Raw genomic sequence first — 144,179 nt, 5'->3', positions numbered from 1 at the left:
TGTGCCAGTCCAGTGTGGCAGGAAGCCGGTAAGTTCCCTGGCCAGCGGGAGCAATGATCTTAAACTGCCTCCCAGGGGCTCAGAATGGTGCAGGGACACTCACCCTAGGCCTCCCAGTCTCCAGAGTTCAGGGAGCAGAGTCAGGCCCAATTCCCCAGAGCTGGCCCAGCACAGCTGGAAACTAGAAAGTTGGTACAGGCCGGTCCAAGCCTGCTGAGCTGGTTTAGTGCTGCAGGAAGCCATGAAGTTCCCTTATTGATGCAAGCTAAGATCTTAAACTACCTCCCAGGAGCTCAGGGTGGTGCAGGGACACTCACCCCATGCCACCCAGTCTAGAGTTCAGGGTGTAGGCAGGCAGGCCCAATGTCCTGGAGCTGGTCGAGCACCCCAGAAACCAAAAAGTTGGTACAAGCCAGTCCAAGACCTGATGAGCTGGTTCAGTGCAGCAGGAAGCCATAAAGTTCCTTTGCTGGCACTAGCTAAGACCTTAAACTCCCTCCCAGGAGTTCAGGTTGGTGCGAGGACACTCACCCAAAGGCTGCCCAGTCCAGAGTTCATGGTGCATCCAGGCAGGCCCAGTTCCCCAAAGCTGGTCGAGCACAACAGGAAACCAGAAAGTTCTGGTTCTGTATTTTTGATTACTGTCTGAAAAGGTGTTTTCAGAAGCAGATTCTGGGCTCTGTCCACAGCGGCTGCTCCAGGGGCTCTGGGCATGTGGGCCAGGTAGCAGCAAAGACACACTCACCCGCCCAGGGACCCTCTCAGCACTGGCCTGCGTGCTCAGGTGCTCACATAAGTGGGGAGGGCAAAGGCAACCATGTGTCCCAGCAGGTCTAGTCCTGTGCCTGCAATGCCAGAACGTGCCCTCCCCCTTGTGCCCTCCAGGACACAGCCTGGATCCGGGGAGGTGGCGGAGGAAGTGGCAGCAACCGCGGCGGCGGTAGCAGTGGCTGTGGCAGGGGCAGCTGTTGGGTGCCAAGGTGCTCCTTTCCCCAGCCTCCAGCAGGCCCACGGTGAGACAGTCAGAGACAGCGGCTGGAGTTTCTATTTAATTCTCTAAAGAACCCAAATGCTAAGTATAGATTGGCTCTATTTCAAGAAAAGGAAAAGATCCCGAGAGTTAAAAGTCTGTCCAAGGTTAGGGTAGTGATTTCCTATTAACTTGTTTTGAAGTCCTGTAATAATCCCACTACCTTGTTTTGACTGATTAGACTCTGTTCCATTCTGTCTGATAGTATCAAGTTTGAGGGTATAGGCAACTACTTTGAAGGCAATAAGATTCACTAAGATGCCCATTCTGGTTTGACTATTGTCTCCTTTGGAAGTCCTGTAATGTTTACAATGCTTAAGTTTTATTGGTCTTGTTCTCTACTCTTTTGTTCAACTTTATAATATCTGATGAGATAGACAATTCTTTTTAAGGAAACAAGAGACATTGTTGATAACCATTGTTGATAATCTTGTACTCTGTTTTACATCATGTGCTATGTCTATCCTTGGTTTTGACTGACAGCTTTGTTTTGCCATATTTGACTTTATTCTCTCTCCCCCAAAAAAGTAATAAGAACTAAGGAGTAATAAAACCCAAAATGTGTAAGTTTTGTTGTAAAAAAGAGAGGGAAAAGAAGAGCTCTAAATGATACAACAGCAAGTGTGTTTAGGGGTGTTAAATAGCTGACGATATTAATGTTTTTGGTTGGATCATTGAACACAACTGTTTGCAGTCTCACTGTTTGAATGTCCACTTTGTATGCTTTGATACTGTGATTTGAGCAACTATCTCTAAGATGATAATATGTAATCTATTAACTGGTGATTTCTTACTGTTTTTTTTTTTTTGTAGTTCTGTATTACTTGTACCCTTACACTGCTTTTGTACCCTTACACTTGTTTTGTTTTGGTTTTTCTCTTTTTCCTTTTAAATAAAATTTTTTTTAAAAAAAGCTTAAGTCTTCTCCAATCACAATGGAACCAAAACTAAACATCACTAAAAGAAAGATTATCTCCAGATAATTGGAAACTGAAGATGTTTAATCGAGAAATCAAAGAATAAATACCAAGGGAAGTTGAAACATACACTACACGGAATAAAAATAAACTGGGGGGGGGGCACAATACTGGACTGAGGGGAATTTACAACAATTACTAAAATCAGGAATGAACCTGGGGATATTATTATAATACAAGCCCTAAAACATTGAAAAGATAATAAATACTATAGAAATTTACACACATAAATTTCAAAGAAATGGACCGATTTCTCAAAAAAGTAAACCACCACAATTCATCCATTGTAAACTATTTTCAGTAGTCCCATACTTACTGAGGCAATTCAATTGATGATGTTGAACTCCCAAAAAGGAAATCTCTAAACACAGATAATTTCACTGGAGAATTCAAAACATTTTAAAAAGAACTAAAAAAGATTATATAAAATCTCTTCCAAAAACTAAAGAAAAAAGTAGTCAATGCACCCCAACTAATTACAAAATTCTGTAACAAATTTTACCCTGTTAGGGCCGACGCCGCAGGGAAAGAGACCCCAAGGACTCAATTCTTGGTGAGGGAAAAAAGTTTATTTCCATGCGCATGGGGTCCCCCAGGCAAACAAGTGCAGAGGGGCCCCGAGGGGAATTTGTGTAGGGTTTTTAAGGGTACAAGCGGGAGGCAAGCAAGTTTACAGAAGCAAATCGCATTGGTTAATTTTGAGCAGCATAGGATTTGGCAGAAATTGATTGGAGGGGTTTGGGGTTGAGTAACCATGGAGACTGGGGGTCCTAGCCCAGTCACTATGTGCCCAGAACAGAACAGTTACTTGTCTTACTTATCTCCTTGAGACAGAACAACCTTGCAGGTGCATTTTTTCTTTTTTTTTCCTCTGCTCTGATAGCTCTGGGGAGTTAGGCATTTTTTTCTGCTCTGCTCTGATAGCTCTGGGGAGTTAGGGAGTTAACCCTTTCATTCCCCGCTCTGGGGAGGGGGTTATAGCAGGGGGGTCAACTCTCACATTCCCCCCTTTTCTTTTTTGATGACTTTTAATCTTAAAGGTCCTGTATTGGTAAGGGGTCATACTGTTGACGTAGCATCATAACCTTTACTTGAGAGATCTGAGCCCTCACAAACTGGGTTACTCGGTTAATGAGGTAAGGGGCTATAGCCATGACTATAATGAATCCAGCCAGGGGTCCCAGTAAAGGGAGAATATAGGGCAGGATTGATTTCCAGAAGGAGAACATTTTGGCTTTATTTGAAGGGGGCTCTTGAGATTTAATTTTTTTTCTTAGCTTTTTTATTGCATCTGTTTATAACCTTGTATGTGTCTTTAAAATCACAAGCTTTTAAGAACTTTGACATAGTTTATCAACTTGTTTATAACATAAGGCCCAGTAGGAGGATTAACAAAGGTCTTGTAGCTGTCATTAAAGCTGTTAACCAAAAGGAGAAAGAAAACCAACATTTAAATTTACTCTGTTTTACCATATAAGTAACAATTTTTAAGTCAGACAGAGGCCTCCTTGGGGTCTCTATAAAGGAGGAGAACACAAAATTATCAGTTATATTAGACAATCTTAAGCTTTAAAGTGTCCTTGGAAGAAATGACAGTTTACTTATTTGTAGGCTGACGGTCTTTTGAAGTTGGGACTTGTCTGCATTGGGAACGTTGAATTTAGGCAGGCTTTTAGCTATTTTGACAATCTATTGCGGCTTAAGAGATTTACGGTGAGGTCGCTCTCAAGAGATTTACGGTGAGGTCGCTTGTCCAGGTGTCTAGGCTCTTTAGCTGCAGTGGGCAGCAGCGAAGTAACCAGTGGATGGAAGTCACAGCTAGCTGAAAAGTCTGGGGAGACTTAATAAGATCTTGATTAGTTAAATTAGCTAATTTTTAGAAACCTCACATAAAACTTCAAAAGAGGAAATATCTGCAACATAGGGGGTGTATCACGCATGTAAAGGGGCAGAAGGAAAAGAGACTCACCCAGTTTTTGCCAGTTTTTAAGGCCATTAGTAATTATAGTCTTTAAAATCTAACTTATCTTTTTACCTCTCCTGAACTCTGAGGCTGGTAAGCCCAATTGAGTTTTTTTTTTTTTTTAATTGATCTGTAAAGCTTAGGTTAATTTGAGTTACTAGGTTATAAAAGCCAGGCCATTGTTGGACCCCATGGATAAAAAGGGAGACCAAATCAGAGAAACTGCTATCAGAGCTGACTCAGACTAAGTAGAAAACACTTATATTTTTGAAGTTTAGGCTTTTTATTTTTGTAAAATCTATTTTTTAGTGTTTTTAGGCATAGTCCCACGATAACCAGTGGTTTTTATTTGTTGCAGTACTTTTAGATTTACCAATTGGCACTGAGGGCATCTGAAGCTCACAGACTGGGCTAGCTTGATATTAGCCCCGGAATCTCTTGGAAGTTGAGCTGTCAGATGTTGGTCTTTTTAAGTGCAAATGGGCTCTTGAGAGACATAACTGTTTTTATCAGAGAAGTAGGATGGAACTGTAGACAGTAGCTTATCAACTAGATAAGGTCGATGTTCCGTGAGGTGATCAATGAGGCAACGAGGGGTCATCCTCAAGCAGCAAAGTAGCCGAGTTTGAAGCTGTTGTTTTCAGAAATAGTGCCTGATAATGTATGGCTCAGGAATTAGACATCCATCAGTCTGGTGGGACCTTGATGAGAGTCTCCAGTGAATAGGAGGAAACAATTAAGAGTTTGTGTCTAAAAGTCAATTTTTAAGCCTCCTTTATGAGGGGGCCATTGAAGAAATCACCGCAGACAGGGTGGCCATCTGGTTGCCACAGAACCAAGTCTCTTGGAAAGGTAGGCAACAGGCCTCTGCCAGGGTCCCAAACTCTGGATCAGTCCTGTGGCTCTTAGAAATTTTGTACTTGTCTTTTAGTCACAGGGACTGGAATCCGTTAGATGGCTCACAACAACCAGTGTAGTCTTTTTTGTGTAGACTGGTTCTGATAAGGTCGGGGGGACTCGCATCAGAGCAGTTACTTTTTCGGCTGGCCTCTCTCATGTGATTGTTACTTTTTCAGCGGCCTGATCTGCCAAATTGTTTCCTCAGGTGAATAGCAGCAATCTGCTGACAGCCAGACTGCTGCCAGCAAATTCAGGATTTGTGGAGCCCTTTTTTTTTTTTTTTTTTTTTAATCTTAGCTCTGGCCAAGGTTAAGAGACCTCGCTCTTAATAGATGGCTCTATGTATATGTATAGTAGCAAAAGCATATGTACTATCAGTATAGATGTTTACCCTCTTTTTCGTGGCTAGTTTTAGTACATCAGTCAAAGCAATGAGCTCCGCCTTTTGGGCAGAGGTGCTAGGCTCTAACCCTTTAACCCAGAGTACCTTCTTTTTGGTGGTCACTGCTGTCCCGGCCACTCATCTGTCTCTGCCGTTTTGGATGAAGCTGCTTCCATCGAACAGTTGTCGGCATTTTTCAAAAGCTGGTCAGTAAGATCAGCCTGTAGGTTCCGCTGTAGTTTGAGGATGTCAGCACACTCATGGAGAGGTGTCCTTTGTTCCTCCAGGTCATCATCAGGCATAAGGGTGGCTGGGTTTAAAGCTGAAGAAGTCTTGAATATCATTGACTCTGGGTCTAGAAGCAGGGCTTGACAGTAGAATTCTGGCATTGGAGAGCCTTTTTTTTAGGAGGGGTTTTGGTAAGAGTCTCTAAACTGTGAGAGGTTACCACAGAAATTACTTGCCCAAAGCGTGTTTTTTTTTTTTGTTTTCTTAAGTAACATTGTCATAGTAGCTAGTATTTTAAGGCAGGGGGCCATACTCCTGTTATTGGATTAAGTCTTTTGGAGAGGTAGGCTATGGGCCTCTTTTAAGGGCCAATGTCCTGAGTTAGGACTCCTTTGGCAATGTCCCTGAGTTTATCTATGAACAAGATGAAAGGCTTTGTAACGTCAGGGAGTCCCAGGGCTGGGGCCTCTGTCAAGGCCTGCTTGAGCTGTTGGAAGGCCTGTTTATATTTATCAGTCCAGTTCAGCGAATTTTGAGTTTCTCCCTTATGAGAGTCATATAGAGGCAAGCATTTTAGTAAAATTTAGCCTACAGTATCCAATTGTCCCTAGAAACTCTCGTCTGTTTTTTAAAGTTTTTTCTCATAGAGCAATTTTAACATCTTGGCTATCTTTTTGTAAATTTTTTAGTTTTTAAAGACCTTTTTGTGCTATCTCTATTAACTGGCTGAGGGGCATTTTCTTAAACCTCTCAAACCTTTGTAATTTTTGTCTAACATGTGGGGCCGACTGAGTTACAAAGAGAACAACTGGCGATACTGGGAAACCTCCTTACCTCTGGATGTCCAGTCAGGGTAGCACAAAAGGAGAACATGGTTTTGGCATTCCGGATCAGAGAGCCGGCTTCATCTGGATGGCACACTGTTTTTTGTCTAAGGGTGTCACGTGGCAGGCCATCATTTTACTAAAATTATATTTTTAACAAAAAGGGCTTTTTTATAGGTAACAAAATTGTGCTGCATAATCTCCCAGATGTTCACAGTACATGTAAGAACTTGTATCTTATTTGTAGTATCACCTATAATCTCATTTTAATGGAAACATTTTGCAGCAAAGTACAATCTTATGTATACTTTTATCAAAACTGATCTAATACTGTCAAATTCTGAACACATTTACTTTTTGTCAAACCTGTTATTTGTAGTACTATAAATCAAGACAAATACAAGACAAATAAAATTTACATCCTCTTGAGTCTTCTACAACTTACAATAATATCTCTCAAACTAAGCTTTAATCTTTTTTTACATTCTGGCATAGCCAGACACCTTTACTTGAAGACCACTCTCTTTGTCCCTCTTTTTACTATTACCAGTCAATTACCTTTTTTCTCGTTTCTCAGACAACATTAAAACTCACAACAGAACCCTTGAAGTCACCTTCTAGTAGTCTAAATCATATTTAATTATTTTATGTCTTTTTACCACATAAAAATGTTGTATTTTAAAAACAAAACTGTAACCTTTTAACTGGCTCAAATATAGTATGACGTGGTTTTTACTTGGTAAAGTTGATATGATTTTTAATAACCAGAGATATACATATATATGTGTACATGTTTACATTTTTTACCAGAGAGGAAAAAATATTCCTTTTAAAAGGTATGCTGAGGTTGCAAGCAATCAATTGAAGTCTTACATATTAAACAAGGCGCCACAACATTAAAGACACAAACAAAGGGAGCTTTTTGTACAGTTTGGTCAGCTAAAGGAAATAATTTTTTTATCATGAACCTTTAATCTAATAAGCCATATGGATCCTACAACAGAAATGGGCAAGAAGCCCCTAAGTTAGTAACAAGTTTAAATAGGCAACCAAGGAGAGGGCGGAGGAAGGAAGGGTTTTACCCACGGTGGGGGCTCCTCCCTGAGGTCCTGTCATACCAAGATGTAGGCGATCCGGTCGGGGTGGCCCTCTCGTCCAGGGCAGAAGATGATGTTCTTAACTGCTAAGATGAGGGGAAGGTGGAAAGTCCCCTCCGGTGGCCAACCCACGGAGAATGTGGGCCACTCAGACGAGCAGAAAGTCTGCCATTTACTTTTTTAACCTGTAAGGAGAGATTGTGAGCCCTCTCTCAAACCTCTGACCAATGGTTGAGGCTGAGGGACAATGGGGACGATGTCGTCTGGCCCATGATGTTCTGAAGACAAAGAGTGGTTAGCGTACACGCGACACAACAAATAACCGTTCACAACAGTCACAACATACAGGACAAACAGGCCGGCCACCTCACTCTCACGCATTAGTTTCACATCAAATGAGTCACCTTAGGGGGTGCCTCCAGATTGGCCCGGATGGACCACAGATTGGGAATGAAATTCCCCAGATTGGCCCAGAAGGACCACAGATTGGGAATGAAATTCCCCAGACTGGCCCAGAAGGACCACAGATTGGGAATGAAATTCCCCAGACTGGCCCAGAAGGACCACAGATTGGGAAAGAAATTCCCCAGACCGATAGGAAAATCCTATCGCAGACGGTGAGTCACAGAAAACCGTGTGGGGCGTCCCCCGGTCACCAGAGAACAGAGAACAGATAACAAAAACAGGTAACAAAAATTGCCCGGTTGGCTCCGGGCATAAAATACCGGTAGATTGATCCTCAGAGTAAAAATAAGCGACCGGTCGTACTCACCCACCGCAGAGCCGTTGAGGTCACCTCCCGTGAGACGTGCTATCTCGGTGGGGCCTCCAAGATGTTAGGGCCGACGCCGCAGGGAAAGAGACCCCAAGGACTCAATTCTTGGTGAGGGAAAAAAGTTTATTTCCATGCGCATGGGGTCCCCCAGGCAAACAAGTGCAGAGGGGCCCCGAGGGGAATTTGTGTAGGGTTTTTAAGGGTACAAGCGGGAGGCAAGCAAGTTTACAGAAGCAAATCGCATTGGTTAATTTTGAGCAGCATAGGATTTGGCAGAAATTGATTGGAGGGGTTTGGGGTTGAGTAACCATGGAGACTGGGGGTCCTAGCCCAGTCACTATGTGCCCAGAACAGAACAGTTACTTGTCTTACTTATCTCCTTGAGACAGAACAACCTTGCAGGTGCATTTTTTCTTTTTTTTTCCTCTGCTCTGATAGCTCTGGGGAGTTAGGCATTTTTTTCTGCTCTGCTCTGATAGCTCTGGGGAGTTAGGGAGTTAACCCTTTCATTCCCCGCTCTGGGGAGGGGGTTATAGCAGGGGGGTCAACTCTCACAACCCTAGTACCAAAACCAGAAAAATATAGTGACAAAAAATCTTTTGATCACAGATGTAAAAACCCTTATTGACCTGTTAGCAAATCAAATTGGACAATCTATATGAGAATTACACACTATGGCCAGAGTTTATTCCAGGTATGTAGAGATAATACAAAAATCAAATTAATGTAATTCACATATTAATAGGCTAAAGAAGAAGTATCATATGATCATATCAATTTGATGTAGAAAGTCTCTGTTAAAATTCAATATATAAGAGCCAGGGATTTAGCTGAGTGACATAAGTGCCTGCCTGGCAAGCATGAGGTCATGAATTCGATCTCTGGATCAAAAAAACTCAATATATAAGCCATACAGGGCCTAGGAAGAGTGAAGCCAATCTGCCTCTCCCATATGTCGGCAAAGCCATGCTGGTTCTGGGAAGAGTACAGTGAGAAGCCAGTTTGCCAATTTGCCCTTCCCATGAGCTGCACAAGCCATGCAGAGTCCAGGAAGAGAGAAGCCCATCTGCCCCTCTCAAGAGCAAACCAGCCTGTGGGCTGAGAAGCAAGCAGTCCTCAGCAACCCCCACCTCTGTTCCCCATAAGCAACCAGCTGGTTCAGAGAACAGGCTGAGTTGATAGCAACTGAGGTACAAAAACAACTCAATGCTTATATTGTTTGATTGACTTTGCAGGCCCATTGCCAGTAGTTGGAGCATCTATTAACATAACAATTTATTAACGTAACAATCTATTAACATAACATAACAATCTATTGCATAACAATATGCAATACAGGTAAAATGGGGGTTTCCTTCTGTCCTGCTTTTGAAATCCAATATTGTTCTCACTGGTAAGTTCTGTTCTGAGTCATTGTTTTGTTTAATTGCTGTTCTGTTTTGATTGGTTTTATGTATTGCTTTGATTTTACTATTTCTAATGCTATGGTATGATGAAGATAACAAGAGATATTATGGCAGCCATTGGTGATTTCCTATTGTCCTGTTTTGAAGTTCTGCACTGCTTTCACTATTTTGTTTTGATTGGCTTTATTCTGTTTTACTTCGTTAGGGTTTTGTTCTCCCTAAGATAAAAAAATCAATATGTATTCAGGTTAAATAAATAAGAATCAGAAAAACAGGAATGGAGACAACAAATTCAATGACTTCTCCCTAAGAACAGGAAAGAAGCAAAGATATTCATTCTCACACTCTTTTCAACAGGGTGCTGGAAGTTCCAGACAGTGAAATAAAAAAATAAAACAAGAAAATAAGTAAGGCCAACAGACCAGTAAAGTATAAGTAAAACTGTTCTGATTAGCACATAAAGTGATGTGACTGTGTGTGTAGAAAATTTCAATGAATCTATCTGAAAAACAAAAACAAAAGAAGCCTGGAGCTCAAAAATGACTTCAGCAAGGTCACAAAGGACAAGACCAATGTGCAGAAATCAAATATATCTCTGGGTCCCAGCAAGGACTGCATTGACATTAAAAATAGAAATAAAATGATATTTATAATTAAAAACAAATCAGGAGCATGAGGTAGAAGAAAATGGTATAAATCTGGCACAGTGAGACAAAATACATAGAGGACATGTACACTTTCTCTTGCCATCCAGGAACCAGTAATGTGTTTTCAACCATACCTTACTTTCATTAAGCACAAAAGCCTATCACTTTTGTGAAATCTGTCTGTCGGGAATGAATTATGGACTTCAAACTCAAGGGCAAAAAGAATATTCATTCTATAATTTAAAATCCCCTGGCATAGCAAAAACCTTAAAGTGATGAGACTTAAGGTGATTTTTCTTGGTTTAAATTTTTATATATTCATCAAATATTTTACAAGTATTACTTTGCTCTTTGTATGGAAATACACTTATAAAACAGTCTGTTTAAAGTCTCCATTCAGTAAAGAATTATTAAAGAAGAAATCAAGGAAATTTTTGTTTTATCCAAATCACTGACAAAAACACTAGAGCATACACATAAATAACACTGAGCATTAATTCAGAGTAAATTACAGAGACTTCATTTATAAAGGATGACAGATAATTAGGATATGTAGGTCAAAAATCTAAACATGGATATCCTAAATTCTCAATTTCACTATTCAACACTGAGCTGGCTACTATTGTAAAGACATTTTTAATTTGTGGACTGCAGGGGAAGAAAGCAAGAAGTCACCAAGAAGCAAGCCTTCCCTGTGAATGGGCATTATGTGTGGGCCACTGGGGTGGGGGGGCTCATGCCAGTGCCTTCCAGCACAATTCCAGCCAGTGTCTTCCCAGGCTGGGAAACAAGAAGAGCCAACCCACCCCTCCCCACACCACCATAAGCAACAAGGTGATACAGAGAAACACAGGCTAAGATGATAGCTATGGAAGTAAAATATAATTTAATGCTTGTAGTGTTTAGTGTTTCACTGGCTTTGCAGGTCTAAAGCAGTAGTCTGATCATCTATTCAGAGGATAACCATACACAATGTAGTGTCTGGTAGAGGATCTCCTTCTTAAGGTGGTAACCACTGTTAATTCTCTATTATCTCATTTTAAAATCCTTATCATCTTCATTGTTTTGTTGGGTTGAGTTTTATGCTGGTTTTTTTTTTTTTTTTGTTCGATTTTATTATATCCAATGGCATGGGCATCTATTTTAAAGATAACAAGATATATTATGGTAGTCATTTTGGATTTACTATTCTCTTATTCTGAAGTCCTTTATTGTATTAATTGTTTTGTTTTTACTGGTTCTGTTCTGCTCCTTTTTATTTGATTTTCACTGTCTAGAGATCTGTAGCTATTTTGAAGACAGCAAGAGCCATTATGGTAACCATTGTTGATTTCCTATTGCTTTGAAGTCCTGTGTCATTTACACTGGTTTGTTTTGATTGACTTTATTGTTTTGCTTTGCTTTTTTATTTAAAATAAAAAAATTTTAAATAAAAAATAAAATATTTTCATGTTCTGATTTTTCTGCCCTGTAGGGTAAAGATGGAGCCCTCAAATGCTAAAAGGAAAGCCCTATGTGAATTCACTAGATTGGGGCAGTGGTCAAAGTCCTTCTCTTTGCCTTAAATGAGTGAAGCCTTCCAGTGAATGGCAGAGTTGCAGGATTCTGATCCCATTTGCCCCAACTGTTAATGTCAGACAGTGGGTCATATTGTCAACAAATGGAAGAGCTGGAGCTGGAGCTCAGTGGTAGAGCATTGTCTGACCTGTGTATGGTACTGGGTTTGATCCCCAGCACAAAAACAAGACTATTTTTAACAAGTGCAGAAAGCTTCAGAGGGGCTTAGAAATGCTAAATGATGATAAAATAAATTTTCTTTTAAACAATATCCCCAGGAGCCATGGATATAGTTCAGAGGCATAAGCACTTGTCTGGCAATCACAAGGTCCTAAGTTTGATTCCCAGTACTAAAATTAATAAATACCAACTCCAGGTCAAATCACATGCAGAATGATTCTGCTGCAAGCTAACTACAAATGCTCAATTCCAAAAGGATAAACCAACTACTTTCTTTCTTTCTTTCTTTCTTTCTTTCTTTCTTTCTTTCTTTCTGGCACAGGGCATTGAACTCATGACTGTGTCTTCCAAGGTGGGCTCTTATGCCACTGAGCTAAATCCCTGGCCCTCCCAACTTCTTAATCATTACATAACAACTAAATCCTTTTCATTTCAGAGGGAAAAATGAGTAGCTCAGGATACCACAGTTCACACAACACCACAGCACACAGCACTTACATGTCTTGGTGTGTTCACGTGATAGCATGTAATTGGCGAGAGGTGGCATGTATGTCAAACACTGCAGTATGGCATTGACAAAACAGGTTATCCAGATTCTGAAGCCCAGCGCCACCTCTGTGCTGCCACTTAAGACAAATCTCTGCTGGAAAAAGAATTTTCTGTGGTGGAGGAATGCCATCACCTAGACACTATGTTGTCTTGATTGGCTTTATTCTGTTTTACTTTGTTACGGTGTTGTTCTCTTTAACATAAAAAAAGTACAAAAATAAACAGCAAAGAGTTTAAAACAAAACTTGGCATGCTTCTAAAGCCAAACAAATAGTGATTCCTGATCAAACTTCTAAATCTCAAAATCCAACACTCAGTATATTTAAAACACACATTCTTCATATGGAAGGATTTTCTAAGGAAATGGACTCAGCCCTGGATATGGTTAAGGGGCTGGGTGTGTGCAGTTCTGGGTGGTGGAACTCCAGGTGCTGTGGCAAGGGGTAGGGGGCCATGGGTCCAGTTCACCTCAGGAGCTGAGCAATGGAAAGCTGTCACAGAGAGACAGCTGGTTCTGTCCCCTTCAGGGGAAAATCACGGTTTGGTTGGAGGATACTCTATAAAGAAGACCCAGTCCCACTGTTAAGTTAGCTATCATTTCCTTCTTTTGAACCCATTCGATTCCATTCACCAAGGCTTTTCCCCACTGATTGATACTTCCCCTTGGTTATCCTTGGCATGGGCAATCTCCCCTCTGAGACCTGGAAGTACACAAATGTCTCCTTTCCAGGCATCTTTCTTGTCCCCTCCTAGACCTGCAGACTCTTTCTCATCCTGTCTCCAACCTCTAGACTGGTGGAACACTGCAGGTGCCACAGACTGCAGTGGTAAGAACACAGGGAAAAAGCTAAGCCAAGCGTCCGACTCACCTTCAGGAGTTGACAAAATCTGCACCTCCACGAGAACCTCCCTCCACAGGGAGATTCAAGGGGGTGGCCCCGCGGGGCCCTGCCCACCAGGCTCACAGACCCTCTGACCTGGGATTGGCTGTTGGTCAGTGGTATGGCAGCAGTCACCTCCTAGGAGCAAAAGTGAAGGATGGTCATTAGCAAAAGCTATGCATGCCAGCTAACACTGGACAGATGAGGGTTTCCCAGGCCTCTCTCCTTGGTGTTTTGGACATGTCCTTTTCTGTTCTGCAAAGGACTATGCAGTAGGCACCACTAATACAGTATTTCACTTTTATGAGATAAATGTGAAGTAGATTTCACAGTGTAGCAATCAGTGTCAAAGTGAAAGTTCTTTTCAGTACTCTGAGTGGGTGCAAGGATTTCCTAGGAAAATAGGATCAGCCATGAAAAATGTCAAAGGAGCAGAGTACAGATCCTGTTGGCAGGAGCCCCAGGTACTGTGGGGAGATGTTGGTGAATGTGGAACTAACTCAACTCAGTAATTAAGAAATCAGAAGTTATCAGTAGGAGATTGCCTTCAAGGGAGAAATATTCCTTAGTGTCTAGACAGGATACTCCTGTGTGTAAAGACAACAGTGCAGGTCAGCTACAGTCAAATCTCCCAGGTGCCAACACAAAAGACTCAGCAAAGAAATTTGCTGCATTCTGCACCAGTTCATGAGAGTGTGAGGTCCTTCGGTGTCCCTCCAGTTTGTCACCTGAAATCAACACCTCCTTTACAAACTAAGGACTTAGACGCAGGTTCAATAATATCTTTAAACTCACAGTATGCTTACCAGTATTCTCTGTGCACATACACTGAGTACCAATGGTACTTTTTGAGTTTTTTACAATAAAAAAGAGACCTGATCTCATTCAGTGGGAAATGAGATGCTAAACTGACTATGGAATACCAGGTTTGCAGAATTCTGTTATATTATCAGACAATGTTCCAAAAAAATAAAATATTTTCAAGTGGACCACAAACTAAAGGTAAAATGAAATTTCTGTAGTAATTTTTGTATACAACAACAAAACCATCAAAATTCCTGCTTTATTGTGGTCTGTGCCCATTTCAATGGATGGAAGATGAATACATGGATGGAAATTAATACAACAGGTTCTAGACTAATATAGATGAAGCTGCCTTCAGTGCAGAGGAAAGGAAAGGTGTCTTAGGGATTAACATGTCACAGAGGGATTGGAGGAATGTCCTCACAAAAGATATATCTATGTGTTTTTTATAATAAAATTGAATTTTAAGGATTGCATTAAAATGACATCATTGATCATCTGCTCTTATACACAGTATTTGAACACTTTCAGAATTGAAATTCGTCATTAGGGTGTAAAGATTTGTTGATTATGAGATATGAACATAAACATACTATGGAAATGCTAAAGGAAAATTTTGAAAGGAATTTTAAACAGGATATCATGTAATTCCAGCAGTCAGGAGGCAGAGGCAGGAGAAGAGTCATGAGTTTAAGGCCAGCCTAGACTACACAGTGAATCCAAGGCCAGCTTTTACAGAGTGAGACCCAGTCCCATAAAACAAAGAAAAAACAAAAGAAAGAAAATTCAGTAGGACGCTGCTCCATAATGTAAAACAAGGGAACTTTACAAAAGATACCAAATGGGAACTGGCCGTGGTCCAGGCCTACATTACACATCATACATTCATACCCGCTGGACACTAAGAAGCACTAACTTACAGGCCAGACAGCTTCAAATATGGATCTGCATATGTCCAGCCGAAGTACTCTGTAACATTCCATGTAAAATGCTGGTTACTAGGTAGAAGGCCTAAATTTCTAGTTTATTTATAAATATAAAATATGTTTTAGGAGACACGGGCTCAATACACAGTCCAGAATGCCCAGAACTCACTGTGAAGCCCAGACTTAACCTGAACCCCTACCTCCTGAACCCCTGAACTCCTACCTCTACCTCCTTTGAGGCTTTTCACCTTACTAAACCTTGCCAAAGATTTATCAAAATATTTTACCTTATGGTTTTTCCACCTTATGTAAAAATATCTCAAGCTGTGGATGGTGTTCCACACGTGTTCTCTGAGCTACTCCAGAGGCACAGGCAGGAGAGTGGCAAGTTCTTGACCAGCCTGGGAAGCACATTGGGAGACCCCACCTCTTTGTCAAACAGAAGAAGCGCTGGCTGCATAGCTCAGGGAAAGAATGCCTCTGAGATTAATCCTCAGTAGCTCCCACAACAAAAAAATTTTTAAATATTTAAACAACATGAAACAGCATAATATGTATAAAACCTTACAGGATGGATGTTGAAGCCTCAAAACCCAGAGTATAAGACTCAGTGTTTAAATGGGAGCCAGCAACTCTCATCATCAGTAACCGCTAGACTGGAAATCACCATTAAAAGTATGTTAGCTGGCTAAGATATATCAAGAGCCAGATTTGGTTTGGCTTATTCACCTTTGTGGATGTAAAGCAGAAGCAAAAGCAGAGATATGCTCACCCTTGGCATCTGAGACCAACTGTCAGTGTGGCCAAGACCCTAATCAGGAGAGGGACCTCATGCCAGTGACATCACAAGTGTTGCTTGGCAGCCATACAAATGAGCTGATTTCTCACTCCCCATTGGCTAGGCCATTTCCCAGCCTCACTATATGGTTGAGATCTGCTTTAACATGTGCATTATTGCCACTCACCCAGCATAGATTTTCCTCTAACTTCTTTTTGTAAATTTTTAATACTCAATTTTACTAGTAATTGTTTGCAGTTCTTGGAGTTTACAATCCTCTTAGGGAAGGGTTTCAGTACATACCATGAATTGCTCCTTATTTTCCTCCAATCCCCTTTTGTCACTTTTCACTCCTTGTGATATCATTCATCTTACCTGAGGTGCAGAACTGGCTCTGTGACTTGGTGGTGACTCAGTCTTTCCTGAGGTTGTTGAGTGTGTAAGTCATACCTGGTTCCACTGGGGCTGGAGAGCTGCAGGCTCCCTGCTTTGTTATAGGCAGGCCCAGCTGCTCTATATGCAGGCCTACAGAGGCTAGGCAGAGAGAAGGAACAAAGGGAAGACACAGAGTCTTTTGAACTCATCCTGGAAGCCACATTCTCTGTGCTAATGTTCACAAAGTCCAAACTTAGCATGATGTGAGAGCTTGGGGAAGTTACTGTTTTGTTTGATTCCTATATCTGATAACCTGAGCAAGTATTTTAAAGATCACAGTATGCAGTATAACAATCATTGTTAAATTCCTTTCAGTTTGTTTTGAAAACCTATACAATTAATGTTGCTTTTCTGTTGTTGTTGCTGTCATTTTGCTTTTTCAAAGAGTTTTGGCCCAGACAGGACACTGTAGCTGGTAAAGCCTCAGACAGAACCAAAGAGTCCTATCTCCCCCACCCCTAGGAATTTACCTATGGCTCCAAAAGAATACCAATGAGCTACCTGTGCATCCCTAATGCCCTTCAGGCACCACCCCTAACCTAAGCTACAGGTATGTTTCCACTCCACGAGTTCCATTGGGAGACCACCGGCCCTGGGGGAGATGCTGTGCCCCAGGGGGTCAGGGGTGTCTCTCCCCATATTCTCAAAATGAAGGTCATTTATATGTCATACTTCTTATCTTTTCAGCCACCACCAGTCCCCCAGAGTTCTATCACTTTTATTGTTTTTTTAGTTTTGTTTGCATCTTGATTTTTCTGTTTTTTTTTTTCTCTGTAAAATAATAAGTTGTGCAATAAATACTGTGAATTAGGAAGAAGCTGTTCAAAAGAAAAAACAAACAGTGACTGAGGATTTAGCTCAGTGACATAAGCGCCTGCCTTGTAAGCAGGCAGGTGTGAGTTTGATCCCTGGAACTGATAAAAAGACAAAAAAAAAAATGACAAACTGCGATGACTTAAGGAAGAATGGGTAAAAGGCAAAAATATATGTATATGGAAGATAGTTAAGGGTTAGTGTCTGTTGCTTGAAAAGAATGTTTTGTGCTAATACATTTTAAATAAGGTACCATGACTATGTCCTGCACTCTAAATGCCTACACTAAACCAGTGCTCAGTATATCAAGTATTTTAACTGTCCCACTGCCTGTCTTGAAGCTCATTTTCATTGTACATGTATCAGTTTTCTTTAAAATAACTTTTTTAAAAAGAGGGTACAAACCTGTTATTTTGGTACTATATATTTTGTTATCTTCTATATAATCTATGATAATTACATATATATCCTTATGCTTAGCAACATCACCAGAAAGCTATATGTTTTTAAAAATTAGCACAATATGTTAGTAGTTTTTTCTAGGGTTTCTGAACAGATGTGGTGTTTTTCCTCCTGATGGAGCTACTGGGTACAGGAGTGTGCTGGATAATCCAAAGTTCCTTTTTACAAATGTGTCCTTACGTCTTTATATGAAGAATTTCCACTTATTAAAAAAAGTGAGCCCAGACTTACTTAAAATGTTGTCAGTGCTTATCTGAGCAGGAAACTCATTCATTCACACATTAAACTATAAGGTCTTTTTCTGAGTTAGTGTGTATACCAAGAAGGGAAATAGGACAGAGCAGTTAGAGATACAGCCCTTGAGCAATCTGGCTGGGGCACAGACGGGTCATTGAACTGCAGAAGATGAGCAGTAATGATCCATGTGAAATAGGATTGGAGTAAGTCTGAACAGTTGTTTAACAGGTAGGGTATTAAATGAGGAATGACTGTAAACATACAAATATCCATTTATACATGTATCTGTGTATGCATTAATACACAAAAATTTTGTACATTCACAAACCTATATATAGATGTACAACAATAACATGTATACATATGCATGCGCCTACAGAAAAAACACATTACCATTTGAGGGCTTTGCTTTTATTGTAAAGCAGGATGCTACTGTACAGATTGTCCTACAACTTGCTTTTCTATCAAAACTCCTATAGAGGGTTCAGGTCTCCCACCTAGCAATATGCACACATGCAAAAGAAAGACAAAATGGAAAGGTTTTGCAGATGAGGAACTCTGCAATGACCAATGTCATATGTGGAACAAAGGCCATGAGTCCAAAGAAACCAGGGGCTTGACCAAATAAGCAACAACTTCGCATCTCCAACTAACTAAAGAGGTGAGATCTTCCAACAAACTCAAACTCAAAACCTAGCTACACATAGAAAATACCTCAGAGAGTAGTCATCATCTAGAGATCCTACATACCAGCAATAAAGCAACCACCATAGGCAATTTATAAGCATCACCCCAGGAATTAAACTTTAAAAAAAGGAAAAATGAGAACACTTAAACAAAATGGAACCTCAGACAGCAAGTTCAACAAAGGCAAATCCAGGGGCGGTGAGATGGGACAATCTGAAAGCCTCTCACCTGGCCTGCCTGAAGTGGTAAAAACAAAGCAATTGAATGAGGCTCTGGAAAAAATGAAACCCAAAATAACCTCTTACATAAATCCAAAATAATCTCTCAGACAAAGTGATGTTAGAGCAGATACAGACAAAAAAATTAATGAGTTTAAGAAAATTATGGAAGCTCAGCATATGAAAGAAATGGAATCCATAAAGCATGTTCAAGCAGATATCTAAGAAAATAAAAATTCCACTAAAAGTATTCAAAGCAGATTAGGCCAATGTCAGAACAGGATCTCAGATATTCAAGACATGTTTGGTTAGTGATCAGGAAAAAACGATTTCTCAAAAATAGCAAGAGACAAGGCGAAATCAAACCAGAAGCTGCTGGCTGAGGCAAAGAAGAATGACTTAAGATTGATTGGCCAATCAAAAAGCAGGAAATGCTACAAATGATATTTTAAAATGTCCACAATGTCATGACAGAAAACTTTCCTCATAGACAAAAAGAATTTGATATACAAATAAACAACATAGATAGAACTAAAATTAGCCATTATCCAAAAGGTTTAACAGCTAAGCAAATCATAGTCAAGATCCCAGAAATTCAAGTTAAGATTAGAATCTTAAAAGCTGTTAGGAAAAAGAAACAAATCACCTATAAAATAAAGCCCACCAGAATCACAGTTAACTTCTCGGTACAAAGTCTCAAAGCAAGAAGAGCTTGGAGTGAAGTAATTCAAGCTCTCAATGAAAACAACTTTCAACCCACACTGATGTACCCCACAAAACTATCATTCAAAACCCATGGAAAAACAAGACACTTTCATGACAAAGAATATGTGAAGAATAACCACCAAACCAGCACTGCAATATGTTCTGAAGGACATTTTAGAAAGAGATGATAAGAACTACAGCTCCACAAACCCCAACAAAAGGAATCCACTGGGAAGAGCAAAAGATTAGAGGGAGGGGGGAAAAAGTGGGGAGCCAAAAATGGGAAAATAACATGATAAGGATAAGTCAATACATATCAGTTATGATCACCAATGTAAATGGCCTTGAATCACCAATTAAAAGAAATGGATTGATTCAAGAAACAAGATCCAGCAATATGCTGCTTACGAGAAACACATTTAATTCAAAAAGAAATTCACAGACTGAAAATCAAAGCATGAAAAACAGTACTCCTTGTAACAGGAACCCAGAAAAATGCAAGGGTAGCTATTCTATTTTCAGATGAAGTGGATTTCAAGCCAAGACTAATTAAGAGAGATAAACAAGTTCACTAAATCCTCATAAAGGGAACAGTCCAAGAAGAGATAACAATCATAAATATATATGCAATAAATACCAGTGCGCTCAGCAATGAAAAACAAAAACCAATGGACATGAAAAATCAAATGAACCCTAGTACAACTATATTGGTAGATCTCAATACCCCACTGTCACAAAAAGACAGATCAACTAGACAAAAAGTTAATAACAAAATATTAAAATTGAACCAACTTTTTGAACAGATGGACTGAGTAGGTGTCCATAGAGTGTTCCACCCCACGCCATCAGAATACATATTCTTCCCAGCTGCACACTGGATGTTCTCCAAAATAGACCACACACTGACCAAAAGAACATTCTTAAGTAAATACAAAGAAATTCAAATTATCCCATGCATACTGTTAGATGATGGTTCAATGATATTGAAAATATATGTCAAAAGAAACCACAGGAAATTCATAAGCAGTTATAAATTAAATAGCACCCTGCTGAACAACTGGTGGGTCACAAATGAAATTAAAGAAGAAATTAGACAATTTTTACAGTCAAATGATAATGACACTCCAACATACTAAAACCTATGGGACACAATGAAAGCAGTGTTTTTTTTTTTTATTTAAAGAAAGAAAGAAAAGAAAGTAGAAAAAGAAAAAAGGTAGAATAATATAGAATGTGAAAAAGTTATCATAAAATCAATAGTTGACATACTGTATACTGTCATCTTAAAAATAGTTGTTAAAGTTACAAAATCAAAGCATAAAAAGTAGCTAGACACTCAAACATTGACAGTGCAAACCCTTCTGTTCAATGATCTAACAGAAACTTAGTAATATGGTCTTCTATCTTACACACTATACATACTGTTATATTCTTTAGAGCACTTTCCTTCCCTTCCACTTTTACAATATCTATTATACTATTTGGATCTTATTATTCTATCAGATTTTATTATTTTTTTACACTAGACAGACAATGTGATATTTACTAATGTGATTCTTGTTTATTTGACAAATGAGGATATTGTCAAGTTAACTCCATTTATCTATAAAGGTCTCAAGATCATCCTTTTTATAGCTGAGTAGTATTTCATTGTATAAAAACACCACATTTTTTTTATCCACTCTGTGATTGATGGCCATTTTGGTTGTTTCCAAGATTTAGCTGTCACAAATTGTGCTGTTGTGAACATGGGTACATATATATCCCTGTGAAAAGGCCTTTTCAGTGTTTCTGGGAAAATACCCAAGAGGGGTATAGCTGGATTGAATGGAACTTCCAATCCTAGTTTTTTTGAGGAGTCTCAATACTGATTAATGAAAACAGTCTTGAGAGAAAAATTTATATCAGTAAATACCCATAATCAGGAAAACAACCCAGCTCATGTAAACAACTTACTGATGAACCTCAAACTTCTAGAAGAAAAGCACACTAAGCCAAAACTCATACAAGGGAGGACATTATAAAGATCAGAGTGGAAAGTAATGCATTAGAAGCTAAAAAATACAAAGAATCAATGAATTGAAGAGTTGGTTCTTGGAAAGATTCAAATTGACAAATCCTTAGCCAAACTTACTTAAAAGAAGAAACAAAAAAAAGACTCAAATACACACAATTAGGAATGAAAAGGGTGAAATCAAAACAGACCCTTCAGAATTTCAGAAAATCATCTATACCTACTTTGAAAAATTGCATTCTAATAGGATGGAAAATACAGAAGAAATTGACATATATCTAGATACACATGAATTATCAAAGTTGAATCAAAAATATATAAAATTCTAAATAATCCAATATCAAACATCAAATGTAAGATGGAATTAAAAATCTATTAACAGAAGCAAAACCCAGGCCCTGATGGATTCCCTGCTGAATTCTACAAGAAATTCAGAAAAGATCTAACACCACTACTTCTCAAACTCTTTAATAAAATTGAAATGGAAGCAATACTCTCCAATTCATTCCTGGAATCAAACATTACTCTGATGAAAACTGGAGAAGAATCCAACTACAAAAGACACTTACAGGCCCATTTCCCTAATAAACATAGATGCAAAAATTCTCAATAAGAACCAGGCAAGCAGAATGCACAAAATCATCAAGATTCTATGCCATGATCAAGTGGGATACCCAGGGATGCAAGGATGGTTCAACATATGTAAATCAACAAATGTAATGTGCCATAACAGAGCCAAAGACAAGAATCCTAAGATCATCTCAATAGATGCAGAAAAAGCTTTTAACGAAGTCCAGCATTCATTCATCATAAGAACTCTACAGAAAATTGTAATAGATGGTCTTCGTCTCAGACTGATAAAAGCCATCTACCACAAATCACTAGCCAAATTCATACTAAATGGACAAAAACTAAAAACTACAAAATAAGGAACAAAACAAAAATGTCCACTGTCTCCACCTTATTCAATATAGCCCCAGAAACTTTAGCTGGATCAATTAGACAAGAGAAAAAATTAAAAGGAATAAAGACAGGAAAGGAAGAAGTTAAACTGTCATTATTTGCAAATGACATAGTACTCTACTTAGAAGACCCCGAAACCTTGACTAAAAAACTGGTAGATTTAAAAAGCTAACTCAGTAATGTAGACAAAGTCAACACAGACCTAAGTCTATCACCATGCACTAAAGTCCAAATGGATCAAACTAAATATGAAAACAGAAACATTAAATCTGCTGTTAAGATAGAGTAGGAAAAACTCTTAAAGACATTGGTGTATGCAAAGACTTCATGAACAAAACCCCAACTGCCCAACAACTGTCACGAAGAATCAACAAATGGGATCTCATCTTACTAAAAAGCTTTTGCACAGCAAGAGAAACCACCAACAGAGTGAAGAGACAACCCACAAGGTGGGAGAAAATATTGGCCAGCAGTTCCTCAGGCAAAGGATTACTATCAAAAGCATACAAAGAATTCAAAAACATCAGTCTTCCGATATTTAACCCCCCCCCAAAATGGGTTCACACCCTTCTCACATGAAGAAATGCAAACAGCAAATAAATAAATTTTAAAATGTACAACATCACCGGTCATTCAAGAGATGCAAATTAAAACACTGAGATTCTACCTCACTCCAGAAAGAGTGGCCATCATCAAGAAATTAAACAACAACAAATGCTGGAGGGGCTGTGGGAAAAAAAGAAACCTTTTAAAAAGATGGTAACACTTTTTAAAAACTCTTTACTGTAGATTTTTTTCCTTTCGTAATCAGCCTAAGTCCATTCTTATACTCCGATATCAATGCAGTAGTTATAGCTATTGTAAACCCAAATATCGAGTTCAGTCATCCAAATATTGTAATCTTCTTTCTAGTTTTTCTCATAATCCAAGAAGTTATATTTATAATCCCATTGAGACTTATTGGAATCCCAGCAAGTTAATTCCAATCTACCACCTCCAATGCAACCCACAGCAAGAGTAAAGACTCCAAGACATGTTCCATGTTAAGGTCAGCCAAAGGATCCTAAGTCCAATCCTCGTGAGGACATGCTGACAAAGGCCTCAATCCTAGGCCTCGCCCAGAATTTATTGTCTTGTGAAGAAGAGGGGTGGCTCAGGGATGAGTGACAGTAAGAATAGCAGGACATATGTGACTAACTTGAGCTGGTTGGCCACCTGCAAGAATGGCATCTCTGTAAATTGAAGAGATAGATATGCAGAAGGCTCAATTTACATAATCCAATTAAGGTAGCATTGAAATTGTTTGGAGGGGCTATTGCTTTGGTTTCTGATATGCAAACTCTTGTGCCCTGAGGAGTCACAGTCTCTTATCTTGAAGCCTATACCCAGTTGATCTTCTGAGAGCTATTTGCGCTAACATGTGGCACGCTCCTATGCTGTACATATCTATATTGTACAGAGAACACTATGTGAGGAAACAGGACTGTCTGTTGGCTCTAGAGATTACATATTAGCATCTTGGCTCGCCTTATTTGCAATGCTTAGAGCCAATTAAAGAGAAAAGGAAATATCCTAGTCAGCTTTTTACATATCAGTATAAGGAAATGAGTCTCCAATGTATAAAAGTATAAGGAAATGTGACTCAAAGTCACAGTAAATGTTCTGCATTTAAAGGGAGTCACTGGAGTTGTCTTTCATAAAGAGCCTTTTTTTAAGCCCCTAATTGGATGACAATGTGCAATGTGTGTGCCATTGTTGCCCCAATTTATGTGTTTTGAAATTTTTTTCTCTTTGAAATAAAATGGAGCTTAGCAATACTTTAACTGAAAATTAATTCAATAATGCAAAAAAAAAAATAAACTCCCATAATTCAAGACTGCTGCGCAGATCCCACGTTCTTTCCTTGGAAGCCAGAAGAGGAGAAGGGACTGGCTGTTAGAGGTGCTGGAGGACAAGCTGAGGGCTTTTGATCCAGTTCCTCGGTTGGCACCTTACTTCCTGCCTCAGCCTTCTGGCAAGAAGCAAGGGAAGACAAGGACATCAGTACTGCGGGGGGACATGGAGGAGGCCATGCCTGGGTGTTTTAACCTGGCCTCCAGGGTAAACCCAGTGCCCTGAATGGAAGGGAAGATGGAAGGATTGCCTGGGTCTACGACAGAGTCACATGAAGCCAAGGGGACCGGGCCCTGTTCCTCAGCAAACCTGTGACATGGAGCAGCCATGCAGTCTCCAAATGACCTTGGGGAGGCAACACCTGTTGTCAGCAACACCTCAGTGCCACGAGGCCTTGGCCTGGCTGCTTAGGTAAGGGGACGCCATGTGGTTCTCTGGGAGCACACAACTTTACGTCATTTCCTCTTCCCACACAGAAGGGAGAGTCTGTGAACCAGGAGCACACAGAGACTGCTGCTACCCAGCCCTCGCTCTACTGCTCCCCAGGACTCTGTGGCCGAGCCCAGTATCCTGCCAGGTGAACATCCTTCTCCCCACTCTTCCCATCTGCCTGCCCAGAGCCCCAGCCAGACCCTTCTCCCAGCCAGGCCCAGTCCTCCTGCTTGCTCTCCTCTTGCCTTGTGAGAAACCATGTGCCAGCTCCCACGTTAACACTCTGCTCTCTTCAGAGAATCCTGTGGTGGGCACTTTTGGCCTGGGACAAAACCTGAGGATATGTGACAAGGTGAGGTCCTTCTCCCCTGAGCTGGGCCCTCACTGCAGCACAGCCTGGGGAGAACACGGTTCCAACTCCACAGTCCTCATTCGGCCCATGTCTATTGCAGGGAGCTCCCACCTCTCCTCCCCACCCTCCAGAGCCTCTTGGAAAACAGAACCATTTCTCCTCAGGCCGTGGAATTTTGTGGCAGGCTGTACAACTCTGTCAGTCTGGGGCCTCTGAGGGCTGAGTGCAGGCCACAGAATTCCTGGATACAGCCTCTGGAGCTGTTACTGCCTGAAACCCCTTCCTCCAGCTCTCAGGAACTCCTTTACCATTGCTTCTTAGAATCCCTTCTGATCCAAGTGACCTCATTTCCTTATCTCAAAGCTTCCCTTGGAGATGCCATTTTGGGTATTGTGGCCTGCTTTTTCCCAACTGCTCCCACTTTCAAACAATCCTTGTGCCCCTGACTTCCCCCTCCATGGTTGTGATCTACTGTAACATGTGCAGAGTTTTTCCTCCAGTTTCTGAGGTGTAGCATTAGCTCTGTGACTTGGTGGTTCTGTTCAATCCTATGGACTAGGGGAGAGTATAATGTTTCTCTTCATGGTTTTTCACAGAGGTACAAGACATGGAAGGTGAGACCAACAACCCAGATTTCATCCAACTGAAATCCCAAAGGAGAGAATGTCAAATGGAAGGAAATGTTGTAAGAAAACCTTGGTGGATTTTAGAAGACTAAGAAAATACTCTCAGATTCACTGAACTTACCAGATGGTAAGCAGTATAAATTGTTGAAAGATCTATATTTAAATGTATTCGACAAACTATCCTAAAAGTTGTGGGTCAAGAGATAGTCATTAAATTTTCCAGGAAGAAAAGCCAAGCCATCTAAGAAAAAATGAGCTCGTTATCAGGAAATGCTGTATCAGAAAGAGCAAGGAAACAGTTCCAAGATGTGAGGCACAGTGAGTTCAAACAGCAAATTCAGACTTCCCTAAATGTCCCTCAGAAGGAGGGCATGTAAAGACCTTTCCAGTCAGGCAAGACTCTGTCACCAAGACTTTCCCCTGGACTCTAGTAACTGAGAAGTTGGAGTTTTGCACCTCTAAACAAACAAAACTAATCCACAAGGTAGAAAGCTATGTGATGTTTATAGTTCAGCCAGATATGGTGGCTCCAGCCTGAAATCAAGGCTCTCAAGGCTGAAGCAGGAGGATCCCAAATACAATTCCTGCCATGGGAACTTGGTGAGGTCATCTCGAAAAATGTAATTTTTTTAAAGAGAAGAACAGTGTATAACTCAGTTGATAGAGAATCCATGGGTTTAATCCCCTAGTACTGGCAGGAGGGAGGGTGGGGCTTACAGGTAAGTCTAAATGCAAAAATTAAAAGGCAAAAATACACAGGAAAGTACCAGTCAGCTAGATTTTCCATTTGGTGACAGATAAATGTAAGTTTAGGTAATTGTTAAAATAGACACAGGAACTAAATATCTTATATAAGTGACAAGGAAAGTTTGAATAAAGGAAACTTGATGAATTTAACAAGAGGCTGAAAAGGGAGCTGAAATAGAAAGCACAAAATAAGAACCCAGGATTAAGTCCTCACAAATCCATGATCAGAAATCTGACCAGGTCAAATTAACTTGTTAAAAAACAGAAACTAGTACTGAAAAGGTTGAGGCAGGAAGACCAAGCATTCAAGACCAGCCTAAGCCACCCACAGGGGAGACCCTGTCCCAAACAAAAAGCAAACAAAGCTTGGCTGTTAGGTTGTTTTTAAAATGCCAGCTTCTTCTGAGAGACACATGTAGGTTAAAAATAAAGAAGCAGATGCTAAGTTTAGTAGTTTGAATGGTGGCCACCATCTTGTTCGACTTTTTGAGCAATACTTTAAAACACTAAAATTTTCTAGTGAAACATTTGCTTTCCTTGGTGAGTAACCACCTACACAACGTATCAGTTTCCAAGGGGCACTGCAGAAAACCAGCCATAAACTGGGTGCCTTAAAATACAAAACTTTATTCTCCTGCAGTTCAGCAGGCCAGAAGCCTTTCTGCACCAAGGGACAATGCCTTGCAGGCCTGTCCCTGCATCCGCTGTGTCCTTGGATCATGGGCACATCACTCCAAGCTTTGCCTCCCCTTCACATGAACGTCTCAGTTCTGAGGACACTTGTCACCATGCTCAGAGCAGGCTGCTCCTCTGTGCTCCCCTTCTGTTCTGGCCTCTCTCCCCTCTGAGGTGCAGTCTCACAGTCATAGCTGCCCTCGTCCTCTCAAGCTTCTGACTGCATTTCACCTCCGCGTCTCGGATGTGAACTTGAACAGTGGGTCCCAGTTTCTCATGGCTGCAGCCCCAGTCTCCTTCAAAGGAAACTCAGCCTCCCCAGCGGCCACTTCTCTGTTCCGCACCTGCAAGCACAGAAATTTCCTTGTTCCAAGCCTGACCGGCTTTCTTAAGTCCTCCTGAGTCATGTCACAGGATGTACCAATGTTCCTTGAGGTCTGAAGTGTACTGACTTGCAAAGATAGGTCCTGAGTGTCCAGAGCAAACCCTCCCTTGGGCCTATTAGACGTTTGGCTTCTCAGGGCACAGCCACCAAACTTTGTGGCCACAGAGATTATAGAACACATAAGAGGGATGGAAATAGCAGGTGAGAGGACTGCAAGAACCTCTTAAAGCTGTGGCCCCTCCAGAGCAAACCGGAGGCACTGCCTGCTCTTGAGGTGCTGGTTTTTCAGTAAGGCCAGCTTCCTGATCTTTGGTGCCAGTCATAGACCAGGCCAGGGAGCAGTAACAGCGCTGCCTCTGCTCATGGGGGCCCCCCTGGTGTCTTTGCTTCATTACCATACCCCTCTCTTGCTCTGCAGTTTTCAGGACAGCAAGGTTTACCATCCTGTTGCACTGTCAGGCTGGTGAAGCCTTATATGAAACAATCACTTGTAATAATTTGTTCAGTAACCCACTTATTTGTCTTTAAACTGGTACATCACCAGAAGACACATATGTACTTTTCTTTGGATGGGTAAAGTGTAGAATGGTATTGGAGTCTATGGCCATACCAAGATGAACACGTCCGATCTCCTCTGATCTCGGAAGCTAAGCAGGGTCGGACCTGGTTAGTCCTTGGATGGGAGAATGGTATTGGACAATCAGACCGTGCAGTTTTCTGTCTCTCTGATACTTTGGCTGAGTCCAAACCAGTGAGATCATCACACTGCGTTTCTGTCCATGGAAACTGAGTCTGACTTGCCTTTCTGATACTTCCTGTCTATGGTAGTCACCGTTTGCAGGGGAAACAATGCAGGACACATAATTTATAGGATTGTCTTATAATACTCACCCCAAGTATCAAATGCAAAAGAGTGGAGCAGATCTGTTCTCACCATAGAGACTCAAAGAATGTGGCTGAGGGCCTGAATGTGCAGGCATCATGGGGAACTGATTCATATTTTCACATTTGGTGCTTGAAAGCTGTGTGTCCAGAGAAGGGCACAGGCATGGTGAGTTGCGAATGAGGCCATGGCATGGCCACTGCCAATGAGCTTCCATGGATGTGGGCAGCTGATTACTGGCATAGAGCTAGGGGTTCCTGAAAAGTCCTACAGCTGTCAATATTTTGTGCACTGCACCGAGGGCAGGAGCAGACCAAGGGGACAGAGAGCAGTCAGCATTGCCTTGATACAGTGGGTCCTTGGCTCTTTTCAGCCTGTGCAACTCTTGTCACTCTGTCCTTGGCCTATCACTCAGGTGACAGTGCCGGTACATGGAGTGGCCTAGCTGGCTGCCCTGGGCAGAGAGAGGGAAGGGATAATAGATGCCCTAAGCCAAGGATATGAGTTGTTGGAAGGAGCTGCTTGCTATGGAGACAAATGTGAGGCTGAAGAATAAGGGTCCTCGAGCCACTGGGGTGGAGGTCTGGGGGGATCGGGGCAGAGGAGAGTCACTGGTGGAAGTACAGGGAGCACCAGACAGGGGGCCTGGTAGGGGCAGTGCTGCTGTCCTGTGGTCTGAGCAGCTGTCTAGGGGAGGCTGGTGGTAGGCGGGCAGCACACTGTGGGATGATTTGCTGGCCAGGGTGAGGACAAGGGAAGAGCAGCAGGTATGGCCTGACCTAGCCCAAGGTGGCTGGCCTGAGACCTGGACCATGTCACAGTATGAACACTTTGGAGAAGGTGCCAGCAGAAACAGATTCAAATGTAAGTAACCAAGGAGAGAGGACAGAGTAGAGTAGGGGACAGTAGTGGTCAGCAGGGAGCAGCCCAATATGGGGATCTACAAAGCAAGAACAGCCTTCCCTGCCCACTGAAAAACTGAGGACAGCCAGGGATTTAGCTCAGTGGCAAAAGCACCTGCCTGGCATGAGCCAGTTCAGGAGTTCGATTACTGGTACCAAACCCCTATACCCGCCCAAAATACAAGCATGTCGGAAGCTTCATCAGAGCCTCTAGGCCTGACCTCAGCTCTCACCAGGTCTCAGGTCACCACAGCTTGGAACATCACTGAGTGAAGGACTGGCCATGGTGCCTGCAGAGGAGAGCAAAGTCATGGTCCGTGCCCTCCACCCTCCAGGTAGACAGAAAACAGGAGGTGGAGGATGCCATGCAGCCCAGGAAAGCACAGAGGGTGGGGGTTGCAACTTTAGGGAGGGTGGTCAGTGGGACACCTCACAGGGAGGGGCCAATGGCAGCAGCATCTGCTCACTGGGACCTGGTCCCTGAGGCAGGAGCAGCCACTGGCTTGGGCCTGAGGTGAGGCAGGCCCCAGATGTATCTTACTGCCGCTGGCCTTCCTCCAAGTGCAGTTCTGTGATGCTGATGTGGCCTCACATGCACTGTAAGCGCTGTGGGATGTCATCAAATCCAGAAATCACTGGTGGGATCCAGGAGACTGTGCCAGTGGGGACAAAAGTACTGGGATCCTTGCAGAAGAAGTGGGGCTTGCTGACGTGTTGGCTGCAGTCACAGAAAAGACAAGCAGTTGGTAAATCTCTTCCCTGAATTACTGAGTGTAAAGAAATCGAGTCTCTCTGCTGGTTCTGAGGACCCCTCTGTCCTCTGTCTTCTTGCATTAGCCAGAGGCTCACCCTTGACCCCATGAGGACAGAAGAGTGAGGCTGTGGGACTGAGCTTCTGAGCCTCCTCATGGTGGCCCTGTAGCTCCTCTTATCTGGCAACTGCTTTTAAACCTCCCCAAGTTCTCTGCAGATGGGCAGTGCTGATTTGGAGGTATTTTTATGTTTTCTCTTGCAGTACTAGAAATCTATCCCAGGGCACCCTCCCGGGGCATGTGGGCCTTTCTGTTGAAGGTGTTGAGAGAAGTGAGCATGGAGTCTTGTTGGTGAATCTTTTATCACCACGATCACCTCTGTGCATCTATGCCAGATGGCTGCTCACCCAGGATCAGGCAGAAGACCCTGGGGCTCAGCATCTTCAGTAACTTGCCCTATCAAGAGCCTTGCTTGACATCGCTTAGCTCCAGGATTTCTGTGACAGTATTAACACTGAAGGCATCTGACATCCTGCTGTGTACCTGACCTATACCAGGCAACCTAGAAGTGGGAAGAGCCTCCCTTCAGTGAGCAGACAGTGAGGCTCAGTTGTGCTCATTGCCTCCCCACTTGAGGGTCTAAACTTTGTCTTGCATTATTGGTCCCATGTCTGGCCAGAAACCAAGCTTCCTCCAGAGACAAAGGGTGGCAGGCAGTTCTGAGCAGGAACCTGGGCCCAGAGATGGCAGCTCCACAAAGAGCACCACCAGACGAGCTGTCTTCCTGGGTCCCGGGTACCATTTGAGGTTTATTTGGCCCGACCCTATGGGCACACGAGGCCCCATATCTCCAGGTTCCTGAAACAGTTCAGGTGGTTTAATGGGACACTAAATGAACTCAAATTAAAACTTTTGTAAATAAAGCAGCATCTAATGCCTCATATAAAGCAGTGCTTGTTTTTAAGATTAAAAATGCACCCATCTACACAGATGCTCTGCTGCTATTATAGATCAGAGTCCAGTTTTCTTATTTTTATTTTTCCCCAGAAAATGTCTCTATTAACCGAAATATAAGCAATATGTAATAAGATAGATTGATTTGAGTGTTTCGCTATTCACTATACATACCTCCTACCACTTACATGAGTATTTTCTTGATAATAAAATATCTACCAATAATTTTCTGTAAAGTGAGCAAAGCAAGTGAAATGTGTATGGCTGTTAAAGCTTGCAATATTGCCTTCACTAAATCAAAACCACATGTGTTTTTAAAGTAAGGCTGTCTAAGGCTTGCTTCCTTAAAATAGAGACGTGCTGGGCCCAGCACAGCACGGCCTGGTGGCCCCGGATCCATCGCTGAGGTCTGAGGCCCCCCTGGAGATTCTGGCAGAACTGTGCAGCTTTTCAGTAAAGTGAATGAGAAGACAGAAGATGCAGGTGCAAGTGAGTGGGGACAAAAGCTGACAAATGCCACAAACTGACTGCTTTGCTGCCGTTTATGGACTATGTCAATTCCACCTGCTGCATATTGACAGCGGAGCAAGTGCTTTTCCATCTTTAAGAGAACAAAGACCAAACTAGGAATCGCTGAACCGCACAAACTGTCTAAACCATGCAATTACTTACACAGACACTACTAAATACCATGCTCCCTGCTCCAATATTATAGCATAGCCATATGAAAAATAACATCACAGCATGATTTTGTCCATAACTAGAACTCTTATTAGGACCAGGCTGACAACTGACTCCAGGATCCTACAGGTGACAAGACCCAGTATAAGAAAGGGTTATATCATAAAGAACATACTGTAATCTTCACAAGTATTTGGACTTTAAATTAATAGTATGAATACTCAGCATAGCTGGTAAGTTGTTTGGAATAGTTCTGCAAAGTTCAAAAGCAAATCTTGCCTGTGAAACACCTTTTCACACCTGAATACAATTAAACTAGGAAGCAAATTAATTTTCTTAGTGTCAGACACCACAGATAACAGCCTGCCATCAAAGGTCGAGTTGAAAGCTTGTAAATTTTTAAGTAAGTCTTTAAATGAAATCCCTGTGCTGTCGGTTTGTCCTTTTAATAATTTCATGGTTTCCCAGTTGGTCTTGCACAATCACGTGTCTAACTTGGAGGAACACTACATAAATATGAGTCCTCAGCCTGAGTGTGTAATGGTGCAGTTCAGCAGCACGTGAGATGTGCTGTGGCTGGGTGTTATTTTCATTGTGATTTATATACACAGCACTTTACAATGTCCACAGGTGCAGAAAGTGTTCATCCTTTTGGAATAGGGGCAATTAAGAAAAGATAAAAACCCAAAGAATCATGGCAAAATATGTACAGCATTTACTAAGGAGGCATCACCCAGATTTGAACAAATTTATGTTAATACTGTAACCGAGTTGGGATGACTGCTGTGGAACATGTTGAATCTGAGACAGGAGGCACAGGCATTAGTCAAAAGGAGGGTCCCCCCGGGGCCAGGTTCCCCTTTCTGTCCCCCCCAGTCCTTAGGTCCCCTTGCTCTTCAGGAAGCTCTTTTCAACTGAAGCCATTGCTGCCTTTCTGAAAGGCAGTAGAGGAACCCATGGAAGCCAGGCAGCTGCAGAGGAGCTCTTGGGGGCCTGGCCAGGGAGGCGCCACCTGCTGGGCCACACTGCACCTGCATAGCCTGGAACCCAGCTGTGGCCAGTCCTTCCCAATCCTTAGATCCTCTTTCACTCCAGAAGACTTTCAGTCCTCAGACTTAAGGCTTTCCCTTGAGGACACACAAGTAAAGAGTGTTAATTAACTGCACACTGATCATCTTTCGATAGTTCACCTTGAAGTTCATTTAAAATCATCCTTGCTGATTGGTTATGAGTACCATAAAGACAGTTTCCTTTCAGGAGTTAAATGGTTCACCTCTCCCTTTGCTTCCACCAGTGGATAACATGGAACAGGAGTCCCCACCTCCCAGGAGTACAGACCACCAGAGACTCAGACACAGCCTCCATAAAATGAAGGCTCTGCACTAGTCCCTGGACCTCATCCCAACAAGATGGCAGTGTCAAGTGAGGGGTATGACCCAGCCTGGGCCTGACCACCCACCGGGCCTAGGTGCTGAGCTCTTGTGATGGACTCTGCTTTCTGGGGAGGGGACAAGGGCTTCTCATCCCAGATGCTTATCTCATGGTGGCTGATTCTGATGGGGGTTCCCTGTGGGCTTCTTCCACTGAGGGAGGTGGGAGGAAGCAGTGCCTCCCCTTCCCCAGCCAGGGAGAAGAGGTCCCACCCTCAGTGCTTGCTTAGAATTCAGAGGTCCCCATCATTGCTGCTGGTTCCATAGCTCACCACTCCATGACCCTTGACTTTCCTCAGAAATGTGACGCCTTCTCTGTCCCTTCCCAGTGCTTCTATGAAGAAGAAAATGTACAGGGGAAGCACTTACCTGAGCTAGTGATTATTATTTGTTCCGAGACCAAGTTGTCAATCACCTGAAAGGCAAAGGGTAATAAACATTGTAATGACAGTACAATTTCTACTGTCTGTGCTCTCAGCATGAATGAAGTGGTTCTCATAGTTTTGTTGAAGCTTAACACTGGCTGCCTGCCTTCAGCTCCAATCAGTCTGAGCAAGGTCAAGCTGCACACAGCCCCTGTCACAAGAGTCCCCTGAAAGTAAACTGAGTTCCCATGATGATGGATTGTCAGACAGCAGTCCCCAAACCTGTCCCCAGGAAACAGGCCATGCCAACACCATCACACTGCTGAGTTCCCACATGAGGCTGCAACAGACTTCGGGCCAAAGAAATTAACTGGATTTGAATGAAGCCAGAGGTCAGGAACTTGCAGGAGAAAGGTCAGCGGTCAATGTTAGGACACAGGAAGGCCAGCGCATGTAAGATGGCAGAGTACTGGCCTCAGCCAAGGCCCGTCCCAGGAGACCTGGAGCCCAGGGAACTTGGTGTGTGCTCCCCGTTGAAGTGCTGGCTGCAAACCAGTCATCAGTGCACTGGGAGTGAGACATGACCTGATTGCAGCTCCTCAGTGGATGAGTGCACACAGCCCAAAATGCTGGTGGTCAACTTGCTGTCTCCACATTGCTAAGCCCTGAGGCTTCACCTGCCCAGCCAGGATGACAGATTCCAACACTGCTAGGACGCTGCCATCATGCAGACAAAATTCTTCTCACTACCGAATCCTCAAGTACTACACAGAGGTCAGAAAGCCCCACCCTTCCACAAATCACGAAACAGTAATGTGAAAACGCTCTACAAATGCACACAATTCCATAACACAAACAGCAAATGCCACACTGCTTCGCTCCAGTCCTGGCACAGAGATGACTCTGCCTGGACCCACTGTGGTGGCCTCAGGCTTCCTGAGGCCTGCTTCTCATCATACTTATGACAGCTGCATGCACTCAAGGGGACACAGTAGGCACAGGTCTGTCCCTGACTGGACCTCCCCAAGAAAACACATTTCATCTGAGCTTTCTTTTCTGTGAAGGGCCAGGGGATAAACACTTTGTGGTGGGCTGTGCGGTCTCAGCAGTGACCACCTTCCTCTGGCAGGAGCACCAGCCATGCACAGACACCAGCTGTGCTTCAGCTGAAGTCTGCAGACCATGACATTTGTATTTCACACAGTCTTCAGATGACATAAATTCCTACTCCTCCTTGGAGGCTTTGAAGACATGAAAGCCACCTTACCTCACAGCTGATGTGAGAGGCACAGGACCTGCTTTGGTCTTCTACTTGCAGCTTGGAAACTGGGTCCCAGGACCCATTCCTGTCACTTTCAATCTTAACAAGCTTCTCAGGGCTCCTCCTTGGGGAACCTTTTAGAAAGGGGGAGGGGCTGCCCCACTGCAATCAGAGCACAAAGAGCTGCTAACTCACAAGAAGACACAGTTGACACACAAGGATCCAAGATGCCCAGGATCCCAGAATAAGAGGGCGAAACCAGGAGCGCAAAGGCGTCGACTTTAGAGGTGGCAGCTAACTTTTGAATGGCCTATGTCATCAAGTTGTGAGTTACAATACACTCTGCCTGTGCAAAAGCATCATTACTAAAAATGCATCAAAAACAGTAAGTTCTCCCTTGTAAGTAAATATGCAGAAATCCAGAGAGCCATGAATTTCAGGAGTCATAAATATAACTTCCAAGAAACCATCCTTTAGTGCTAATGGATCCTTGTCAAGCATCCAAACTGCACAAGGATAGTGAATCAACAGGGCCTGTGAGTCAAGGCTGGAGAGCCAGGAGCCCTGCATTACTCACACCACCTTCCAGGGACTTGGGCTTACACCTCCCTGTGTCAGTCAGTCCCCATTTCATAACAAGTTTTGTGAAAGAGTTTTTATCTTCTTAATTCCACAAATCGCTTCTTACCCTGGCCATACTGGCACCAGTCAGTCCTGCTGTCCAGCTTTAAGGGTTTCTTTTCCATTTGAAAAAGTCCAAAGCCCTCCACAGGCAGGCCATCAGCAAGCAGGGAGCTACCCCGAGGTCTCCAGACATCATCCACAGTCTCACAGGTTGTGGTCTTGGGTGAGTGAAGTCCTGGTTCTGTTCCAAAGTTCTCCGAGTGACTCTTCTTTTGGTATCTGCAGGGCTGACTGTCTGACTGCACTACTGGGAGGTCTGTGTCCAGCAGACACCTGCAGAAGCAGCAGCCAGATATTAGCAACAAAAGGAACAGCACCACCTCAGACAGCACATGGCACTGTCCTGACCACTTACTGAAGGCACTCAATGTACAGCCACAGGTCAGTGCTTATCTAGTTCAGAAGGGTTCTCCACTTTCAGCTGTAAATCATTTTAAAGCCCAGGGCCATAAACTCACCAACTTCAACCCACCCCTGGCTCCCCCACCGCAGGCTCTGTGCTCAGGAGCTGGGGGTGTCAGCTGGAAACATGAAAGTATGGGACATCTACTGAAATCAGAGATAGAAGGAAAAGGAAAAAGACAGACAGAGAGACAGACAGACAGACAGAAAGAAAGAAAGAAAGAAAGAAAGAAAGAAAGAAAGAAAGAAAGAAAGAAAGAAAGAAAAAGAGAGAAGGAAGAAAGTAGAAGAAACCTTTTTCCAGTGTCTGAGACTTAGAGGAGGAAGGGGTTGGTAATTTGCTTTCATTTGCCCCCTAAGTAACCGATGCCTGTTTATATACAGCTTTTGGCCTTCCTTCGCTAGGATTTTAGGTTTTTAAAGGAAGTTAAGTAGAATACACAGGAATTCCAGCCATCCTCACTCATCTTCTCATGAAGCAGTCGGTTTCAAGGCGGCAGCCAAGGCTGGGCCTGTGGCTCCCTGGCAGGTGCTGGCCTCATGAGCACAGCTGTGGGTCTCATCCCCAACACACACACACACACACACACACACACACACACACACACACACACACTCACACAATCAACACCCTATTTAGCATTTTAAAAATATGACTGTTTTTAGGTTTTGTATTGAGATTCTTGGACAAAGACCAAGACAATAAATGATGCCCCTCAGAATCCACCCTTGGCATACAGGGCAAATACCAATAGAACTGTGCCCTACCTTCGCCTGCTTCCATTTAGTCTCTCAATTTACAAACAAAAACAAAGTTATGAAATGTAACTTATGTGACCATCAATTTTGAAGTCACCAAGTTACTTCTACAGAACTCACAATTATTCCTAGGATTTACAAAGCATTCACTGAGAATGGCGAAATGAGGCATTTTATGATACAGGAGGTAAAAGCTGCACCGTTTCAGAAATGCAGAGAAACAGTGAAGTTTCAAAACCCACAGAGCTGAGGACTGGACCCTGCTGGCAGAGCCCGCACTCACCTGTGCTCCTGCTCATGGTGTTTGGCTTTAGATTTGTTAGGCTCCTCCGGGTCTCTCGGTAGGCTCCTGCAGGCTTTCTTTGGTGTGCTACCCCCGTTACAGATACTTTCTGCACTCTGGTACCTGCGCTTGCCTGACCTCATGGTTTCACGTCCACAAATCCCATGAGACAGGCTGCGGCCACTGTGGTCAGCCCCGAAGGCAGCTTTCTCCTGAGGGTAGCACTCGGGGTGCAGAGGGAAAGGCGGTGAAGCACCAGTGTGTGGGCTGTGGAAGCCGGTCCACTCCCACAGCAGGGCAGGCAGCTCCTGACCCTTCCTGGCCTGGGAGGAATCCTTGTGTGACCGTTTCACACTGCGCTGCCTGCCTTCATATGGAGTGTACCTGTTGAGGTTTCTGCACTGGTCCCACCACATTTTCTTGGGGTCAGACTTCTCTGGAAGCCTGCGATGCTCCCTGCCGGAGGGGCGGTATGGGCTCCAGTCCTGCTCAGCCCCACCCCAGGTTTGGGAGTGGTGGGAGCTGTATCTGCTCAGAACACAGGGCTCCCCAGGAGTGACTCTGTCTCCACAGCACAGAGGGTGCTGGTTGGCACTGCGGTGCTGCACAGCATGGCACTCTGGCTTGCTGTGCTTTCTCGCATAGCAGAGCCACTTTCTGTCACAACTACCCTCAGTCCGGCTCCTGCTCCGGCTCCGGCTCCGGCTCCGGCTTCTACCTCTGCTTTTCTTTACATCTTCCCAAGTCGAGGAACAGTCGTGATGATTATGGTAGCCTTCATGGTCACATCGCGTACGGCTGCTTATTTTTTGTGGACGGTGGTCAGGAATCTTCTGCACAACCTGAACTTGACTGCACCCCTTGACATGGCTGTGCACAGGGTCCCCTTCAGGATGGGTGCCTGGGGTACTCTGTGGCTGAGTAGAAGGCAGTGCATTGGCACATTCTCCTGTATTCTGGGTCTGAGCCCCTGTGTCACCACACTGCTCTCCCCTGAGGGAAACCAAGGGCCCGGGCTCACGTCTGCCTTCTGACTGTGTGAAGGGAGCCAGGCTCAGCTGCTCCACTGTCCCGACTAGTCCAGAGTGCCGCAGGCTCTCAGGTAACAACCCTTTAACCTTGCTGCAGTCCTGTGTTACCTTCCCAGCATCACAGGGCTCATAAACTGGGTCTGCACCCGTGCTTGTCTGGTTCTTGTTGCAAAGTTTCTTTACAAAGGGCAAAGACACATCAGTTATGGCTGAGCTGGTTTCTGACATCACATCTCTCATGGATTTGAGGCTAATTTCCGGGGTCAGCAAAAGTTTCTTAAACATTTCACACAGACTTGCAATCGGGTCCACTTCATCATGGGAACCAGCAGAAACACTGACAGCCTCAAGCTCTGCAGTCAGGTCCCCAAACAGACTTTGCTCCATTCCAGGAACACTGCATCCCGCCAAAAGAAAGAGACAAGCCAATAGTTAGCAGGATGCTCTACATGCATTGTCATGGCTTTCATTCACTAAATATTTTTTCACTTTAAATATAGCTACTTTAGGTATATTTAGCTACCTTATGGACAGTATCAGGCTACCACTTCTGGACACCAACCAAAATTTACATCAAGCCTACCTGGTTTTCAACAACAATAATTCTGCAGCTCTGCACATTGCTTGTTTCCAGATGTACTTCTAATTCTCAAGAACTAAGTCATTAGTTGATGACTTTCCTGCCTCCCTTCTTTCTCTTGGAAGCTCAGAGGTGAGGTAGCTATTTCCAAACAGAGCCAACAACTCCTTAAGTTAAGGAAAACTAAGGGACTCACTGAGGCTCTCCACAGCTCTGGAAACAGTGCAACCCCTACCGTGATCTCCACTCTCCACTTAGGAGATCACTCCCACAGCCCCGAGGGCAAGGTAGTAGCCCTGAGTGCAGCAGGGGATTTTTGAGGCTGCAAATCAAAGCACATGTGCTTGGCCACAATGCATGCATGGCCTCACTTAAGTGTGTACACACAAATTCTCTTGCACATTCATTTTGAGCAGCAAGGTGAATTAGGAAAGAAACAAGGGCAAAGTCATTGTGCAAATGCAGGGCACCCAGCTATTCTATCTGAAGGCAAAGAGGGATGGAGTGTTCTCTACCTCCCCATTCTTCTTTAATAATGCCACATCCCTAACATAGGGTCTTGGGGGCCATCTGGGGTGCTCACAGTGCCATGGAGGTGGCTATTCCCTGACATGTCCTCACATCTATTGGGGTGAAACCCCAGGTTATACTATTGTTACCATTTCTTTTTTTTATTTAAAGACAAAAAAAGACATGACATAAAAAACAAAGCAGTAAAAGGGTACAAGTAATACAGAATTTCAAAAACAAATGTACAGTAAGAAATCACTGGTAAATGGGTACATACTGTCTTCTTAGAAACAGTTGTCCAAATTACAAAATTAAAGCATATAAAGTGGACATTCACAGAGTGAAATTGGAGACAGTTCCGTTCCACGATCCAACAAAAGCTCCGTAATATCGTTTTCCATCCTACACACTCAAACATTTCCGTAGACATTACCCTTCCCAGGAAGTAAAGGATTGTGTAAAATGAGAAATGGTCACAGTGTGAAGTGGCTGAAGCTTCCCCAAAGTGGCTCACAGCCCAGTGGTGCCGATGGCAACTCTGGATGCAGTGTTCATGCTGAATGATCACAGGGTGCACCTGCAGGTGCTCAGGTATCTGCCCACTGATACACTGTGTCCTGCAGCTTTGGTTCATCTGCAGATTCCACATGAAGCAACCACAGCTTCACTCCATATTCCTTTCCTCTTATTCCTGAGTTGTGTTACAGCTATGTCAGTACACTGACTTGTTTTTAAAAATTGAATGTAGGTCAGCCTGCCGAGAACCAGCTCAATAGGGAGTCAGCACCAGCCCTTGCCCCTGCACACTCCAGCAGCCCTTGGGATGCTCCCAACACAGGGAGAAAGCATGACTGGGGAAAAGCAACAGCAGGACCTGTACCAGCACACCCTGTGGCCACAGCAGTCAGGAGAATCCAGGAGAATCAAACTTGCACACTTTGGTGAAATTGTAGCCAATGCAGGAAGGGCCTGGGAAACCACTGCCCGCTTGTTTGGAAGAATCCAAGAAAAGTGTCAAGATGAAGAAGCAAAAGGCATCCCATGGACTCAAACCAAGCAGAGCACGTCTCGGAGAGAAAAACGTGGGAGAGATCTGGAGTTGCGAGTCTGAAATTTCTAAAGAGATGGCAACTGAATTAAAGAGACAACTTCAGGAGGCTCTAAAACAAATCAGTGAACAGAAATACTATCTCAGGTAAACGATGAAATAAAACGCATGATAAAAGACTTGCTAAACGTCTCTACAAAACGCATAGATTTAAAAAGGGAAGAGCATAGGAAACAGAGAGAAACCTTTAATGAACTAACTAGGACAGATTTAGAATGCACGAAACAGATTCAAAGAGTTATCCAGGAAATTAAAACTTCCATTGAAATCTGGTAAAACTGCTTGAAAGAAACAGAAGATAGACTTTCAGACCTTGAAGACAGGTGTGGAGGTTGCCGTAGTAAGGGGAAAATCTCTTAAAAATAATACCAGGAAATAACAATTCAATGATTTCATGATGATGCAAAGCAAAATGATTTAAGAATACTAGGTGTCACTGAGAAAGCAGGGGTCAACACAAAATGCCATTTATGGAAGTAGGAGCAGAAAACTTCCCAAACATGGGGAAAGAATGTGACATACAGATAAGGCATATGGAACACCAGCTAGCCATAACCAAAATAAATCTCCACATATAATACATATAATAATCAGGATTCCAAAAATTCAGCACAAGAGCACAATATGAAAAGCTGCATGAAAAAGAAACAGATCACCTATAAAAAACCCATCACATTCATGACAGACTTCGCAACACAAACCAACAAGTCAAGAAGAGCTTGGAGTGAAGCATTTCCAGTCCTGAAAGAAAACAGCTTCCAGCACAAATCGATGTAGCCTGGAAAACAGTTTTTCTAAACTAATGGAGAAGCAAGATACTTCCATGACAAAGAACTGAAGGAATTCATGGCCACCCAACCAACCCTGTGAAGAATACTAAAGCACATTTTAGTGAGAGATAATAAGACCAGAATTCCAGAAAGAGCATCAGAAGGGGATCATGGATTGGGGAACTCAGTTGAAAGGAGGGAAAAGTAGGCAGCCAGTGGCAGGAAAATAGCCTGGCAGAGACCAGCCAGTGGATGGAGGCCATAACATTAATGTAGATGGCTCCATTCACCAATAAAAAGAAACACAGGCCGAGTGGATGAGGGGATAAGACCCATTACTGCGCTTTATTCAAGAAACACATTGAACTCAAAAGGAAATTCATAGACTGATAGTCTAAGGAGAGAAAAGTGCTCTATATAACAGGGAATCAGAAAAAAAGTAGGGGTCTCTTGCCCATCAGCTGTAGAAAGGATAGGAGAGAGGTGGCATTTCTACACAATGGAAAGCTACTCAGCTAGAAAGAAAGATAACCTCGAGGCTCTTGTGGGTAAAGGAATACAACATGAGATCATGCTCATGGTGAAATGATTCAGAGTCACAAGACGGAACATCATGCTCTCTCCCTAGTATAAAAACTAAAGCAGTTGATGGGATCCAAAATGCACAATAGATGTTGTGAAGGTGAAAGGGGAAGAGGTGTCTACAGGGGGAAGGCTGTGGCCATTGTTAATCTAAACCCTGTTTCATACCCTGTATTGCTCTTTTTCTGTTTAGCTTGGTTTTATTGATTTGTTTTGCTTGATTTTATCTTACTTGATGGCATGAATGTCTATTTCTGAAGTAACAAAAGGTAGTATGATGGTAGCCATTATGGATTTCCTATTATCTTATTTGGAGCAATGTATTGCTTGATTTGATTTTTTTTTTGTAAGTGATTTTTTGTTTTGATTTTGTTGTGTTTGATTTTATTATGTCTGATGGTGTAAGCAGCTACTCTGAAGATATCAAGATACTTTATCGTAGCCACTGTTTTATTCCAATTGTGTTGCCCTGAAGTCCCCTATGACTTTTATTGTTTTGCTTTGATTAGTTTTATTTTGCTGTTTTATTTGATTTGATTATGCCTGATGGTATGGCAGTTATTTTGAAGATAACAAGAGGCATTATGGTAGCCATTTCCTTTTATCTTGACAAGAAGCCTCGTATCGTGTTCATTGTTTTGTTTTGATTGATACTTCTATTTTGTTTGTTTGATTTCATTATGTCTGATGGTAAAAACAGCTACATTTTAGAAAAGAAGAAGCATTATGGTAGCCACTGTTGTACTCCTACAGTCTTGTTTTGTAGGCCTGTATTGCTTTCATTGCTTTGTTTTGATTGGTTTTATTTTGTTATGTTTTATTGGATTTTATTGTGCCTAATGTTACAGGAAGGTATTTTGGAGATAGTAAGCAGCATCGTGGTAGACAGTTGGTTTCCTTTTACCTTGTTTTGAAGTCTTATATCATCTTCATTGTTTCGTCTTGATTGTCTATTCTATTTTATTTCTTTCAGTTTTGTTTTCTTAAAAATAAAAACATTGAATGTGGGAACAATTGTATTCTCTATAAACTTAATTTCAGATTTCTACGCAGGGCCTCATAGGGTATTGTGGACTCTCAGAGGGTCTGTAAACTCACCGGTTTGGAACAGAAGTAGAAGCTTGAACAGGCCTAGGCCTGTTCACCTTGGGATTTCCACCAGGACTCCACGTGGAACTACCTGATGTGTCTATTGGTGCCCGGATCCTGTTCCAGTAAGGCAGATTCTGCAAGGGAGAAAGCCAGAGCCAGGTCAGCACCCAGCCTACGGCCTTCCCACGTTGGTCTTGTGACTGACAAATTATACAAAATCACAACCACCACCCTTTTCTTGCATCTGCTCTACCCACAGGCACCAATCACAGGCCCTAATTTTAAACTAATTCACACACAGGACATATATGTCTCCCAGAACACCATCCCGGGACCATATTCTTTCTGGGTCCTTCTAGGCATGGGTTCATGTATGCTCTCCTTGGCTGGCATTCCTAGGACATCACCACTGTACAGACAGAAGTCACAGAAGCAAGAATTGCAATTGGTTTCCAAACAAAGGAGAAAGTCACATGGGCATGGAGCAAAGGCTGCTTTGGGCTCTTCATGTGGGTTTGTGACAGCTGGGTGTCACCTGTTGAGGTGTCAGCATTGTACTCATGCACTTCTACTGCTCTAGGTTCCAGTACTAGCCCTGGACCCTGTGACAACATAGGTGACAGCTGGTTCACTGGAAAATACTAGTTGACCTATTGGTGTTTTCTTAATTTTCTAAAGTAGCTGCTGAATCAGCATGGTAAAACAAAGAAATACTTAATATGTTTTAAAAACCTCTTTAAAATGTCTATTGCACCTGTCCCTTTCCCACTGTGCATGCTTTCTGCTTTGTCAGTCCCCGGATGTGTCTCTGAAGCGCTGCCCAATTCAGCAGCGGGCCATCACAAACCTCATCATCACCCCAGCTCATAAAGGCCTTTAACTGAAATAGAGCCCAAAGTCTACATAAAAAAGCGTTTAACCAGATAATCTCATGGTTCAAACCAAACTCAAACTGAGCTGCAAAACCTGACAGCAGCAATGACCTAGTGCAGTTCAAGCTGCAGAAGGCCTGGGCAGGGGTCCCCAATGGCTGCGCCCTGCGGACTGTCAGATCCCTTGGGCACACAGACACGTGGGCATGATCGCACGCTTGGGGACAGCACAGAGAAAAAAGGCTCATTCCTAAAATAGCTATGTGGATACAAAGTGTCCTTCTAATAGGATCAATTTCCTGAGGGCTAATGTGAGTTAAAAACTCAATGATATGACACCAGGTTAAAGCCCAGGTCCACAGTGGGCACCAACATTTAAATATGCTCATACCACGTGTACCTCTCCATCATCTTTCATGCTGAAATAACTGTACATTTCATGTTTTGAAATAAAAGACCTGAAGATAGGATTTTGTTAAGAAGATAGGATTTTGTTAAGAATTCCAGTTGTAGACAGGACATGGCAACTACTGCAGTGTTAGCCTGAGTGTTTAAGGACAGACTCTTAGAGTGAGGTAAAAATCAGAGGCCACATGTGAAGTATTACCCGTGTCATGTGAGATGGCAGCTGTGGTCCATTAAACCCTGGTGCAGCCTGCTCTTTGGTCGAGGTACACTGATGGGTGTCCGGGTGTGAAGAGAACTGACAGGGGTGGCAGGGGAAATGAGCAGTAACCTCTCCTCCTTGCTTCACATCATAGGTCCTAGGGACAAAGAAAGAGAGGGCTTAGGAGGACAAAGGGCCTCTTGAGTAGGGACTGCTTTACAAACTCAGTCGCTCTGGAACACACCGATGGCAACGGCACTGCTTGTACATCACACTGCACAGAGCCACAGGATGCACTGGCTGCAGTAGGGGTGTGGGTCACTGTTGGGGTGCGTAGTCCAGGTCACAAGGCCAGCAAGGTAAAGGAAACAGTATTTTGAAACGCTATTCTGAGGATGCTGCTATCAGATGGCTATTTTTCTGTTTGTATTTTTAATTAAAAATATGGAGCACTGCAGAAAACCTAGAGAGTGTATGGGAAAGCAGGAAACAAATGTATCGTCCTGTCCATACAGAAGGTTCCCCTTTCATTGGACAGATCATCTCCCCATCTGTTGCGCAACACCAGGATCTCATAACAAACTGCTTTCCCTCCTTGTACAGTCAGCACGTTCTCAAAGCATTAAAAAAGGGAGGGGTTTATAAAAAGCACTCAGCATGCGATGGGTGACACAGCAAGAAACTGTCTTTAAAAAAGGAAGAAATGAAAAAAGTCTCTCTTGAAAACTGCATAGTATTTCCACCCATCATTCTGCCATTGTTGAACACTTTAGGATATTTTTAACCGTAAGCCACCATATTTTCAAAGGGGTACCTTGGGGGCTGTGGTGTGGCTCAGTCATAGTGCCTGCGTTCTCCTTTGACTGTGGTGGGATGAAAGAGGCAGGGGACACTGTGCAGGGCACAGCAGATATTTTCTAAAAGTGGAATTTGTAAGTTAGTTTAGAGCCACATCAGAATCAACCAACTGCTTGTCCCAGCCCACACTAATACCTAACCAGCACTGTGCTCAGTGTTAGAGAGGTGCTGGGTGTGACCAGGCAGGGTACTCAGAGCTCCCTTCCTGAGCCCTCTGGCCACTTCACATGTTCAGGTAGCAGCATAAGCCACCCCACCATCTCAGTCACCACCTTTGTCTTCCTCTGCCTCTCTCAATTTTGAGTGCCAAGGGGCACTGAGCTACTTCCCGCTCTTAACCCGAGCTCATAAATGTCCTCCGGACTCTGGAGAGCATGCAAAAGGGTAAAACCTAAAAACTGGCTTTTAAAAAATAACTCAAAAATGAATTGAATGTGGGTGAGTTGAAAAGCGATTACAGTACAGAAAAAGTGGCCGATTTTTCATTGACATTACCTGATATAAAAGAGTATATAGGCTTGCTGACTCAGCACAGATGAAATATCACTGGGTGATACCATGAAGTCATTCATCTGGTACCACAGACCATTGCTTGCCTGCAAAAGACAGCCAGCAAGAGAGAAATGTTAGATTTGGTCAAGTTGACAAAGACACAGTGAGAAGGAGGAGGAAAAGAAGCATTCACACATGACTTGTAAACCTGCCAGCTTTCCCCCCAGAGAATGCTAGTGCTTGCTGTCTTACAGAGTCTGTGTAAAAGCAAGAGCAAAATCCACACGACTTACTTTTACGTAAGAGAAGTAGTGGCCCACACAGCACTTAGATCCGGTGTGGACCAGCACTGCATACAATGAGTATTGCATGGCTTCTCCACTGGGCTGAGACATGTAAGCTCTAATGTTGAGATGTTCTGGGTATTTCACAATCTAAACAGAAATGGACAAAGGAGAAAGAATGTCATTTCTAAAGGCACAGAATGCCATAGATGTTCAGGCACAGGGTATTTACGGTGCCCCAGGAGACCCGCACTACACAGCACAGTGATTTTCCAGCAGAAACCCAGTGTGCTAAGTCACTTTTCAAAAGACAAGATAAACCTAAAGGACACCAGGTCTAAGGATAACTAAGGTATTCTCACAGTCTTTATTTTCATTAAACAATTTAGGGTGCATATTAAGTGAATTCCCCAAAAACATGATAGGTGATAGTCACAAAATGACAACTCTGGGCATTCAATACCAATTATTTTAGTTTTAATTAATTAATTAAGTAAGTAAGTAAGTAAGTAGCTTTGTTGACACAAGATCTTAATCTGTAGATCACACTGGCCTCAACCCTAGGCTGATCTTGAACTTGCAAAATCTCTCCTGCCTCAGATTCCCTAGTGCTGACATGTGACTCTATTCCAGACTTCTTCAAATAATTAAAGAATAGGTTAGTTATTTCTCGTGTATTTCATTGCAATTTTGTTTCTTTGTTGAAATAAGACTTCACTCTGTAAGCCAGGATAGCTTTAAACTTGCTATATCATTCAATCTGGTCCCAAACTCCTAATCTTCCTGCTTTAACTTCCTGAGTGCACCATGGTCAGCCTTGGACATGAATTTTTGACCACTTTCAAACTTTAGCAAGTGGAAAGAAAATAGGAAAATTGAATATAAGTGAAAAATCAGAAAACAAGAAAATAAACTCGGATGAAAGAGAGGGAAGATCTAGTGAGAAAAGTCTTCTTTGGACTTTCACATTATACAAACTCTACCTGTGTACTTTCATTACCATGGATATCAAAGAATTGACTATGGATGCCTAATACAGATAAGAGTCGCCAATTTTCTCAGCAGGCTTGACCTCAAGAGTATAGTAAAGACGCACATAATCTTAAGCACACAGACCAAACCCTTCACTTAATTCTTTGATTTATTCCCCTGCTATCCAATGCAAGAAAACTGTAGAAAGTAAATCACCAAAAGTGTTCAGTGAGGTCATTTGTAACCCTGAAAAGCTGCTGGCACTTAAATCTTGGCTCCACATAAAATGTTAATAACATTATCTACATACCTTGGCAATTTTACTACCGGTACAATTAGAGAAGCCTTTCAGAGTCAGTGTGAGAACATTAGATGGTCTGTGTATAGAAAGGCTCTTTGAAGCTGGAACCATACTGTTACACCTTGAAGTCAAGAGAAAAAAGGGATTAAGATGTCTAATGTATGGATTTTTTTTTTTTTTTTGGTGTTCTAGAATTGTACTCATTATTTCTCTGAAATACTCTAATATAAAGATTCAACTGGAGTGGCCAAATGAGGGACTGCCAGCCACACACCACCCCATCATACTTGCTACACTTGTAGCAGTTCTCTCCTTCTAGCTGTTCTGGCTTCACAAACTGAGCCAATGCCTCGTTAACACTGCGAACATCCTGGGAGGAAAAAGCATCAATGCCACATCTTCCCACACTGCCGGTGGCTTGTGTGAGAGACAGAGAGAGCAAGCAAGGAAGCAGAAGACACAGAAAATTGAAGCAGCGTTTTAATGGGGAAAATATTGTTTCTAAGTGCATGGTGTGGCTGTGTTGTCAGTTACTTTGGAGATTGAAGGAGGAGGATTGTAAGATTTGGTCCTGCTTGATCAATTCAGATTCAACCTCAAAATGATTTTTAAAATAGACTGGGAAACTGACTAAGGGCTAGCGGGCGTTGGGATTAACTTCCAAGGCCACAAAAAAAAAAAAAAAAAAAACTTTTCCCATTAGGATGATTACCCCCACCCCAATTAAAGTTTGCCATTGCCAGATCTAAACCAGACTGATTAACACTTACAAAGTGAAAAGTAAAAGAGTAATAAAGATTTACAACATGACCACCACAAAAAGTATGAGATTTACCTGTATCTCCAATGTAACATCAAGATACAGATCAAAAGTGTCTGAAACACCTCTGCAATTTAAACATTTCACTGAAATAAATATAAAGTGAAAAAGATAATCAAAGTATAATCAATATGGCAGTCTCAGCTGTTTACATACAAACAATTTAAAATGAAAGATAATTAAAACAGTATAACTTTTCTTCTGCTAGATTGGCAGACAAGTTAATCTTATCCACAATATATGAAAAAGACTCATGAATTTGGACCTTAGTATACTACTGGCTGAAATATAACTTGTATGACCTCTTAGAATGACAAAATGCCAATATTAAAATTTAAAATATAACTTATGACTCAAATAATAATACTAAGAATTTATCACATGCAGTTTTACTTATACATTGTAATGGTTGATACATTGGGTCACCTTGACAAGTTTCGTAGCTTCACTAAGCAACTCAGCAGATATGCATCCCACAGTGTAGAGGACATGCCCTAGTGCAGTTCCTTACACACTAGGATGCTTTAATTGTCAATCCTTTGGATCAACTTGAGAAGTATAAAATATTAAATAATAATCTAGCAGGGTCCAGCATCCTCACTTTGCAAACATCCTCAGCCTGTGCAAGACATGGTCTGAAGCTACCTACACTTGCCCTAGGGCAGGTAGTTTGCATACAATACAGAGAGAGAAAAGAAGCTTGCTCCCCCCAGTCTTTCTGCTCTTGCTTCTTTTGCCATCTTCTGCCACCATGAACTGTTGCCTCCCTGCTGTGCCACTCAGCTTTGTTGCCAGCTGATAATCGACTGAAACATATACAAATTATGAGCTACATAAATCTCTTCCCCTTTAACTTTAGATCTCAGGTATTTTGCTCAAAAATGAGAAGATAGTAAGACACACATAAAGCATGAGTGCTGTTCAGTAATGCACTGGTGATACAGAATAGAAACCTAAGTAACCATCCAAAGGAGAATAAAATAAATGACCACTATGGCAGGTATGAAGGAATCTGTTACTACTAAAGTTAAGACAAACACAAAATATTCTGTAATTGCCTCTCAGTTCCTCATGAATAAGGAACTACCAGAAGAACATAGTAGAAACTGACATAGGGGCAGCCACTGAAGAGGAAGGAGTCTATTTTCCCTTATTTCAATTATTGGCATTCTAATACCACATGCCTGTGTCACTTCATGGACTTGTGAACACAATCTTACCTCTTGATCTTAGATAGCCTCCAAATATCTGATAAATGAGGGTGGTGGCCTGAGTGTGTCTATCTAATCTGAAAAAGACAAAACAGTGATTTAAGAATTGTGCTAAATTATAGGTGCTATGACTAGACATTAAAGGGTGCATATTTATAAAACAACAAGCATGTACAAAAGGGAACAATTTAAAAATTAGTCTACATGGTACCCAGAGATCAGCCCCGCCTGGTGGAACACAGTAAGTATCTGGAGAAGAGGATGGAAGGAACTAAATAATGAAGGGACTTTGAAATCAAGCCAGAAATTAGATTCAGAAGCAAAGCAGCAAGAGGCAGGCAGTCCCAGCAGCCTCATCACCCGGTGTGGGATGTGAAGCAGGGAGGGAAGAAGAGTCTGCCATCATCCAGACCACGCAGGCCTGGACAGTGAGTGGAATGCACAGGGAGGTACCGGTACCAGGGGTGTGGGCAGGGGCAGGGGGGTTAGGAACGTTACATAACTGTCTGGCCCATCTCTCTCTTGAGTCTGCATTTACATTTCAGGAAGAAGCTAGAGGAACTGGTAACTAACAGAGAGGGAGATACAGAGACAAGAGGCAGGAAACATATTTATAAGGCTGTAGGTCACAGAGAAAATATCTGGCTCAATTAGAAAGAAGAAAGTACTTTAAGATTGCCAAAGCATGCTGGCACTCGGAAGTTAAGTAACAGCAAAAACAGTATTCATTACCTAACATCTAGAATTTATCACCTTTAAATTGTGATGGTAAGCACATCTTTTTAAATTTTAGACATGGTAAATTATGCAAATCAGGTGGGGAACGGACAATGTAAAGCCAAATAGTAAAGTTTCCAACATAAAAGGCAAAATACGTGTGATAAGCCAGAGATGTAACCCGAAGAAATGACTTGCACTCACTCATAGCTGCCCTGTAAGCACGCTTTCTGCATAGCATCAAGAGTGTACTGAAGAAATTCGTGAGCATCTTCTTGGTTTCCAAACCGGAAGTGACTAGCTATACCTAGAAATATTAAGACAAGCCTTTATCACTACATATTAAATGCCTAGGCTTCAAAGTTACACTTATGTTCCTTAGAAACTGCCAGACATCATACTGAATAAGAAAGCAGCACTCACACAAACACTATGCACTCTCACCAAAGCCCACAGTATCAGCAGTTCCTGAGAGTCCAGGAGTAGCCACACGGTGAGTCTCGTGTCTTTACCAAGTTGACACAATTCATTTGAATAAAGTCAACCTCAGTTCTATTGACTCAAGTTCATCCAAAATGTGAGGTGAGTGCACCCACTGTGAATATGACACTCGAATCCATAAGAGACCCGATGCAGGACACACATATTCAACCGTATCCTGTACCAGTGACCAAGAACAAGTTATATTCTCATTTCAGTTGTTCTTGATGACTAAGCAGTTGCAAAAATGATTATTTTCAAATTATAAAGAAGACATCAGCAAAAATGTATGAATAACAGAAAATCTATTATACCCTGAGTTTTGCATATGTATGAAAATATAGAAATATCCTCGAACTGAAATCATGTAAAATTGCTACTATTTCACCAGTTTGACTGACAAAAATAGCAATTCCACGATTCTACTGTATTTGTATACAAATGAACACATTCAGGACAATGACACTTTTTTAAAGACTAACAGTTGTTACTTATACCTGCTAAAAGTAAATATATAAATAATCAAACAAAGGCTGTTCTAGCATGGCACATGCTAAACCAGTGCTCTATCACTGAGCTGTCTCCAAAGCCCCAATATATTCTCTACCATTTCGATGCTACATGTGGAAGAGTGTAGTGGGGCAAGTTAAGTAAGAAGCAATTCTTCAGAGAAAAGTTTGCGAGTGATTGGACAGAATTGTAAAGATGGTGAAGGTACAGAATTGTCTTGGAAGTGAATGACATAGAAAAATAAGAGAAGTGGGCTTGGGATTTAGCTCAGTTGTAAAAAACATTTGCGTGGGTGTACAAAAAGGAGAAGAGAAGGAAAAGGAGGAGGAGTAAGAGAAGGAAGAGAAGGACAAGGACAAAAACAAGGAGGAGCAGCAGAAGGAGAAGATATTCAACACAGCAATCCGTATTCTTTTTATGTTTTTACCTTAAAGATTGTCTTTTTAAATTTGAGTGTTCATTGATAGCTTATCAATTGATAAAAATTGGTCCTACCTAAATTGTACCAGACTCTAGTATGATATAAAGATTTCTGTACTGTTCAATCTGCATCACCAATAATGCCAAATCCCTTTTTAATATCTAATGCTTAGCACCTTTTAAGGCAAATGATTACAGTTAACTGTTCCATGGTTATGCATCCCTATAATTACCAAGCTAGATGACAGATTAGGAGCCAAGAGTTTTTTTTTTTATTTCTATGCATTTTATTACAACTTAACTAATTACAAAGACAGAAAGGTTAATTTAAAAAGTCCACAGAGCCTGGTGTTTTGGTATGAGCCTGTAATCCTAGGCTAATGAGCTAACTCCCTGGCCAACTAGGACTATCTTTATTTTGACAATTCTTGTCAACTCGTATAAAACAGGATTAATTTACCAAATTAAAATCAATTACAAACCATTTAAAGAAATTTGTGGGCAAGTAGCAGAGACTACTCAGCACAGAAATCCAACTGAGAAAAGGCTTCTATAAGTGATTTTATTAACAAGCTGAGTTTTATATCATTTAAAATTTGATGATATTAAACTAAGGTCAGCATTGTATTTTTATTATATTTGTATTTTTTAAATAGTTTATATAGTAAAATTATTACAAAACATGCACTACTAATTAAAGAGATAACCATATACAATGAAAGACATATTGTTTGTTTTGTTATAAACTTTTGACTGTTTAAAAATCATCTAGGCCACTATTACTAACTAAAAGTCAGGCATGACTGTGCATATCTGTAGTGCTAGCTACCTGGGAGGTGATGTGTGCGGATCACTGGACTAGTGATATCAGCCCTCATCTTAGGAAAACACTAATTGCCAAGAAATACTTCCCCGATTGATACTTACCCTGCAGTTCACTGATCACAGCGATGGGCTTAATAGCATCCCCAGGATGACTGAGTGCCTGGATAATATGTGCCTGCATTATACACATCACACAAAATCCTCCTGCATGGCCTGAAAGATAGATAGCAATGCCTCATATTAGCAAAATGTGACTGGACAGTAAATCATACTTGAAGAGCACATTCCTGAGGTAAAATAAAAGTAGAAGCTGCTATGTGTTTGCATCGACCTGTCTACATTTAGTCCATTTAATTCTCTAAAGAATCCAAATACTAAGTATAGATAGGCTCTATGGGAAAAGTTCCGAGAGGTAAAATTCTGTCCAAGGTCACACAATCAAAACAACTCATACTTTTCCTAGTTTCAAAGGCTGTGGTCTGACTGATTCTATACAAGAAAAAGAAGAATTTTTTTCCTATGTTACCAGGAGTTTCAAATGGTGAAAGAATGTCTGTCATAACAGGAGATAGAAATTTCTACATAAATGTTCTTGCTTTCCTGAGCATAAATTGTGGCCCCAACATGTTGTTCTTTTCAGTCTTTTAAAATGTAAAAAGACAACAAAATTGTGGGCCAGTGAGAGAACCAAGTCAGCCTGCTCTTCCCAAGTCCCAACATCAGCCATTTGGGCCAAGAAGAGAACCATAAAGTCTGCCTGCCCTTACCATGAGCCAAAAGCAGCTGTGGGCAGAGAGGAGAACCAAGAAGTCACCCTATGCCTTGCTGTGAGCCAGCTGCCACGGGAGCTAGGAGACAAGTAGAGACTCACCATCCCCTTGGGCGCAGTCAATTGATTTAGAAGAACACAGGCCAAGATGATAGCAATCAAAGTACAAAAACAAATTAATGTTTGTGTTGATTGATACTTTGGAGGCCTAAAGCCAGTAAGATGAGCATCTGTTTAGAGGATGACAATATACACTGTAGGAACTATGGGGGATCTCCTTCTATCTTCTATTGAAAATCCAATATTGTTCTCACTGTTGTGTTTTGTTCCATTTTATGGTTTTCTTTCATTACTTTCAAAAAATCAATAATTGAAATAAAAATTGCTAAAAACTGATTTCTAGGGGGCTGGAGATATAGCTCAGCAGCATAAGCACCTGCCTTGCAAGCAGGCGGTCATGAGTTCCATCCCCGGTACCATTAAAAAGGAAAAAAAAATTGTAAAAAAAAAAAAAAAAAACCACTGATTTCTAGTTCATGCTATGTGCTCTTACGTGCAACTAGCTGTCAGAGGCCAGGTACACTAAATATCCTACAAAAAACACTATATATCCTTACAGGAAAAAATTATCTGGCCCCAAAAGACAATAGATTCTATTTACACAAAAGCTGTTCAGAACTTATCAAATAAAGCTTTAAAAAAATTGAAAGGATCAAAATTATTTCTAGCTTTGTACACCCCATAGTATAGCTCAAAAGCATTTAAATAGACTTTCTTAGGTGAAAATATACTCAAGGGGATTAATACCAAATTAGACGTTATAGAACAAAACATTAGTGAATTTGAAGACATTAATTATGAATAGAAAGTAGCCTATTACCCTGGCTGTCTTGGTTACTTTTCTCTCATTGTTAAGACAAAATACCTGACACCCAAAGTGAAGCAAACAAAGGTATATTTAGCATACATTTTTTGGAGGTTTCAGTCCATACTCACCTGGCTCCAAAGCAGGGTGGTGTGGCTGAGGGGCAGCTGTTCGTGGTGGCCACAAGCAACAAGAATGAAAGAGCAAAAGTGGGAGGCATGACTCTTTCCCTTCCTTATACTGTATGCTGGCTACCCACCCCTGGTCGGGTTAGCACTCACACCACCAATTCCCACCCTGCACAGTGAACCAATCACAAACGCTAGATTCAGTCACCTCCATTCCTGCATGAGGTTTGGGGGGGCATGTAAACAAATCAGAAGAATGGTTAACTCCTATCCATAATAATACACAAAGAGGGAAAAGAAACCTTAAAATAAATATAACAAAAGGGGAGTGTATCAGTGAGCTGGGGGACAATATCAAGTTGCCCATGATATGCACTTAACTGAAGTATGAAAGTAACGGAATGGAACAAATACATCAAGAAATAATTATCGACAAAAGCACAGTACAAGGAACATTTTTAAGTACAAGTCATGAAATGATTGTATATTCTGAGAGACAAGAGGTGGTGGTTTACCTAAATATGACACATGTGTTTAAATTTAAAGAACTTTGCACACAAAAAGTTTATTTTATTCTGGGAAGTATTGGCTGTTTTCTAAAAGTCCAAAAGTTGTTCCAATTTCATGGAAATAGTACGTATACATTTTTTAAAATCTCAAGAAACTCCAAGTAGAACTGCTCAAGACAAGTGATAAAGACTTGAAAACAACTAGAAAAAAAAAGCATTCCATATATAGACAGGAAGAATGAGAAACTGATGACAGACTTCTTGTCAGAAACAGCACACACCTTCAGTTCATGCAATAACATCTTTCAAGCATTAAAAAATAATAATAAGACTTCAACATCTTTCACTAAGGTGAGATTTGCACATCTGGGGATATGAAACAGGAGTAGCTTCTCCTGTTCTTCCTGCCAAATATGACGACAAAAACATCCTTGGAATTGGAAATGTGTTTTTAACGAATACATAAAGACTCTGAGAAGCACAGAGAAAGAGACACACACTGGGGACCTTGGGACACTGGCAAGCCATGATAGTGGTTTCTCTAGGTTTCTTTGTGTCTCCAATACTGCAGACTTGGAGCAGAAGTAGACACCAACAGAAAAACACCAACAAATGCACAGAACAAAGCCTGTTCCATCCAAGCAAATGAGAAGAGATAGCCTGGCCTTGTATAAATGGGAAGACAACTTTAGAAAACATTCTGAACCATCTCCTGTGTGTGTGTACACATTCTCCCCAAATATTATGATAAAAATAATAGTCTTTGGGCACACCTTTAAAATCCTTTCTGGCTAGGAAGACCCTCCCTCTCCCAATTTCTAGAGACAAGGAATGGCTCAGACAGGAGTGTACCCTTGCTCAGCAAACTCAACAGTCCAAAAAATGCCCCTTTCTGTCTGGCCTGTCTACACAGGCGGCAGCATTATGCTGCAGTAATCATCCCATGATGAGGTCCAAGGCAACTAAGGACCTTGCCTGCAGCTTGGAGCCCACTGGAACTATTCAAATGGGCCAGTGCAAAGATTCACCCTGCCCTGCTTTGTCTTGCCTGTGGAAACCTCAGTGTATGTTCTGCTCTAATGCTTTCCCCTCTCATTCCTGTCTTCTACCTCGTGACCACTCCGGTGTCTTTCCCAGATAGCCCTATGCAGCAAACCAAGCCTCCAGTATTCAGGACCCATAAATAAACTAAAATGCATTTTTCTTAAGCCTCTCCTAAAGCTGTTCCTAACTGAACATTATGTAAAAGACCAGGCACATTATCCAGAGCAACTATGACTCCACCTCTACCATCACCTGCAGATGCCAAGTGCAGATCCTGGACTTCACTTGCCAGGCTCTGAGGCACTCAGCCCACTCCCCAGGACAGATCTATGGGAAGTGGATTAGGAGCTGGAGCTTTCCTCAAAGTGGGTTTAGTTCCCCCCCACCTCACATGCAGGTGAAGCCCCATGAGCCTGCACATCCATCCCCACCCAGTAACACATAAGTGCCCCCTCTTACCCTACCCCTCAGGGTTAAATAGTTGAAAGCTACCCCCACGGCAGGATCAGTGGGGACCCTGCAGAGGTACAATTCCCCATCCTCACCTCACAGCATCAGGGACCCCAAGCCCCACTCAGCCAATGGAAGCTGAAAGGAGAACCTGGATTTGGCCTCAGCCTACCCTCCCTTCCTGGGCCTGAGCAGTGTCAGGAAAGCTGGATAAAGCATAGCTTACAGAGGACCCAGGGTCCCCTATTGTAATGTGAAGAACCCCAGGTTTCAAATAAAAAATCCTTCATAAAGAACAAAAAATTCCTCAAACAAAAATTATAAAACTTCCTGACCTGACTCTAAGTGTAAGTAGGAAATATATTTAAAACAACTATAACATAAGAGAAAGTAAAAGGAACAAAAAGAGACAATGTTTCTAAATAACATTCAAGCTCATAACATGATAATACCAGAAGACCAATAAATTATGTAATATATATATATGGTCATACATAGAGTAGCAGAAGCAGATATACTCTAAAAAACCATGTAAATAAAAATGGAATTCTAAAAATTGTCAAGTAACCCAAACAGAGCAAAAGAGAAGAAGAAAGGAAGGAAAAGAAAAGGAGAACAAATAATAAAACAGAACATAAAGTGGCACACTGAGCCTTGGTGTACCAGTGATCATATTAACTCTAATGTCTACATAAACTGGTTAATTAGACATGCGCAGTATGCACACATGTAATTTCAGGACTCTGGGTGGCTGCACCAGAAGGACCACAAATCTGCGACAAGCCTAGAAAATTTAGCAAGACCCTGTTTCAAAATAAAAAGTAAAAAGCAGGCTGGGTATATAGCTTAGTGCAAAGGCTGTGGGTTCAACTTAAAAATTAAATTAACAAATAAAGAAATGGCACAGATTGACAAAACAGTCAAAGATTTAAAAACATATGATCTACCAAATGCTGTCTATAACTCACCAAACTCAAATGTCATGCTACAGGTAAGCTAAGGATCAAAGGGTGGAAAAGAAACAGTATGTCTCTATTACTCAAAAATGTCTATGTTACTATCAGATAAAGATGGACTACAGACCAAAAGCACTGGATTCAATATCCAACACTGAATAAATAAATACTGACACAAATGGACACAATGGAGAAACAGAGGGCAATTCATATTTTACACAAATAATGCTTTCTCTATTTATGTAGCAATGCATTGAGACAACAGCAATCCTGCAAGATGTGGTGATTCCAGTGTGTGCCTGTGATTCCAGTGAACTGGGAAGCTGAGGCAGGAGAATTACAAATTCAAGCCCATTCTGAGACAGAGATAGAGACAAAGACCAATTTTATATGTGTTTATACAAACAACACTGCTGAAAACTGCATGAATCAAACTCAAATGTGAGAGGTGACAGAGGAACACCTACATTTAGAGATGGAAACCTCAACATCTTCCTGTCAGTGACTCCCTGAATAATTCAACAGAAAATCACAAAGCATACTGAAAAATTCAACAATATTCTCAGTCACGACACCAAATCAATAACCATTTACAGAACACTGCATCCACGAAGAACAGACTTTGTTTTAGAGAAATCAGAAAACTTAAGTCTTCTCCAATCACAATGGAATCAATACTAAACATCACGAAAAGAAAGATCATCTCCAAATAACTGGAAACTTAAGACATTTAATCCACAAATCAAAGAATAAATAAAGGGAAGTGGAAACATACATTACGTGGAATAAAAATAAACTGGGGGGCACAAAACTGGGCTGAGGGGAATTTACAACAATTACTAAAATCAGGAATGAAACTGGGGATACTATTATAACACAAGCCTTAAAACATTGAAAGGATAATAAATACTATAGAAATTTTCACACATAAATTTAGAAGAAATGGATCGATTTCTCAAAAAAGTAACTACCACAATTCGTCCATTGTAACTGATTTTTCTGCCCTGTAGTGTAATGATGGAGCCCTCAAATGCTAAAAGGAAAGCTCTGTGTGAATTCCACTAGACTGGGGCAGTGGTGAAAGTTCTTCTCTTTGCCTGAAGATGCATGAAGCCTTCCAGTGAATGGCAGAGCGGCAGGATCTGATCCTTTGCCCCAACTGTTAATGTCAGACAGTGGGTGACATTGCCAACTAAGGGAAGAGCTGGAGGTGGAGCTCAAGGGTAGAGCATCTGCCTGACATGCTGATCCCCAGCACAAGAAAAACAAAAACATTTTTAACAAGTGTAGAAAACTTCAGAGGAGATTAGAAATGCCAAGTAATGATAAAATAAGGTTTTTCTGAACACCATCCCCATGGACGATAGTTATAGTTCAGAGGCATAAGCACCTGGCTGACAAGCACAAGGTCCTAAGTTTGATTCCCAGTACTAAAATAAATAAACACCCAACCCAGCTCAAATCGCATACAAAATGCTTCTTATGTGGCCTAACTAAAAATCCTAGACTCTAAAGGATAAACCAACTCTTTTTTTTTGTTTTGTTTTGTTTTTTGGCACTCTAGGGATTGAACTCAGGACCACTGAGCCAAATCCCGAGCCCTACCAACTTCTTATTGATTACCTAACAACTTAATCCATCTCATTTCTGAGGAAAAAATGACTAGCTTAGCATACCACAGCTTAGCATACCACATTCACATAACACCACAGCACACAGCACTTACATGTCTTGGTGTGTTCACGTGATAACATGTAATTGGCGAGAGGTGGCGTGTACGTCAAACACTGCAGGGCCGCATTGACAAAACAGGTGTTACCCAGATTCTGAAGTCCAGCGCCAACTCTGTGACTTTGCTGCCACTTAAGACAAATCTTCTCTGGCGGAAAAAGAATTTTCTGTGGTGGAGGAATGCCATCACCTAGGGATACAGCAATAAACAGCAAACATTATAAAACAAAATTGGCATGCTTCTAAACTCAAAGAAATAGTGATTCCTTATCAAACTTCTAAATCTCATTTCAAGGCAAACAGGGATACTTTAAAAAGACGCAACCTAGAAAATGAGAAGCTAAACGATTTAATTGCTTCAATAAATAAATTAAAAACACAAGAAATGGGTACGCTTCCCAATTAGAAGACATTTCATAGACATACCCACACATGCAAAGTGCAGACTCCACGAGGATGTTGCTTTCAGTGACTGAGTACTGAAAACAAACTCTGCAGCTCTGCATGATAGTGCACCCCTGTAACTCCAGCTACTCAAGAGAGTGAAGCAGGAGGATTGCAAGTTTTAGGCCAGTGTGGACATTTTATTGAGTTAGCAAGATCCTGTCTGAAAATAAAGTAAAAATAAAAATAAAAATACCTCAGGACTTCCCAGGTATAATCCGTGGTAATCTAGTACTGAAAACGAATTATGTGAGAACCACAGATGCCTAAATATTAACTAGATTTTTAAAATTATTATTATTTCTTAAAAATAATCCTATGTGTATACAAACTAAAACTGTTATAAATTAAATATGAAATATTGGACTTTTGGTTTCAGTATTGGGGACTGAACACTTGACTTTGTGCTTCCCAGGCAGGCGACTATGCCCCTAAGCTAAATCCCTGGCCCCATATTGGACTTCTTTACAATACTGCATACAGGGTCAGCGGGTGAGTTGGCCATACGTTAATAAATGTCAAAACTGGGAGAAAACTTCATGACAGTTCATTAGAATTACTTTTTATAGCTGCTTAACACAATCAGTACAATACACAAGATACACCAACACCCTGGGACACTGGTCTTGGATGCTTGCATTCAGTGCCACCACCATTCCTACCATCATGTCACTGAGCCTTCCCTGGAATCTCATGTTTTAGTTCTGAAGGTTGCTATGACAAAGAAACAACTTACCACACTAGGAAAATTCAAAATCACCAGGATAACTGGTTTCTCAGTGCTAATGAAGGCAAAGATGGCCTACAGGTTGCTCTCTACCTGAAGTGATGTTAATGATTATTTAAGTAGGCCATGGCTTGAAAGGGAATAGAGAACAAAATTCGGAAAGGAAAAATGAGTCTGTTGAGAACAACATAAGGGTCCTAAAAAGGGGGAGTGTGAAGAGAGAAAGGGAAGCCCCAGCAATATGACAAGTGTGAAAGCCTTGCAGAAAAATGTCCTGTGGGAAAGCCTTGATGGCAAAGCTAAAGGCCTTGAAGTTCTACATTTAACTTCAGATTAAGTTGTCTTCTGAGTTGTAAGCCTCCCCTCGTACACAGTCAGAACACCTTGAACAAACCACAGCACACATCCCCACACCACAATATCAAGGTTACTAGAGGACTCTAAACAAGACAAGGATCAAATTATCCTAAGCTGGACAACATTCCAATTATGAACTAATTCTACTATTGCTTTTCTTTGCATTTCAAACTGTCAGGGCTTTCAGGCTGAAAAGTACCCACTGAAAGAGCCAATGTTTCATTATCTGGATAAATTTTAACAAACATAACTGTGTTTAACTTATCTGCTCTTTTCCAAAGACAGACACTGTACCTACCTAGGGAGCGTAATAACTACTGGTTAACTGAAAACATAAGAAAACTTACTCACCTCCACTCTCCTGAACATAGTTTACCCTTTAAAAATTAGGAATAAAACCAATGATACATATCTGAATAACTAAAATTAGTACCTTGCTGTGATACCTATGCTAATAAGGAATGCTTACATGTTAGAGGAAAATAATTTCTACCTTCGAATGCTAGTCATCCATGTGGGAATCTCTCTCACACAACAAGAGACTCTCTGAAGCTACCAACTGCCTGCGGCATTTATACAAAAGTTTCTGGAAGTGATTTTTCAATATTTTTAGAAAACAGTAACTTCCTTGGTCCTTTGGTGGTGATAGCTCTGACTTACCAGCAACAATGGACTCTGAATAAACAGCACCCAGTACCGGTCCTAAAGAAAGTGTGTGAATGGAAACATCACTCAGTGATGAAGACTCAGCGCTCTGGTCAGCAGAGCCTGCACCCAGGTCTGCAGTGCTGGCTGCCTCACAATGGCTGCGCTGATTCCGATGGTCCGATGAGTCTGAAGAGTCAGCTCTGTCCACAAAGGTCATCGCTCAACTCTGCAAAAGTCTAAAAGCGTACATTTCTCTCCTAAAGTAAATGTATTGTACTCACCCTTGACATTAGATTTTTGAATATTTTCTAGCCATTTTATATTAGTTTCAAACAAATTATCCAAGTATAAAAAGACTAGTAATTTCTCTATTCTTTTCTTTTTCCCAAGCCCTAGAGATTAAACCTATGGTCTCACTCAACCACTGAACAATATCCTCAGCCTCAACATTATAAGTTTACTTATAATTTTGAAGAAAAATGTCTTGACTACATGAAGAGGAAAATGAACATTGCTTCTGAAATTAAATTCCAGCTTAAGAACAGGGCGTGGGCTGAGGATTTAGCTCAGCGGCATAAGCACCTGCCTTGCAAGCAGGAGGTCATGAGTTCGATCCCCGGTACCGATAAAAATGAAAAAAGACCAAAAAAAAAAAAAAAAAAAAAAAAAAAACAGAACAGGGCATGATGGTGCACATCAATAATAGAAGCCACAAGGAAGTTGGGTCAGGAAAATCTCAAGTCTGAAGCCACCCTGAGCTTCATAAGGAGTTCAAGGCCAGCCTGGACTAGATAGCAAGACCCTGTGTCAAAATAAAGGACAAAGCAGCATTACATGAAAAGCATAGCAGTCTAAAGAAATGATGATTCTAGAAAGTCTTATCTTTCAAACACACATGTTTGTCTCTGAATCAAATTTCAAACAAATACATGTTCCAAAGTACTTAATTGCAGTTTTCTCTCTGATACGGTGTAAAAGTTACTGAGTATTACTCAGCTAGCATTGCAATAATTGATGGACAAACATTAACTTTCATAGGAAACCACAAAGAGCAGACAATAATCCACAGGATCTACAGTGAGGTGATTATAGCACAAAGCAGTCAGCAACTGAGAACAGGAGCAACCAGGCCTCCTCCTAGCTCGACCACCTATGCAACAGAGTACTTTTAGTGATGCCTCAATAATTGCCCAGCAGCCAAATCCAGGTGTGCTGTTACCCACAGAAAACCCTTCAGGAGTGTCCTTGCAGCCACGCACAGCGCCTACTTCTAACACTCAGAGCTAGTAACCACGCCTTCTCCTAACACTCTGAGCTGGTGGTAACCTCCGATGCTTCCCAGGTTAGGTTCCCACCATACTGAGTCCCGATTTAGTCCCAGCTCTCCATGGACCATGCGCATGCTACTCTTTCTTACCTGCTTTCCTTCCTGTCCTTCAGCCACCAGCTCATAAACATTTCTACTCGGTTTCCAATTTATCTTTTCTAGCCAGGGATTTAACTAAGCAGCATAAGCGCCTGCCTTGCAAAAATTCTGTCCTCAGATTGATCCCCAGTTTAAAAAAGGTATTCCCTTCCCTGGGACACTTTCCTGCACTACTCCTTTCCCCTAAGGTTGAGATAGAAAGCTCTCCTCAAAGCTTGTCCTCCCCTCCCCGCAGCTGGCTGATTCCTATGGCGGCTCCTCAGCATTTACTCTGTGGCTCTTTTACCTGATGACAACCAAGTCAAAATATCTTTAAGGCAGGCTCTAATCCAGTGATGGTTTTTTCCAAGGGGAAGGGAAATTGGACACATGACCACAGGGGACAAATCCATGTGAAGATCAAGAAAGAAGTCAAAGTGAGACATCTCTGGGCTTGAGTGTGTCAATGGTGATCATTAGTTTCCATCTTTATGTTGTTCAGACATCTCCAGCAATGTGTTCGCCTGGGAGAAATTCTCTCTCCTCTGCGAAGCTGATTTCTGGCTAGTAAAGGCCCACTCAAAACACGAGTTTCCTATAAAAACCAACCCTGTGTCTGATCTCAATGACTTATTTATCTACCTATTTCTCTAATATTTACTCTGCTCTAAAACACCCGGGCCCAGGTGCAAACATCTAGAGACTGTCCAACACCCAAAGCCCAGTGAAATTATTGCAGCCTTCCATATGTAGCTCCCTGATCTTCCCTGACTTCTAACTCCTCCAAAATCCCATAAAAGTGATTCAGGTTCCCCACATTCACGTCTTCTGTCATGTAACACACACCAGGTGCTTCTGCTTGTTTCAGCCTGGTATGTGGAACCTCCTGTCTGACACCATGTGTTACAGAAATGTCTTCCTCTCAATGCTCATTCTTGTCTCATCTTAATGAAACACAATCTCTCCTGATCCTATCTGTATGGTTAGACTCTTAGAACACTGTAGATTTCATGGAGCTAGGCTTGAGAGAAGAGGGAGAGAAGCCAAGTCACTGACCCAAGATGTTAGTGAAAAAACCTGCAGATTCCAAAGAATTCCAGGGATGAAGGCACTGAGGGGACCCTGCTCAGTTAGATCAGAAGATCTCTGACCTAAGAGTAGGTATCCATCAGTGGTGATGGCAACAGAAATTCCTAGTAGCAAAGATGGGGAACTGTCACTGGGAAGAGTCATTTATGCCAGCTAACACTTGAGAGACGACTACCACCCTCCTCAATGTTCAGACAGGCCATTGACTACTCTCCACAGGACTATGGAGTCATGCCATGACTACCTTCTATTTCACAAGCTACAGGTGAATTGCATGGCTCAAAATCCAACACTCGGTATACTTACAACACACATTCTTCACAGGGAAGGATTTTCTAAGAAAATGGACTCAGCCCTGGATATGGTTAAGGGGCTGGGTGTGTGCAGTTCTGGGTGATGGAACTCCAGGTGCTGTGGCAGGGAGTAGGGGGCAATGGGTCCAGTTCATGTCAGGAGCTGAGCAATGGAAAGCTGTCACAGAGAGATAACTGGCTCTGTCCCCTTCAGGGGAAAACCACGGTTTGGTTAGAGGAGTATACTCTATAAAGAAGACCCAGTCCCACTGATAAGTTAGCTATCATTTCCTTCTTTTGAATGCATTCGATCCCATTCACCAAGGCTTTTCCCCACTGATTGATACTTCCCCTTGGTTATCCTTGGCACGGGTAATCTCCTCTCTGAGACCTGTAAGTATCAAAAGTCTCCCTTCCAAGACTCTTTCTTGTCCCCTCCTAGACCTGCAGACTCCTTCTCATCCTGTCTCCAACCTCTACACTGGTAGAACGCTGCAGGTGCCACAGACTGCAGTGGTAAGTACACAGGGGAAAAGCTAAGCCAAGCGTCTGACTCACCTTCAGGAATTGAGACAAAATCTGCACCTCCACGAGAACCTCCCTCTACAGGGAGTCTCAAGGGGGTGGCCCCGCAGGGTCCTGCCCACCAGGCTCACAGACCCTCTGACCTAGGATTGGCTGTTGGTCAGTGGTATGGCAGCAGTCACTTCCTAGGAGCAAAAGTGAAGGATGGTCATTAGCAAAAGCTATGAGTGCCAGCTAACACTGGACAGATGAGGGTTTCCCCGGCCCCTCTCCTCGGTGTTTTGGACACGCCCTTTTCTGTTCTGCACAGAACAATGCAGTAGGCACCTCTAATACAGTATTTCACTTGTACAAGATAAATGTGAAGTAGATTTCACACAGTGTAGCAATTAGTGTCAAAGTGCAAGTTCTTTTCAGTACTCTGAGTGGTTGGAAGGATTTCCTAGGTAAATAGGCTCAGCCCTGAAAAATGTCGAAGGAGCAGAGTACAGATCCTGCTAGAATGAGCCCCCAGGTGCTGTGGGGAGATGTTGGTCAATGTGGAACTAACTCACCTCAGTAGCTGAGAAAACAGAAGTTACCAGTAAGAGAGGCCGTCAGGCAAGAACTATGCCTTGGGTCAAGATAGGTTACTCCTGTATGGAAAGAGAGCAGTGCAGGTTAGCTACTAGTGCATTTACTACTATTCCTTGTGAAATTACACTGAGTACCTATGTTAACTTTTGAGTTTTTTACATTAATAAAGAGACCTGCTATGATTCAGTGGTGAAGATGCTAAACTGACCACAGAATATCAGATTTGGAGAATTATGTTACATCATGTTATATTATCAGACTTTACTCAAAATACATTTTCATGTGGACCACAAACTAAAGATACAATGAAAATGTAAGAAATTTTTTATATGACAACAAAACCATTAAATCTCCTGCTTTACTGTGGTATGTGCCTATTTAAATGGATACAAGATGAACACATGGATGGAAATTAATACATGCTAGACTAATATACATGAAGCTGCCTTCAGTGCAGAGGGAAGGAAAGGGTTTTTAGGGATTGACAAGTCACAGAGGGGCTGGAGGAATGTAGTCACAAAAGAACTATCTATGTGTTTTTAGAGTAAAATTGAATTTTAAGGGTTGCCTTAAAATGACATCATTTTTTTTGGTTTTTTTTTCCCTCTTTATCGGTACCGGGGATTGAAATCATGACTGCCCACTTACAAGGCAGGCGCATATGCCACTGAGCTAAATCCCAGCCCCTTAAAATGTCTTCATTTATTGATCATCCACTCTTATACATGGTATTTAAACACTTCCAGAAATTAAATTCATTATTAAGGTGTAAAGATTATGAGATATGAACACAAAACCTCCTCAGGGAAGGCTAAAGAGAATTTTGAAAGGAATTTTAAACATGACATCCTGCAATCCCAGTAGTCAGGAAGAAGAGGCAGGAGGATGGTCATGAGCTTAAGGCCAGGCTACACTACATAGTGAGTCCAAGGCCAGTCAGTACACAGTGAGACCCAGTCCCAGAATACAAAGGAAAAGAAAATAAAAAGAAAATTTAGTAGGACTCTGTACTGTAGTATAAAACAAGGGAACTTTACAGAAGAAACCAAATGGGACCTGGCCATGGTCTAGGGCTACATTACACATAACACATTCACACCTGCTGGACACTGACAAGCACTAAGTTACAGCCCAGACATTTTCAAATATGCATCTGCATATTTTCAGCCGAAGTACTCTGTAACATTCCATGTAAAATGGTGGTTACTAGGTAGAAGAACTAAATTTCTAGTTTATTTATAAGGATAAAATATGTTTTAGGAGACAGGGGTTCAGTACACAGTCCAGAATGCCCAGAACTCACTGTGAAGCAAAGGATTAACCTGAACCCCTAGTTCTTGAACCCCTGAACTACTACCTCTATCTCCTTTGGAGGCTTTTCACCTTACTAACCCTTGTGAAAGATTTATCAAAATATTTTACCTTATGGTTTTTCCACCTTATGTAAAATTATCTCAAGCTGGGGATGGTGTCCCACACGTGTTCTCTGAGCTATTCCAGAGGCACAGGCAGGAGAGTGGCAAGTTCTTGACCAGCCTGGGAAGCACATTGGGAGACCCCACCTCTTTGTCAAACAGAAGAAGCGCTGGCTGCATAGCTCAGGGAAAGAATGCCTCTAGGATTAATCCTCAGTAGCTCCCACAACCAAGGAAAAGTTTTAAATGTTTAAAAGTGAACAAAATGTCATAAAATGCATACTCTCACTATATAGATATTGAGGCCTCAAAAACAAGGTGTAAGTCTCGATGCTCAAATGGGAGCCCTCAACTCTCGTCATCAGTAACCACCAGAAATCACCATTAAAAGTATGTTAGTTCACTAAGATAAATCAAGAGCCAGGATTGGTTTGACTTATTCACTTTTGTGGATATAAAAGAGAAACTAGAAAGAGTTGTGCTCACCTCAACAGACCCTCAGCCTCTGAGACCGACTGTCACTGTTAAGAAGACTCTGGCAGTTGAGGAACCTCATGCCAGTGACAACACAAGTGTTGCTTGGCAGCCATGCAAATGAGCCAGTTTCTCATTCCCCATTGGCTAGGCCACTCCTCACTCTAACTACATGGTCGAGATCTACTGTAACATGTGCCGACATTTTTCTCCAGTTGCTGAGGTGTAGCATTAGCTCTGTAACTTGGTGGTTCTGTTTAGTCCTGAGGTGATTCAAGGCTTCAAGTCATTTCTGGGTCCCAGTGGGGATGAGAGTCTTCCTGTTGGCAGATACAGCTCTCCCTACTGGGGACCATAAGACGTAAGGAGGAGCAGGAACAAGATGGAAGCCCAAGTCTTCTGAACTCATCTTGAAAGTCAAATACCTTGAAGTCTACTTACTACCATTTCCAAAACCATTTCATTACTAATCACAATGTACCTGCAGTGTACTCAGAACCCTTATTAGGGAGGAAGTAATCTGAGGCACTGCATGCAAAATGGAGTCTCAGTGCCACACAGGGATCATTTTGTTCATAGGAACAAGCAGTAGTGAAGGGCAAAAATGCATTTCACTGGAGATATTATATACTAAAAAACACTACAGTATCCTCATCAATCAGGGCATTCATCCATTCAATGCAGACAGTGATTTTTATAATCATTGTCTGGTCTTCACACACTCTATATTAATTCTGTAGTAATTTGGACATTTAATTTCATTTCTCTTTCATTTCATTTTTAAATTTTCTGTGCTACATGGAAGAAAAAGAAGTTTAAGTTGTCAATTTTGAAGGCAAAATATGGGTGAACTCTGAGTGGTGAATTCCTGGCAGAAAAAACTTCCTGTAGGACTGCTAAGTTCATGAGTTTAGAAAGTGTCTAAACTAATGGGCCTCACAGAAGAAATCTACTATTCAAAAAGCCTTTGTTGGAAGATGTAATCAAAATAGCTGGGGCTGAACAGAAATACACTAATCATAAGGTCACGTGAAATATATAAGCATGAACACCTGCTTCTCAAAAGGTCCTGGAGTAAAAACAAACAACATTATGAAGAAGTCCAAACTTGGGTTTTCAGGGGCACCAAGGAACCGCATATACAGTGAGAAACAAACCTTTGGCAGTGCCATTCGGTTGCAGGCTCCATAGTTCTCAGCCCATGAGGAACCTCAGCAAGGGACTGAGCACTAGGAGACAAATTCCTGCTCTGGGTGTGCTTTGCCTGCACTGCTCACATCCACAACTGCACTGCTCTTCCTGCTTCTGAGTCCATTCTTTGGGCCTGGGAAAAGGGACACAGACCTCACCGCTGGTGGCTTGTGTAGGGTATCTGTGCCCATGAGTTCTAGGAGGGACATGACCCAGCTCCTTTCCATGTGGCCTACAGGACAGTACATTCTGTTTGCTGGCATTAGACATTAGATCCCTAATACCATTGTTCTGAAGACAGCAAAACTGACACAGGGAGATAAAATATGCACTGTGGCAACCAGGAACCTCACACATGAGCCATGGTATGAACCATGAACTGGAAGTACTGCTTTGGCAATGTCGTACTCAAGGATTGTGCACAGAGAACAACTGGATCAAGACATGGAGTTTACTACTCAGTTTTATATTGGTCACTAGGAGTTAACACAGGAAAATGAAGGAAATGTATCCACAACACCAAAGACATAAATTATTTAGGTAAGAGCCTAAACCCCACAGCACATGTCCCACATCAGTCCAGATAAAAACCCAGAGCTCAGGACAATGCCTCCCAGGAGTTACAACTGGAGGCCCCTATTGCACAAGGAGGACTCACATCAGTCTCTTTTACGTATCAGTGCCGGGAAGACCCAAGGGTCAGCTTTGGAAGCCAGAAAGTCTATGCCAGCAGAATGAAGGAGCTGTGCTAGTGGGATGAGGGCTTTACGCTGGAGCCGAGAAGTCACACTAAAAGAAAGACCAGGGTTATCCTGAAAGGCACCACAGCCATCCTCAGCAACACGGAGGCCCCAAACTCCTCCAAAGACAAGCACAGTCGGGTTCTTGCCAGGAAGCAGCATGAAGAGTTCATCTTGGAGCCACGCAGCACATGTATTCCCCTCCAGAGTCAGGAAGCAACGCACAATGTGAGGACCAAAGCTTCTCCAGGAGAACCAACAGCTCAGACAGCAAATCATAGGAGAACCCACAATGCCTCCTTAATGCCTCAACCCTAAACACCTCCCTTCTTCTCCACCTGTTTATTCTGGCAACTTTCCTCGGGTAGGGGATCTTCACATAATGCCATGCTGAGGTAATCCAGCTGGTGTTAATTTGACCACCAGTTCTGAATCCATAACAGACAGTTTGGGCATTTTCAATTATACATGACTGAGATGAGGTTTCATGAGAAACCTCCAGCATGGTTGAGTACACAGAGAGTGCAAGAAACCTGAAGTACGGAATTGAATACAGAGGGAAATTCAATCACAAAGACCAGCAGAAAATGGAGAATTGTAGGCCTGCATGACTGAAGAAATGGGAAATAAGGACTCTGCCTCCCACATCCTCCAGATAGCCCACTCAGGAATTGCTAAAGTTTTAGGGGCTGGGGACTTCACTTGTAGCAAGGATAAATAAAAACAAAGGATGATTAAACATTGGTGTTTTGCTTGACCCAAAGTCCTAACTTTAAGCTTTCAGCCTTTTTGGCAAAATTTCAGTGATTGATACATTTACTTTTATATTCTGATTTAACTTGATATTTTTTGTTTAATTGGTATGTCTTAAAGAGCCTGCACATTGGGATAGTTCTAGAATTCAGCTCCAGGGTTAACTTGCTCTTCTGTTGGCCTCTGCTTGAACTCAGATAAAGACACTACCCAAGTTCCCTTGTAGGTGTTGCCAGTCAGCACTATTTAGACTGTAACTATTTCTGAACTCACTCAGGGACCAAGGGAAAAAGCCTGCCAGGGCACGAGCTTTGTTATAGAGAGGAACTCACAGGCAGGATAAAAAATAGAATATGAACAGTGGACAGACACATTCTTGGTGTCAGAGAATTTTGTATGATAATTCTTGCCTTACCAGGATAAAAAAGGAAGAGAATGACAAAACCACGAGGTTCGAAAATGTTGGGAAAAAGTCTAAAGAGGATGAAGCTTACTTTTTTGTTTTTTGATGTACTAATGATTCTCCCAAATATACAGATCAAAGACTCCTTCAGGGAAATTTTGTGACTGAGAGCAGCGCTGATATTACTAAAAAGTTATAAAGGATTGAGGGACGGAGTGAGAAGTCAACTGAATTACTAAGAATGGCTCAAAAACTTTGTAGAGAGGAAAGAGGAAAAGCAGAAAGTGAAAATCAAGATCTCTTCTGTACAAAGGCAGGAAATTGGGGGAAGACTCCACACAAGGGGGACAAGGAAAGACTCAGCAAAGAAACCACAAGGAGACTTCAAGGGGTGTAATCCTAACATAGCAAGTGCATATTATCAATGTGGAGAGCCAGGGCATTTGAAAGAGAGTATACAGAACAGAAAAGCAAAGAAAAGCTGATTCCTCTCATGGCTTTTGATGAAGGTTGGGTGGTCAGTGGGTTCCTTCTTAGCAGCTCCTCCAAAAACACTTTGCAGATTTAAGGCTGGGACCTAAAGAGGGTCTAGGAAAATATTACTAGTCTGACAGATAAAAGAGAAGGCATATCTGCTTTACTTTTTGAGAAAATATCACTCAAACTAAGAACACAACAGGCTAAAGGATCATTTTTACTCATTTATTTGTTAGTCTTGCTTTTTGAGAAAGGGTGTCATTTTGTAGTTCAGGATGGTGTGAAATTCACTATGCAGCCCAGCCTGGCCTCAAATTCCGGGCAATCACCATGCCTGTGGCTTCTGAGTGCCAGGGTCACAGGTGTGCACCACCATGCCTAGCAGTATAAAACTACTGTTAGAAAGAGATGACTTGATTCTCAAAACTGACAGCTGTCTGATCCCAGCCAGCTTTGTGGAAGTGAAAGAGGCACCTCTAGACCCTAGAACATTACTTCTTAAGCCAAAAATCAGGCCTGGTTAAAGAAACTCACTCCATAAAGAGATCAGATTATTCATGGGTGGGCCTTGGCCAAGTAAGAGAGGGAAAGATGTATATGATTATGCCATAATTGATGATGAAATACAATCATTATGCGAGTGTGGCGAGTTGCCCAGGGCTACTCAGCTCAAACTTTTGAGCTGTGTGTTCTCAAGCATGATTAGAGCTCCTCGAAGGCCAAGAAGGCACTATACATACTGAAAACAAATGCACTCATGTTATGGCGCATACATTAGGAAACATCTGGAAAGAGCAGGGACTGCGTCTCTTATGATGAAGAGAATCAGATGATACCAAAATGATTTAAAAACCAAATGATATCATTTGGTTAAAATGTGAATAAAAATACGATCAAGACAGTAACAAAGAAAAAGAGGGAATTTGTAAGAAAATAAACTGAAACTGGTGATTTTTAAGACAAAACAGTGAACTCTGAGTGAAAAATTGCTTGCTAGCAGTTAAAATTTTTCTATAAACTTGAAAACGTTCATATGTCCAGCACTTTTCCAAACAAAAGAGTTTTTGGAGGAGGAATCAACTAATGAAAAAGCCTTCAGTTAGAAACATGGGTAAGCTTGTTAAGAATAAGCAGAAAAGTAATCTTCACAAGCATGAAATCTTTAAGCAGGAACATCTTGCTTCTCAGAAAGCCCTAGAGTAAAGAACCATCAATACCGAGGATCTGCTTTATACAGCCAAGTAAGCACACAGGTGGCTTCTGGAAAGATTGTCCCCTCCCCGGACTCGCGCAGTGGTGAGCTGTGGAAGGCCCCTGTGGGCTAGGAAATCATTCCTTATGGTGGGCGCCTGGGTACCACCCTGCCAGCACCATCTTCCCCTCACAGTAGACTGACCACAGCCACACTCTCACTGCTTTTCCCTCCTTCGAGTCAGTTCTTTGAATTGAGGCAAATGAACCCATTTCTCACATGCTGCAGAAGGAATCCAGCACTTTCCATGAGCTAGTCAAGTGGTCTGCCACTAAGTTATCCCCAGACTTTCTAGACAAAACAGTTTTAAATTGTGAGGTAGGATCTTTCCAAATTGCCCATGTTTCATTGCCTTCCTCCTGCCTCAGCTTCTGGCATAGCTAGGGTAATGACACGGATGACTTTACCTGGACACATCATAACACAAGTGACAGTTTAGAAGAATTCTCTGCAGACACTTTTACCCTGGGTTGTTCCCTATGTCTTCCCTCCCATAATTACTTTATATGTCAGTGTTTCTTTATGATGCTTCCCCTTTTTTGTCTCATTCCTTCTTTCTATCATTCTTTCTATCTGTGCTTTTCCTGTCGTTTGATGCTGGGAATCTCAGCTAGAGCCTCAACCATATCACTGTTCATTTTCTCTTTCAAAATGACTACCCAGGTCCATATTAAACTGTATTCTAGATGTTTATACGAAGGTGTCCAAACTCAAATGCTAAGGACTTAAGGAACCACATTCTGGAGTGGTGGCATGGCTCAGTGCAAGAGCAGCTGCCTGGCATCCAACAGTCCCAGATTGACAGCACCAACCAATGCAAAACTGAAAAAAATTGAGTCCTTTTCTGACTGAAGTGGTGCGCATGACCAGACAGGGTAGCACAGGCCTACAATAATAATTCCTCAGGAGCCAGAGGTAAGAGCACGCAGTCTTTAAGTTCATCGGGGCAACTTAGCAGGGCCTTGTGTCTCATTACAATCAAAAGTGCTGTGGAGGTAACCCAGCACTTTGTATTAAGCTTAAACCACCATGTGAGTGTGGTGCTGGTGGAGGAGCCCACTCCATTCACAAGGGTGTTAAGTACGATGTCATGGATTACAGAGAATGTCTTTGGAATTAAACAATTTTCTTGTAGTGTGAAGATTAACACTAGTTTACCAGTAAAATGCAATTATCCCACAAGGACACCTTGTGAGAATTTCTCTGTTGGATGTTCACATGGTAAAAAGTCTGGTCACTAAGGCACTGAACTCTTTCTCCTGAAACAGACTGATTTGCATTTGCCTGATGTTGGCTCTGCAAATCAGGGAGTCAAAAAAGGAGTTCATGACATAGAAGGCCTCTTTTGCCTGAAGCTGCTTATAGAAAGCAGCTCTGCAGCTAGAGAAACCCAGAAATGGGAGGAGGTGGGGGAAACAGGATGGGTGTGGGCCACAGCACGGGAGGGAGCTTTTCACATGGTGTATTTCATGATATGCAGATGTCTCTCTCTAGCCTGGGACATATGCTCTTCCCAGGGGCAGGCAGTCATTCCTCACTCCACAGATCCCACAGGAGGCAGATGTTTCCTGTGCAGAGAAACCTTCCCTGAGTCTGACTCCCAACACCTTCGCCTGCTAACTCCCTCCCAGCACACATGACCTATGCTCGAAATCACCCAAAACCAAACTGCCAACGACCCCCACAGTCACTACCTGATGGAGTTACTGCAGGTTTCCATTTCTGACCTGATGATGACTGGGGTCTAGATTGTTTTCCTGCAGCCCAACAGCAGCTCTGGCCTAGTCCTGCCCTCTCCTCTTCAGACATGAGTCTTTCATAAGGGGCCTAACTCAGCTCTACCTGGCATGAGTAACCCCTGCTCTGAGACTTGGAAGTGCATAAATATCTTCCTTTCAAGATTCATTCTAGCCCCATTCTGGGTGGGCAAACATTTCCACCCTACCTTTAAAATCTACTCTCCTAGAATGCAGCAGGTCTCATGGACCAAGATGAGAAAACAGGACAGAAGGAAAGTCAAGTGTCTCACTCACCTTATTGACCTGATGACAATAATTACAACTACACAAAAACCTTCCTCAAGGGGGAGATTTGAGGGGTTAAGTTCCATTCAGGGGCTGCCCACCAGGATCAGAGATGATGTGACCTAAGTTTGGGTGTTAGTCAGTAGCACTGGCAGAAATCACCTCCTAGATCAAAAAGTAAGGGAAATGACATCTCTGCCAGCTAACACTTGAGGGGTGACTATGTCTAAGCACCGCTCCTTGGTGTTTTGTAACTTTTTTTTTTGTCTTTTTCCTTTTTATCGGTACCAGGGATTTAACTCATGACTGCCTGCTTGCAAGGCAGGCACTTATGCCGCTGAGCTAAATCCCCAGCCCCTCTCCTTGGTGTTTTGGACATGTCATTCACTATTCTCCACAGACTACGAAATTGGCAGCACTATTATTTCTTTTTTATGGGAGAGATGTGAACTACACTGTTTGTGACCCAACAATTAATGTCAAAGTTTATGTTCTTCATGGGGTTGTGGGTGGGTGGCAGAATTGTCTAGGCATTGGGCTCACCCCTGAGTGATAGTGAAGGACCAGGGTGCAGTGAAGGGTGGTAGGACCCACGGGTGCTCTGGAAAGGATGTTGGAGAATGAGGGGGCGGCTCACCTCACTGTCTGAGGAATACAAAGTAGGCTAAGAGATGGATGCTTCCACGGCCTTAAGGCAAGAAATGTGCCATCGGTCAAGACAGGACACTCCTAACTGCAAAGATGACAGTGCTAGAATTAAGTCTTCCTGGTCTCAACAGGAAGACTCACCAAAGAGTCACAGTATTCCACACCATTTCCTGCAAGTGTACCCTTAAGTACAACAGTTCCATCGAAGCCCCCCAATCCTGTGAGTTACCTGACATCAAACCTGTTTGACAAACCAAGTGCAGAGATATGAGTCTATCTTTAAATGGCTATCCCATCTGTAATATTTACACATACTCTCTCTGAGCGTCCACTTAGTATGGATTTTTGATACCTTATGAATTGCTTCAATAGCAGAGAAACATGATCCAATTCAAAAGATAATAGCTGAATTTACCACAGAATTTCACACTTGTAGAGTTCTGTTGTACTAACACAAAAAGTTCTTCAAATCATATTTCAAATACACAACAAAATAAAGACATCAGAAGTATATCTTTGGTACTTTTTAAAACAGTAACAAACCTCCCAAATTACCGTCTTATGATAGTGTGTGCCTTCTTCACTGAATGGAAGAAAAGATGCATGGGAATTAATAAAAGAAGTGCTACACTAATGAACATGACGCTAACTTCCATGAGTAGGGAAGTAGAAGAACCTTAGGGATTGATGTGGGTTGTGGTAAGGTAGAACCTTGTTTTATCCACAGAGCAGTTGGGAGGATGTACTCAGAAGGAAAATGTATATATATGAATTGTTTGTATAAGAAAATAGAATTTTAAAGCTTAGCTAAAAATGACATCATGTATTGATCACCCATTCTTACATATTGCATATGAACAATTCTAGAAATAAAATCCATCATTAAGATTTGAAAATTGGGAAGATATGATCATAAAAAATTCTCGGGGAATACTGCAAGAGAACTTTAAATATGATTTTATACAGGACAATGTTTCACACCTTAGGTAAAAAAGAAAATGAATGGTACCTGATTGTTTTCTGGGCTACATTAGAAGCTCATGTTGACTGGAAGCTGAGAAGCAGTGATCCATAGTCCAGACTTTTTCAGATACAAATCTGAATATTTTCAGTTGAAGTATCTTGTAACCGTCTATGTCAAACATTGGTTACTAGTCTAAAGTTTAAGTTGCTGTTTTCTTTTTAAAGTTACAAAGATACTTTTTTTTTTTTTTTTTTTTTTTTGTCTTTTTCCTTTTCATCGGTACCAGGGATCGAACTCATGACTGCCTGCTTGCAAGGCAGGCGCTTATGCCGCTGAGCTAAATCCCCAGCCCCTAAAGTTACAAAGATACTTTTTGAGCCAGGGTCTCATTACACAGTTCAGACGCTCCAGACGCATGTGTAGCCAGACTGGGTCTTAACTGTCAAAGTTGTGTCAAAGTTTGGTATCTGATTGTTTTGTCTCCCTACACAAAAATATTTCAGGCTGTGAGTGTAGACCCACATATGCCAATCTACAGGAAGACGTGGGAGGATGGCAAGTTCTCTGGCAGCCAGAAAGCACAGAGTGAGACCCTGTCTCCATGTAACACACAAAAAGAGCTGACTCCATACCTCAATGAAAGAATGCTTCTAGGATTCATCGTCAGTACTCTCCACAACCAAATAAATTTGTAAAGTTTTAAAGTAGCACAAAACACCATACTATATATACACACATATATATATGGATATATATATTCCCCCTAGCTGTACATTCAGGCCTCAAAACCCAGAGGATAACTCTCCAAGTTCAAATAGGAGCCATCTACTCTTGTGGTCAGTACCCACTGAAATCACCATCAAAAGTATGTTAGTTGGCTAAGATATATCAAGAGACAGGTGTAGTTTTACTTATTTAGCTTTGTGGATATGAAGGAGAAAGCAGAAAGAGATGTGCTCACCTCAACAGTCGCTTACCATCTGAGACCAACTGTCACTGTTACTGAGACCCAATCAGTTGAAGGAGCACATGCCAGTGACATCACCATTTTGCTTGGCAGTCATGCAAATGAGATGATTTCTCACTCCCCATTGGCTAGGCCACTCCCAGCATCACCAAATGATTGACATCTACTTTCTCATGTGCATTACTGCTGCTCCTTCAGCAGATATTTTCCTGTAGATTGTTTTGTACATTTCTGGTATTTAATTTTACTGGTCCATGTTTGCAGTTCTTGGAGTTTAAAATCCCCTGAGGGGAGATGATCTGTACATAGCACAGATTGCTTCCTCTTTTTGTTTAATCACCCCATGTCCTCCAGTTCCCTTATCTCACTTTTCATTCCTGTTGATATCACTCATTTATCTGAGGTACTGACTTAGCTCTGTGACTAGGTGCTTCTGACTAGTCTTTTCTGTGGTTGTTCAGGGCTGCAAGTCATACCTGGTTCCACTGCAGGTGGAGAGTTGTGGGCTCCCTTCCTTGTTACAGGCAGCCCCAGCTGCTCCCTATGAAGGCCCACAGAGACTAGACAGAGAGAAGGAATTAATGGAAGCCACAGTGTCTTCAGTTCATCCTGGAAGCCACATTCTCTGTGCTAATGCCGACAAAGTCCGACCTTAGCACAATGTGAGACCTTGGGGAAGTTAAGCTGGAAGGGGTCTGTGACTGCTATTTGCCTTATGAGCTGCTGGGGATTGAGTGCATGGCCTTTGCCCTGGCTGCCTCCCCAGATCTTTTTACTTCATCTGTTCTGAGACAGTGAATCCCTGACACTGGTCAAACTCTACTACACGTGGGTGCTCCTGACACTGTCTCATTGAGTACTGGGATAACACCCAAGCATCACCACCCTGGGTCCTGGCATCTTCCTTGAAGCCTAGCTACCACCAATTCTCAAACCACTTCTTGTATAATTGCTAAGTACACCTCTATGTGCAGAGTTCCAGCAGAGATGAAGGGATTTGGGGCACTACAAACATTGATATGTCTCGAGGACACACAGAGATAATTCCATTTATATCAACTGAATGAGCACTCAAGGAAGAACAAAAAAGTGCTCGAAACGAAATCACATCTGAGGCACCTTGTGCAGCATAATTATAGATCAGGTCAGTACTCTTTCGCTAAGATGACTGTTTTAATAGTGTTGAAACTGGTCCTCATATAACCAAAATAAATGCTGTACTAATGAAGAAAGTCTCAGTCTTTTCATTTCACTTTTTAAAAGAATTTTTTGAACTGTCTGCAGTACTGGAGAATGGATACAGAACTTGCTACATGCTAGGCAAGTGACATTGCCACCAAGTTACACCCATAGCCTTTTTCATCTAAGTCTCTGACATTTTCACGGAGGCTATTTTCTTCATTGCCCAGCATTCCTGTGAATTTAGCACCCTCTTGCCTCAGCCTTTGGCGTAGCCAGGGTACAAATGCAGATGACCCACCTGCCACATCAAAATTCAGCTCAGCAGAAGCCTCTTCAGGGAAATTTCCTGCAGCCACGCAGCCAGAAGAGCTTTCTTTCAGCCTTCTTTCTGTTACTTTCTTTATATTTGTATTTTTTGTGAACTTAATTTTTGTTTTTTCACTCATTTTTTGTTGTGGTTACACTGAGAGACTGAATTAAATGACTGTTAATTTTCCCTATCAAATTTCTGGATCAGATACTTTATGAAACTGTGTTTTGAATGTTTCCAGAAGGATGTGTTTCAGTGAATCAACTTTGATATGAATGGCCTTTTGGGGCACAGTCATCCATGTCCCTCCTCGTACCTGTTTTCAGGCTGAAGATCATCCTGTGAAACCTAGAGGACCTCTGTCTCAAAATATAAAATCAAATAGTAAGGTCAAAAATTCCCCAGATTCTAATCCACAGTACTCCCACTGGGGAAATAAATCAGTGTATCTGAAATCTATATACTAGAAGTAGCTCACTGTGAAAGTAGTCTTACTTAAATACTAGTAAGTGAATAATACTTGAAAAAACTACACGACCCAACTCTCTTGTGCAAATGTGCTAAAGAAAAATGTTCCGTGGCAGGTTCATAGTTCAGTGGTAGCACACGTCCTGAGCACACAGGGTGTCTATTTTTTGTACCCACAATTGCAAAACCACAAATACCAAGTAAAAAGAACTGAAAGAATAAAGCAGACTTCTGTGTCACATATGATGGCTGGGAGAAGAAGTTGGAGATTTGGAGCCCAGGCTACGTGGGATAGCCAGGCCCTTGCCTCATACCACCAGCAACAAAAAATAATTAATAATAAATAGAAAGAAAGGAAGGGAGAGAGAGGCCTGTGTTTTTAGCCAGTCCTCCATAATTCAGCTCACAGTACCTTGGATTTTGGAGTGTGGGAGTCTGTATTTGTAAAGATTTAAAATACGTTGCAATTGTTCCCTAAGAGATTATTTTTGAAACTTAATAAAATGCTCATTGTATAGACTTAAATGAGTTTATAAACAAAATGCAGATATTCTTAAAAGGGCGTCTTATGACACTGTGGGAATGCTTACCTGGGCAATAACCCTGTTCACTAATACGTCCAACCCCATTCATTGAAATCCTCCTACTTCCACTCACCTAGCATTGATTCATGTCAGGGAGGTGGCAGAGGTGTTTGTGCCAAAGCACCCAGGCTCTCAGTGGGCTTCTCAGCATGCAGCAGGTAAGCAATTAGTAACACCCCTGGGGGAAGAGGAGGAGAAACAACTGGATGGTGCAGGTGGAGAGGAGTCAGGGAGTCCCAGTGTCCCCTTCAGCATTACAAACCATAGACTAAATAGGGATGAATGCAGGGCTTTCCCACTGAGCAAAATGCCAAATTGTCTTTTAGAACAAGGTCTCACCCAGTCTCTAAGTTGCCTAGACTGGGCTCACACTTGGGATCATCCGCCTCAGCCTCCCTGAAGGCTGGGATTATAGGCATAGGCTACCAAGCTGGCCCCTTTAGCCTTTCTGTAGGGAAAGTGTATTTCTGATCTAGTTCTTCAGATTTTTTGGCCTGCCTTTCTCTCCCCCTCCCTTAACACTCCTCCGCCGTTCTTCTCTCTGCTCCCCCTCCACATCCTCTGCTACCTCTGCTGCTTCTTCCTCCCCTTCTTCTTCCTAGGGACGGCACACTGGGCCTTTTACATGCTCTAATGGAGTGACATCACCAGCCCCTCTTAGCACTTTTTCTTTTTTAAGCACTTTATGTCACCTGGCTGGCCTTCGTAGCTTCTGATAAGTAAAGAACAGTTAATAGTGCTCCCTTGCACATTGTAAGTTGCTTGTGGAGCTTTTGAGCACTTACTGAGGTAACCACGATAAAATGAATATTATGCCTGAGAGATGACTGTGTCCCAGGCATCTCTGCTGAATGTTTTGAATGCACCACTTACTATTTACAGCAGGTAGTGGAGTAGATGCCAATAGAGTTTCCATTTTACAGGTCAGATGTGAAGTACATGGCTCATAATCTCACGATTGGTGTTAAAACCGATTGTTGTCAGTGAGCTGTCCATCCAGGCACTTTCTAGGAAATTGCAAGAGCATGAACAAAAACAGAAACAAAAACAAAAAGAGAGGAAACCTCTGTGGCTAAATTAACTTGCATTACTTAACAAAACGAGGGCTTCCTGCAAAAACCTCCATTTCTAACACACCTGAGTGGACCAGGGAAGTGGAGAACACCAGGATGGTTTCTTTGATCTTAGGTTTGCCAATTGGTGCCCGTGCTCAAGTGAACTGTCCTAGAAGTTGCTTATAGTGCAATAAGTAATAAGTACATCATTTTAATCAAATAACTTGCAGAAAAAACACATCTTCGCATAAAGTGAACCAGGCTCCACCACAGGGATCTCGCGGAGTCTCAGCAAGAAGACAAAGTGAGGAGGGCTCCCATGAACCACTGATGTAGTTGGTGGGAAACCAGAAGAGCGCCCCTCATCACGCTATAAGCAACTGCCTGATTCAGAGGACTCAGCATGAGATGACAGCCACTTAGCTGAAAGGAATACCTTGATGCTTGAGCTGTTTGGTTGTCTTTGCAGGCCTGTGGCTAGTGGTCTGGGCATCTGTTTGGAGGATGGCAGTGTACACTGTGGCAACTGTGAGAGATTTCCTCTGTCTTGTTTTTTAAATTCACTGTTTTGTTCCATTTTACTGTTTCTTTGATTGCTGTGTCTGGTAACCTGAGCAACTATTTTGAAGATAACAATATGCAGTATAAGAACCATTGTTAAATTCCTGCCACCTTGTTTTGAAGACCTATGTAACTATTGCTGCTTTTTTGTTGTTGTTGCTGTCATTTTGATTTTGTTGTTTTCCTTAGGTTTGTTCGCATCTTGACTTTTATGGATAATTTCTTTTTTCTCTTGAAAATAACAAACGTGTAACAGATACTATGAATTGGAAAGAAATTGTTCAAAGAAAAGACAAACTGTGATGGGGAAAGTAAGAATAGGTAAAAGGCCAAAATATATGTATACAAAAGATAGTTACAGTACTCATAGAGCTAGTTTCTGTCTGTTCCTTGAAAAGAATGTTTTGCACCAATACTTTGTAGACAAGGTACCATGACTATGTCCTGCACACCTACTACAATAAACCAGTGCTCAGTATATCAAGTATTGTAACTGTCCCACTACCCTATTTTGAAGCTCATATTCATTGTTCATTCTTCAGTTTTCCCTTTGAAATATTTTTTTAAAAAGAAGGTACAAATACCTTTTATCTTGCTACTGTATATTTTATTTCTCTTTAATGTAATCTGTATTAATTACATATATTTACTTATGCTTAGCAACACTATAAGAAACCTGTATGTCTCTAAAAATTAGTACAATATTTTAATGATTTTATCCTAGGGTTTCTGAACAGAAGATGTAGTGAGTTTCCTCCTGATGGAGCTACTGGTTATAGAAATGTGCTGGATAATCCAAAGTTCCTTTTTTGTAAATATGTCCTTACATCTTTATAGGAAGAATTTCCACTTATTAAAAAGAGTGAGCCCAGACTTGTTGAAAATGTCATCAGTGCTTATCTGAGCAGGAAACCATTCATTCACACATTAAACTGGAAGGCTTTTTTTTCAGTTAGTGTGTATTCCAAAGAGGGAAATAGGACAGATCAGTTAGGGACACAATGCTTGAGCAATCTGGCTTGGGCCCCGAGGGTTCATTGATCTGAAAATGAGCAGTAATGATCCAGGTGACATAGGACTGAGTAACTCTGACAGTTTTTTAACAGGGCATTAAATGAGGAATGCTTATATACATTTACATGTATGTGTGTATGTATTTCTACACATAAATTTTATACATTCAGAAATAAATGCAGATATAAAATAATAAAATATGGTATTCCTAATAAACATAGATAAAAATTTCTCAATAAGACACTGGCAAAGAGAATGCAGCAAGTCATCGAGATTATAAAACATGATCAAGTGAGATTCATTGTAGGGATGCAGGGATAGTTCAACATATGTAAATCAACAAACATCATGTGTCATAATAACAGAGCCAAAAACAAAAATCATGATCATCTCAATAGTTGTGGAAAAAGCTTTTAACAAAGTCCAGCACCCATTCATGTTAAGAACCCTACAGAAAATTGCAGTAGATGCCTTTGTCTCAGTCCATAAAAGCCATCTATCACAAATCACTAGCTAAATTCATGCTAAATGGACAAAAACTGAAAACTACTTCTCTAAAATAAGGAACACAACAAAGATGTCCACTGTCTCCACTTTGTTCAAGAGTCCTAGAAACTTCACTGGAGCAATTAGAGAAGAGAAAAAATTAAAAGGAATAAGGATAGGAAAAAAAGAAGTCAAACCGTCATTGTTTGCAGATGACATGGTACTCTACTTAGGAGATCCCAAGACCTTGACTAAAAAACTGGTAGATTTAATAACCTAACTCAGTAATGTAACTGGATACAAAGTCAGCACAGACCCATATCTATCACTATGCACTAAAGTCAAAATGGATCAAAGATCTGAATATGAAAACAGAAACATTAAATCTACTGGAGATAGAGTAAGAAAAACTCTTGAAGTCCTTGGTGTAGGCAAAGACTTCATGAACAAATCCTCAACTGCACAGGAACTATCACAAAGAATCAACAAGTGGGATCTCATCTTGCAAAAAAGCTTTTGCACAGTAAGAGAAACCAACAACATAGTGAAGAGATATCCCACAATTAGGAGAAAAAGTTGGCCATTATTCAGCTGTTATTCAGACAGAGGATTACTATCAAAATCACACAAAAAGTTAAAAAACATCAGTCCTTCCAGATTTAAAAACCCAATCCAAAAATGAGCATCGGAGATGAATACATGCTTCTCAGATGAAGAAATACAAACAGCAGGGCTGGGAACTAAGCTCAGTGGTGTAAGTGCCTGTCTGGCAAGCACAAGTTCGATCCCTGGTACCAAAAAATAAATAAATCAAATACATAAATGAAAACAGTGTTCAACATCACCAGTCATTCAAAAGATGCAAATTAAAACAACACTGAGATTCTACCTCACCCCAGAAAGAATGGCCATCATCAAGAAATTAAAGAACAAATGCTGGAGGGGACGCGGGGGGAAAAAGAAACCTTCTCCACTGTTGGCAGGAATGTAGACTGGTGCAACCACTATGGAAGTCAGTGTGGAGATTCCTCAAAAACCTAGGATTGGAGGTCCCATTTGACCCAGCTATTCCACTTCTGTGTGTCTTCTTACAAGAATTAAAAATACCATACCTCAGTGATATATGTGCACCCAAGTGTACAGCATCACCATTTGTAACAGCTAGATCTTAGAAACAATCTAAATGCCCATCAACTGAGGAATGGATTTTAAAAAAGTAGTACCTTTATAAAATGGAGCACTACTCAGCATACAAAAGGATAAACCTGAGTCTTTTATAAACGGTTGCAACTTGAGACCACACTCATAAGTGAAATAAATCAGACATGTATAAACATCGTATTGTCTTACTAGTGCGAGAAGCTGAAAGATATATGTGTATGTTGATATACAAAATACAGTTACGCCGGGTATAAAAATAAATAAAATCTCAGCTAGTAATGACAGGATTCCCGTCAACATTGAAGAAAGTTGTTTTTAGAGTTCACATGTGAAGTGACCAAAACCCTAGCAATGAGATGGAACATGCTGAGTCTGACCCCCACTTCTGACCCAAGAGGCCTGAGCTGTAGTTGGGGTGGTCACCGGTGATAGCAATGCTGCTGATGCACAGGGAGCAGGAAAATCACAGACATCAAGCACAATGTCCCAGGCCTCAGATCTGGGTGTCTCTCAGGACTCAGGGGCCTTGGTGTGGGTGACTATTTCTCCCTGAGATTTCCCCACTGAGGAACAGGTGGGAGAGCACTCCCCTAGGGTGCTATGTAGGGCCTGTAGGGCTCAGCTGTGATTTCATGCCACACCTCCCTTGGACTGTGGGCGGGGCTGCCGAGCCCAACTGTCATTTGGGCATTGTGGGGGGCAGGCCCTGCAGACCCTACTGTCAGTTCTCCCCATTCCTCCCTTGTGCTGGGCGGGGCCTGCACACCCTACACTCAGTTTCCGCCATTCCTTCTTCCAGCTGTGGGCGTGGTCTGCAGAACCCAAGGGTCAGTTGCCGCCTTCTTCCCTTGGGCAGTGGGTGGGGCCTGCTGTGCCCAGCTGTCCTTTCCTCCATCCCTGCCTCCCTGGTGGTGGGCAGAGCACACACCATCCAGTACAGGGGTGTGGGCACTCTGTTGAACAGGAATTGGAGTCCCTTGAGATGTACTTGGTGCCCAAGCCACCACAGCTGCCTGTGCCCCTTCTGATGAGCCAAGGTCTCCAGCGCTATGGACCAAAGCCACCTTGTGAGATCCCTTCATTTCCCTCAAAACGGGGCTCCTGCTCCATCCAGCAGGCCAGGTGCCCCTTCTCTGCTTCTTCCACTACTTCCCACTGTTGTGCACTGACTGGGACCCCAAGCTTTGCAACGTTCCATCTCAATTTCTGCCTTTGGCCACACTAGAGCAATTGCTTGCCAGATAGTTCACCTCTCAAAACACATTGGTAGCAGTTTATCCGTGGATTCCACCAGGATGGGTTTCTGGTAAGCCGTGATCAAGGTACCACAGCAGTGGGGGTGTGTCCCATGCACTGCATCCTATAATAAGACAAGGTGTCCTGAATTTGAGCTTAAGGATCTCTTGCAAGCTGGGTTATATGTTTATTCGTATCTTTCCTATGACCCTTGCTAGGACTCCAAATCCACTGCTGGCTTTTACCTTTGGTAAAGGCAATTCCAAACAAGAGTTGCTTTAAAAAAGATGTTAGCACTTTTTAAAAATTCTTTAATGCAGGTTTTTTTTCCTTTCATAATCAGCCTAGGTCCATTCATATGCTCTGATTTCAATGCATTTTCCATAGCAGCAGCCTTTTTTTAATCCCATAATTGGATGACCATATGCAATGTGTTTACATTGTCGCCCCTGATAGACATTTTGAAATTTATTTTGATATAAAATGGATTTGAAAAAAAATTAACTGAAACAATTCAATAATGAAAAACACAACCTTCCATAATTGAAGACTGCTGTGCAGATCCCATGTTCTTTCCTTGCAAGCTCGAAGAGGAAGACAGACTGGCTGTTAGACCTGCTAGTGCATGTGCTGAGTTTCAGAGATCCAGCTCCTCAGTTAGCGCCTTACTTCCTCAGTCTTCTGGCCAGAAGCAAGGGAAGGTAAGGACATCAGCACTGTGGGGGGACGTGGAGGAGGCCATGCCTGGGTGTTTTAACCTGGCCTCCAGGGTAAACCCAGTGCCCTGGCTGGAAGGGAAGATGGAAACATTGCCTGGGTCTACGACAGAGTCACATGAAGCCAAGGGGACCGGGCCCTGTTCCTCAGCACACCTTGACGGAGAGCAGACACGCAGTCTCCAAATGACCTTGGGGAGGCAACGCCACTTGTCAGCACCACCTCAGTGCCATGAGGCCTTGGCCTGGCTGCTTAGGTAAGGGGACCCCATGTGGTTCTCTGGGAACACACAACTTTATATCATTTCTTCTTCCCACACAGAAGGGAGGGCCTGTGAAGCAGGAGCACACAGACTGCTGCTACCCAGCCCTCGCTCTACTGCTCCCCAGGACTCTGTGGCCGAGCCCCGTATCATGCCAGGTGAACATCCTTCTCCCCACTCTTCCCATCTGCCTGCCCAGAGCCCCAGCAAGACCCTTCTCCCAGCCAGGCCCAGTCCTCCTGCTTGTTTTCTTCACTTGTGAGAAACCATGTGCCAGGTCCCAAGTTAACAATCTGCTCTTCTCAGAGAATCCTGTGGTGGGCACTTTTCACCTAGGATAAGAACCTGAGGATATGTGACAAGGTGAGGTCCTTCTCCCCTCAGGTGAGCCCTCACTGCAGCACAGCCTGGGGAGGACGCGGTTCCAACTCCACAGTCCTCATTCGACCCGTGTCTATTGCAGGGAGCTCCCACCTCTCCTCCCCACCCTCCAGAGCCTCTTGGAAAACAGAACCATTTCTCCTCAGGCCATGGAATTTTGTGGCAGGCTGTACAACTCTGTCAGTCTGGGGCCTCTGAGGGCTGAGTGCAGGCCACAGAATTCCTGGATACAGCCTCTGGAGCTGTTACTGCCTGAAACCCCTTCCTCCAGCTCTCAGGAACTCCTTTACCATTGCTTCTTAGAATCCCTTCTGATCCAAGTGACCTCATTTCCTTTTCTCAAAGCTTCCCTTGGAGATGCCATTTTGGGTATTGTGGCCTGCTTTTTCCCAACTGCTCCCACTTGCTAACAATCCTTGTGCCCCTGACTTCCCCCTCCATGGTTGAGATCTGCTGTAACATGTGCAGACATTTTCCTCTAGTTTCTGAGGTGTAGCATTAGCTCTGTGACTTGGTGGTTCTGTTCAATCCTAAGGTGATTCAGGGCTCCAATTCCTTCTTGGATGAGGACCTAGCTCAGTCTGGCAGCAGACTTAGCCATTCCCCCTAGAGACCAGCAGAGGTGAGGAGGAACAGGAACAAGGTGGAAGCCCGTGTCTTTTGAACTCATCTTGGAAACCCCTCCTTGAAGTGGAATTACTATCATTTCCCAATAACTCTGGGCTTGTGTCTCAGAGATGATGCTGCTTCTATGTGGATTTAAGGCCTACAGGAGAGGGTACTGTTTCTCTTCACTGTTTTTGATAGAGGAACAAGACATGGAAGATGAATTTCTGCAACCCAGATTTCATCCAACTGAAATCCCAAAGGAGAGAATGTCAAATGGAAGGCAAGAAATATTTTAAGGAAACCCTGGGTGATTTTAGAAGAAGACTAATCAATATTCCTCAGATTCACTGAACTTACTAGATGGTAAAAAGTATAAATTGTTGAAGGACCTCTATTTAGATGTAACGAGTAAACTACCACAAAATTTGTAGGTCAAGAGATAGTCATAAGATAGTCATTAAATTTTCCAGGGTAAAAGACTAAGCCTATTAAGAAGAAAAGAGCTTGTTTCCAGAAAACACTGGATCAGAGAAAGCAAGAAAATAGTCCCAGGATGTGAGGAAAAATGACTTCAGTCTCACTCAGAAGAAGGGCGAGTAAAGACCTTTTCACTCAAGCAAGAACTCTGTCACCAAGACTTGCCCCTGTAGTCTAGCAATTGAGAAGTTGGAGGATTACACCTCTAAGACAAACAAAACTGAATCCACAAGGTAGAAAGATATGTGATGTTCACAGTTCGGCCACATATGGTGGCTCCAGCCTGAAATCCAAGCTATCAAAGGCTGAAGGAAAAGGATACCAAATATGGACTCTTGCCTGAGCAACTTGATAGAGTGATCTCAAAAATGTTATTATTTTTAAGAGAAGAGCAGTGTGTAACTCCTTTGATAGAGAATCCATGGGTTTAATCCCCTAGAATTGGCAGGAGTGAAGGTGGGGCTTACAGTTAAGTCTAAATGAAAAAATAAAAAGGCAGGACTTCCGGGAGAACATGGTGGAGAGATAGCAGCAGCTCCAGAGGCTCTCTGAGACACCCCACTTAAAATCCAGGAATGGTGCGGGGCGAGAAGTCCTAAGCAAGTGGAGATATACCCTGCCGACCCAGGAATGAACTAAAAAAAGAAAAACCAACTGGAAATGCAATCCTGGTGCTATAACAGGAAAAGATAAGGTCTCAGCGTGAAAGCTGGAGCCCGTGCCACTGGAAGCCGCGATTTGAATTTCCTGCAGTCGCTGCTGCGTCCCAATCGGCACAGCAAGGCGAGAGGCATGAAAGCTCTGAGAGTGGGAAGCTGTGAATGGAGTTGAGAGCGGGACTGGCAGGGAGCCCTGCATCAACCTGTAGTGAGTGAGTGGATCGGGGACCCTTCCATAGAGTAGTAGACTTCAACAAAGGACATACTGGGACTGGACACACTAGCCAGAACAGGACGCTGCAGTGTCCTTAGTCGCATATTCCCTTCTCAAGCAGGATTGGCCTTGGTGTCGCCACTGACTTAAGACCTAGTAGACTAGCCCAAACCAGGTCCCAGCACCTGGAGGTGCACCCTAGCAGTGAAGCCTTCAGTAGCTTGACCTGGAGGGGTGGGCCCAGCATAGGCTGCCCAGGTCTGTATCTCCCTAGTATACTGCAGTGGGTGGGAACACCTAGCCAGCGCAATTCAAACAAACTATACCTGACAAAGAAAGAACCTGGGCTTCCTATATATGTTTGTACAGAAGGAACAAGAAATATGGGAAGAGGGAGCGACAAGAAAGGGTCCTCAGCCCCCAATCCTGAGAAACATGCAATATCAGACACGGCACCAATATGCATAAAGTGGTATCTCTGGAGCATCATAGACAAGTTCAAAAGTGAAGTATTTAATGAAATAAAGCAAGATATAAGTAGAATAGTTAGAGAAATGCTAAGCACTGCCCAAGAAAAAGCAGACGGTGGAATGGAAGAACAGAAAAAAAGGGGAGAATTGTTTGATGGAGAAAAGAGAGAAAACATAGAATATGGGTAGCAGGTTCAAAGAGATTACCAGGAAACTAAAAGCTCTATTGAAAGCTGGCATAACATCTTGAAAGAAACTAAGGATAGATTATCTGAACTGGAGGGCAGATTTGTAATATGGGAGCATGAAATGAAAAACTTCTTAAAAATAAGAAAACGAACAGCAATAATACAAAGGCTAGAAGATAAAGAGCATCTATAAGTTAAAAATTAAGAACATAAAAGAAGAAGTAGGGACATAAACAAATGTACTACAAAAGCTATTCACAGAAATAATCCAAGAGAATTTCCCTAATTTAGCAAAACGTAAAGATACTCAGATGTCTGAGGCATACAGAACCCCAGCCACCTACAACCCAAACAGAGCTACACCCAGACATATAATCAAAATTCCAGAAATCCAATATAAAAACAGAATATTAAAAGCCATCAGAGACAAGAAACAGATCACTTACAAGGGAACACCCATCAGAATTACAGCAGACTTCTCAGAACAAACCATCAAATCATGAAGAGCATGTGGGGAAATAATTCAAGCTTTGAAAGATAGTAACCTCCAGCCAAGATTGATATATCCTGCACAACTGTTCCTGAAAATTGATGGAAAAACAAGGTGCTTCCAAGATAAAGAGGAACTAGGGGAATTTGCAAACACCAATTCAACTCTACAGAGAATACTGCAGGATATTCTAAAAAAGGAAAATACCAAGATTCCATAAATAGTGGCAGAGAGGCCACAATGAATGGAGCAGAAAGCGAAATGAAGACAAACTGACAACAAACGACAGAAAAAGAGCTCAACAGAAATAAGGCAGAGAAGATTGGATGGTAAGAACAGCTATTTTGGAGAAACCAAGACATCATAATAGCTAGTGCTAATTTAGTATCATCTTGCTTTGAAGTGCCATCAAGCTTTAATTCTTCTGACTCCATCAGTTTTAACAGGTTCTATTTTATTGGAGTTTATTATATATAAAAATAGAAGCAAAAACTTTTATAGACAAGGAGATTATACAGAAACCATTGTTCATTTTCTGTTAGTTGGTTCTAAATACCCTGTAATAATGTCATTCTCTTGAATGGTTTTACATTGTCTGGATATGTTTGGTGCTACAATATATGAAGTTATACTCAAAGATTTCAAGGCAAGAGACACTATGGTAACTACTTTTATGTCAGAATATCTTGTGTTGAAACACTATTTTGCTTAAATGGTTATGTTTTGACCTGCACAGTTTTGTTGTTATGCCCTCTTTTATCTCAATCTCCTTTTTTATTTACTTCTTTATTTTTATCTTTTTAATTAAGGGAACAATAAATAAAAATAGCAAGATACATTATAATAACCTACTTTGATTTACTATTAACTTGGTTTGAAACCCTGTATTGCCCTCACCATCTTGTTTTGACTGATTTTCCCCTATTCTGCTTACCTTGATAGTACCAAGTTCAAAAGTATAGGCAACAACTGTTAAAACAAAAGATTCATTATGACACCCATTCTGGTTGACTACTATGTTCTTTTAAAGTCCTGTAATGTCTCCAATGTTTTGGTTTTATTCTTTATTGTTTTGTTCAATTTTATTACAAGTGATTTTATAGGCAATTCTTAGGATAGCAAGAGGCAGTATGGTAACCATTGTTGATCACCTTGTATTTTGTTTTTACATTATCTATTATGTCCATCCTTTTGATTTGACTGACTCTGTTCTGATATGTCACATTTGCTTTTACTCTCTTCAAAAAAAGTAGTAAGAATTATGGGAGTAATAAAACCCGAAATGTGTAACTGACATTGTATAAAAGAAAAGAAAGTGCTCTAAAAGTTATCACTGCATATACACTATGTTTTAGTGTATAAGATAGATAACCATATTACAGAGTTTTGTTGGATCATTGAACAAAAGTATTTGCAGTCTCACTGTTTGAAAGCCCACTTTATATGCTTTAATTTTGTAACTTGAACAACTATTTCTAAAATGAGAATATGTAATCCTTTAACTAGTGATTTCTTACTGTTTATTTTTTAAATTTTGTGTTACTTGTACCATTTTTCTGGTTTTTTTTCTCCTTAAATAAAATTTTAAAAAATAAATAAATAAAAAATAAAAAGGCAAAACTACAAAGGAAAGTAGCAGTCTGCTAGATTTTCCAGATGTTGACAGACAAGTAAGTTTAGGTAGTTGTTAAGATTTTCAGAGTAGTCAACAGAGACAGGAACTAAATACCATGCATAAGTTACAAGGAAAGTTTGAATAAAGGAAACTTGAATTTAACAAGAGGCTGGAAAGTCAGGTGAAATAGAAAGCACAAAATAAGAACCCAGGATTAAGTCCTCACAAATCCATGATCATAAATCTGATCAGGTCAAATTAACTTGTTAAAAAGCAGAAACTAGCACTCAAGAGGTTGAGGCAGGAGGACCAAGCATTCAAGACCAGCCTAAGCTAGCCACAGGGGAGACCCCGTCCCAAACAAAAAGCAAACAAAACTTGGCTTATGATTCCCTTTAAAATTTCAGCTCCTTCTGAGTGACACATGTAGGTTAAAAATAAAGAACTAGATGCTAAGTATAGTAGATTGAAACTTGGCCACTATTTTTTTCAATTTTTGAACAATACTTTAATATATTAAAATTTTCTAGTGAAACATTTGCTTTTGTTGGTGACTAATCACCTACACAAGGTATGATTTTTTTCAACGACTACCACAGCAAATTAGCCATAAACTGGATGCCTAAAAAGGCAAAATGTTATTCTCCTGCAATCAGCAGGCCAGATTCCTTTGTGCACCAAGGGACAATTCCTTGCAGGCCTGTCCTAGCATTCGCTGGTGTCCTTGGCTCATGGGCACATCACTCCAAGCTTTTCCCCCCGTTCACATGACAGTCTCGGTTCTGAGGACACTTGTCACCATGCTCAGAGCAGGCTGCTCCTCTGTGCTCCCCTTCTTTTCTGGCCTCTCTCCCCTCTGAGGTGCAGTCTCACAGCTATAACCGCCCTCCTCTTCTCAAGCTTCTGACTGCTTTCACCTCTGCATCTCTGATCTGAACTTGAACAGTGGGTTCCAGCTTCTTGTGGCTGCAGCCTGTCTTTTTCAAAGGAAGCTTAGCCTCCTCAGGGGCCACTTCTGTCTCCACTCTACTTGCAACCTGCAAGCACAGAAATTTCCTTGTTCTGAGCCTTGCTGGCTGTCTTAAATCCTCCTGAGTCTTTTCACGGCATGTGCCAATCAATGCTCCTCCTAGTGTGGAGCATCTTGACTTACAAAGATAGGTCATGAGTATTCAGGTTGTGTACTTCTCCAAGTCTCTCTGATACTTTGGCGGAGTCCAAACCAGAGAGATCATCATGCTGTGTTTCTGTCCATGCAAACTGAGTCTGACTGGGCTTCTTAACTGCCACTTCCTGTCTTTTGTAGTCAGTTTGCAAGAGAAACAACGCAGGCCACATAATTTATAGAACTGTCTTATAATATTCACCCTGAGTCAACTGCAACAGAGTACAGGAGATCTGTTCACACACTAGCAACCCAGAGAACAGAGCTGAGGGCCTAAATGTGCAGGTGCCTTGGGGACCTGATGCACACTTTCAGATTTGGTACTGGAAACTGTGTGTCGAGAGAAAGGTACACGTGTGTTGAGTTGCAAGGGAGTCCACAGCATGGCCACTGCCACTGAGGTTCCACGGATGTGTGCAGTTGATTTCTGGCCTAGAGCTAGAGGTTCCTGATAAGTCCTACAGCTGTCAAAATTTTGCCCACCCACCGAGGGCAGGAGCAGACTGAGGGGACAGAGAGCAGTCAGCTTGGCCTTGTTCCAGTGGATCCTTGGCTCTTTTCAGCCTGTGCAACTCTTGTCACTCTGTCCTTGGCCTATCACTCAGGTGACAGTGCCGGTACCTGGGGTGGCCCTGCAGGCTGCTGTGGGCAGAGAGAGAGAAAGGATAATAGACTCTCCAAAAAGCCAACTGCATAGTTGTTTGAAGGAGCTGCTTGCTATGGAGACAAAACAAATGTGAGGCTGAAGAGTAAGGGTCTTCGAGCCACTGGGGTGGAGGTCTGGGGGGATCGGGGCAGAGGAGAGTCACTGGTGGAAGTACAGGGAGCACCAGACAGGGGCCTGGTAGGAGCAGTGCTGCTGTCCTGTGGTCTGAGCAGCTGTCTAGGGGAGGCTGGTGGTAGGCGGGCAGCACACTGTGGGATGATTTGCTGGCCAGGGTGAGGACAAGGGAAGAGCAGCAGTCATGGCCTGACCTAGCCCAAGGTGGCCGGCCTGAGACCGGGACCATGTCATAGTATGAACACTTTGGAGCAGGTGCCAGCAGAGACAGACTCAAATGTAAGCAACCTAGGAGAGAGAACAGAACAGAGTGGGGGACAGCAGTGGTCAGCAGCGAGCAGCCCAATGTGGAGATCTGCAAAGCAGGAACAACAGCCTGCCCTGCCCACTTAAAAACAGAGGACAGCCAGCGATTTAGCTCAGTGGCATAAGCACCTGCCTGGCATGTGCTAGTTTATGTGTTCGATCCCCGTACCAGAAAAATGAGGACAGTCAGAAGCTTGAATCAGAGCCTATAGGCCTGACCTCAGCTCTCACCAGGTCTCAAGTCACTATAGCTTGGAACATCCCTGAGTGAAGGACTGGCCATGAAGACTGCAGGGAAGAGCATAGCCATGGCCCGTGTCCTCCACCCTCCAGGTAGACAGGTAGCAGGAAGTGGAGGATGCCTTGCAGCCCAGGAAAGCACAGAGGGCGGGGGTTGCAACTTTAGGGAGGGTGGTCAGTGGGACACCTCACAGGGAGGGGCCAATGGCAGCAGCATCTGCTCACCTGGGCCTGGTCCCTGAGGCAGGAGCAGCCACCAGCTGTGGCCCGAGGTGACCTGGATGCATCTTCCTGCCTCATGCCTTCCTCTGAGTGCAGTTCTACTTTTTAATTTTTTTTAAACAGATTAAGAAAAAAGAGGACATAGCAAAGCATATCAGAACAGAACAATGTAAGCAACACAGTGTTTCACCACAAGCCACCCATAATTAACAGTATGTACCATAATGTCTCTTTTCTTGAAATAGTTGAGTATAACTTCATATACAATAGTATCAAACATAACAAAATATTATAGAACTATTCAAGAGAATCAAAGTACTACAAGGCATTCAGAATCAAATAACAGAATGAACAATGGCTATACTATGTTATCTCATTTTCATAGAAGCAGGGCTGGTGCTCACAGAGACTCAGGTTCTTGGCAGACAATGGAGCACCAGTGACAGCCTGCAGGACAGAGCCAGAGCAGGCGTGGGCTGGTGCTGGCCACGAAGTCCCAGCCAGGGTCTCGGAAGGCAGGGCCTCTCTACCTCCACACAAATGTCCCAGCTTTCCCTTTTTTCCCCCAAATTAACTACAAGATATGATCTTTATAATTTTTTAGTGTATTACAGTAAAAACACGCCCTAGGAACCCCCTTGAAATCTTACCCCCGTGTTTTAAACCCTCTCATTCTGTCGTCCTTGCCGCTGGTCACCGCAGCTCTGAAGGCTCCTTCCCCAGGGTCTCCAGCTGAGCTCCCCTGGCTGCCTTCATGTCCTCAGTCAATTCAAGCCATTTCCCTTCCACTGTCATTTTGACTTTGGGGAGGAGCCAGGAGTCTCACAGTGCCAGATCCAGTGAAAGAGGGGGATGAGGACAGTGTCATGATTCTAGGAGTTGCCTTTCTGCTGGATGGCACTGGGCGGCAGCGGTCACCACTGTTTATCCCCTGTCACAAGGACATTCGGGAAAGAGGACTCCAGAGCTGCTTCCCAAAGTGACAGGAGCCATGGGATGTGGGGTCTTCAAGGGGGAGGGGGTCTCAGAGCAATGTGTCTTTTATTATCACAACATTCCTGGCTTAGGGTTTTTGCAATTCCTTGGTTTTCAAATTTCTAGTTTTCCTACAGGAATAGACTGGGGGCATGATTGTCACATAAACAAGACAAGTGTGTCCCGCTCCAGAAAAAAAAGAGCCTGGACACTCTGAGAAGAACCAGAGCTGCCCAGAAGGCAGGGTGGGGATGGGAACAGTGCTGGGAGTGAGGGTAGGGAGGTGACCAGAGGCCAGTGTCCTCTGTGGGGACGGGGGAGAAGCAGACAGGGCTTCAGGGATACAAGAGGCCAGCTGGTAGGAGGGCCTTGTGAGAATCTGGTAGGCAGGGACTAGTGACCTGGTGGGGTCTGGATATAAATGACAAATTGGGAGAGTCTCATGATCACTGTGAAGTCATAAAGCACAGAGAAGCAGTGGGTGCCTAAAGTAGACAAAACCCCAGAGCTCTGTGCCCCTCACGCTGACACAGAATGATAAAATGGACCCTCTGCTGTGGCCATGGAGACCACTCTTCTAACATGTGGTGCATGTGATACACTCTGCAAAGGAGAGGTAACATGCAAAGTGTTTTAAGGAAAAATCTCTTTGATACTATAGAAAGAAGAAACAACCTGAAATCTGCCAGAGGAGAGTCTGCAATACAGGTTTTAAAACATTCAACTATTAAGGGATATCACACAGCCAATTATGCTTGAAAGGCACTCGGAATTCTACTCTGAACTCAATCAGCTGGTGGGAATCTGCAAATTCTAGAGTGATTATGGCCAAATTCAGAAGAGTGCTGGAATTTGTATTCAAAATTGTACTCTACTTAACAGCATAAAAGGGTCACACAAAGAAGGGCCTCGTGGAGAAAATGAATTAAAAGAAATTATGTAAGAGGCTCACCATAAAAGATTAGTAATGATTTATAATCTTTATAAATCTTTGTATTAGTAAAGATTAGTAAAGATCTTTATAATAGGTTCCGTGGCAGGATCTTCATTAATTTGTGCATAAAGAATGCTTCTCTTCATCAGAAGTTAGAAAGTGCAGGTCAGGGGGTTCAGCTCATGGAGAGGGTGATATATTATAGTACATTGTGCATGAGCCTGCAGATCTCTTCCTGACTGACTTCAGATGTATCATCTGAGGATATTTCAGACATCTTTGCAAAGCTCCCCTCAATCCCATTTTCAGGCTTGTATGTGTGGGGACCAGAGCATGCACATGAGGCACACAACACATCTCTACCTCCACTACGCCCCTGCCAGCACTGACTCACCTCTGCCTGACGAAGGCAAGAACACAGTCTCAGAAGGAACTGGGTCTCACAAGGAGCATCGCTACACGGGGCTAAATTTCCTCACCTTCCTGCTCCTCAAACTAATGGCACTGAGTCATGGAAAGAAATTACTTCATGGTATCAACCAGGTTCACCTTAGGTGCTACAATGCAACAGGAAATTGAGCAATTTCAAAGTGGAAAATACACTGGGATGACTCAGTCATTGGAAAGATCATCCTGCAGGTCAGCACCTTATGCTCTGAAATTCTCCTTGCTAGTGTCAGTGATTCACACCAAACAAAAATCTAACAAATAAACAAAGAAGAAACAGAAAATCTTATCAGAACCATGACAATGCCAACCTCTAGGGTGGACTTGTTCTGCCCTGACTTGTTCAAAGATGAGCCCTTCAGGACATACCCTGACCAATGCAGAAGGTCCCTGTGCAGCAGCACCCTCAGCAGGAGCAGGACCGTGCCCTGCGAGGCCAATCCCACGAAGATCCATCCCAGGAACTGCATCTCAAAGGGGCTCACATAGGAATCAACGCCAAAGCTGTGGGTCAGGTCATATTTGATTTGATTATAGCACAGTTCTATCAGCCCTTGGCCAAGGCAGAACTGGAGGAAAATCGTGAAGACCCACTTCAGGGTGTCATAGATGTTCTGCAAATTCTGCAGAGAAGAAAGAAAAAAAATCAAATCTATTTCCTGTCAACAACAAATACAGGTGACCTCTCTGCCTCCTTGCTAGAGCCACGTTCTAGGTCTTGCAGGCCCAGTTACTCAGTGACCCCCTCAGACAGCCGTCTAGCTGGAGTGTGTTACTCCTGAGACTGAGAAGCTAATGGCATTGCCCTCGCTAGGTTTTACTTCCTGGGACCTGTCACTCCTTTCTTCCTTTCTGCCCTTCTGGAATGGGAGTGTGTGTGCTATGGATGCCCTATCTTTGTATTTGGAAGCACCACAGGCCCACAGCTGGGGACAAACTGGCCTCAGGATGCACCTCTGAGTGTCATTCCCAGAGGCCAAATGACAGGGACAGAACATTCGCATTCTCAGGGGACTCTTATTTGAAAGCTGCTGTCCCGAGGTCCTGGGAGGTGGGCCATCTGAGAGGTTGTTAGGGTAGATGAAGTCGTAGTGGTGGAGCCCATGATGAAATTCCTGCACTTAGGAGAAGAGGAAGAGACCCAAGCTCTCTCTATGTCCCCACTGTGCGAGGACACAGTGACAGAGCCGCCATCTGCAAGCTCCTAAGGAGACTTGGGAAGACTCACATCTAACACCACCATGGTCTTGGACTCCTCCACCTCCCAAGCTGTAGAAATACGTATCTTTTCCTTTATGCCTCACCTCATGAGGCTTTTGTGGTTTTTTTTGTTTTACCATCCTGAGCAAACTAAGACATCAGTGCTCATAAGTGACGTGACTGAGACGTAAGCAGGTCACACTGGGCACTGGGACTATGAGCTACTCCACAGCACGCACACCTGATTCATTCTTCTTTAGCACACAACAGACAGTAAATATATATAGTGCTTGCCCCTAAGCACGGAAATGCACGGTGTCACAGAACCAACCATCAGCAGCAGGGGAACACAAAGAGAATTCTAGAAAAAGTAAAAATGCAGGATACATTGTAGAGTTGCACTCAACTTTTAAATTGGATGCATCTAAAAATTCAATGACTCCTGTAACCTCTATGACTGTCCCTACCTCCTGACACGCATGCCTCTTACCTTCTGAGACTGATTACAAGGGTCAGCAGTTGTCCACTAAACATTTTTGACAAATCACTGGGTGTCACCAGCTCTGCTCCCTTAATTGCATTTCAGTGTTTCAATAAATATACATGGTTCCCAAAGGTGAGCCCAAGTACCAGCAAGGAAACATGGTCAGTGACAGATGTGTGCCCATATGTGCATGCCAGCCCGGCAGGAAGGGGCTTGTTTCTCACCTTGGGGTCACAGCACAGTCTTTCTGGCAAGAAATACGACCTTGGGAGAAAACCTGCCCAAATGCTAGTCCACTGAGCTGATCTTTACCCTCAGACAGCTGCTTTAAAGCACGTAACCCAGAAAGGGCACATTAACTAGCACTACCAAGCCAGCCCTGGCAATACAACCAAAAATCGAGACTTGCATTATTTCACAGTCTTTTGCTCTTTGCAGTCAAACCATGTAACTGTTCCTAACATATAACCATATTTTATGAGGCAGCAAAAATCACCATCCTGTGTATTTAGAGCGCAGAACAGTGTCACACCAGGAACATTAAACCCCCAACCTACAGGATTGTCAATTTTTTTATTTCATACTACACAGAGTATGCTTTTCCTTATGATACAGACTTACAACACGGCTCAGTCAGGAAATGTGGTTGGGGGCAGCAGAAGATGCAGTAGTAACCTTTAGATTATTTATTGATCTAAGATCATTTATTGTCTAATAAATAAATAAACATAGAGAAAGTATAAAAGCTTCATTTAATCCTTCCTCAGTTTTTTTTTTTTCAGTGCAACTGGTTATAAATTTCAATCAGTCCTAGGAGATTCATGAATTCTATTTTTTGTGAAACTATATTCCTGCATTGATGAATGACCCACAATAAAGGAGCTCCTATTATTAGTGATAACGGAGGAGCTGCACAACTCTGTGGCTCTCAGCAGGAATTGTAATTAAGGCGGTGACATACGAAGAGGGACGGCTTTGTCCCTCATCTTCAGGGTCCTGCCATGGTCCCCAGGCAAGGGTGGACTCAAGTGCCTGCAGGACCGAGTTAGTAAGGAATCCACCCACACAGGTAAGGCAGCTGCACCTTTCAGCTGACCCCCGAGGTTTCTTATACATCAGCTGTCCTGGGTCTGATCCCGGGTCACCATGATTCCTGGCGTCTCTGAGGGCCCTGTACTATCAGATGGTGAAGGAGATAGAGGGAACCATGGGTGCTTCCGGGATTTTAATATTCTCCTGGAGCTAAAGTCAGTGAGTTGTTCTGCGAGCTTTCTATTTAAAGGCCAGACATACGGATACAGACGTACAGACAAACCAGATCTGTAAAAGTCATTGATACAGATCAGCCCCTCATTGACTGCATAATAGGTATTTACATACTTCACTGCTTTACCAAACAAGAGGCACCATAATATTCCCTATCCACTAAGTCTACAAGGCCTCTGAAATCATCGTTAGGGGTGAAGCCACCTGGATTAGGGAGGGGACAGTCCTTGCCTTGTTGGCAATGGGCCCAGCACTGAGGGCCTCCCCAGGAACACTGTACCTCCCAGGTATGTTCTCAGCTTTGTGTCAGACACCTGGACCCTGTCGGTCCCCACATGTGCTCACAGCCAAATACCAAGGCACCCTGCCCCTCCCCAAGCTGGGCTCTTGCTAGGGCAAGCAGAAACACTGAATGACACCCAGGGTTTGGAGGCAGATTTATGTAGCATCAGACAGGCATTGATTAGGAATCAGTTCATCAAAATGTCAGCCCTCGAAGGCCCAGGGAGGGCTGTCTGCATGCGCTGCAAAGGCGTGGGGGTCACAGAGGTAGAGTACTTGGCTGTCTCTGACCGGTTCTTATAATTTGCATCACAGTGACCACCTGTTTCTAGGAGCCAGAAGCTACTGGAACCACCACCTGGGCAACTGAAATATACTGCTGGGTTTGTGGGGAGAGTTTTCTGCCACATTCTCAGTAGAACACTGGCCCTCCCCCAGGTGTGCTCAAGTCAAACACCTGGCCACCCTGCCCCTGCCCCAGAGATGTTCTAGATCCTCCATCAGGCAAACACCTGGGTACCATGAGGAATATGAACACAAATGAACTGCAGAGAGTCCTGAGAGCAGTCATGTCACAGAGAAGAGACAGCAGGAACGGGAAGGGCCAAGGGGCGTGCAGACTCTAAAGTCTTCTCGCACAGCTGCCTAATAGGTGTCCAGGCTGGCTGCAAGCAGGGGTCAAGAGGGAGGCACCAGTGGGGAGCTGATAGCTTGAGGGGACCCGGGATCTGCAGGGAGCACCCAGCCTGACCTCTACACCTACTGGGGCAGCTCCTAAGTGACCTGCTGGTGGGGACAGTCAAGTGGACAGAGGCACTGGCTCACAGGGAAAATGCTCCCCGGCCACATACCCTACACTTAGGACAGCCCTTTGCTCCAACATGTGAGAAGCAGTAAAATAAAATTAGCTCTGGAAGAGTACAGGATCTTCAGATTGTCCTCCGGACTGAGCTTGCAGTCACTGACCATGACCCGTCCTGCCTTCCAATGCCCGACAAGATGCAGCACTTTGAAGGGACATTTTTCACTGCATTCTCTCTCTGGCCAGTCCTCCATAAAGCTATCCCTGGGTAAGATGCCAGGGATGTGACTGTGAATGCCGTGGTGACACAGCCCTGGCTCAGGAACAACTCTGTGTCCTTCTGTCAACCATCACTGCACAGGAGCATGGCCTCTGTGATGCTGCAGATTTGTCAGTGAGAATTGCTTTCTCTTTCTGGAGTTTAATGACGGTGGAAACTGGCACATGGCCACTGATTTCCAGTTGCAAAAGCAGCAACACTTCCAAGGCCCCCAGTCCCTGTCCTTCATGCCCTTGGAGCAGGGCGGGGGATGCTATGGACAACTGACCTGGGCTTTGGAGATGATGGCCAGCAGCCATGGCATGATGGTCATCAGCAGGGTGCAGATTCCAAAGATGAAGTTCAGGAAGACGTAGGAGATGAAGGCCATGTCAGCACTGGGGAAGACTCCAGACAGCAGATATATCCACAGGAGCGTTGCATATCTGAAAAGCACGGAGAGGAGCGGAGTCTTTGCTGTGACAGTTGTCTGGTGACTGAGCTTAGAGGCAGTTCTATTGGCCTGGTGATTCTTGCTCCTGCCTCTAGGGTCTTCCATGGATACAGCACTGCTCCGGGGCTTCTGTGGATGCCATGATGCAATTGGAAGCAGGGCCCCCCTAGCTGCTTCCCAGGTCAAGCTCCTGCCCCTCACACCTCCTCTCCTCCCAAGGGGCACCACTCCCTGGGGCCTCTCAACAGCCCAAGCTCCATCCCTATGAGTTACAGTGAGAGGAGAAGGAAAGCAGCACAGAAAGCTGCAGAGCACTACCTTAAAATAAGCACAAAAACCAAAATGCAGAGCTGTGTGTTCACTCTGCTGCATGTCAGGTCCTGGGTGGTTACCACTGCTGTATCCCTATTGCCCTCATGTGCCTGGATACCCGCATGTCTGCCTGATGAAGCAAACCAGCACCTCAGTGGAGCTTGCACAGCTCTCCCCAAGGGCAGCTGAGCATGGGAGCCCTCCCTGTGGCCCCCACACCAAGCAGGAAGGACACAGCTGGGTATTCAGAGGACACTGGGACCTAACAAACCACCCAAGCACTCCAGGAGGAAACCTCCTGCTTTCCTGTCTTCACAGCCTAGAGCCAGGCTTTATTCTGGCCAATTCCTCCTGCCACAGTAAAACGGGATCATCTCCATGCACACCACTAACAGAAGCTGGAATTTGGAATTGCTTTTCCCAGCACCAATGGAGAAGTCTCCTATTCGTGTACGCTTCCAGGACCTGAACCCAGAGCCTATGTTCTGACCTCATCCCCAGCCCTTTTATTTTCTATTTTGAGGTAAAACTCTCTAAGTTTCTAATTAGGTCTGAGCACAGGCTTGGCTCAAACTTGCAGTCCTCCTGCCTCAGCCTCCCTCAGCCTTCTGGACTACAGGTGTGAACCGCCATGCCTAGCTAGAAGTCACCTATTTTAATAGAAGACAGATAGCAGGAAATGGTGAGATGAATTTTATGGAAAGCCAAAGACCATCAGGGGTGGGGAGAGATATGAAGGAGAAAAAGAGAAGGGAAACTAAAGGGTCAACACGTGTTGTATATGCCTCAGTTTACCATGATGTGTTTAGTATGTGTCACAGACATGAATGCAGTTTGTTAAATAAAATACAAAACGAAAAATCACAGCCGCTCCCATCAGAGCCATCTAGCAGGCATGCTTACAGAACTTTCTGCGCTCTCCAGGTATAGGGTCACTGTTTCCTTCCAGTGATGAATTGTTTAACCTGCAACACTTCAGTGCCTCCTAAACGCCTGAGGTTGTTTTAATATGCTAACTAGCTCTGAAAATTATGAAGTTTCAAACGTTGTCAGAGGTGCCAGGGCCCTGGATAGTCATCATTTTCTCATGCGTCCCTTTGCATACGAAATCCAAGAGTGGAACGCAGGGCGAGGTGAACAGACACAGCTCTGCTGCTGTGGAAAACATACGGGACACCACACATAAAATCATGGGGTCTCAGAAGCTTCTCTCATGCTGTGATTGCTGGGGCACGAGGAAAACCATTTCAGAGCCCCTAATGGAGACAGGCCCTTGAAAGTCACTATTACTAAACAGGATCTGTGCAAAATCATTAGATCAAAGTAACGAACTGAGTGCCAAGTCACAGCTGCTGGACGTTTAAGCTGTCAATACCTAAGTGGAAAATGAAGCACAGAGAAGACCCACGGCCCACCAGGCTCACACACACAGCACTCCACTCTCTGCCTTCCCTTTGCAGGCAAAAAGCAGGGGCTGCCCTGTGTCACGGGGCTTCCTTGAGAAGCAAGTGAAACCTCAGCAACTGTGCAAGTGAAATGCAAGCCGTGGTGGAGGCTGCTGACCGATTTGTAAAATTAACTGGTTAGTTGATTGCAGAGCTGAGCACTGAACACAAGACCTTAGCCTGAGCTGATCACCATCCTTCTTAGCTCTTATTTTGAGATACGGTCTTGCTAGTGGCTAAACTCCCCAAATTGAGCTTAAACTTGGAATCCTCCTGCTTCAGCCTCCCATACTGCTGAGACTACAACTCCTTGGCGCTGGGCTCCACCCTGAGGACCAATCAGGGGGCTGGCTTTAATCACTGTACAACTCTCTGGGGATGGAATAAAAAATTTCTCTAGCAACACTGCCGACTCAAACTCTGTGTCCTGAAATGACACGTAACAAACTGCTTTTCTCTCCCACCACACAGAATTTTGAACAGTCCATTAATGCAGCCACTTTGGTCCTCCACGGAGAAGATGGGGTCTGCCTTTGTTCTTTGTAAAATATGGTACCCAGTGGCTCTCTCTTGTCCACCTGGTGACACCAGGGCTGGGGTCACTTGGGGTGCAGCAACTCACAGTGTCTGATGTGGTTGACAGGGGACAAAGCACAGGGGACTGTGCCCTCCATTGACGGGCACCTGAGGGCGCAGCAGGGGCCAGCACAGATGCTCCACTCCTGCCCGCAGGCTGAAGACCCCAAACTCTCCAGTACCTCCCTGCTGTCCAGCACCTCCCTGATGCTGGTCTCTGTTCCCAGGGGTCTGCTCAGAATCAGCATTTTGTCACCCTTTACCTAACATTCCCATCCTGGGTCATACCCTGTAAAATACCTAACAAGCAGATCAAAGCACCCTCTGAGGAAAAAGCATCCTCAAAGGAAGACACAGGCCTCAGTGAGGCCCTGGAGGCTGCTGTCACGGCATTGGTGACAGTCTCAGTGTGGCTTCTGACCAGCCCAGATTCTACCTCAAAACTTTTTAACTACATTTGCATGAGTTACCTTTCAAATGCATGGTAGAAATGAACATATTAGTGAAGCCAGCCCCCCTGTCTTTTTCTGGTTTTGAGGAAAGAAATATTAAGTTGACTTACAGAGCATAATCTATTGTCTGGTGAAGCCAACCATGGCTCCTAATGCTCACCATGCTTTTATTAAAATACGGTGTAGAGTTTTCATGGTTTCAGAATCTGGTGGGGATGGGTACACTGTTCACAAGTATTCTGCATTCCTGTGCCCCTTTTCCTGCAGTGTGTGAATTTCCCAAGACACCAAATAAAGCACAGTGACCTCATCTTCACAACAGGTCAGCACTAAACACACACCAGGCTCCTCCCGAAGGCTCCGATTTTTCAGACAAGCAGGACCAACTTTCCTTCCAGACACTGCTAGGTGTTAGTTTCTTCATTTGATTCAAACCCTGTCTACCCCTCCCTTTACAGTTTAAATACCAAGTTATCCTTGACAGCGAACACACTACTGGGCATTTATGTTATCTTCTCTGAGCATCCACCCATGTATCCCTTCCATGTTCCCTCCGGTTCCAGCTCATTAAAGGGCCCTGCACAGTGCTTCTGTGAGTCTCATCTCACTTCCCATCCTGGAACTTCTTCTGGCTCCTGGGACCTGCAGATCCTATGGACACAGGAGAGGAAGCCAGCTCCTCATGGTCACCTATGGAAAGGCTGGCCTTCCCTCCGCTCAGGGTGACCATCACACTTCCAGCTAAGCCCATGGCTGTTCCAATGACAAAGTAACGAACTCTTAAATCCAGTGACTCCATGGTCTCTGTTCACCCTCTGACTGCCTCTGGACTCTTTCCTCAGACCAGCCCTGACTACAGTCTCGGTCTGGGTTACCTTCGACACTTTCCCCATCCTTGTCACTCAGAATCCTCAGGAGGAAGTGTGTGACCTGTCGGCCTGCAATAGCACAGCAATGCATCGTGATCCTCCTGAAATCCTTTGGAAAATGCAGTTACGTACACAGCGAGGATTCCCAGGGGGATGCAAATTCTTAAAGGGCTTTGCCATCGAGTCACGGTTCATAAACATGTTTACAATCTTGTTATTTAGGTTTCCAACCATTTGAAGTCAAGGTTTTATCATAGTTTGTGAAGTTTCCTTCCCACATTTTAATAGTATCTTTAGAGAGCCATCTGTTCTCCACACACTGCGAGGAGACAGAGCACTGACATCGGCCTGGAGAACTGGGCATTCACCAGCACAGACCTTTACATAAGGGCTTGTCAGCTTTTAAGACAATATATAAGTATGGGTATGTGTACTGTGTGTTTTTACAGCTGAGGACATGCTATGTACTACGGAGTAAAAGAATTCTAAAATAACAATTATAAAATTAAATTTACCAGACTGTTAAGTCACTTCCACTAAATTTGTATCAATGACCTAACTGAATCTTTACAGCAACAGAAACAGTTTATAGAGAAGAACCCGAGGCTGAGAGAGAGGAAATAACGTTGTCAAGGCCACAAAGAAATATCCTCATAATCAGCAATATCACAACTAATCAAAATGGTACTTTTCCTGGGTTCCTGCCTTTCCACCCATTCATCCTTCCATCCATCCATCTCAGTATAATGTGTATTTTAATTAAACCCCTGTAACCTAGTTAGATGCTTTGAATGATCCCAGGTCACTGGTAGAACACAAAATATGTAAATGTCATTTTAGCTGTCATTTTTGGTTGACAACTGGAGGTTTTATTTCACAATGAGGCTTGAGTCCTACTAAGTCAGTATAGTATGCTCTGTGCTCTGACAAAGTGGCCCCTGGAGACCTGAAGCCACCCACATGAGACACACCAAGTCCCTAGGCTCAGCAGGCACAGCTCCGGGACTGCTAGCCAGGACCGTGGAGAGACATAGATGAGAAACTGAATCCAGGACTCTCTGCATTAGGCATTTCTCCCCAGAGAATAATGTGACAGTGTCAGACCAAACCCCTAATCCTCCAGGAGAGAGAAAAGAGGCCAATGGCACGGCACACCCTTGAGGCTCTGTCCAGACACGGTTCCAGAGTTAACCACACTGCATGTTAGAGGCCACAGCTACAGTGCAGTGACCAGGAACCACTTCCCCTTGCAGGCCTGCCCAGCAGCCGCCCAGCCTCACTGTGACAGGGCCAGGGCCCGGCCTGCAAGGTCTCCTAATACTGTGGGCCTCCCTCCCCACCCCAGGGCCATACATCACCTCACTGGGGCTTGTTCCTCCCACCACGATGACAGGAGACATGTAACAGCCTGACAAGGGAGAGCATCACAGCACGATACCAGGTTCACAGCATCCCAAGGGTTTTCTCTTTCACAGCACAGACCATCCTCCTGCAGGGGCCCCTCGAGGTGTACCCACCAAACAGCACAGGCAGGAGCGCTGTGGCTGCCAGGTGCTCACGGAAGGTGAAGGCTGTGAGCTAGGAGGCGAGGATGATGGTGACACACAGGCAGACGGAAACCAAATAAAAGAGCTGGGGAAACAAAGCCAAGAGGCAGACAGTGGCGTCAGAGGAGGGTGGCACAGTGACCTTAGACACTCACCCTGACGCCTTGCGCAGAGGACCTTAGCCAAGCTCCCACTGCACCCATGAGCAGTTCACTGCTGGACTCTGTCCTGGGTGAACTGCACCCCCAGAATTCATGTGCTGAGCACCCAAACTTCAGGGTGATGCTGTGTTTGTAAACAAAGCTTTTCAAGAGCGATTACATTTAAATGGGGTCAATTAAAGTGGAACCTGGCACCCTATGATTGTGCCCTTAGAAGAAAAAGAAATGAGGGCCAGGAACAGGGGCCCTTGGCTTTGATCCCAATGCTCTGGGAGACTGGGGCAGGAGGACTGCAAATTTGAGTTCAGACTACACAGCTTCATGACTTTTCAGACCCTGTCTCAAAATAAAACTCAAAAAGAGGACTGGGGAGTTGGGCATGCTAATGCATGACTGTTAATCCTATCACTCAGAAAGTTGAGGCAGGAGGATTATTGTGAATTTGAGGCCAGCTGGGGCTATATAATGAGCTCAAGGCCAGTCTAGACTACATAGACTAGACTAGACTGGACTCTAGACTACAGAGAGACTCTGTCTAACCCCCCTCCCCACAAAGAAGGGAGGAAAGCTTAAAAATGTAGCTTAGAATGAGAAAGAAAAAGAGGAGGAAAGTGGGAGAGGAGGAAAGGGAAGGGGGGAGGGAGAAGTAAGGAGGAGGGAATCAGGACCAGCCTATACTGTCCCTGCCTGCCCCCACCCTCTCCTGCAGCTGTTCCCCACAGGCCAGCAGCCCAGGACCCACCACCAGACATCATTTGTCATGGTTTGTGTCTGGATGTCCCCAAAGCTTCATGCAGCATGGGGGCAAGTTTCTAGGGTCTGTGGCTGATCCATGGTCCAATGCTGGGATTACGAGTATGAGTGCCTCACTCCCCTGGAGTAGGGAGCCTGCACATGATATAAGGAGGGAAAGAGGCTTGCTCTCTGACCCTCTCCTTTTGCTCTTGGTTTTTTTTTTTTTTTTTTCTGCCTTCTGCTTCCTTGAACTGTTGCCTCTGTACCCTGCCATTCTGCCTTGGAGCCAGCTGAGCATGGACTGAAACCTCCACAAACCATAAGCTAAATAAACCTTTTCTTCCTTCATTTTGGGCCTCAAGTATTTTGTCCCAGCAATGAGAGAAAAGTAACTAAGATACCAATAAATGCCAGATGTGGGGAGCAAAGTGGCTTGAGGCCATGTGTGGCTCTGGGAACAAGCTGACCAGAGGCTGAGGGTGGCACTGGAGTCCTGGCTCCCTCTCCCACTTCCGAGCATCCATGGCAGGGTGAGGGCTGGGACCAGCACCTTTTGGTCTCTTCCAAGATTCACAGACCTCCTGGATGGTGATGGAAGTGGTGCTGGGGCCACCCAGCCCTGAGTAAAGACCCAAGAACGACACACACTGGGAATCGCCCCTGTTGGCAGCTGTCACATGACAGGCTTGGATTCAGTTCAAAATGGGCAGCCAAACTCCTGAAGTATTGGGGTCACTTAGGTGTGACCTGTGCAAAATACCTACTTTTTAAAAAGTCTAGTCTACATGATGGAATGCAAGTAAATCAGCTAAATCTTAAGCCAGCACAAACATTACAGGAGAGCAACAGGTTAAATGCCAGGTTCCATGCAGGATTCCAGGCAGCTGGTGCAGAACTGGGCCAGAAGAGTCAGCAGAAAGCCTGGCCTGCTGCCTTCGCGGACCAGGCCTGTCCCGGATCCTCGGGAAATCCTACTGCTGAAGGCGGGAGGTGTGTGTACCAGGACCCTACAGCAGCTCAGCACTGCTTGGAAACAGTGTTTACCAGGGAAGAGCATGGAGCACTGTCCGTTGAGGTAGATGCACTTTTGATGCAACCTAAGCATCTGAAGCTCTAGGGAAACACAAGGAGGGCTCTGTCCTTGTCCTCTCTGACCCTGTGGAGGTGGTGCAGAGAGTCCCAGGGGAAATGCTGGCAGCCACCTCACACAGGGAACAGAGCTGCCTCCCAGTGGGGCTGGTGTCAGGGGGGCAAAGGATAGATGCTGCCTAATTCTTTGTCATCTCACCTACCTCCTCTTTCAAAGGACCACATGGATGGTGCTGATTTACAGGGCTCCCCAGTGACAAACTTTGCATCCTGGGCAGAGCTCCGATTTCCCAGATTTGCAGCCAGAGGTCCCTGATCCTTCCCGACTAAAGTCACCCTGACAGTCTGCTGGGCATCGCTGAGGGTGGCTTGGCCTGAACGCTGTTCCTGATACCACGAGCCCTTCTCCGTGGATGTCCCCGGGCGGTCCACACTCCTCAGGCCCAGCCCTGCCTCACACAGGGGTCCTACCATGTCATACAGAAAGTGAGTGACCCAGTACATCTCATAGCCAAAACCACTTATATGCTGCAACCTCTTGGCTCTGGTCACCGTGTCCCTCACCACACGGCTCCCAATGGACGCAGACAGGATGGAGAATCCCAGCATGATGCACAGGGCCATGCCGCGCTGCAGGATGCTCTTCAGGCTGCAGGAGAAGCACAGCATCTCATCAGGTGGAACAGGAGGACCCAGCACCCTCTCCACTGTGACAGCCAGGGCTGCTGACCTGGAGCCCTGGAAAACTCGGGAGACCTGGACCTTTGTTCAGAGTTTGGGGCCGACATCGATGAGCAGGGCTACATCTCCCTATCTGAGTCCACCCTGGCAGTGTAGCTCAACGCCTAGCTAACAGGACAGCCATTCCCGCAGCAGGAACAGTGACACACCACAGACTCTGCCCAGGACAGGGAGAACTGGTCATGGCAACCCCTGCCAGCGAGGGCACTAGTGATAGATCCAGCTGCTCTGGCCCTGTGCCAGCCATGGTGACTCTATAAATGACCGCAGCCAGGCTGCTGTCACACACACCCCCGCTCTCCTGCCAGGGCTTTTAACTGCAGCATTAGTAACACCTTTCCACCCTGGCAAGTGCCACCTGGTCTCTTGTCCACTCTGTCTTTAGGGACATTGGATCCAAATGGTCTTGCTGGCGTCTGACAGAACAAAACCTTTCCCCATAAACCATGCTCCAGGCTACATCTTCTTTCCCGTGGCATCTGGTCTTACCACATTCGTCAGCTGCTGCTGAGACCCAGGCAGCTGTCAGACGCGATTAGAGGCAGAATCCCAGAAAGCAGAGCATAAAGGACAGGGACCCTTCTTTCCTGCTACAGTAATGACTGGAAGACAGAATGCCCATGAAGCACGCTGCAGCCAGGCATGGTGGTGCATGCCTGTAATCCTAACTCTCTGGGAGGCTGAGGCAGGAAGATGAGCCCTGCCTGGGCAACTTAGGAAGACCCTACCAAGGCTTTGTGTTCATTCCTAATATTATGTTCCTACCTGGGTAAGGAGTCTATAAATAACACTTTCATTATCAGTGCAGTGTTTAGTGGTCTGCCGACAGTATGATACAGAAGGTAGATGGGGAATGGCAGCAGCTGGACAGAGTGCTGTACCTGATGACGAGACAGTGGAAAGTGACACTGCCCTCTACAGGGACATCCCTGTAAATCCCCCAGGGCCCCAGGGTATTTTATGAGGAAAAAACAGACTTAGGAGATAAAGTATGCCAGAGGATCATTTAGTAACAACCAGGTCATATTCGATTTGCCTCCCTGAAGCCAAGTCTAGATAGGAAAAGTGGACCATTTCCTTTGGCCAATTTTGTCTTAGTTATTTTGCTTTATTTTGTTCAAATGCTGGCAGCCAATGAGGAGAAACAGCCACCAAGTCATCAATTAAAAGTGTTTCATTACAAAGACTGCTTATATTGGCACGCAGCATGGCGTCCCTTCCCCAGCAAGCTGGGGCGATGCTGCATTAAGAACCCTGTAACAACAGGCAAGCAATTTGTTTCCTCCCACAGACCCTGGAACTAGGAGAGTAATTAGGTTTCTTTCTCTCATTGGTTGATTCAAACGTTTGGAGCTGAGCGCTCATCCTAGCAGCAGCACGTCAGACCCCATCCTTGCTCCATTTCCTGGTGCACCCCGTGCCTTCTTCACCACCTGTGAATCACCTTTAACTCATCTGTGGTTTGCACTTCCTACCAAGGCACAAGGTTTCAGGAAACATAAATAAATCAAAAGGCAGTCTTGGAACACATCTCAGTTCCCTAAAGTCCCAGCAGTCTAGCCCACAGTCGCCCTGATATCCACCCAGCTGCAGCCTGCTCCCCTCTGTAACAGTGGCACCCTCCGCAGCCCAGCCACAGCTGAGCCGCTCTGTTCAGACAGAAAGAACAGTGGGAGGTATATGCTCAGCAAGTCTGTGCTTCAGTTTTGCAGAATAATTTCAGTGATTATAAATTGATACTGTCCAGATATCCTGCTCCCGGCAGCCAGTGTGCGGGCCTAATGCCTGCTGTGTGGTTTCCTGGATGGTGGGCTTTGCTTCCCCATCCATCACGGACTAAATTGCTGGAGGTTGAAGCCTGCCTGTCAGGACCCAGAACACCCTACCGGGCTTTCTTCTCTTTGTCTTTAACTGAACATGACTTCCAGCCTTGCTCCTCACAGCACCTGCCACCCACTATGTGTCCTAACTAAAATGCCGATTCCCGGGCAGCTAGCACTTCACCTGACCAGCAGCATGGCATGGACCACCCGGCTGTGCCAAAGCCAGCTGACCGTGGACAGTGCTCAGAAGCACCCAGCCGGGTGGGACAGGTGTCCCTGTGGGTGATGACACAGCCAGGCTATGCCTGAAATGCCATGTGCTACTCCCCAGGGGCTGTGTGTCACCAGGAGAACCTGGAAGCCTGTGGCCAGCTTAGGGCACGAGATCTGGTAGCTGTGGTACCTTTGGAATGTAGAATACTGGAATGTTCAACACAGAAGCACACACAGCAGCCACAGTGGCCAAAAAGAAGAGAATGAACATATGCCTGAAACATCGAGTATCACAGGAAGGAGAGTTGGTCTGTGTTGCTTTCGGAGAGAAACTATTTGGAGGAGGCGGGGCCCAGATACATCACCAGACATCTGTATTTATAAGCTGTGCTTGTAACTGCAGTGCTTTCTTAAATCCTATGACTCAGGTTCCACAAACAAGCAAAGCTCAGGAGGTGCCGGGAACCCAGTGTCTACAGCCTGTCAGCCAGAAGTGCAGGGGGCTTGTGATCCCTCAGGTAACTGCTGGCCTTTGAAGTCTCGATGGGGACCATGCCTTTCGGTTTAACTGGCATCACTGAGCAGAGTGCTAGCTGCATGACAGGGTTCGACATCCAGTGCTCCCTTCTCCCCAGGAGAACACAGTTCCCATCCTCTAACCTTACTGTTGGAGATGCCTTCTGATCTCACCTCTTCCCTCTGAGACATTATGCATTTTGACTTGGGACCTGCGCTAACTCCCATTGACTGATGGCAGGCTTGAAAGGACAACTTCATGTAGCTGAAATGTGAGGTTGGCCACAGGTCTCCTGCAACTCTCTGCACCCCACGTCCTCAGCTCTCCTGGGTCTTCTCAAGCCTCCCTTGATGATCACAGATCCATCCTATGCAGCTCGCCCCATATTCTGCCTGCAGAAGTCCTCCTCCTCCAGCTCTTCCACCATGAACATCTCTGTGGTCCTCCAGTAGACTCAAAAGGGAAGGATTCGCCTTCCCACCCTGCACCACACCACACATCCCAGGAGTTCTGCACACTCATCTCACCTCCTCGCACACTGGCAACCCTCCCAGATGGCCCTGGCTCAAACCACCTCTAGTTCATCTCTCCTGATGCCCACAGTCCCTCACAGCAGCCCAGGAAATTTCCAAAGAGGAGGAGAAACACAAATGGATCATTTGTATTCTTCCCTAGACACAGATGCCCTCTTCAATAATCTCAAGTTCACATATTCCTCTCTTCTCCCATGGACCGCTGAGAACCCAGAGACCATCAATTCCCAAGCTCTCACTACAGGCATCCATCCCTTCTGCTCAGACTTATGTCTCCTGTCTCAGGTCTCTGGATGCCTCTAAAGTCCTTGTCTAGAATCACAGCTCCTCTGCTGTGTTTCTGTTTCCTGCCTTATTGCGGTCCATTTGATGAACAGGAAGTTTACAGACACTGCTCCCAGTGCACAGTGGTCTCACTGCTGATTTCTCAGCTTTATGACAGTGCAAAGGAGAGAGCTCAGTAGTGATCATGCTTCAGAATTCAAAGTGTAGTCTCTCCCTGGATAGTGGTGTGTGACAGGATACTTTCTCTGGGTGCTGGGCAAGGGCAGTGATTCCACCAGTCCTGCTCAGCCCCATTTCAGGGTACCATGATGCCAGGGTACACAGACCAGGTAACTGTTTTACCCACATTTCCCACTTGAAACATTTCCAACTCACGTTGAGTTTAAAGGATACAACTCCGTCATTTAGTCATAGAACCTCTGCATTTAACGCATATATAGTGATGATGTAATTATACAAATATTGTGAAGTGATTATCAATGAACACACCCACCACCTTTCCTGTGCTGCTGGGGAGGATGCAAATTAGTCCAGCCTTTATCAGAAACAACAGAGAAGCCTCAAAAGATTGGTAACAGAACCAATGTACACTGAAGGATTGATGGGATGATCAATCACAAGAGAGCAAGAGAAAGGAAATCATTATTTTAAAGATATCTGCACCATCGCATCTATGGGAGCATGGTCACAACAGCCAAGATGTGTACACACTGAGATATGAACAGAGACACTGCGAAGGGTTTACGTATCATTATACGCAGAAACAGACACCTCTGCTTTTGTGTGTATACGTAACATATTTAATGTGTCATTCATCCACTTGTATTGATGTGTAATATAATAAATACACACATTCATGAGTACATATGTATATGCACTTCCTGAATCCATTCATCCATGGGTACACACACAGTGGAATATTATTCAGCCTTTAAGAAAATGAACTGCTAGCTTTCATGGTATCAGGGATGGGACAATGACACTGTGCCCACCAAAACAAGCCAGACACACAGAGGCAAATGCCTCACAATCTCACCTGTACATGAAACTTCAAACAGTCAAGGCCATAGCAATGGAGAAAGAAGGTGTTTATCGGGGGCAGGTGCTTACTAGGTGGTCCACGGGCAGTCACAGACAAAGAACGGCAACTTTTAGGTAAGAGACGGATCTGAGCTCTGAGACCAAGTGTTCCAGACTGCTGCTAATAACGCTGTTTGTCTGAAATCCAGTGAAAGGAGCTCTTTAGTGTTCTCATCAAACATGCACACAAAAAAGATGAATTACACTGGTAATGGGACAGCAGAAAAGGGAAGGGAGAAGCATTTCTCAGACTGAGGCCTCACTTGTGCACAGAGAAAAGGAGCTGGTGTCCAGAAGTACGCAGTCAGCTCGCCTTCATCACAGCGTCTACACCTGAAGCTTCTACTGTGAATCAAAGTCATGCAGGAAGACATGCACTGCATGTTAGGAGGCGTGGCCTAGTTGGAGGAGGTGTTTATTGGCCCCAGAAGGGTGGATGCTTATCCCTGACTCTTCCCTTCTCTGTTGCCTGGTTGCCAAGGGATAAGCAGATTTTTCCTCCTCTGTACCCTTTCATCACGATGTTTCTGCCTTGGAACCAACTTACCATGGACTGGACCCACTGAAAGCATAAGCAAAAACAACCCTTGCCTCCTCCAAACTGTGGGTGTTGGGCATTAAGTCCCAGCAATAGGCAAGAGACTAATACTACAATTTAGGGATTATTAAAATATGTGGATGGCTTAGAAGTTTCTCATCGCTGGGACAAAACACCTGACACCCGAAGTTAAAGGAGAAAGGTTTATTCTAACTCACAGTACCTCTGGCTGGCCGTGAGGCATGCTGACAAGGCAGAGAGCTGTGGCAGAGGAGAAACAGACTATGGCAAGGCAGTCAGGAGGCGGCAGCAGCAGCCTCCCTTTACTTTTTGTCCCATCCTGGACACAAAGGCACCATCGCTGGCACCATCAGCACCACAGTGGCGCTTCCATCACCCGCCATTAGCACCCAGATCTATGTTAAATAACCTAGTTATCACACACATTTAACCCTGTCACACACCATGACCCAGCCGCCTCCCCAAAATCCTACCTATGAGTGTTTAAGGCTTTGGGGGAACAGCTAGCCATGACACAAGGAGACAGACACATGCCTGTTACACGTAAGTCCCCCCCGTGGCCCTTTCACACAAGGGACCTGAGCAGTGTGCATTCTACTGTCTGCAGGGGTGGGGGTTCTGGGAACCCACCCTAGACAGACCCGCAGGGATGACTCTGTACAAAGGAACTTGTGGCCCTCCGTCCCCCGTGCCGTTTAGGACATTAGACTGTTGGTGTAAATTCTCATTCTGTCACCCCAGGGTTACTATGGCTGCCTTAGCAGAGGCACCTCAAGCACACTCATCTGAAGAACCTTCCAGATTCTGATGGCTGTGATGAACTGGGGTTCAAGCCTGCAGATGCCTCCGTCTGTTTTCCCGCAGGCACATCACACACCTCCTCTGCACGGGCTTCTGGTTTTGCAAAGAGCAGAGCCACACAGGGGAAGGAAAGCAAGGCTGGAGAGCAGATGCCTCTGCCCTGCTCCTTGGGCAGGGAAAACCTGCGAATGCTTCCAGAGAGCTCCACAGCGCACTGCAAACGGCTGTGGCTGCATCCTCCCCTGACCAGGCTGCACCAGGATCTTTTCTTATATTTAACTGAGACATCCATGGCTGGAAGATTAAAAACAGTGTTTTAACCCGTGCTTTTGCTGTCCTCACTCTGCTGTTATACATTTATTGCTCTCCTGGGTTGCACAATTTGTGGATTTCTGTTGCTGCTTCAGAGTTTTAATCTAGGAGGCAAGGGTACATCTGGTCTCGCATCTCAGGGCAGAATGATTGCCTGCTCTGGTGGTGAGGAACTCCCAATGTGCCAGCCTGATTCCGGGTGTTTTTATAACTTGTGTCTCGCTCTAATCTGATGGTGAGACACCGTGCTGGAGACACTAGCACAATGTCCACACATCCCTTTGAGAGGCAGCTGGTGCCCTTTTATAACGGTAGAGTCTTACAAATGATAAGGCTCCTCCGAGGAGCACTCCAGGACTGGCGCACACTCAAGGCAGAAATGGGAACTGAAGGTAGAGGCAGGTTTCCTCAAGCCCAGAACCTCCTGGTAGTCACAGAGCCTCATCTGTGCCTCGCCTAGCAAATCACCACCAGGCAAAGGCCCTGCAAACCAGGCACTGCTTCAGGGCCCCATGGGGCCCACTGTACGTGCCGCAGCAGGGACAGCTGGGAGCAGCCTGTCTATGCTAAGGGATGAGCTGCAGGGGCCCCATGCAGGCCACTGCCATCACTGAGGCACCAGCAATGTCCAGCACTGCTCAAACAGTCAGGAGAAGCCAGTTGAGATGGTGCATGCCTGGAACCCTAGCACTAGGGAGGTGGAGGCAGGAAGATGGCAACAACTTTATGACTTAGTGAGACTGTCTCAAAATTTTAAAAAGTGAAAAAGGGTTATGGGATGTAACTCAAGAGGAAAGACCCTGGATCTATTATTCCAGTACCACAGAAATACACAAAAGGAAGCAGAAGGAGCAGAAGGAAGAGGAGGAGGAGTAAGAGGAGGATGAGGAGGAGAAAGGGAATGGGAAAAGGAAGTGGAGGAGGAAGAAGAGAAAGAAGAGGAAAAAGAAGAGGACGAGGCAGAAGAGGAAGAGGAGGAAGAGGAGGAGGAGGAGGAGGAGGAGCAGGGAGGAGAATCCTGGATGCCTGTACCATGAGATGTGAGCACTAGAGACAAGCAGACTTACTGGATGTGAGCATTCCATAGTGTGTACAGCTACTGAAACATCGTATGTGTTACGGCCTCTACCTAGATGACCCCCAAAGCCTCACAGGGTCATATATGGGGCTGTTTGGAGGTGCATATGTGGAGGTGGGATTAAGGGTGTGTGATAACTAACCTGGGTCAGCACAGTTATGGGTGTGGATAGCAGCAGCCCCACCCCGGGTACAGGTGGCACCAATCAACAGGCTGGCAGCCTGGAAGGAACAGAAAGGAGCGGAGAGAAGGCAGGTGGCAGCTGCTGCTGCTTGCTACCTTTTGCCTGCCATGCCATGAACCATTTCTCCTCTGTGATGCCCCCTGCCATGCCACCCTGCTTGGAGACAGTTGACTGTAGAATGAAACCTCTACAGACTCTGAATCAAAACACTGTAAACTTTTCCACTTTTAACTTGTGTCAGATATTTTGGCCCAGCAATGAGAAAGTAACTAAGATAATCCCAATAAATACACATAATTTTTACATTATGAATCAATTTAAAAATAAATCTATGATGACCATGACTCAGGTAAAATTTCACAGTATGCACTAACAAATTCTCTTTTAAAGATACAGCAAAACAGAGAGAGCCTTGGGCTATAGGTTTACAACCAAAAGGCACCAAGTAAGCAGGACCTGGTGCCATTTCCAGAGCTGAGATGAGCGGCCCCGCTTCCAAGAGACAGCGGGGTGCCCAAGAGGACAGAGGCATGTGGCGTTCTGATCTCACTCTCCTCTGAGTGGTGGGAATCTGGGCACCAGACAGTAACTGGGTTCATCAAAACTCAAGCAGAGATGAGACCCCTCCTCCTGCCCAGCCCCTCAGCACTGGACAGGCGCCTGTTCATGGGGCCAGTGCATGGACAGGACTGTGAACAAGGGCAGCACTGGGCACAGCTGGAGTCACCCTGGAGGCAGCTCTGAGGGACAGGGCGAGTCTGAGGGTGAACCAGGCCCACCCTGTGCCCAAGGAGCCCAGGTACCCAGGCTGCCTGCTGGCCACAGGGCAGTGTTGGCTGCGAGAGGGCGCACACTTAGGGCAACACTGAAGGTGACGAGAGCGCCTCTCCTTTTCTCAGAAAGCTATGTCTGCAACAGGAAACCACTGCACAGGTTGTGGGGCATAGGCGAGGTCCACACGTCTTTTCATTCCCCTCCCCTTCCTTCTCACCCCCTTCTCCTGCTCAAGATCCCCTTGCCATGCACAAAAGCTCTCTCTCCTTTTCTAGTGTCTATCTTGCCCTTGGTCCTTTAAATTATTTATACTTTGGGTTTCTCACTAGCAGAGAACTTATCAGTTAAGCTTCTGTGATCTCACTTCACAGTACGGTCTCCAGGTGCATGCATCTTCCTACAGCTGTTCAGGTGCACCTTCTTTGTGGTAGAGGAGTATCTCATCCTGTGTAACTGCCACGGGTCTTTTTTATCTTGCAGTCTGGCTTAGGGCTACCTTAGATGTTTCAGCATCTACACTGGTTTCTTAGCACCAGCTCTGCAGACTACATATCCTTAAAAACAAAGTTAGCCTGTCTTTTATTGGTGCTAATACATTCTATTTTGCAAAAAGTAGATAAAAGTTGGGGTTATTTAAATAGCTCATATGTGTGTGCACAGTCTCAAAACTAAGGATTAATGAGTGAAGAGAGAACACAGAGACATGGGGGAGCAGGTGGTTTCTGAAGTGTCTGGGTCCCCCTGGGTCCCAGAGCATGCTCAGCCACTCTCACACAGCTCGTCACGCTGCCCTGGAATAACACTGCAATGCTTTCCAGACTGCAGTCTTCTGGGAGACAGCAGCTCATGGCCTGCTCACATGTTGGGGACCTGGTCTATTGTGATTTCTCCTGGGATGGGACCTGCAGTGGACAAGGGGTCAGTCATAAGAGGAAGCTGAGGCAGAGGAGTGTTCCAGGCACCAATCTGAGGCCAGCTGAGCAGAACGAGAGGTACAACACCTGATCCCTACTTAGTCCACTTTGTGGGACACTGGGAGAAGCATTGAGAGGCTTAGGTGTCCACACTGCAAGGCCATTTTGCTGAGGTGAATGCTCTCCATGACTGAGGAATGAAGTTCACCATCGGTGCCCACACAGCGCCCTGCTTGGGTGACAGCGGTACTGTAAAGGGACCTTGGGCCAGGATCTTAGAGGAAAGGGCCATCGTGCAGCCCCATGCCAGGTGGACAGAGCTCTCGAACCTCCCAGCATCACTCTCCAGGTGTGAAGTGTTCTGAAATGACATTTCAGAACCTACCTGGTAGGCACATGTGAATCATTTTTCTAGATTATTCTTGTCACTTATATTCTGGCTTCTCTGTGGATAACTTGGCCCACGGCAATGTGTAGCTGCGTAAAATCAGTTTTGTCACTTAGTATTCTCATCATGGTGACATCTGCGATGGTTTCTAGACTTGCCACATTTGTCATTGATAAAAATACACATCTGTGCTTTTGGCCCATACCCATTATGACAGCAAGACACTTAACACATCCACAATTCCACTCGTCACTGTGGGCTCATTACTCTTATAGAATGTGTAACTCTGGGAGAAATAACACTCAGATTTCTGCAGGCATCCATCTCAAAAGGAAAGATTTGCCTTAATTTCAACACGTATGGAAAAGTTTGCTCTTATAATTAATTCACCATGACTCATCAGTGACAGGAGAAGAGTAGAAATGTTAACGCAGCCAGATAACACTAAGAGAAAATGTGAACTACTCACACTAAAAGTAAATTTTGGTGGCCTTTCCTTTGCTTCCTCTTCTTAATCTCTCCTGGAAAAAGACTTTTTTTTCCGGAATATTAAGAGGAATAAATCTCTCTCACTGAGAAATAAAAGCCAATGATAAGCAGGCCTTAATATGTAAAGCAGGGTAAAGAATAAAAACAAATTGTGATCCAGTCCTAACCAATCAGAAGTAATCACTGTTTGTCTTCATGTTAATTACTTCCTGACCCTGGATACACTATCACTAGTGTTTCACCCTGTGTACTTTAACTTCATTCATGGAGCATCCTTGATCTATTAATTTTTTGACACATGGGAGACAAGATGTATAACGCGCTTTCCTGGAGCCAAGGTCCATGCAAGCTCCTCCTTTACCCAGAGGACTCCCTTTCTGTTGTCTGTGGGCTCACATCCCAGATGGCTGGCTGTGCACATCCTGTTTTACTAACAGCACATCTACAGCGTGTTTTTAAATCTATCTTCCACATGAAGGCATCTCTGTGTCCAGTTCACTGTGTCAGCAGCATCTTCAGTGGGAAAGGAATGGGATATGTACCTTTTTTTCCCCAAATTCTACAGATGTCATTCTGTTAGTCATTGGTATCTGAGTTGGTAAGCAAAACCAACAACAAAGACTCACACAACAAAATCCAGCTTTGCCAAGATGGAGGAACCCCAAACTTTCTAGGTCCTTCTGCTCATTCCTGGAATGCTACTGATTTTTGTACTTTGATATTGTATCCTGCTATCTTGCTGAGTTTGCTCATTAGCTCTGGGAGACTTCTGGAAATTTGGGGCCTTCTATATAAGCATCATATCACCTGTCGGGAAGAACAGCTCGGTTCCCACCTTTCCAGATACCTGTATCCTGTTTCTTCCTCTTGCCTGAGGGCTCTGGCTAATGTGCCCAGTACTATACTGCACAGGATTGGAGACAGGGCCATCTCTGTCTTGTTCCTTATCTTAGGGGAAACCAATCAGGTTTTCCTCATGTAATACGACCCTAGCAATAAGTTTTACATAAATGGCTCTTATTAGGTGAGGTAAGGTCCTCCTCTACCTGTTTACCTCAAGGCTTTTATCATAAACGGATGGTAGGTTTTCCAAAGGCTCTTTCTGCACCTGTTGAGAAGATCATGCGATTTTTTTTGCTTGCTTATGTTTATGTGATATGTTACATTTATTGATTTGCATATGTTTAACCATCTGTTCATACACAAACAGAAGTTTGAACCCAGATATGTTACCATGTACTAAAGTAAAATCAAAAGTGAATCGAAAACCTAGATATTAAAACAGAAACAGTGAATATGCAAAAGGTAAAACAGATAAAACTCTCACAGACTTAGGCCTAGGCGTGGCCTTCTTAAACGAAACTCCAACTGAACAAGAAATAACATCAATAATGAAGGAACAGGGCCAGATCAAATTAAAAAGCCTCTGCACAGCAAATGAAACAACCAACAGAGCGAAGAGACAACTTACAGAACGGGGGTACATTTTTCCAGCTATTCCTCAGATAGAGGACTAATGTCTAGAATATGTAAAGAACTCAAAAAGGATAAGACTCCTCCAAAACAAAAGATCCACTCAAAAATGGGCAACTGAAAAGAGCAGCCGCTTCTCAGCAGCGGAGATGCAGGAATCTGTACGGAGATGCCGCAAAAGGCGAAAGCCAGAAATTCCATCCAACACTACTGTTCCCTTTCTAGGTATCGTTTGACAAGAGATAAAGACACGGTATTACAGTGATTCACGCATACCCAAGTTTACAGCAGCACAGTTCACAATGACTGAGTCTTGGAAGTGGCCTCACTGTCCATCCACAGACGAATGGGTAAAGGAAATGTAGTATGTACCCACAGTGGAGTACAACTCTGTCATAAAGAAGGACAAACCTTTAGTCACTTCCAGGAAGATAGATACAGTCTGAGAGGATTACAAGTGACATAAATCAAACACAGGAGCTTAAATATCGCAAGGTCTGGCTTACGTGAAGAACCAAAGTACACATGATTTTAAAAGGAAAATAGAAGATTCATAACAGGAAAACTGGGAGGCAGAGCTTTTGCACATTGGAACCTATGTGCAAAGGAACCTAGAGATGAAAGACAGGAGGTGGGAGGAGGGGGCAAGGGGACAGAGGAAGAACTAAGAGGTGACCGGTGCGTGCAGCAGCTCCCCACATCAAGTGTGATCACTGTGAGCTGAACACACACTGACACTGAGTACTAAGGAAAATGCCCTCCTCCCCCCCACCCTAACACAGCAGGGAAACTCACACAGGGCCGGCTGGGGCCCTGGGGCCCAGAGGACAGGGCTGTGGGGTCTGCCATTTCTTTAGGTCCCAGGCAAGGCACTGCAGGAGGCTCCAAATTACAACCACCACCACCGGGCACAGACAGGAGAGGCTGTGGGAGAATCCAGAAGAGAGTGGTCTGACGGTGGGAGTGGCCTGCCCCTCCCCTTCCAGGAAGCCTTGGGTAGGAGCTGAACCCTTCTCACATTCTGGCCTGCCACAGAGTGGGCACTGTGGTTCTTGCCAGAGAGTTTTTCTAAGTCACTAAGTTTCTAAGTCAACATGCAATTCTCCTGTCTCAGCCTCCCTACAGTGCTAGGAGTGCAGGCATGGCAGCCAAACGGGATTTACTTGATACTTTTGAATGTTCCATTATGCTCACTTCTTCATCCCATCAGCCTGCTCTCCATTATTCCTTACTACACATGCCACGTGTGCACACACACACACAGTTTTCTCATGTCTTCTTTGATTTCCATTCCATCACTCCATCTGCCCTGTGGATCCAGCCGATGCCTGGACTCTCCCCTCCAAGATGACCCTGAAGCCTCCCCTGTTCCTTCCACCCTGCCCATCTGCAGGCCGAGCCCCCCTTCTGGGGCTACGGTGTCCAGCTCCTCTCTCCCTGCCCTCTGCAACCTTCTGTATCTCTGCCTCGGAAGCATTTCACTGACTACCTTAGTCCATCAGGACTGAGTCAGGGTGAGGGTTCAGGCCCCATTGCCTTCACTGCTGATTTTCTCTGTAGCACCATAACCCCTGCTGCGTGTAGTCACCTCCATGGGCGGTCACAGCTGCCACCTCTGACACTGTGCCAGCCACCTGTCCCCTTCCCTGCACGAAGCTCTTCCCCAAGGTGCTTCCAAAAGGCCACCGGGCTGAGCAGGAAGTTGTTCAGTAGAAAAGACTGGGACTCCCATTTCAGGTTCTTAGATACTCTCTTGCCCTCGTCCCCAGCACCACAACCTATTCTCTGTCCGCCTGACCCTTGTCATTGCTTTCCACACTCACCTGGGTCTGGCCAGGGTCACCTCTGAACTGTAACAGCTGTCGGGCCAATGGCTCACTGCTTTGGGACCAGCCTATCCCATGCAGTCACAGCTTCCAGATCCACCCATCCTCACACACCTTAGACCCTCAGATGCTTAGAAAGACATCTCCCGATGGTCAAAGTCCACCCTTCTTACCCAGTCAGTCACAGTCCAGGAGAATTTGACTTAACCCATCTCTCCAGAGAGGTCAGCACACTCCCTGATGAAATCGGCCTGGCCTCTCTGCCCTGTCTGAACCCGCAGTGCTGCCAGAGCTGGGGCCTGAGCTCAGTGGCAGAGTGCTGAGCAAGAGTAAGGTCCTGGGGTCCACACCCAGCAGTAGCGAAGACAAGACCTACCTTGTGATGCCAAAGCCCATGCTCAGCTTCCTCACCGCAGGTGTCTGCCCTGCTGGAGGCCTCTGGGCTGGTGCTGTGACCTAGTGCGGGGCCAGGGATCCTCATTAGCAGGACTTAGCGTCCAGTCACCGCCCCTTACTAACTTGCAGGGACCACCGCTGCTGATTTCACAGGACATCAGCTTTCTAACCAGCAAGGTGGGCACATGACTCATCCTGCAAAACTGGTGTGAAAATTAAACCGGGGGTGTTAAATCACTCACGGGGTTTCTGGTTCATCTCAGCCCTTCAGGCATGTCCCCCCGCCTTCCTCCTCCAGCTGACTCTGTGCATCTTCGCACTGCTGTCAGTCACAGCATCTTAAATGTTTTATATCACCCGTTATCCCTATGAAATCATTAAGGTGTCACAAGTGAATTTATGTTAAGAATGGGACATCACCAGGGCTGAGTCAGCGGTAGAACTCTTGTCTGATGTGCACAAGGCTCTGAGCCCAGTTCCCCAGCACTGAAAAGATAGTTTGGCAGGGAAGAGAAAACAAATACGCAACAGTGAAGGAACATTAGGCTAAAGCTAAAGGGTATTAGGGTAATTACCGTGGTGCCTTGGTTTCGAAACTTAATTCTCTCCAGGACTCTGGTCACAAACTGAATCGGATGAGAACCGAATCAAATTCAGTGGTTAGGTTCAAGGTGGACCTTAGGAGAAAATTTGATTCGGCTCTCCTCCTCTCCTCATTTTGGGACCAGAATCGTGGGAAGAATTAAGTTTGTGAACTGAGGTATCACTGTCCTTAGCTCCATTTCTATGTGAATTAATATTTCAACAAATGTGTTTTGCACATAAATTATGATGGATATGGCCTATTGATGCTAACATTTCCTGTTTCAGTCTTTAAAAGAAAACCAAATTTGCTAGATAAATTGTAACTTGCCCATTCAAGTAAAGCAAATAAAGATTCCCTCCAACTAATAAATTAACTCTGCATTGTGCCATTTACCAAGATAAGAAAGCTTTGGTAATCCACCCTGATCCCTGCAGATAAACCGTGGGCTGAGACCCCTGCATAAATCACATCACAGCAGTCGCTCACAGGGATCTGTGTTCTCCTTTGCAGAATCCCACACTATGGTGCCCTTAAAATGGGAGTTTCTCTTGCTTCTGTAAGACATCAGACAACCACAGAAATTCTATCCCTATCCTGGCTTTTGTCCCTCTGGGAAAGTCAGACAACTCAGCTGGGACAGGAAAGCAGGAAGCAGGAGGCACCTACCCCTGAGTGTCCTCCCTTGCAGACTGGCTCCCAGCAGGAGCCTGCGCTTCATGCTTTGTTCTCCTTCTCAACACCATCCCTGCCTCCTTCATTTAAAAGACACTGCTCTTTTGAAAGCAGTCAATTCTACTGCACAAAACAGAACCTTACCATAAGGTCTCCAGTCCATGCCCCAGGGGCAAGTGTCTCCACAGAAAGAGGTTGTCCGGATGACTGACGTAGGAGGGCAGGGAGTGAAAGCTCTTCTGGTTAAACCACACCTGAAAAGCAGAGGTGCTTTAGTGCTGTCCTCCAGATGCATGCTCCTCAGTCTCTCCTGGGTGCAGGACTGCAGGTGTCAATCAGCGCCCACAGCACCTGAGAATGGGACATCGCCCCCGGCTGACACTGAGCAGTCAATTCCAAGCTGCTAATATTTATCTCAAGCATGTAATTTACAGCTAAAAATAGATTAATTTTTCTGCAGAACAAATACGAATGCTGCTCGCTAATCATAGTCTCGGAGGGAACAGGGAACTGAGGCCTGTCACCTTTCTTCTTCTCCTCTTCCTCGGTTGGTGAGCTAATGAAATTTCACCTGCAAATTAAAACTGTGGAAGATGAGCAGAAGGGAAAAAATGACTTTCAAATTAATAACGCAATGGAGGACATTATTCCTCAAAATAAATTGGACCGAACGTTTGCTGAGCATGGAGAACAAAGCTGTGGACCTCTTGGCGAGAAGCAAGGTGCGGGAGGAAGTGAGACAGAATGTTATCAAATCAGGATAATAAGTGTCACAAAGACACTACTCAAACCATCACTGCCTACATGGCAAAATCTCCACCCTTTCCTGAAAAGTCGGTGCTCATCCTGGGAGCTGCTGAATGTCCTCTAGAAATACAGAGAACCAACCAGAACAGCAGGTCTTAATCCACCTGCCAAAGCGCTCATCGGGAGATGAGCCTACACCTACACGGTGCCATCTTTGCAAGGGACGATCCACTTGTGGGCACTGATGCTGCCCCAGCAAGTGCAGCCACTTCAGGAGTCACCAAAGCTTACACGAGGTGTGACCCAGACCTGCAATCTCCTTTTGCACCGCATCCTGCTAAGACCAACTGTGCTTAATCCAAGATCCTCTGGGGGCAGCTACTGTGTCCCTGGGACAGCTACGTGATCAGAGATGCTAGGGTCCTTTAAAAACCAAGCTGGACGCTGCTGAGCGAGACAGCATTCTCCCACCCTTCCTCTGCTCACCTTCTCCAGCAATTCAGAAAAAATACCCCCTTTCTTGAGTATTTTAACTCTACAGAGAAGTCCTGGCCAGGCCTCCTTTAAGCTCCAAGGGGAGGGAGTGAAGCTGGAGAGGTGCTCAGTGCAGAACTGGGGATACCCCGTGAGAGTCTACAGAGTGGGGCTGGGGCGGGTGGACCCCACACCACAGAAAACAAGAGCAGTAGATCCAAAGCAGCTGAAACCACAGCTCTGCGAAGGAGGGGAAGGGCCGAGCTCCTCCAGCAGAGATGACAGCTCCCAACTCAGAGAGCACAACTCACAGCTCAGAAGCAGGTCCAGCTGCTCCGCCCACTAGAGGCAGAGCTCAAGGTCCCTTCCACACGGCTGAAGCTCATCTCCTCATGGTCTCCCTGGACATCATGCCCGCCCCCAGGAACGCCTACACAGGAACCCCACTTCTGGAACTCACAGACAAGAGACAGGCTTCTTTAGAAAACTCTGGCCTCTGGAAGCTGGGTTCTCCCTGGACCCCATTTGAGATGCTCTGCCTTATTTCTATTTTGATTAGTACATGCTTGTAGTACAAAAGGATAACGTTCCTCGTGGGGAGCTGGTACATGTACCTAACACATCTTTTTGTTTTTGTTCTGTTTTTTTGAGTCAGATTCTTGTTATGCAGTTCAGACCTTGAGCTAACTATATAGCCCAGACTGCCCTCAAACAACTTATGGTGATCCTCCTGCCTTAGCCTCCCAATGCTGGGATTACAGGTGTGCACCATGCCAGGTTTACCTAACGCATTCTAATTCTTTTTACTTACCCTTCTCCACAGTCTCACTGTGTATCCCCAGCTGGCCTTAAACTCAGGATTCTCCTGCTTCAGGTACTCAGATTACAAACATGAGCCACCACACACAGCTTGATCTTCTTAAATATTTAGCTGGAGGGGAAAAAAATCCTAAAACTAATGCTGGCCTTAGCTTGAGGACTAAGGCATTCATATTTTGTTTTGTTTGCTCCACTTGTGTTGTTTCAGTCTTTTTAATCTTTGTTTTAAAAGCCGATGACCTCTTTCTGACTTACAGTGACACAGCACAGTGGCCCACAGAAAGGGAGGTGCGGCTGCTGGGGAGGTAGGAAGCTGGGAGGACAGGGTCACCCTCCTCACCCCGGCCCTCCTTGCTCTCCTGGGCCGAGGGCCCCACTCTAGAAGCCTTCTTGTCCCTGGGCTTCCCATGCTGTCAGGTGCATTTCATGCCCCTCCAGACCGACCAGGCTCTGCCACACCAGACTGGTTTTGGCCCCTGGCCTGTGACACTGGCACGGGTTTAACAAGCCCGTGTCTGTCCTGTGGTCCTGCCTGGGCCTCTGATTCACCAAGAGAGAGCACAGGCTGGGTCTCCCTGCCAGAAGTCAGGACACAGGCTAAGCCGAACCCCACCTCACACCAAGCTGGACCTCGCCCAGCTTCCAGTCCTCGCCTCCTCCTGGCTCCCCTACCTGCTTGATCCAGCCTGGCGACCTCCACCCTATGGGAGAAGTCAGGAAGATGCAGCCTACAGGAGAGGACAGCATACTCAGCCCCTCATGTCCTACATGAACAGGGCAGACATGCAAGGGAACTGTCCTTCGGAGTGACCATCTGAAACCTGTGTTTCTTGGTTTAAAGCCAACGATTAACTCTCCCTGTAGGAAACCTACCCATCTCATTGAGCGATCCTCTGTCCCTCCCCCTGTCCTATTTTCTCCCTCTCCCCCTTTCCCTCTCCTTCTCTCCTTTTCTCTCTCTCCACTTTGACCTCTGTGCATGCAGCCTCTGGATATGCAAGGGTCCCCTTGGGACCTATCCACTTCCACCTTGTATGTGCACAGATCTTAGCAGCTCAGGTAGCCAGGCTGCCCACCACTGCCGAACTTTGCAGGCTGCTGAATACATGGTGTGTAGTGCTGAGGCCTCTGAGGTTCCCAATCCCTGTCACACAGCAATGCTGTGGTGAGAGACAACACATGCAATGAGAACACTAACAGGTGCCTTAGGGTCACAAAAGCTGTGAATGGGCATCGCTGCTTTCAAGGTCCACAAGTAGCAGACCGAAAGACACTCGATGAATTTAGAGGTAGTTGATAAAACCTGTGGGAATGCTGAAAAAAACATGCCAAGAAAACTGCTGTGGGCAACTATAACCTGGTGCCCCGTACTAGGCAGCATTAAAATAGCTGTTACCAAGTGCTTCCCTGGAAAGGGCAAGGTCCTGAGTTTGATTAACTAAATAAATAATAAAATAGCTACCTAAAATGTCAACTTTGAACTAGAACATGTGTGCTGTAAATCTGGGTTGGGGATTCCTAGGCGAAAAGTCAACGGACGGCTTCAGAGCCAAGATCCTGGGTGTGGCTCTGAGCACTTGTTAAGATTTCTGAGAGAAGGATGGTGATAGGGGATGTTGCTGGGGCAGAGAAGCCTGGAGCTTGCAGGGTGTTGCTTCTGGCTCCCCCAATATTCTCCAAATCCCAGTGAGGGCAGCCTGCACCAACAAGAACCCCAAACATGACCTGCAAAGCTGAGTTACGGAAAAAGCCTCAGAGATCCACATGCAACTCATTCACAAGCCTGCACCTGGCAAAAGACATCAGACACTAGGAAACACTGCAGAAATCGCACTCGGACACAGCTGGTTCGGTGCAGAAGGGCTGCCTAAACCAAGGTGAGAAGGGGTGTTGGGGAAATATGGGAGCCCCAAGCCTTCCCTGGGAAAGACACCTACCCTCAGAACTAAGATGCGGCCATCTACTGTAATTAAGATGGCTTTGGATGGGACTTGACTGAAAAGTCAAAATGTGCACCCAGGAAATAAACAGATTCCTTCCACACGTTAGGTCTGTGTCAATAATGGTGGGCAATATGCTCCAAAACACAAAGCAAATGCATCATGAATGGTTTTTCTCCAAGGTATGAATGATGCCAGTTTCACACCGAGCTGTGAGTCTTTCCACTGCTTTGAAAGGAAGAGCAGTTTGCAGGGACCTCAGCTGAAGAGGGGATTTCCTAAGCCTCTGCACTGTGATTTAGAATCTTCTTCTGGGATTAAATGGCCAAGCGTGACTGAGCAGGTTTTGGTCAGGGATGATTCCAGGAAGGGCCTGTAGAAAATTTATCCCCTGGGTGAAACTCTAGGTGTGTGGGTCCTCATCCTGCTCAATTTTGCAAGCCCACTTGGAGGGTGCACATCCCCGCAGGAGCACAGAGAGGCCTCTGGGCCCCTGGAGATGTCCCTGTGTCATCAGCTCTTGTGATAAACCTGCATGCAGGCACCACACCGGGCTAAGCAAAGACAGGGCTGTGGGCCATTTTTGCACTGCTGCCCTAGCTAAACTCACACCATCCTCTCCAGTGTCCCCTTGTCCTCTCCAGTGTGTGCCCAGGCATCACCACACTGTTCCCTAGGGCTGAGGATTGAAAGCCTTGCTCAGGTCATCTCTGCCCATCCTTCTGGGTTGTGCTGATCTCTCTCCTGGGAAGACCTGCTCACTAGCCTCTGTCCCTGCAGGTGAAGTCTGCCATCCCCCGATCCCACAGTCCTACCCCTCCCACCTCCTCTCTGCAAGGCCCTCAGGAAATTTCCTAATGTGCAGGAGAGCCCAGCCCAGGGCTCCCAAGAGCGGTCCTGGGTCACTGCCTCTGTCTGTGTGTCAGTTGCATCCACTCAGCTTCCTTTATGATGAGGAGTTGAAGTTTATATACAAATGTTCCTAGGCCACAGGGGATAAGAGTGACATTCCCAGTTAATGCGACTATGGGAACACTGAACATGAGGTGTGCTTCCCACTCACATCACATCTGCTGGTCCTGTTCTGACCATAAAGGAGCAGTAACCCACTTGTCCTATTTCTAAACCCCCGAAAGTACCACAGTTCAATGTTCTCTTTCAAGGGGACATTTACACACAAGCAGCCTCAGTCCCAGCCTGGGATGGCATCTGTCCCTGCCTCCAACTCTGCTCAGAAACACCTTTGGCTGCTGCTGCTGCTGCTGTTACTGCTGCTGTGATTGTTGCTGTTGACGTCGATGTTAGTTTTGTTACTGGACACGGAACCAGTCCTCACCCTGAGCTGCATTCCAGGCCTTTTATTTTGAGACAGGATCTCAGTCACCCCTAAGTTGCCCAGGCTGAGCTCAAATTTGCCATCCTTCTGCCTCAGCCTCCTAAAGCATTGAGACTGTAGGCCTATGCCGCTGGGCTCGGCTTATATTGGGTTTTTAATCTCTCTACTTTCTAAAACAGAGAGAAGGGGAGAAGCACTCTTACCTTTGCTGGAGGTCTTGGTTTTGTGGCGCTCCCATTCACGTCTTGAGCTCTGCCCAGGACCCGCACTCCGAAAGACCAGCCACCAAGGCTGTTGATAGTAAACACAGTGTCAGTGTCCAACCAGGCACATGGGGCACAAGACGGCACCAAGGGGACATTCGTGAGCTGCAATGGTCAGAGTGATCACACAGTTCTGTGCCCGGCCTGGGGCAGGACCACGTTAGCCACAGCACAGAGGGGGTGCCCCAGCACAAACACGGTCACCTGTGGCCATGGCAGTGACCACAGCGCTGCACTGGACTCAGGTCACGCTGCTAGGAGTCCACTACTCCAGGGCCTGCAGCCGTCTCCATCTCGACTCCACTGTCCCCTCGGCTCATCACCCTCTCTGCTCCCTTCTTTCTCCAGTCTCCTACTACCTGGTCCTGGGAGGTGTCGGGACCAGATTCGGGCGAGACTCCCCTCCCTGTGGAATTCCCCCCACACCCTACACCTCCATTGCGTGTATTAAGTGCCCCATGGGGTTTGGACCTTCAGCTTGTGAGCTGGTTCAGGCAGGTCTCCACTGATCCCAGCAATGACTACATTCCCAAAACAGCAGACGTGAGACTCAAAGGCGCGTCTTAAGCTTGACAGAGATTTTTCTGGATAGAGATTTTCCAGTGGCTCCCTGAACCCACTGGAAAAGGTGAGACAAAGGGACAGGAATGTGACCTCCCTACCCGGGGCCAAGGGATTCATGCATTCATTCACTCAGCAGACACGGGCTGGGTGCCAACCACAGCAACGCAACACGTATATCCATGCATGATGGTAGCTCCTGGAATGCACGCTTTCTGATCTGCCAGAAACTGCTCGAGTGCTGGGTGTACAAGTTCCTATCGTTGAGGAGCAAAGGCCAGGGACCACAGGACAGGTGACAGACACTAGGAGATGGCAGCAGAGCTGCAGGGAAGCCATGCTGGAACAGCCAGGCTGGTGTCTGGGGCTGTGTTACAGAGGCCGGCTTCCTGCGCAGCCCACAGGGTGCCCATGTGTGTGAAACATCTTGTGATGTGCAGGGACTCAGAAAACTCAGCAGTGTGGCAAATGTCACTGATTGAAAGCAAGAAGTATTTGTCCCCCTCATCTAGAGTCCTTCACCACCTCCCCCAGGCTGAGGGAAAATCAGCACTGAAACTTTCCCCTAACTCCCAAACTTGCCAAGGAGGAATTTTAAAGAGGGAGTTACACCAGGCTCCCAGGCTGCTGGGAAGCCTAAGAAGAGGTACTGTTCCATTTTATGTCAGCATCAGGATCTCTGCGGACTCACCCCTGGAGACCACAGAGGGACACACGTGCTGCCGCAGGTCAGAGCTGATGTAATGCTCAGCTGAGGGACCGCTGAGGGATCTCAATGGAGAGGATTCCCTCAGCGCTTCCAAAAGGGAAGTGAGCAGAGAGGAACCTGCTCAGGGCTCAACGTGGGGCTCCAGTAGCTGTAGGAGCACCCAGAGAGGAGTCAGACTTCTGAGTTTTTGAACTATTTGCACGTAAAACATTCTGTATCCATGGCTCTGTGTGTCCAACCAAGTCTCTGCATGGTGTGGACAACTGACCTTTGTCATCATTCCCTAAACAACACAGAGCACAGTTGTTTGCCTAGCAGCTACATCGTACCAGACATGACAGTCATCTGGAGATGGTTTAAGGCACACAGGAAGTCGCAGGAACATTTCATGCAAATACTGTGCTACTTTTTATTAGGCCATGTTTGCATTGTAAAGTTTACCTCCCCAGAGCGGAGCTAGTACGTGTGCATCACCGCTTCATTCTTTGTCCATCCCCTCCCCCTCCCTTCCTTTCCCTGTCCCTCCATTCCTTGATCCACTTCCCTTTTGGTAAGTAGTTTCCTATTATCTATCCTTCATTCTGCTCTTTATCATCTGAGTTTCTCACATTAGAGAAACCATGTGATATTTAAATTTGCGTGTCAGGTTTATTTCACTTAATGTGGTCTTGAGTGCCTTCCTCTTCCTACAAATGGCTGTGCCTATCCTTCTTTAGGCCACAGTAGTGTTCCATTTGTGCAACAGCGTGTTTCTTTCCAGTCATCTGTGGATGGATGGAAGGGCGGCTTCCATACAAAATCTTTTTGCTCTGATTTGGGGCCCTAGTGCAACAAGCCCTGTTTGTGTCACAGGGACATAAATTATTACAAGTATTCACAACATCCATGCAGGTGGCAAGACAGCTCTGGTCTTGGTAAACACCCAGAGAACTCTTAGGACAGACAGTGGTGGTGACCTACAGCACCCATCCTCTAGCGAACTGTTTGTATTATGAAAGATCAAAAAGGTTCACCATCATTTTAGGCTTTTGGAGAAATCTATCAGGTGGAGGTTGTTTAGGTCATCACTTCTGTGATTATAAGCTGAATCCTGGCGTATAAGGGTGGCCTTCAGAGTCCTGCAGATCTCCAGTGATGCTGACCTTGGCCTCCTCTGATTTATCGGAGGAGTTGATGCCTTCACGTTTCTGAAATAAGGAAGCTATGAAAAGCAGAAAGGTGCCTCAGCTACACGGGGGAAGGTCCCTCAACCACCTGTGCCCAACAGAGGCAGTGTGTACTTTGTCTCCAGCTCTGAGAACTGCCTCCTGTCCACAGTGACATCCTATCAGATCTGACAAAGCAGCACAGGGGACCACCATCCTAGGAACAAGGCATCCTAGGAACACTCAGTGTAGATGCTTACTAAATATACACTCACCAGATGAATACACAATTTAACAACAAAAACTACTTAGAGATGAGAAAGAGTTGAGACTCATACACCTGCATAAGACTTTCTAAACCTAGAAAGGACAGCCTTGTGAATATAAAAGTAAAAACATTAATTAAATGAGTAGTCACCATTGAGATACAAAAAGTGTCACGGGAGAAATATCACAGTGACAAAAGGAAAGACAAAGAAATCTTCAAGGCAAGATAAAGAACTTGAAAGATGGACTGGGAGATCATAGCATGTGATGTAAAAAGGCATTCTAACAAGAGACAAGGGGAAATGGATGTGAGGAAATGATTATACCAACAATAGAGGAAAATTGGCTTGATCTCAGTAAAGAATGAAGTCTGCAAGTCTGCTGCAGAAAAGGTTTCAAAAAGGAAAGAATTCTCCTCTCCAAGGATAAAGAAGGAATCTTACATATCACAGTTGCCTAGAAGAAGAAAGAGAATCAGGAGGAGTGCTCCAAACTAGCCTGCATGCCTGGAGGCTGTAAGAATAAACCCCATTATAACACACCCTAGAGTTTAAGACTTCCTAACCTCTCTCCTCTCAGTTTGAAAAAGCGGGGCTCTTCTACTTAAAATGCTTCATGACATCTTCAGGAAGCCCCAAGACTTCCTCAACTGCGCTCATTTCTCCGGCTTACCCTCTAGAAGAACTTGCCCACTCCTTGCTCTAGAAGAAACTTTCTTTCCTGTTTGCCTGGGAAATACATATTGACCTTTGCAGATTCTCACAGATGCCGTGGTTTTATAAAAGTCGTCCTTTACACCCTCAAATGGTACCTCCTGCAACTTAGGTACAACTGCTGCAACAAGCATCTCACAACAGTTCCGAGACCCCCCATCTGCCTGGCAACCTGAATGTGAACTCTCTCAAGACAGGCCTCGCTTCTCTGCATATTGCTATGGTTTGGAAATGGTTTGAGTGGGTCTCCCTGAACTTCATGTGCCAGGCTTCTGGTCCTAGTCTGGGGATGCTAAGGTGATAAAACCTTCAAGGCATGGGTCTTGCCGGAATATAGCTGGATCCTTAGGGTTTCGGTCTCAGAAGGGATTCATGCTGCTCTCCTGGTGTTGAATTAGTTCTCAAGAGAAAGTAGTGAAGGCTGGATCTGGAGTAACTCAGCCAAACTGAGGCTACTGATATCAATGAATGATCGAGGTCCCTCCTTCAGTGTCTTTCGACCCCAAATCTATAAACTTACAGCTCTGGCAGGGTCTTGAGTTGATTCTTTGGTGGCTCAACTTGGGCTCTTCTGGATTTCTGGTGGGCAAACCCTGATGTTCCCTGGTTGAAAGATGTTTATAGCTTCCATGTGTGAGGCACAAGGCTCTCTGCAGAGCAGTGTGTGCAGAACCTGCTGTCAGCCTACAGGTGACTTGGGGAGAGGAGGAGAGCACACACTTTATAGACTTTGCTAAAATCCTAAATCTGGCCTCTGACTTCCTGATCAGGGCCTGGAAGGCAGTGCATGCCAGGCCTCACGTCCTGTTCATCAGGGGTTCTGGGCTGTCACCGTGAGGAGCCAGCTGCATGCTGGCCAGGGGTCCAGTGGCCCCACTGGTCTACACATTTGCTGTGAGGCAGCCTAAAAGGCGCAAAGGCTTCCCAAAACGTACTCCTGCAAATTCTGACCTCAGAAATAGGGAAAGTGTTCATAGTAGTTTTTTCCCGTGTTGGTGATAAAAGCCAGTGCTTTCTCACGAATAAGGTAAACACTACCACCACTCTGTTACCCCAGCCTTCACACTAGAAGTTTGTTATTTGGGAACCAGAAGAACATGGTGGATAGATAGCAGCAGCCTCTGAGGCTCTCTGAGAAACCGCACTTGAAATCTTGAAATCTAGGAATGGTGCCGGGCAGGAAGTCCCAGGCAAGGTGGGATATTCTTTGCTGACCCAGGAACAAACTAAATTAAGAGAAACCACTTGGAAACGCAATCCTGGTGATATAGCAGGCACAGATAAGGTCTCAGCACAGAAGCTGGACCCGCACCACTGGAAACTGAGATTTGAATTACGTGCAGCTGCTGTTTCATCCCGGTCGGCACATCGTGGAGAGAGGTGCAAAAGCTCGGAGTGGAAAGCGTTGAAAGGAGTTCAGAGCAGGACTGGCCAGGTGCCCTGCATCAACCCGTAGTGAGTGAGCCAACCGGGACCCTTCCATAGAGAAGGAGGCTTCAGTGGAGGACATACTCAGACCGGGCAGACTACCCGGAACGAGAAGCTGCAGTGACTTCAGTCACATATCCCCCTCTCAAGTGGGATTGGTGGAGAGTGCCTGGCCTGTCAGATGCTGCTGTCCCAGTGCCTAGAGGTGCACCCTAGCCATGAAGCCTGAGGTAGGCTGACCTGGAGGGGCAGGCCCACCATAGGCTACCCAGGTCTGTGTCTCCTTGGTGCCACTGCGGTGGGCAGGAACACCTAGCCGGTGCAATTCAAACAGACTGTGGCCAACAGGGAAGGAAGGTGGGCCTCCTATACAAGCTTAAATATAAGGAACAAAGAATATGGGAAGAGGGAGCAACAAGAAAGGGTCCTCGGCCCCCAATCCTGAGAAACATGCAATAGTAGACACGGCACCAATAAACATAAAGCGCTATCTCCAGAGCCTCATAGACAAGTTCAGGAATGAAGTTATTAATGACCTGAAGCAAGACATAAGTAGAATAGAGAAATGCTAAGCACCACCCAAGAAAAAAACAGATGGTGGAATGGAAGAACAAAAAAAGGGTTGAGAATTGTTTCATGGAGAAGACAGAGAAAACATGGAATACGTAAAGCAGGTTCAAAGAGATTACCAGGAAACTAAAAATTCTATTGAAAACTGGCATAATAGCTTGAAAGAAACTAAGGATAGATTATCTGAACTGGAGGGCAGAATTGTAATATGCGAGCATGAAATGAAAAACCTTAAAAGTAACAAAAAAACAAACAGCAATAATACAAAAACTAAGAAGTGGGGACACAAACAAATGGACTACAAGAGCTATTCACAGAAATAATCCAAGAGAATTTCCCTAATTTGACAAATGGTAAAGATACTCAGATATTATGAGGCATACAGGACTCCAGCTGCCTACAACCCAAACAGAGCAACACCCAGGCATATAATAATCAAAATTCCAGAAATCCAATATAAGCACAGAATATTAAAAGCCATCAGAGACAAGAAACAGATCACTGACAAGGGAACACCCATCAGAATTACAGCAGACTTATCTGCACAAACCATCAAATCACGAAGAGCGTGGGGGGAAATAATTCAAGCTTTCAAAAATAATAACCTCCAGCCAAGATTGATATATCCTGCACAACTTTCCCTAGAAATTGATGAAAAAACAAGGTGCTTCCAAGATAAAGAGAAACTAGGGGAATTTGCAACCACTAATTCAACTCTACAGAGAATACTGCAGGATAGTCTAAAAAAAGGAAAATACCAAGATGTCAGAAATAGTGGCAGAGAGGCCACAATGAATGGAGCAGAAAACGAAATGGAGAAGACAAACTGACAACAAACGACAGAAAAAGAGCTTAACAGAAATGAGGCAGAGAAGATTGGAAGGTAGGAACAGCAATTTTGGAGAAAACAAGGCATCATAATAGCTAGTGCTGATTTAGTATCATCTTGTTTAGAAGTCCCATCAAACGTGTATTTTTCTGTCTCCATTGGTCTTAAAAGGTTGTATCTTATTGGATTTTATTATATATGATAATATAAGCAAAAACTTTTATAGACAAGGAGTTCATATAGAAACCATTGTTCATTTTCTGTCAATTAGTTTGAAATATCTTGTAATAATGTCATCCTCTTGAATGGTTTTATAGTGTCTTGATATGTTTGGTGCTATAGTATAAGAAGTTATACTCAAAGATTTTAAGGAAACAGACACTATGGTAACTATTTCTATGTCAGGATATCTTGTGGTGAAACACTATTTTGCTTAAGTGGTTATGATTTGACCTGCGCTGTTCTGTTGTTATGCCCTCTTTCATCTCAATCCCCCTTTTAAAAATTATTTATTTTTTCTTTTTTTTTTAATTAAGGGAAAAATAAATAAACAATAGCAGGATACATTATAGTAACCTACTCTGATTTCCTATTAACTTGATTTGAAATCCTGTATTGCCCTCACCATCTTGTTTTGACTGATTTTCCTCTATTCTGCTTTGCTTGATAGTACCAAGTTCGAAGTATAGGCATAACTGTGAAGACAATAAAAATCATTATAATGCCCATTCCGGTTGACTATTATTTTCTTTTAAAATCCTGTAATGTCTCCAATGCTTTGGTTTTATTCTTTACTGTTTAGTTCAATTTCATTATAACTGTCAATTCTTCTTAAAATAGCAAGAGGCAGTGTGGTAACTATTGTTGATCACCTCATATTTTGTTTTTACATTAGTATGTCCATCCTTTTGATTTGACTGACTCTGTTCTGATACGTTGCGTTTGGTTTTACTCTCTTCAAAAAAAGTAGTAAGAACTGTGGGAGTAATAAAACCCAAAATGTGTAATTGTCATTGTACAAAAGAAACGAAACTGATCTAAAGGTTATAACTGCATATATGTTTAAGTGTGTAAGATAGATAACCATATTACTGAGTGTTTTTTGGATCATTGAACAAAACTGTTTGCACTCTCACTGTTTTGAAAGTCCACTTTATATGCTTCAAATTTGTAACTTGAACAACTATTTCTAAGATGAGAATACATAATCTATGTGATTTCTTACTATCTTTTAAATTTTGTATTACCTGTAGTCTTTTTCTGTGTTTTTTTCCTTATTCTCCTCAAATTAAAAAAAAAAAAGGAGTTTGTTATTTGAAATCCTTAAGAACATTAAAACTATTGCTGTTTGTCTTCATCCAGGCTGCTCTCACAGAAGACTCTACACTGGGAGATTTCTCAGCAACAGAAACTCGTATCCCATAGCCCTGGAGGATAGAAGTCAGAGACCAAGAGTCCCAGGCCAGGTTCCACAGGAACTTCTTCTGGGTCACAGGCACCTGATTCACTCACATGGAACCCACAGTGTCATGAATAAAACTGATGCACAGCTATGGCTGGGACAGGTCCTGCCCTGGGCTCAAGACACAAAGCCCATGCAAACTATAACCACGGTGACTGAGGTTTGATGGTCACAGGCAGCTCTGGGGCTGATTTCTCAAGCCGTACACAACTGAATATCTTACCTACCATGTGAGAGGCAGTGAAACCATCTTCTGTACCTTGTGTCTGTTGTTCTAGACAAGGTTTCTGCTCACATCCTTGTCTGCAATTCTCAGTGCCTGACTGGCTCTGGGAACTGCTCCTCTTATAAGTCATTTCTGCTTTGCTTTGTTCTGTTTAAAGTCTTTACCAAATTTTATTGCTGTAGTGAATGTTTCTTTAACAATATCCCAACAGGGAAGAAAGGCGGTCTCCAGCTGGTTTTGTCGTCTCTTCAGAGGGCACAATCCCACTCACAAAGGACCCACCCTTCTGACCTACTCAGCTTCCAAGCACCCTGTTAATATGGTGTCCGCCCTGGAGAGCTGATTTCCACACGTGCATTTCAGGGAAACACACTCAGTCCAAAACACTTCTCACAACCCACCGGACAAGTTTTGAAATGTAAAGGAGAGTGCATTTCTTACCTGAAAAAGTACATCTCTGCCCTCTCATAGTGGCCTGGTGTCATTTGGAGGGGAGGGTAGTCAGTGGTCAGAGGCTGCACCATGAACAACAAGCCCATGGCCAAGGCCACGAAGAGGACGGGCAGCAGCAGGTCACAGGCCGTGCTCTTCCAGGTTCTGCACGTGCAGAACAGCTGCTTCCTCAGGAGCACCGCCATCTGCACCAGAAGCAGCCGGTGGCCACGGACCAGTGCAGGCGCGGTTTGTGGAGGTGAAGTCACCACGGAAGAAACACCTGCAGCCAGAAAAGGACACTGGGGTGAGTGGGCTGTGGCTGCAGGAGGATGTGGCTCCCAACGCCTGCCTGGCTCTTCTAATGGTGACTTTTCTATAGCGACCCTTTCAGAAGACCACGCATGCTCAGTTTGGCACCTAAAGGGCCACATGTGGTCCTCCTGTGTCCTTGCTCTAGAAGGCAAAACTCTGAGATGATGTTTAATGGTGGCATAAGACGCAAGCCCAACATGGAGCTCTGATCTTGCTCCTGATAGCAGAGGGACAAAATGGGCCAGTGACTGCCATGAAGCCTAATACCTAGATGCAGATTCTAATTCCTCAAAGACAACAGCTGCAGGAGGTTCTCTGAGCCCCAAAGGGCTCAGAGGAGGCGGGGTGAGGGGTACAGGAGACCTGTTCCCCTGGTTAGATTCCCCCCCTTTTCTTGTCATCTTTCCCTCTTAACTTTCAACCTGAAGTCTCTCCTGAGAAATCCCCTGCTTGTGAACAATTCAGGTCTCAGGGCAAAGCCACGCCACCCAGCTGCCCCTGGTTCAGCCTGCAGCAGCCCCTCTTGCTCCTTCCTCCTGTGCAGCCAAGGTGGAGAGGAGCTGTCAGCCCTCAGTCAGGGCCCCCGTGCCACCACAGCCACCCCCTTCCCTGGGGACCCTGGCAGTCCTGTGTCCCCTTCTTTCTCCTCTGTGGGACCCAGCAACTCTGAAAACAGTCCTGTCATCACAAAAGTACATGGGTAAAATTTAGAGGAAAATCCTGCTTTGTGCTCTGGTGATCAGCGGAGGATTCTGCAAAAAGTCTCTGTATACACGCTGTGGGGTAACTGGTTCCATGGGACCAGTGAGGGAAGAAGTCAATCAAAAGCCAGGCAGACCTAGGGCTGTCCCCTACACCATGTCTCACACAGGGACCAGTTTTCACCATGAATGACAGCAGCTTGCCCCAAGGGGCTTCCTAAACAAACTCCAACACCAAGTATTTCAGAAGAAAAGCAGTCTTAGGAAAAAACAGACACACTGGGCGGACTGTCACGCTCACACATACTGAAGTAAAACTCGGTTACTAGAAGAGCAGCCACCAAGGTCTTTGCTGGGCAGCTGGACCACTTGGAAGATGAGTGCTTCTTACACAACCTCATAATGGGGCTACGGATCCGGAATGGGACACAGATGGGAACCAAACTGTGGCAGTCCTGAGACACGGACTTCAGACTCTGTGTGTGGCAGGCTCTGGACTATTTGGTTTCCCTCCCCAACAAAATTAACACAACAGAGGAACTGAACTGAAAACAAAGAAACACCCAACACAGAGACAGGCATTGTTACAGAGGGGTGCAGATGCCAGTGCCAAGTGGTGAGCCCCTCCAGGATGCTAGAAAGCAGGCAGAGCTTCAGAGGCATCCAAGGGTGGGAATTTAAGATGCGAATGTTTAAACTCAAAAAGGAGATGCAAACAGGCACCATGAATTCTGTGAATCCCACCGGAGGTGGGCAGCAGGTGCCACTGACCACAGCAGTGCAGGAGACAAAATGGGATAGGGGGAGGCCGTAACTGCCCGGGCCCTGGACCAGGCGCCCAGGCCACAGTCACTAAGTGAACTTGTACTGTGTAATACCCCATCACTGTGTGCTGTAAAAATACAGGGATCCAAGAGGTGATTTGTAAGCCACACACACCTCAGTCACCTGGAAACAGGGCTGAAATGCTGACTTCCAGGCTCCACTACAGACAAAGTGAGTTTAGCTTTCCAGGGGTTCTGATGTGTCCTGCTGGGCTCCAAGACCACCGCATTTAATGCATGGGCTATGCTGACTCCAACCCCCACAGAGAGGCCGCAATGCTCAGAAAGTGTAACATGAGGCTCAGGGCAACCCTTCTTCACATACACACGTGCGCTTCCTGACATTTTCATGGGGTAATAATTCCAGTTAACACCAATTTGTGGTCTGATGGATGCAGACCTAGAAGGATCATTATGGAAGCTACCTAACTTGGGTAAAAATAATTCTAATGTTTTGGGGTTGTCTATTTCCAGGATTTCTAAATCTAATTATTGTTATAGCTGCTCCATATCTTCATTGTTTTAACTTAGCAAGTTTTTCCCTCCTGCAGAGTAGGATGGTTTATTTCGTTTAAGTTCAAGAGGAACTCAAAGGTCTCTGGTTGGTCCTGTGATTTTCCCTCCCTACTTTTATCATTAGCAGCTACCAGAAGGTACAGTCCATGGTTTACATGAGTAACCAATTTGACATCTAGCTGCCCGCACTTAACAAGCCTGCAAACTGTGCACTGTTTCCTATTAAGACACAGCAGGCAAAGGCCGCAAGTACCTGCGTGCATACCAGGAAGGGGCACGCTGGGTATCCGCATAGCAAGTCTGCCCTGGTGACAGGTGGGCATGCAGGCAGAGACAGCACAGAGGCTGGTGCTGCCGATCGTGCTCACTGAGACAAGCATCAAGGTGGCAATGGTGACCAGGACACAAATCCAATCTCAGGCACCTATATTCTGTGCGACTCCTGGAAAACCACATAGCCCTCTAAATGCCAACTCCCTTGTAAACTACAGACTTACAGTGTTTTCCCCCAAATGGTGAAGATTATTATTAGAGCACTTATTAAACCATCAGAACAGGCACACGCTGACCTCTGTCACATCAAATGTTTGCCTGACAGTGTCAGTAAGTCTGCAGGGAAAGGTGCGTCTCATATTAAGAAGAATAAATTTTCTCCACCTTCCCTTACACTTTAATTGGACGTAAATGAGAATCATCAAAGGCTGGCATAGTTTATGGTTATGGATTCACCAGAAATCAAATATTCATGCTAAATTTATATAGCTCTTCCCATGAATAATTTAACAGACAAAATTAAAACGCTAGGCCAAGTAGTTATGAATTGTCTTATCTGACTGACGAGCGCAATTAAAGGCAAGGACTCGGGTTATCTCTGGAGGCACCTATGGGTTCCCAGTGACTCCAAGACTACTGAGCTGCTTAAGGAGAATGCCCAGGGATTTCTCTTTCCTTTTCTTTCTTTTTTCATCAGTGGTGGCAGTTGTTCAAACATGAATGCTTGGTGGGGAACAGCTTAGAATATCAAGGACTTGGCAGCCTCCTCGGAATACAAGGTCCACATGACCAGCTCCCCCAAAGTATTCTTGAAGTTTTCCAATGAAGTTTTACCCATGACAGTTTTCACTTCAGTATAAACAAGATGAACACTGCAGAAGAAAGCAGACACACGGAAGATATAAAGACCGCAAAACAGCCAATCTGTGAATGCTGTCAACGGAGGCAGTGACTTGGCTTTTAAGATCTAAGATAATGTTAACACCTAATCTTAAGGAGTGTTCAAGGTGCAGAGTCTCATACAAGGCAGGTAGGAGAACAGATCTCTAAGATAAAACAGAACTACACACACAGGCCTTCTTACATCTACCTCACATCCAATCTAAAAGTTTAGCATTTAAAAATCAGAAATGCATCAAATAGATAAAGCAAGGTGATTTGTGATCTCCTATAGAAAACATTTCTGGAAGTTGGAAAAACTTAAACATCTAACCCAAGAGGACCAACTCAGCACATTACAGGGCCAGGTGCCTTTTACCAAACAACTTCTACACCCCATGTGCGATTTGATGAGGGAGTTTAATCCACATGGTCGCCCAGCTGTCTGAGCCTGGTTCCACTCTCTTGAAGATTTAATTATGTGTAAGACTAGGGCTACTCTGATTTTTCTCACAAGTTTCTGGGTCTATTTTTATTCATCTTGTAGTCAATAATTGTCCTGTAAAGACCACACTTACAGGCAGCCCAGTTTTATGAGCTAGAAACAATGTAACATACTGTTCTCTGGGTTACAGAACTTTAAAACTGAAATAGCTTTTAAACTATGTAGCTCAGACTTTTCATTTACTTATAATCACATTCTGTTTAGAACTTATGAAAGAGGTTAAATTCAAGGGAGTAAAATGTACTTACTGGTGTCTGTAATACAGATGGTTCTTGCACCACTTGAATAGGTTTTCAAGGACTCGTCATGGAAGAGCCAAATATGTAAAAAACAAAAACAGTCAGCTAAGCCCGACCGAGGGGTTGGAAGGTACACAAGGCTTGGTCACGGGAAGCTGCCCCAAGGAGGGCTGCCAACACTGGGACTGGAGATTCAGAAAGTGTTCATTGACTTGGGTGGGGTGGGGGTAAGGAGAGTGCACAGGCTGCTCCCAGATCTGAGGCACATGGGAAGCATGAAGGCCACTTTCCATGGCGCTGCGGTCCTGACCCTCAACTTCTGCACCATGCACGGGCAGAAGAAGCATGAATCACTGCACCAGTCCCGGCATCTCAGTGCAATAGAATCAGGTGAGCGGCACAGAGTCTTAAAGTGTTACTCATTCCACTGAGAGCAAGGTTTAGCAAGATGAGTGGACACCTGGGAGATGGGTATGGACTCTGCCAACATCCCGCTGAGGAGGCCACGCAACCCAGTACCCAGAGTCAGGATGCCTGGGTTCCAGCTGGGCTTCTAGATTCCCCTCCCTTGCCCCATTTATGAGACCAAAAGCGTGCATGGGCTGGGCACCAATTTGTGTCCTGGGAAAAACAAGATGTGTGCCGTTTATACAAAGCATGACTTGAGTTATTTTACGTGTTTGCATTCTCCAAGAAGAAAATTAACAAATCAAATGGTCTCTCATCAAGAAAGAAGAGTGAAGAGGAAACAGGAAAGAAAACCAGAAGCGACAGAAGTCAAATGTGTCTCAGCACCTGTGTGCTTAGTATCACAACATAAAGCTCAAGAAATAATTATGTATAAAATAGTAAGGTAACACACAGACACATTTTAAAACCATGCTAGGTCACTGTAACTTTAGTTAAATATACATTTCAAAATCAAAATCCATCTTAATTATGCTTCATTCTTTAAAGAAGTTAGGAAGCTGAGGCTGTTTATATCAAAACTGTTCTGCTGATAACCTCACAACTCTATGCTGCCCGACTTTATCAACAGCTTATCCGTTCATGTTTCATAATAGCATTTTAAAACATGGTGTTTTTTCTTTTAAAAAAAATTTTTAAACAGCAGCTAAAAGGGTACTTCTCTCCCCATCAAGTCCTAAGTTTCTGATTGCTACACAGCTGACACATCCCTGATTGTCCCTTTGAAAAGCTCACGGTGGTTCTAAGAGCCAAGGTGTGCTGCTAAAAGCATCACATTAGGATTGCACTTTGGACCCTGGTCCTCTTTACACCATCACACTGCTTTGCAGGATTGAAAGGTTACTGGGCCGTGTTGGGCGGAGCCTGCCTCACACAGACAGTGATGCCAGGCCACCCCGCTGTGTCATTAACTACACCTACTATCTGGTCAAGTCCCCGAAAGGAAACGCTGGCCCTGGTTGCCCGTGAAGCACCACACAGGGCTTCCATGGTCTCTAAGTGGCCCCACACTGGGCTCCCAACCACAGCAAGCTTCAGAGCACTGAGTGCTGTGAGAAGGGACTCCAGGGGCCTTCGCTGTGGCCCTATCACCCTCTCAGCCACACCCACCAGTGGCCACTGCTCTGACCATGCTCTGGAGGCAGGAAGGACAGAATCCAGGCTCACGGGCCCTGCTGCGGGGCCTCTGCCTGGGAGAAGTTAGGGTGATCACACGAGGAGGAGCCCTGAATTCAGCTCAGGAAACACAGTGAGGATCAACACGTGGACTAAGCAGGAAGCAGCAGCTCTGGCAGTCACCTGGCTCCCACCTGAACCCTGAGTTCCCCTCCTTCTCTGCTCATCTCCTTCCATGCCTTTGCCCTCTTCATTTCTGATGAGCCCAGAGCTGGGAGGAGTCCAGCTGATTTCACCTTGTCCTCAGCTTTGCTTACACCTTCCCCCCCAACTGAGATGCTCCACAGGAGCCGATGATGGAGAGGACGCTGGGTGCTGGCCAAATGCTAGGTTCAGAGCCCTTACCCATCACCTCACCGAAGGGAAGTTTTCCTTCCCCAGCTTCATTCCTCTACTCAGAAAGCTTAATTCTGCCCATGCATTTCTTCCAGTTCCTTTACATTTTGATTCTACTCTCAGGCGTGGTGATCACACCTAGTGGGGTCACTCACTGTACGAATCATTGTGATTTCAGGAGCCTTCGTAGAAGCAGTACACTGTGAGAAGCATGTCAGAACTTTGGTTCATGAAACACTCCGAAGCCGTGTTCGGGTTGGCACCAGCAGGTTTAGGTTTTCATTTTAAATATCATAGGTTAGCTTTTTGCACGCAGGTGGCCAGGCCACAGACAGGTCCTCAAGTGTCCCAGGGAGCTCCGTGGGAAGCTGAGAGTGGAGAATGGGGTGAGAGGGACCGTCAGACCACTAACAAAGCCTCTGTTTCAATATGACCTTTAAGAGAATAAACACGGAATTCAAGGCAGTTTGCAAAGTCCTGCTTTTACACGGTGGCCTTAAGACAAGTAACAGCAGCTGCTCACACTATTCCAAGTGTCTCTCTTTGCCAAGGAGGGGAAGAGAGAGTTAAGGAACCAGAGATAAAGAATCAAGGTAAGGATTGAGCAGCCTTAATCCACAATTCCACAATCTGCACTGCCCTGGAATCAAAAACTTTTTGTGCACTAACATGATCCTCACATGCACAAAATTCCCCACCATGAAATGTTGTTTTGTGTGTACAGAATCATCTGTGAGGCACATGCATCAGGGATACATAAAACATGAGTGAGTGCAGTGTTTAGGCCAAAATCTCTAGTTAGGAATGTAGAAATATGCCAAAACCTGAAAAACTCCAAAATCTGAAATACACTGTTATGGTCTGTACCTAGAAATCCCCCCAATGCCTTGTGGAGTCACAGGTAGGACCCAGGGAAAGTGATTGGGTTATGGGGGCTCACACTTAATCTGCTTTTAGGAGGCAGAGCTTGTCACAAGGATTGGCTACCGTTGCATGATCTCCCACCCCACATCATCCCTGACTCCGCTTCCTGTCCCAGCCCCGAGCAGCTGTTTCTCCTCCAGGCCCCTCTGCTTTGAGACACTGCCTTGGAACCAGCTAGGTATGGATTGAAACATGTGCCCTCTTATAAAGTTGTGTGTTGGAAGCTGTGTCCCAGTGACAAGAAAAATGACTGAGACACACATCCAGCCCCAAGCATTGGGCACAAAGGTGCTCAACCTGGAATCAGTTTGGGACAGCCTATTCTGCCATCCTTAGACCTGGTAAAGGGTGCTGCGGAGGAGTCGAAGCCAACCCAGAGGACACGCTGGTCGCAGCTCCCTGGCAACACAGCTGTCCAGTGTCCCAGCAGAATTGCCCAAACGGCTCCATCCTTTCTTTAGAAGCAATGGCTACACCTGCAAAAAAGGTAAAGCCCCCCGAGTCAGATATCTCAAGGGAAGCTGATATTCCAGTTCAGGAAATAAG

General features: G+C 44.3%; 1 protein-coding gene across 6 annotated transcripts; it reads right to left on the bottom strand.

The window, feature by feature from the left end:
• Positions 1-27,095: 27,095 nt before the first annotated feature.
• On the bottom strand, positions 27,096-136,744 carry LOC100729015 (ubiquitin carboxyl-terminal hydrolase 42-like). 6 transcript variants are annotated; one of them, XM_063234384.1, is made up of 26 exons: positions 136,487-136,744; positions 128,076-128,163; positions 122,701-122,810; positions 99,562-99,718; positions 79,188-79,321; positions 78,388-78,492; positions 64,441-64,521; positions 63,920-64,071; positions 60,587-60,810; positions 58,394-58,588; positions 52,049-52,159; positions 49,916-50,018; positions 49,004-49,071; positions 47,799-47,869; positions 47,251-47,333; positions 46,973-47,084; positions 45,700-45,840; positions 45,410-45,510; positions 44,057-44,213; positions 42,584-42,711; positions 36,905-38,332; positions 35,465-35,733; positions 33,520-33,565; positions 29,567-32,521; positions 28,440-28,570; positions 27,096-27,507 (listed from the first exon to the last, which is right to left on the bottom strand). In XM_063234384.1, the coding sequence occupies exons 9-23, from the start codon at positions 60,789-60,791 to the stop codon at positions 33,558-33,560; spliced, it is 3,180 nt and encodes a 1,059-aa protein (XP_063090454.1). In that variant the 5' UTR covers positions 60,792-60,810; positions 63,920-64,071; positions 64,441-64,521; positions 78,388-78,492; positions 79,188-79,321; positions 99,562-99,718; positions 122,701-122,810; positions 128,076-128,163; positions 136,487-136,744; the 3' UTR covers positions 27,096-27,507; positions 28,440-28,570; positions 29,567-32,521; positions 33,520-33,557. The 6 variants fall into 6 exon arrangements, with proteins under 6 accessions (XP_063090454.1, XP_063090452.1, XP_063090449.1 ...); XM_063234382.1 differs by lacking the exons at positions 28,440-28,570; positions 47,799-47,869; positions 49,004-49,071; ... (10 more) ...; positions 128,076-128,163; positions 136,487-136,744 and having other exon boundaries at positions 29,555-29,623; positions 29,875-30,051; positions 47,251-47,666; XM_063234379.1 differs by lacking the exons at positions 28,440-28,570; positions 47,799-47,869; positions 49,004-49,071; ... (10 more) ...; positions 128,076-128,163; positions 136,487-136,744 and having other exon boundaries at positions 29,567-29,623; positions 29,875-30,051; positions 47,251-47,666.
• Positions 136,745-144,179: the final 7,435 nt, after the last annotated feature.

The sequence above is a fragment of the Cavia porcellus genome, unplaced genomic scaffold (genome assembly GCF_034190915.1).
Source record: "Cavia porcellus strain 051 isolate PalLab524CR breed Dunkin Hartley unplaced genomic scaffold, mCavPor4.1 scaffold_23, whole genome shotgun sequence".
Classification (NCBI taxonomy): domain Eukaryota; kingdom Metazoa; phylum Chordata; class Mammalia; order Rodentia; family Caviidae; genus Cavia; species Cavia porcellus.
Note: the sequence above shows the minus strand (reverse complement) of the source record. Positions and strands in the feature narration are given on the sequence as shown.

Coding starts and splice junctions, on each gene's coding strand:
- LOC100729015 (XM_063234384.1), bottom strand. CDS start 60,791: ATGACCTTTGTGGACAGAGCTGACTCTTCAGACTCATCGGACCATCGG. Junction 49,072..49,915: donor TGCTTACAGGGCAGCTATGA/GTGAGTGCAAGT, acceptor TGTCTTTTTCAG/ATTAGATAGACACACTCAGG. Junction 47,334..47,798: donor ATGTTACATTGGAGATACAG/GTAAATCTCATA, acceptor TTTTCCTCCCAG/GATGTTCGCAGTGTTAACGA.